Source organism: Delphinapterus leucas, chromosome 3 (assembly GCF_059928025.1).
Source record: "Delphinapterus leucas isolate spDelLeu-1000000601 "Yukka" chromosome 3, BTC_Dleu_Yukka2, whole genome shotgun sequence".
Taxonomy (NCBI): domain Eukaryota; kingdom Metazoa; phylum Chordata; class Mammalia; order Artiodactyla; family Monodontidae; genus Delphinapterus; species Delphinapterus leucas.
This window is the reverse complement of record NC_143131.1, coordinates 162,798,354-162,942,532: the sequence shown is the minus strand read 5'-3', so window position 1 is coordinate 162,942,532 and position 144,179 is coordinate 162,798,354. Positions and strand designations below refer to the sequence as shown.

The 144,179-nt window shown below is 41.7% G+C and overlaps 1 protein-coding gene and 3 pseudogenes across 2 annotated transcripts; 2 read left to right on the top strand and 2 right to left on the bottom strand.

Moving 5' to 3' along the window:
- The first annotated feature begins 53,321 nt into the window (after nt 1-53,321).
- LOC149749917 (UDP-N-acetylglucosamine--peptide N-acetylglucosaminyltransferase 110 kDa subunit pseudogene) lies at nt 53,322-68,333 on the top strand (annotated as a pseudogene).
- Nucleotides 68,334-79,780: 11,447 nt separating this feature from the next.
- Nucleotides 79,781-110,941, bottom strand: LOC149749915 (2'-5'-oligoadenylate synthase-like protein 2). Its single transcript, XM_089908537.1, has 2 exons — nt 108,199-110,941; nt 79,781-93,572 (listed from the first exon to the last, which is right to left on the bottom strand). The coding sequence occupies exons 1-2, from the start codon at nt 108,291-108,293 to the stop codon at nt 93,377-93,379; spliced, it is 291 nt and encodes a 96-aa protein (XP_089764663.1). The 5' UTR covers nt 108,294-110,941; the 3' UTR covers nt 79,781-93,376.
- LOC149749916 (U2 spliceosomal RNA) lies at nt 103,938-104,043 on the top strand (annotated as a pseudogene).
- On the bottom strand, nt 106,840-122,323 carry LOC149749914 (UDP-N-acetylglucosamine--peptide N-acetylglucosaminyltransferase 110 kDa subunit pseudogene; annotated as a pseudogene). The gene is made up of 3 exons (XR_016392565.1): nt 118,995-122,323; nt 110,951-112,518; nt 106,840-108,349 (listed from the first exon to the last, which is right to left on the bottom strand). The product of XR_016392565.1 is annotated as a UDP-N-acetylglucosamine--peptide N-acetylglucosaminyltransferase 110 kDa subunit pseudogene (transcript).
- Nucleotides 122,324-144,179: the final 21,856 nt, after the last annotated feature.

Genomic DNA, 144,179 nt, shown 5'->3' with positions numbered 1-144,179 from the left:
CATCTCAGAATCTCTTCAGATTTTTACTAGGTTCATTCCAGATAGAAACAGAAACTGTACTTTTATAGAGCTGTATGCCTTCCCCTCTTTTTTGTTTTTATTACATTTATATATGTTACATACTTAACATATTATAATAATTACTTCTCACAAGCTTATTTTTTCAAAGAGCTTAGAGAAGAAAGTTGAGCAAATAAATATTTTTGAGTTTGTCGGGTTAATCTATTTACCATTTCTGGTTCTCTTCCTTTCTTCCTGCGGATTCAGCTTATGATCTACTGTCATTTTTATTCTAACACAGCTTTGTTCTCACTGCCTTCGTTGTGCCATATCATCAAATATATGATATTTTTTTATGTTATATAGAGAACAATCCAAATATAGTCATATTGTTTAGGCACTTACTTTTTAAATTAGTTAAGAGAAGAAAGGAGAAGAAATTTGAAATTACAGTATCTTTTATAATTCCCTACACAACTGCTCTAGTCAGCATTCTTTGTTTTGTTTTTATGGCTTGAGTTACTGTCTGCTATCATCTGAAGAACTTCCACTAGTATTGCTTGTGAAGCCCGTCTGCTAACAATGAACTCACTCAGTTTCTTTTTCTGTTTCTGAGTTATGGTGAAGTATTGATGATAAGTTGTGGAGTGGTAGGAAAAACTAAAATGCGATGTGCTGTATGATGTATGTTTCACTGAAGTGTCTTGGTCAAATACTAATGATTTATGATAGAAATCACATAAAGCAAGCATCACAATTCTCCAGGAATGTTCTGTAGAATGCTAATGTTAATGATGAATATGTGATCCCAAATCTTTCACTTGTATTGACCTTATCTCATTAATTCTTCTCCCAACAATGCCATAACTAGAGTTGAGTTCTAAAGTCTACCTTCCTCTTTTCCAATAGAAATGGTCCCACAATTTCAGAAAGTTCTCAAAGGTGGAAAAGTGCACACGGCGTTTATCACGTTTGCAAATGCCAATGAAAATGCTAAGGTAACACTGTCCAAAATGCAATATTCTTCTGCGAGGGCACCCAACTTTAAACAAATACACATATTCTAAATACAGCTTAGATCTGTGACATGTTTTGGCCAATGAAGTGTGAGCAGACATGATGGCCTTCAATGAGCAGCAGAGGCCTTAAGTGGGCTTGTGCAGTTGGGCTCACCTCTTATGTTTCAGTGAACTTTGTGAGAAGACAGGGCCTGGGAGCTGCGGCCTCACAGTTGGGCTCCAGAGGAAGATGTGTGTTACAGACCTCAAACTGACCCAAAACACGGAGCAAAACCAGCCATCTAGAGGTCTAAAAGAGAGCCACTGCAGCTAGCCAATAGGTCCAAGAAAAATAAATTCTTGTTTATGGAACTGAGTTTTGGGTCGATTTGTTCCAAAGCATTATCACAGCAAGAGCTGACTAACACAACATCCTCCAAATCATTGTTATGTAAATGGCTGCCACCATGCCTACAAGTAAGGCAATTGTGTACTCAAATTGTGAGAGTTCTTGAACTCTTGGTGCCTCTCCAACACAATGTACATGGCTAAATTTCCACAAATAAGTTCACTAATATACCACAAAGATCTCCCTAAGCTTTTATTAAATGTAATGCAAAGTTCTTTCTTTTCATTTCCTGCTTCTACATAGTTAAAATGCTTTTTATCAATGTAAAATGGCTCTTACCTTTTGGCTTCTGTCGTGAGAGTCTTTTGAAGTCTGAAACACTGTAGGATATCACCTATATATGGAATCTAAAACATACAACAATTGAATGAATATAACAAAAAAGAAGGAGAGTCACCGATAGAGAGAACAAACTAATGGTTGCCAGTGCGGAGGGGGAGGAGGGGGCAATACAGGGGTGGGGAAGTGAGAGATGTAAACTACTGGGTGTACGACAGGCTCAAGGAGGTATTGTACAACACAGGGAATATAGCCAATATTTTGTAATAACTGTAAAGTAACCTTTAAAAAGTATATAAAATTTTTTTAAAAAGAAATCATACTTAAAATTCGAAACAATTTAAATGTCCATCAACAGGAAAATGCACATATAAATTATTGTATTTCCCTACATGGGAATCCTACGTAGCGAGGAAAGTACATGAACTAGACAGACCTTTACATGTCAGCATGGATGAACCTAGCAAAGATAACACTAAATAAAGCAAGTAACAAGAGAAAACAAAATAGAATACGATATGCAGTTTAAGAATACTTAAACATGTAGCCTACATAGAAAGACATCCATGCCAGTGATGGAGACCAAGTTCAGAGGAGTGGTTACCCAGGGTCAGCTGGGGAGTGGCTGTGTTTGGGAAAGTGGTCACACCAGAGACTCTTCAACAGGAATGGTAATCTTTCACTTCACACGCTGGCTGGAGGATGGAGGAGTATCTGCGATGTTATAATGCGAGCACGCTGCATGTAAAAGCCATTGCTGACCACATCTAGGGGAACTGATGCGTGGGAGCTGGTAGTGGGTGGAGGCATCCAGAAGGTGGTGGTAGAAGAGGAACGTTGTACACGTAACGCCTAAGGCCTGACCAGAGGACGACCACTGCTCTAGAAACTGGACACAAATCCAACCTCTACGGCCAATCTTAGAAGACAAACTGAGGCATATTTAAAATTTGAACACTTTATGTGCGCAAAAATAGATTCAATTCACGCACCACAAAGCGGAAGAGGTGAGGAGCACTCCAGCCACAGGAGCTGCAGAGATGTTTATTTTAAAAGGGCAGAAGCAAAGCAAGGAAACGAGTGATTTGCTATGGCTTTAAGGCCTAGTTGGTGGTGTGTGACTGGGTGTCCTCGGCGCTGTTCGTCACCCTGAGGCGTTGACAGGCTTAGATTTTGGTTGGTTTAACTAGGCGGCCGCATCGCTAGAGCCACCGCAGGCTAACGGCCTCCTTGCAGGCTTAATTTACTAACACCAAATGTCTGAGTCCTTCCTCTTACTCAGTCACTTCACTTCCTATGCCTCAGTTTCTCTTCTGTAAAGTGGATATTCAGTAGTAAATTCTCTGTGGAGGTGTCAGTACAAAACAAAGTATTAGGAACCACGATCATGTCCTGAATGCACGGAACACGTCACCGTTTGCCAACCACCGTGTCAAGTCAGCAGAAACGACAGAAATTAAGAGCTCTCCGCAGAAATTCACACACCCGTGCACCAGGTAAGGGACCACAGGCAGACGTTCACTCAGCCTTTCCTGCGTCCCTCACGGAGTTCACGCTCTCTCCTGGGCGGGGCGAGCACAGACACTTTGCGGGAGTTTAACTACTTTTAAAATGCGCTGATACAACCATGTCTCACTTTTGTTTGGATCAGTCAGCAAACGCTTTTTGGAAACCCCAAATTCTCCACACCTCCTACCTTTCGCGCTGCCGTAGTCTCGAAGCTGCCGACACCGCTACTCAGGCCGCGTCGTCATGGGAGGCGGGTCTGCGTGCTGCTCCTCAAGCCGCGTCGTCATGGGAGGCGGGTCTGCGTGCGGACGCACGGCGAGCGCGCAGAAGTCCTCGAGCCCCGCCCCCACGGGCCCGCCCGCCCGGAGGCTTAAACCGCCACCCCGCGGCTCGGGAGGGCGTTGATGCCCGCGCCAACAGCAGGCCGCGCGTGGGCTCCAGAGCGCGGCATGGAGGGCCCGGCCTAGCTGGGGCCCGTGGCCCTATGTCTTCTGGCTGCGACGCCGGTCCTGCGCACGATGCGGGGCCGCAGCCGCCGGGCCGCAGCCGCCGGGCGGTGGGCGCCCGAGGGGCCGGGAGGCGAGCCGGGACCCACAGGCGGGTGTGGGCATCCTGTCTGCAGCCAGCGTCCCCGAGGCCGCGCTCAGGCCATGAACACTCGGTGAAGCTGCGCCCGGACAGCGCGGCCGACTCCTTCTCGCGCTCTGAGGACCTGTGCGCGCTGCAGGACTCGGTGCCTCTGCCCTCCGTGCGGGCTTCCCTGAGGGAGGGCCTGCTGGACTTAACGCCGACCGCCTCCGCGGGGTAGACTGGGCGCCGCTCCTGAGCACCCTCTGCCCCTGATCTGTATCCAGAGCTTCTTCCAGCCACGGCTTGTCGAGACAGGTTTGTACTTGCCGCCTCCAGGGGCCCTCGCGTGGGCGCTGAGAAGCGGGGTTTTAAATGGTTAAAGGTGGAGGGCGGGCACTAGAACCGGTGCCCAGTGCCCGGGTGTGCGTGCGCTAGACGGGGCGTGCGGCCTAGGACTCCTGCCAGCTCGGTGAGCCCGGCCGAGTGCCTTAAGGCTTCAAGGCCTCAGTGTTCTCATCTGTAGCGTGGGCTTAACAGGACCCAGCCTCCGTGGCGGTTACAAGGATGCACTGTGTTAATGCTTCTCGACTCTACAAAGTAGAACACTTAGCACAGTTTGGAGCATCGTTCATTGTTGCACAGATGTTACCTGGTCTGCTGAATGACTTTGCCTGGTACACACCAAAGCGATTAGGAAATGCATATATCCCAGCTTCATTTCCTTTCCATTCAAACAGGGCTCAGGAAAAAAAAAATGTTTTTCAATAGGTGTATCATATATAGTGGAAAGAGCACCGGTGTCAAGGCAGCTTAGGGTTTGAATTCCAGGGCTTATGCTCTCTGTGGCCTGGACAGGTTTCTTTTGCACTGCAATCCCCACACTTGTAAAATGACATTAAAAACCACTCTTTCTGTGGGTTCTTAGAATTAATGAAGCAGGTTATGTGTGTAAAGTATCCTGGCACTTGAATGAGTTGTCAGAACCAAGGGCTGCTGGAGACGATGCTTCTGCCCTAGGTAATCTTCCCTTCTACTGGGCAGCAAGTAAACACAAGCACAGGAGTCAGTGCTCTGGAAGAAGTGAGTTCTGCTGCTACAGAGCACAGAATCTCTTTTTTCTTTAATTTAATTTTTATTCTATATTGGAGGATAGTTGATTTACAATATTGTGTTAGTTTCAGGTGTACAGTAAAGTGATTCAGTTATACATATATCCATTCCTTTTCAGATTCTTTTCCCGTACAGTTTGTTACAGGATATGGAGTAGAGGTCCCTGTGCTATGCAGTAGGTCCTTGTTGATTATTTTATATATAGTCATGTGTATATGTTAATGCCAAACTCCTAATGTATCCCTCCCCGCCATCTTTCCCCTTTGCAGAGCACAGAAACTTGGAAGGGAAAGTTCAGGGTAGGATTCTTGGAGGAAGTGCCATCCTTTCTAAGGATATGTAGAAGCTCCTGGGGTGGCAGGAGAAAGCAGTGTGTGTTGAAGTTTGAGAAATGTAAGAAAATATGGCAAAACTAATGTACAGGACTGGAACTCAGGGTTTGGGAAAGAAATGAGAGTTGATACTGAAAACTCAGTGGGGCCCAACAGAAAGGCGCCTTGTTTGTCCTGTCAGAAGTTTGGATGTTTATCCTGAAGGCTGCGGGAAACACCAAAGAACAGTGAAATGGAATTCTGGTTTAGAGGCTCACTTGGACCTCCATGTGGAAGGCAGTTGATTGCGTGCAGGGTGAATTGTAATCTGAGGGTCCCACTTAAGTTACAAAAGGTGGGACCGGGTTTTGCAGATCTGAGAGAGAATGGGTGAGGCCTGGCGACCAGTTAGAAAAGGGAGGGCAGCAAGCGTGGGTGACAGTTTACAGCTGCATCTTTTTGAGAGACACAGAGCACAGTAGAAAGGGATTGGGGGTGGCGAGAGGATCTTACTTCATCTTCAGTGCTTTAGAGGGGCCTGGTAGACAGGTCTGGGCCCAAGGTACAGATGTGGGCTTTTGGGAGGACAGGTGTTTGAAGGCATGGTAGAGACTTAGGTTTATCCACAAGAATATCCAAAGAATCATAGGTCTGAGAGTTTTTTTAAGTGGGTATATTTGAGGATGTTTATAAGCTGCGAGAAAGTAGCCAACAGAGGAAGGGTGTAAAGATCTAGGAGAGGAAGTGATTGTTCATTTGTTTTTGAAAAGCTGAACACTTATCGTGTGCCTGGCCCGTTTCTAGGATCTGGGGTTCACACCATCTGTTACCTCTTCTGCAAGGACAGTTCAGTTCATCCCCTGGTGAACAGAAGTCAGATTATTCTTTGCATCCCATTCAGGTGTAAGAACTGTTTTGTGCCTCTGAAGGGAAGCAAGCTCTATCCTTTGGTCACCTGCTGATGATAATAGCATTGGCTGAGAGCTGACCATTTACAACGAAGGCACTTCTGTAGGTAATAAGTTCCAGGAGGGCCCGAACTGAGTATGTCTGTTTCAGCATTTAGCATGGTTTAGCATCTGAGAGGCCGGTACATTATTGGCATATAGTAGACTTAAAAATGAATATTTGTGGATTGTCTGAATGAGTGGATGTGTGTGATTCACATCCTATTTGCGGGTCTTATGCCCTACAATGGATTTTCAGTGTCAGGTTGTGAAAGTATTTATGAAGGGGATTGGCATTGTTCCCTATCTAATGGATAAAGATTACACATGAAAGGACTTTACACTGACATCCTAAAAGCCTCATAGGAATTACTTAACAAAAAAATAAAATTGGATTCTGTATAATTTCTAATTTGTAAGCTGGCCAGAACACTGGTATTTCAGCCAGTCCTCTGGTAGTTCCGATGACGTCCCCATGATCACCCATGCATGATCAGAATGGCTTTAGGATTTGGGAGCCAAAATGTTCCTCAGTATTTACGGCTTTGCTAGTCCATTTAAGAAAATGGACTATTGAAAAAATAGCTTCAGACACAATATGGCATTTTATGATTTAGCATGAAATCTGAGAAATACAGAGGTTATCGGAAGCCTGCAATGGTAAAGTTCCCTCTGCTATTGAAGTTATTGTCTTTAAACAAAGATTCTACATCACTAATGCTATATATATATATTTTATGATATTCAGGTTAATTTCCAATTCTAAGGAAGTAATTGGTTGGTTGGTGTGAGAGATGGTGTGGCTTCCAAAGGTGAAAAGCATTATTTTGTTGTAATTTCCGGCTACCTAAGGATGGGAGAGGCCCAGGACACTGCAGTCAGTATATTATGTGGAGCAGGTTATATTGTGGTTTATTTATGAACTTTTACATGTTTATTTTCTTCTTTGCGGTATGCGGGCCTCTCACTGTTGCGGCCTCTCCCGTTGAGGAGCACAGGCTCCGGACGCGCAGGCTCAGCGGCCATGGCTCAGGGGCCTAGCCACTCCGCGGCATGTGGGATCTTCCCGGACTGGGGCACGAACCCCTGTTCCCTGCATCTGCAGGCAGACTCTCAACCACTGCGCCACAAGGGAAGCCCACATGTTTATTTTCTATGCAAGTTTGTGTGCTCCTTTTTGAGTTTTGGTAGATAAGTGTTTTGTAACTTTGGAATACTTGGAGTTTTATGTATATATATATATAAAACATATATATATATATATATATATATATATATATTTTAATGTAGTAGTTAAAGCCGTGGAGAGTGTACTAGTCTACCTAGGTTCAAATTCTGGCTTTACCCTATGACTTCCCTGTAGCTTCCTCTGCTCACCTATTAAAAAGGAGGATAATAAGACTGCTGTGGTGAGTTACATACTAAGTGCTATTTAAGCATTTGCTATAATGATCATGTATACTCGAAGGCAAGGAACTTGCCCCTTGATCGTCTCTGTATTCCTAGTGCTTAAGAATTCCTAGTGCTTTCCTAGTGCATTGTCTTAGGATAGAGATAGCTCAGTATAGTTCTTCTCACTATGAAGCACTGTTACGTTGAAAGTCTTTGCTTGTGTACTAATAATCTATGACATATCTGCTGAGGACAAGGAAAGGAATAGCTTTAAAACTGCAACGGATAACAAAAGATTGTATGATGTAATGCCTTTATTATGTAATTATAAAACTAACAAAAGATCATGGTAAAAATTTGAAAAACGCCTAGACAAAAGAGAGATCAACAACATTTGGAGTAACTTTCAGAGTGTAGAGTTGTCCGTGAATATTAGTGCTTTCATATTTTCCAGGACTTTAAGTAGACTCTGCTTCTTAAGAGTCTATTCATGATATTTTACTTTAATGATGTTTTCATCATGGGGACACACACACACAGAAATCTGTTTAAAAAAAAAAAAAGAAAGGCATGTAAATCACTGATGTTTCAGATAGCCACATGAAATAAAGTGAGAAAGGTCAACAAGCTGAAAGAATGTGGAGTAGCATCTCCTTAATTGCTTACATAACTCTGATAATTACCTCTTTGTGGATAAAGTAATTAATGGGGAATCTAATTCAAGAAAAATGTATGAACTTCAAGCCTTCTCAAAGCCAAGTATTTCTTTCCACAAAAGGTTACTTTCCACGGCCATTCTTCCTTATTACCAGACAGGGAAAGAGTATTGTTATGGCAAAGGATCTTCCTGAAGGAGGGCGCTTCCCACACTGATTGTCATAAATGACGTCGGAATTACTGTTGCTGTATTACCAAAATCTTAAACTAGGATATTTTTGACAAATGCGGTCCTTAGTTAATTTTTAGAGCTACAAACTGTCAGATGGCTCTGCAATAACAATTGTCTGGCTGTTCTTCAGGGTGATCACAGTATGGTAATGACCTTGAGGTATCACTAAAAAGCAGGAAGGTGTGAGTCTTCCTTTGGTGCCAGAGTGAAATGCGAGTTGGGGTTGGAGTTGGAAAAGAGGCCCACAACCAAGTGATGGAGAAGGAAATGTGAGGTCATTGGTAAAAAACCAGGTTGAAGTTAAGGTGAAGAGGCATGAGGAAATGGGCAACTGTTACAGTATTACAAAGATCATCAAGAAGCATATCCATGAATGTAGTTTGTATTGCAATCTGCTGAAAAAGAGACAAATATCCTGGCCTGGCCTTCGTGGAGATTATATTTTATTGATTCTGATAATAGATTACTGTTGAAAAGGGCCTCCTATAAATTATAACCATGGAAAGGCAGCAAGATAATTTTTTTTTCTTTATGTATGTGTTTCTCATTCCTACTCACTTCTCTTAGGGGAAGAGAAAATCACACACACAAAAAAATGTCAAGTCTCAGCTATTCCTTTTCAAAATAATTTTTTTCCTAATTCCAGTGGAGGCAATAGGTTAACTGTTAAGATTTGTAAGGCTCAAAAAGCTAGATTTTTACAAAGTGTAGCCAAATTTCATTCCATAAATAATAGCTTTGGAAAGAATATGTGGTGATGCAAAGTTGGAAAAAGCTGGTTTTCCTTCCGTGAATGGCTTCACTGTGTTGGGAGAAGAGGCAGAGAAGAAATCAAAGTAATTAAACACGGGGTGAGTTTTCCTGATAGGGGACTCTAGTGCTTTAAAATAGACTAGATAATCCTAGGGATAATCTGAGGGTAGAACAGACCAATGCCTCATTTCCAATCTGGTGCCCTGGAAGAAAACAGTGTATTTCCTTTGAGGTCTTGAGAGGTTTTTCTTCTGCTTTGTTTTGGTTTTGGTTCATTTTGTAATCAACCTTATTAAGGTATCATTTACATACAATAAAATGCAGACATTTTTAGTCAACGGTTCAGTGACTTTTAATTAATGTATACATTTGTTTAACTACCACCCCCATAAAGATAGATAACAATTCTAAAACCCTAGAAAGTTTCCTCCTAGGCTTTTGCAAAAGTATCCCCATCTCCCACCCCAAGGCAACCACGGATCTGTTTTTTTATCTTTAGAGATGGCTTTTGCCGAGTTTACAATTTCATGTAAGTTGAATAACACAGTAGGTGCCCTTTTGATCTGGCTTCACTTGCTCAGCATATGGTTTTTGAGATTCATTCATGTTGGGATGTTTTAAACCAGGACTTTAGCCTGGGTGGCTGATGTTGTCTGAAGGCACCTATAGGTACATCTGAGTCTCTGGCATTGTCACTGTCTGTTCTTGGCTCCGTATTTTCAACTTTACTAAGAAGCACAAGGTTGAAGTAAGGAAGATCATTGTCAGTATAATGGAGGTGAAGTGGGTTCTGTTATATAATATTCTCAGCAAAAATTGACCTGCTTGGAATCATTGTGTTGATAATCGACAAGGATTCTCTTCCTCCAAAAGCCTTGATACTATATAAAACTTCTAAAGGATGCTGTCCTAGGACCCTTCTTTGAGTTTTCATATTTTGGGAAACATTTCTGGAAAATTCAAATGCTCGCAACCTGAAAGAAGCAATTATTCACCTGAAGGCTAACTCTGCTAAAGTTGAGTCGTCCGACCTTTATTTACATGCTGATAGAACCCAAACAGCCTTGCAAAACAATGCTCTCTTATTGGATATAAGCATATAGATTGTTTAAGATGGACGTGTATATGCAGTAAAGTGAAAAAACAAAGAATCTTTGAGTTTCCCTTGCTGGTTTTTTTTTATTTTTTCATTTAAGTTTCTATAGCGTTTGCTAAAAGCTCAGGGAAACCTCAGGTTAGTTTTAGGTCCACTCTACATAAATGTTGAAGTACTCCATACCCACCTTTTTTCTACCTTCCTTCTTTTCTTCCATCTTTCCTTTCTCACTTCTTATAATCCATTATACTTAATCCTGCATTTGCTGAGGTGGCAATTAGTGTAGGAAAATACTGTGAAATTTTGCTGTTCAGAATGCATGTTGACCAAATTCTATATTGAGAAAAGGTCTGAATTTACCCAGAGTGACCCTTTCTCAGAGACTTTGAATAAAGGCCATAGAAACTGGGCTATATATAATATCCTGACAGGTATGTAGAACTCATAGCAATTGCCCTAAAGAGCTTACCTAGCATAGATGCATATGAATGCGTTTAATGATTGTTTTATTGGCAGCAGTGCCAACATACACAGTCTGTTTTGTTTTATATCATTCTCATTACCTGCTGTTTACCGCTGTATACATTGCTAATGGCGTGGTTTCTATGGCTTGTGAATTTCACGGCCAAATAATATGTAATTTATTGCATACTTCAGTGTAGAAGATGGAGACTCCATAACTTTTCCTGTGCTCTATGCCCCTTTGGAATGTATTACACTGAGATCAGGCAATGTAATAATCTTATTTGAAATGTGCATGATAGCTAAAGATCAATTAGAACTGATGGGCAATATTTCTTCTTCCAGCAACATAACAGTTTTTAAAGACTAAGCCATTGAACGTGGAGCTACTGAACATGGGACTCAGTTCACTGGGATCCTTCTTAGAAAACTAAAGAACAACTTGAATTGGATTTGTGTGGCTTATTCAAGTAGTAACTAATCAGCTACATCTTGGTGAACTTAATTTGTCACAATCGTTTGGTATTTTATTAACTCTCTTCCCCTTCTTCCCCCGACTCTCACGAGAACGGATCACGAGTATCTTAAAACATACTAAGTCGTCTTCCATCCCTGTTAATCTAACTACAAAAGCACACTTTCCTTAACCCATGCAACTTACTGTCTTTTAGAGTAGCTGTGCTTTTAATTCTCTACAAAATTAAAACCAGCAAAGACAAACATTTTCAAGGAGCCACACATTGTAGAGCTTTAGAAAGAAGACTTTAGAATTAAGGGCAAATATATCAATTTATAGCTAAAGCACCTGAGGCCTAAAGTAGGAAGGTAACCATCGAGGTCAGGGAAAGGGGTGGAAGATCAGGTTTCAAGCTGAGGAAGAGTCTACAGGAACTCAATCTGAGCAGGTCAAAAACTGAAAGGAGACCACGAATGTTCTGGGAAGGCTGGCATCTGGCCTCAAGTGTGGGATTCAGACAGGGAGTGGGCCCGGGGGGAACTGAGCTTCTGCAGTAGGCAGAGAAGTCCACCTCATCTCCGGAAAGTGCCACTGACATCAGGGAGTTGAGGGTAAAGATCAGTGAATTCCAGTCCACCTGAGAAAGCAGGCCAATCTGATTAACTCTGAATTTAGGCTTATTTCAGATACTTCTTGAGAAAGAACTTGGACAAGGACAAGTCCCACGCAGCCTCTTTTAAATCCATGCCCAGTATTTTCTGGTGGAGCTGCTTAAACCCTCCAAGTGACTCCAGTATTTTAATTTCACTCTATATTTAATTCCGACAGTTCTATGATTGATTATTTAATGGGCAAATAAGTAGGGTCACAAAAGAGTGTGAATGTATTTTACAGGATGAGGATGGGCGGAGTGGAGCAGTCTGGAATTGGACACCAATAAAAAGGGATCTTGGTAAAGAAGAACGTCTATTAGAAATGGAGAGGAATTCGCAAGGAAATTAGTGCCTGACACCACGCCCTTCTCTCTGCATGTTTAGAAGCTAGTTTCTAATTCTATTTTCATAGGAGATGTGCCTGTGATGAATTGTCTTTTACCTCTACACTATTTATCACATGGACATATTGTGAAGTTTGCGTGAGAGAAAGCAAGTATTAGAATTTGTCTTGCAAGGAGCTATAAACACTTCTGGAATAATCTAGGGTAGAAGGAAAAGGAAAGGAAGGTGGAAACAAAGGAGAAAGACAGCTGATGATGCTGGAGTCTCTCGCTGGGATTTGTGGTATCCCGTTTTGAAACTAAGTAAAGAAAGTCAGAACTTGACTGATTGTTTCTTGATCACGGTTTGTTTTCATTTTTGTTCTTTTCTTGCTCTCTCATCAGTTATTCCAGCCAGTGCCATGTCATTTTCAGTTTCAGTAAGCATGCCTGTCTTGTTTCCATTTGCATTATTCATGCAAACGTTGATTGAACTGATGACCCCGAGTTATCACGGAAATAAGTGGATAAAACTAAATAAAATCTAACAGCACAAAAGAGTAATAATAAAATATATCAAAAATTAGAATGCATTAAAACAAATGGAAGAAGAAAATGTAGTAAAAGAAATTTAAGATCTCAGCATTGCTTGAGAAGCAGTGAAAGAGCTAATAAGTCATGGTACATGTGTAACTGCTACTTGTGTAAAAGTAACAAGCTAATATAAGGGAAAATGGAATTTGAAGAAATATCAAAGGAAGAAATAAGAGCAAAAGGAACATAACAAGGTGGGACAAAGAGTAAACAAGGAGTAAACAGTCTGTAAGAAAATACATTAACTGTAAATATTCAAATTAAAGGACAAGGATTATTGAAACAAACAAAAAACCTAATTCTATGCCACCTACAAGAGACAAGAGTCAGATTGAAAATGAAAGGATTCAAAAGTTATGTCATAACAACAATAAGTAAAATTGAAGAAGACTTTTTAATCTTAACATAGATTTGAAAGCAAAAAGTATCACTGGCGATAAGGCAGGATAATAAAACCCACTGTTACTTTACGAGGAATATATTATAAATCTAAACTTCAATGCAATATATGAAGGGAAATTCCAAAAATCTAAGTAGAAATAGAAAAATCTAAATTACCTAGATCAGTAACATAGAACCACAACAACAAATCAGCAGATTATAGAAGATCTGAATACCATCATTAAAAACTTTGGCCTAAATTTACATAAAACACTGCACCAACAATGATGGAATATATATATTATGCAGAAATTTTTAGGTGCACATGGCACATTTATAAAATTGACTATATTCTGGTTATAAAACAAGACTCCGAATAAGCAAGAAATTTAAACCTATATAACCAATATTTTACCAAATAGTTGGATATTAAAAACATACTTCTGATCATTATGTAGGTCAAAGATAAAGTTGCAATGGGAATTAGAATTTTATTAATTCAATGATAATGAAAATATGCCATAACAAAACCTGTGGGTTGCAAATAAAGCTGTGGTCACAGAGAAGTTTATGTATTCCAATTATACTCTCTAAGTGTAAAACGGAAAGGAATAAAGCAACTAGAAGAGAACCTATCACCCTGAGGTAGGCAGCTCCTGAACTGTACCTGGTGGGGAAGGCAGGGCAGAACTTCAGGAGGCCAGCTGAGAGCACGGTGAACACCATGTCAGGAGCAGTCTCCAAGAAAGAGAATTTAATGTACAAAGGGATGACTAAAATATATTTAAGAGCTAGCACCCTGACCCCTCTTAAGGATGACTTATGTTGCTGGGGAAAAAATAAGAAGTGCTCGATGTAGAAGGTGAATAGCTTTATAATTCCCAGGAGAATCTTGGTACCAGGACCACACAAGAAAGAACTTGGAGTCCCCGTGGCTAATCCAGCAGAGAGAAAAGGAGAAACAGAGATGCGAGAGAAAATAAAGGGAACACTTGGTGCAATTTGGTGCTGCTGCAGGCCCAAGTCCAGGTATGTGCTCTCTATCTCCACATCTTAAGTAAAAGCCACCATGTTCCTCAGTCTTTCAGGTACTTAGAATTTCTCTTTAGAACCTGAAAATGGGGTCAGGTTTCCTGACTGCATCGCTACAGTACAAAATAGAGGCAGGATGTTTGAAATAGTTCTCCATCTGGCAGAGGAGGCCTTGAAGCTGTGAGCCACTCGCTGCAAACCAGCAGGACAGGAAGGATTCTTGAGAAGATCTGAAGCTACTGGGAGGCCTTTGAGGAGTTAAATCCCATAGTAAATACTGTACCTTCAATGGCCCCTTCTCCCTCTCTGTCCAGCCTTCCTCCACTCCCGTGGGGGCCCAAAGGGGTTAAATGAGCACTCTTTGACTTGTACTTGGTGGTCCCAGAACTTGACGTGGGCTTGGAGACTTCCATGAAAAGTCTGCCTTCCATCTACTGGTTTAGGTTTCTTGGGCTCTCTGCTCCAGGCTAATCCCTTCAACCTGCTTTTCCCATTTCTGCCAATAATCCCCCTCTCCAGACCTTCCTAATGCTCTTCTGGGGTGGGGGGAGACTTACTGAGGGCAATGTTTATTTCTAGAGGGAGAGGCGACCACATGACTTCACACTGGTCGTCCCCTTGATTATTCACTTTCTGTCTAGATTAGTCGTGGGTGTTTGTGCACCCCAGCCTCACCCCCAGGAGGCTTTAGAACACTGTCCTTATCTCAGCACTGAGCCTCTGTCTAGCCTCCTTCCCTCTCTCTCCTTACCCATCTTTACCCACAGACTCGCAGGCTTTCTGCACCTCTGAGGAAGATAAGCACTTCACAGAACCTCTGCTACAGAACCAAACATATTGAAATGACTCTTTACGAAGATACTGAAACAACAGAAAATGAATACATGACGATTGTTTCTCCTGAGGATTCAGTTACATAGGGGGCCTTTAGCAAACTTTGATTGATAAATCTAACCTTTCCTTCCTTGGCAATAGTTGATCACACTGTGAGGAAAACAAGTTAGAGAATGGAAAAATAATATTTGGATTTCAATGAAATAATAAAGATGCAGGGACTATCTTTGACTTTTGCAAGGTGAGAAGACAGTTTACATTTTGATTTTTTGATGGCAGGAATCCCTTTTAAAACAGGGCCAGTCTGCATGATGCATTTAAAAATCAACCTTTTCAAATATAGCCATAATCCCCACAAGATTTCTTGATTTCTCTGGGGTCAGATAAACCATCACATTTCACAGTGGTGCCCTGTATATGAAAGTGATAAACATAACCTGGAAGCATGGCAGTGGCTAAAAATATGGAGCTGGAAGCCATTCGTTGAAATTACTTTTTGCTTTTAATTCATTGCATAAAATGCTAATGTCCAAATTCAGGCAGGTTGATCTTACCAACCATCAAGAGCTTCAACCCTGCTAACAGCTAAGTATGCACTTTTAAACCCTACTTTGACTGCTCCAGAAACTTACTGGGTTTCGTTAATGCCTCTGTTACTATTTCCTTTGTGTCATTTTGTTTTTTTTTAAAAACACAGCTGTGTGATCTTGGGGAAGTTACATTATTTCCTTGAGACTTGGTTGCCTTCTCTGTGCATATCTGGGTATAATTTTAGTATTGCTCAATAGAATTTTTGTTGATAATGAAAATATTCTATATCTGTACTATGTAAAGCAGTATTCAATAGCTACATGAAGCTAATAAACATGTTTGAAATATGGCAAATGCAAATGAGGAACTGAATTTTTAATCTTATTTTTAAATTTGTTTAAATATAAATAATGCCACGTGGCTAGCATCTGTTGACAGTACAGATCTACATAATATTTTAAGGACACTCTCCACTCAAAAACTCTACCATTCATTAACTCAACCTAAATATTTTTGCCCTCTGACAAACAAAAAATAATTTATGCTTCCCTTGAAATTATCTGTCAAGACCTTTACCAGTTTGGGGACATTATATTCTTAAAATTGACTTTGCTTTATGAAACTTTAATAATGTTGGAATTCCCTGCCCTTGGTACCACCTTTGTGATGATGGGAAATATTGCGGATAATCAAGGACCATTTCAAGAGATCATGGAGAGAAACCTCCTTCTGGATTTAATTTCATTATGAGGATGTCAAAATGCTAAATTACTTAAAATAAAACCCATACCGTTTTTATGCTAAGTTATATGCTACATGTAGCTGGAAAAATGTTAAAAAGATTTTTAAAGAACTGCGCATCTATTTTTGAAGCTGATTTGGCTATTCAAGGCTTGCTAGCACTTTATCCATCTCAGTACTATTTCACTTAGTAAACAAATGCAGTTGCCATAATTGCTGCATATGTGTCTGTGTTCCCTTCTAGGTTATATGTTTTTGAAGTTAGAAACTATATCACAGCCCCTATGTATAGCACAATACCCATTGCTAAGTCAGATTGTGTTTTAAGATATGAGACAAAATTTAAGACTTTTATTATAGTCATAAACATCTAGCAAACCAACCAGAAAATAAAAACTAATTTTCAATTGGTTGGCCAAGAACAAAAAAGAGAGGAATACCTAGTGCAAAATCATCTCTCTAATATCTACTGTTGGATTTAGAGCACACACATGCTAAACTTATTTTAAAATATCTTCTCATCAAAGATTTGAGGTTGGACCGTAAAATATTATATCAGAAGTGAAAATAATTATGTGGTCTGACCAGCGTGGATCACACAAAGTAAGTGTATACAATATATACAGTAGATAAACTATGAGGTCCTACTGTAGAGCACAGGCAACTATATTCAAGACCTTGTAATAACCTGTACAGGAAAAGGATCTGAAAAAAGAAATATATATATCTGAATCACTTGGCTGTACACCTGAAACACAACATTGTCAATCAACTAGTCTTCAAGGGAAACAAAACAAAACAAAACAAAGTAAGTGTAAAGGGAAGTATAGTTTTATAAATTCACCTCTGATATCCAATGGCCCAACTTAAAGACAACAGAAAGTACAACTTTCTAGGAGAAACCACATGGCCAGCAAACCAGGCCGTTACCCTCGGTAACGGTCATACCTGCCAAAAAATATACAGACTAGCCTGCATTCATGAATACATAGGAATTCTTCATTTATCTGGCATTGTTAGGCAATGAGGTATTGTATGTTAGGATAAGTTTTTTTAAAATGACAAATTGAAGAGGAGTTATTTTAACCTTCACTCGGTAATTTTTTTCTAAAATTAAGAAATGTATCCACTGGTGTATCTAATGTTTCCGTGATAACTCGGGGTCATCAGTTCAGTCAACCTTTGCATGAATAATGCAAATGGAAACAAGACAGGCATGCTTACTGAAACTGAAAATGACATGGCACTGGCTGGAGTAACTAATGAGAGAGCAAGAAAAAAAACAAAAATGAAAACAAACTGTGAACAAGAAACAATCAGTCAAGTTCCGATTTTCTGTACTTCGTTTCAAAACGAGATACCACAAATCCCAGCGAGAGACTCCAGCATCATTAGCTGTCTTTCTCCTTTGTTTCCACCTTCCTTTCCTTTTCCTTCTACCCTAGATTGTTCCAGGAAGTGATTATAGCTCCTTGCAAAACAAATTCTAATACTTGCTTTCTCTCACACAAACTTCACAATATGTTCATGTGAAAAAAAGTGTGGAGGTAAAAGACAATTCATCACAGGCACATCTCCTATGAAAACAGAATTAGAAACTAGCTTCTAAACATGCAGAGAGAAGGGCGTGGTGTCAGGCACTAATTTCCTTGCGAATTCCTCTCCATTTCTAATAGACGTTCTTCTTTACCAAGATCCCTTTTTATTGGTGTCCTATTCCAGACTGCTCCACCCCGCCCATCCTCATCCTGTAAAATACATTCACACTCTTTTGTGACCCTACTTATTTGCCCATTAAATAATCAATCATAGAACTGTTGGAATTAAATACAGAGTGAAATTAAAATACTGGAGTCACTTGGAGGGTTTAAGCAGCTCCACCAGAAAATACCGGGCATGGATTTAAAAGAGGCTGCGTGGGACTTGCTCTTGTCCAAGTTCTTTCTCAAGAAGTATCTGAAATAAGCCTAAATTCAGAGTTAATCAGACTGGCCTGCTTTCTCAGGTGGACTGGAATTCATTGCTCTTTCCCCTCAACTCCGATGTCAGTGGCACTTTCCGGAGATGAGGTGGACTTCTCTGCCTACTGCAGAAGCTCAGTTCCCCCGGGTCCACTCCCTGTCTGAATCCCACACTTGAGGCCAGATGCCAGCCTTCCCAGAACATTCGTGGCCTCATTTCAGTTTTTGACCTGCTCAGATTGAGTTCCTCTAGACTCTTTCTCAGCTGGAAACCTGATCTTCAACCCCTTTCTCTGACCTCGATGGTAACCTGCCTACTTTAGGCCTCAGGTGCTTTAGCTATAAAATGATATAGTTGCCCTTAATTCTAAAGTCTTCTTTCTAAAGCGCTACAATGTGGTGGCTCCTTGAAAATGTTTCTCTTTGCTGGTTTTAATTTTGTAGAGAATTAAAACCCCTGCTACTCTAAAAGACAGTAAGTTACATTGGATAAGGAAAGTGTGCTTTTGTAGTTAGATTAACAGGGATGGAAGACGACTTAGTATGTTTTAAGATACTCGTGATCCGTTCTCGTGAGAGTCGGGGGAAGAAGGGGAAGAGAGTTAATAAAATACCAAACGATTGTGACAAATTAAGTTCACCAAGATGTAGCTGATTAGTTACTACTTGAATAAGCCACACAAATCCAATTCAAGTTGTTCTTTAGTTTTCTAAGAAGGATCCCAGTGAACTGAGTCCCATGTTCAGTAGCTCCACGTTCAATGGCTTAGTCTTTAAAAACTGTTATGTTGCTGGAAGAAGAAATACTGCCCATCAGTTCTAATTGATGCTTAGCTATCACGCACATTTGAAATAAATTTATTACTTTGCCTGATCTCAGTGTAATACATTCCAAAGGCGCAAAGAGCACAGGAAAAGTTATGGAGTCTCCATCTTCTACACTGAAGTGTGCAATAAATTACATATTCTTTGGCCGCGAAATTCACAAGCCATAGAAACCATGCCATTAGCAATGTGTACAGTGGTAAACAGCAGGTAATGAGAATGATATAAAACAAAACAGACTGTGTATGTTGGCACTGCTGCCAATAAAACAATCATTAAACGCATTCATATGCGTCTATGCTAGGTAAGCTCTTTAGGGCAATTGCTATGAGTTCTACATACCTGTCAGGATATTATATATAGCCCAGTTTCTAAGGCCTTTATTCAAAGACTCTGAGAAAGGGTTACTCTGGGTGAATTCAGACCTTTTCTCAATATAGAGTTTGGTCTACATGCATTCTGAACAGCAAAATTTCACAGTATTTTCCTACACTAATTGCCACCTCAGCAAATGCAGGATTAAGTATAATGGATTATAAGAAGTGAGAAAGGAAAGATGGAAGAAAAGAAGGAAGGTAGAAAAAAGGTGGGTATGGAGTACTTCAACATTTATGTAGAGTGGACCTAAAACTAACCTGAGGTTTCCCTGAGCTTTTAGCAAAAGCTGTAGAAACTTAAATGAAAAAATAAAAAAAAACCAGCAAGGGAAACTCAAAGATTCTTTGTTTTTTCACTTTACTGCATATACACGTCCATCTTAAACAATCTATATGCTTATATCCAATAAGAGAGCATTGTTTTGCAAGGCTGTTTGGGTTCTATCAGCATGTAAATAAAGGTCGGACGACTCAACTTTAGCAGAGTTAGCCTTCAGGTGAATAATTGCTTCTTTCAGGTTGCGAGCATTTGAATTTTCCAGAAATGTTTCCCAAAATATGAAAACTCAAAGAAGGGTCCTAGGACAGCATCCTTTAGAAGTTTTATATAGTATCAAGGCTTTTGGAGGAAGAGAATCCTTGTCGATTATCAACACAATGATTCCAAGCAGGTCAATTTTTGCTGAGAATATTATATAACAGAACCCACTTCACCTCCATTATACTGACAATGATCTTCCTTACTTCAACCTTGTGCTTCTTAGTAAAGTTGAAAATACGGAGCCAAGAACAGACAGTGACAATGCCAGAGACTCAGATGTACCTATAGGTGCCTTCAGACAACATCAGCCACCCAGGCTAAAGTCCTGGTTTAAAACATCCCAACATGAATGAATCTCAAAAACCATATGCTGAGCAAGTGAAGCCAGATCAAAAGGGCACCTACTGTGTTATTCAACTTACATGAAATTGTAAACTCGGCAAAAGCCATCTCTAAAGATAAAAAAACAGATCCGTGGTTGCCTTGGGGTGGGAGATGGGGATACTTTTGCAAAAGCCTAGGAGGAAACTTTCTAGGGTTTTAGAATTGTTATCTATCTTTATGGGGGTGGTAGTTAAACAAATGTATACATTAATTAAAAGTCACTGAACCGTTGACTAAAAATGTCTGCATTTTATTGTATGTAAATGATACCTTAATAAGGTTGATTACAAAATGAACCAAAACCAAAACAAAGCAGAAGAAAAACCTCTCAAGACCTCAAAGGAAATACACTGTTTTCTTCCAGGGCACCAGATTGGAAATGAGGCATTGGTCTGTTCTACCCTCAGATTATCCCTAGGATTATCTAGTCTATTTTAAAGCACTAGAGTCCCCTATCAGGAAAACTCACCCCGTGTTTAATTACTTTGATTTCTTCTCTGCCTCTTCTCCCAACACAGTGAAGCCATTCACGGAAGGAAAACCAGCTTTTTCCAACTTTGCATCACCACATATTCTTTCCAAAGCTATTATTTATGGAATGAAATTTGGCTACACTTTGTAAAAATCTAGCTTTTTGAGCCTTACAAATCTTAACAGTTAACCTATTGCCTCCACTGGAATTAGGAAAAAAATTATTTTGAAAAGGAATAGCTGAGACTTGACATTTTTTTGTGTGTGTGATTTTCTCTTCCCCTAAGAGAAGTGAGTAGGAATGAGAAACACATACATAAAGAAAAAAAAATTATCTTGCTGCCTTTCCATGGTTATAATTTATAGGAGGCCCTTTTCAACAGTAATCTATTATCAGAATCAATAAAATATAATCTCCACGAAGGCCAGGCCAGGATATTTGTCTCTTTTTCAGCAGATTGCAATACAAACTACATTCATGGATATGCTTCTTGATGATCTTTGTAATACTGTAACAGTTGCCCATTTCCTCATGCCTCTTCACCTTAACTTCAACCTGGTTTTTTACCAATGACCTCACATTTCCTTCTCTATCACTTGGTTGTGGGCCTCTTTTCCAACTCCAACCCCAACTCGCATTTCACTCTGGCACCAAAGGAAGACTCACACCTTCCTGCTTTTTAGTGATACCTCAAGGTCATTACCATACTGTGATCACCCTGAAGAACAGCCAGACAATTGTTATTGCAGAGCCATCTGACAGTTTGTAGCTCTAAAAATTAACTAAGGACCGCATTTGTCAAAAATATCCTAGTTTAAGATTTTGGTAATACAGCAACAGTAATTCCGACGTCATTTATGACAATCAGTGTGGGAAGCGCCCTCCTTCAGGAAGATCCTTTGCCATAACAATACTCTTTCCCTGTCTGGTAATAAGGAAGAATGGCCGTGGAAAGTAACCTTTTGTGGAAAGAAATACTTGGCTTTGAGAAGGCTTGAAGTTCATACATTTTTCTTGAATTAGATTCCCCATTAATTACTTTATCCACAAAGAGGTAATTATCAGAGTTATGTAAGCAATTAAGGAGATGCTACTCCACATTCTTTCAGCTTGTTGACCTTTCTCACTTTATTTCATGTGGCTATCTGAAACATCAGTGATTTACATGCCTTTCTTTTTTTTTTTTTAAACAGATTTCTGTGTGTGTGTGTCCCCATGATGAAAACATCATTAAAGTAAAATATCATGAATAGACTCTTAAGAAGCAGAGTCTACTTAAAGTCCTGGAAAATATGAAAGCACTAATATTCACGGACAACTCTACACTCTGAAAGTTACTCCAAATGTTGTTGATCTCTCTTTTGTCTAGGCGTTTTTCAAATTTTTACCATGATCTTTTGTTAGTTTTATAATTACATAATAAAGGCATTACATCATACAATCTTTTGTTATCCGTTGCAGTTTTAAAGCTATTCCTTTCCTTGTCCTCAGCAGATATGTCATAGATTATTAGTACACAAGCAAAGACTTTCAACGTAACAGTGCTTCATAGTGAGAAGAACTATACTGAGCTATCTCTATCCTAAGACAATGCACTAGGAAAGCACTAGGAATTCTTAAGCACTAGGAATACAGAGACGATCAAGGGGCAAGTTCCTTGCCTTCGAGTATACATGATCATTATAGCAAATGCTTAAATAGCACTTAGTATGTAACTCACCACAGCAGTCTTATTATCCTCCTTTTTAATAGGTGAGCAGAGGAAGCTACAGGGAAGTCATAGGGTAAAGCCAGAATTTGAACCTAGGTAGACTAGTACACTCTCCACGGCTTTAACTACTACATTAAAAAAAAATATATATATATATATATATATATATATGTTTTATATATATATATACATAAAACTCCAAGTATTCCAAAGTTACAAAACACTTATCTACCAAAACTCAAAAAGGAGCACACAAACTTGCATAGAAAATAAACATGTGGGCTTCCCTTGTGGCGCAGTGGTTGAGAGTCTGCCTGCAGATGCAGGGAACAGGGGTTCGTGCCCCAGTCCGGGAAGATCCCACATGCCGCGGAGTGGCTAGGCCCCTGAGCCATGGCCGCTGAGCCTGCGCGTCCGGAGCCTGTGCTCCTCAACGGGAGAGGCCGCAACAGTGAGAGGCCCGCATACCGCAAAGAAGAAAATAAACATGTAAAAGTTCATAAATAAACCACAATATAACCTGCTCCACATAATATACTGACTGCAGTGTCCTGGGCCTCTCCCATCCTTAGGTAGCCGGAAATTACAACAAAATAATGCTTTTCACCTTTGGAAGCCACACCATCTCTCACACCAACCAACCAATTACTTCCTTAGAATTGGAAATTAACCTGAATATCATAAAATATATATATATAGCATTAGTGATGTAGAATCTTTGTTTAAAGACAATAACTTCAATAGCAGAGGGAACTTTACCATTGCAGGCTTCCGATAACCTCTGTATTTCTCAGATTTCATGCTAAATCATAAAATGCCATATTGTGTCTGAAGCTATTTTTTCAATAGTCCATTTTCTTAAATGGACTAGCAAAGCCGTAAATACTGAGGAACATTTTGGCTCCCAAATCCTAAAGCCATTCTGATCATGCATGGGTGATCATGGGGACGTCATCGGAACTACCAGAGGACTGGCTGAAATACCAGTGTTCTGGCCAGCTTACAAATTAGAAATTATACAGAATCCAATTTTATTTTTTTGTTAAGTAATTCCTATGAGGCTTTTAGGATGTCAGTGTAAAGTCCTTTCATGTGTAATCTTTATCCATTAGATAGGGAACAATGCCAATCCCCTTCATAAATACTTTCACAACCTGACACTGAAAATCCATTGTAGGGCATAAGACCCGCAAATAGGATGTGAATCACACACATCCACTCATTCAGACAATCCACAAATATTCATTTTTAAGTCTACTATATGCCAATAATGTACCGGCCTCTCAGATGCTAAACCATGCTAAATGCTGAAACAGACATACTCAGTTCGGGCCCTCCTGGAACTTATTACCTACAGAAGTGCCTTCGTTGTAAATGGTCAGCTCTCAGCCAATGCTATTATCATCAGCAGGTGACCAAAGGATAGAGCTTGCTTCCCTTCAGAGGCACAAAACAGTTCTTACACCTGAATGGGATGCAAAGAATAATCTGACTTCTGTTCACCAGGGGATGAACTGAACTGTCCTTGCAGAAGAGGTAACAGATGGTGTGAACCCCAGATCCTAGAAACGGGCCAGGCACACGATAAGTGTTCAGCTTTTCAAAAACAAATGAACAATCACTTCCTCTCCTAGATCTTTACACCCTTCCTCTGTTGGCTACTTTCTCGCAGCTTATAAACATCCTCAAATATACCCACTTAAAAAAACTCTCAGACCTATGATTCTTTGGATATTCTTGTGGATAAACCTAAGTCTCTACCATGCCTTCAAACACCTGTCCTCCCAAAAGCCCACATCTGTACCTTGGGCCCAGACCTGTCTACCAGGCCCCTCTAAAGCACTGAAGATGAAGTAAGATCCTCTCGCCACCCCCAATCCCTTTCTACTGTGCTCTGTGTCTCTCAAAAAGATGCAGCTGTAAACTGTCACCCACGCTTGCTGCCCTCCCTTTTCTAACTGGTCGCCAGGCCTCACCCATTCTCTCTCAGATCTGCAAAACCCGGTCCCACCTTTTGTAACTTAAGTGGGACCCTCAGATTACAATTCACCCTGCACGCAATCAACTGCCTTCCACATGGAGGTCCAAGTGAGCCTCTAAACCAGAATTCCATTTCACTGTTCTTTGGTGTTTCCCGCAGCCTTCAGGATAAACATCCAAACTTCTGACAGGACAAACAAGGCGCCTTTCTGTTGGGCCCCACTGAGTTTTCAGTATCAACTCTCATTTCTTTCCCAAACCCTGAGTTCCAGTCCTGTACATTAGTTTTGCCATATTTTCTTACATTTCTCAAACTTCAACACACACTGCTTTCTCCTGCCACCCCAGGAGCTTCTACATATCCTTAGAAAGGATGGCACTTCCTCCAAGAATCCTACCCTGAACTTTCCCTTCCAAGTTTCTGTGCTCTGCAAAGGGGAAAGATGGCGGGGAGGGATACATTAGGAGTTTGGCATTAACATATACACATGACTATATATAAAATAATCAACAAGGACCTACTGCATAGCACAGGGACCTCTACTCCATATCCTGTAACAAACTGTACGGGAAAAGAATCTGAAAAGGAATGGATATATGTATAACTGAATCACTTTACTGTACACCTGAAACTAACACAATATTGTAAATCAACTATCCTCCAATATAGAATAAAAATTAAATTAAAGAAAAAAGAGATTCTGTGCTCTGTAGCAGCAGAACTCACTTCTTCCAGAGCACTGACTCCTGTGCTTGTGTTTACTTGCTGCCCAGTAGAAGGGAAGATTACCTAGGGCAGAAGCATCGTCTCCAGCAGCCCTTGGTTCTGACAACTCATTCAAGTGCCAGGATACTTTACACACATAACCTGCTTCATTAATTCTAAGAACCCACAGAAAGAGTGGTTTTTAATGTCATTTTACAAGTGTGGGGATTGCAGTGCAAAAGAAACCTGTCCAGGCCACAGAGAGCATAAGCCCTGGAATTCAAACCCTAAGCTGCCTTGACACCGGTGCTCTTTCCACTATATATGATACACCTATTGAAAAACATTTTTTTTTTCCTGAGCCCTGTTTGAATGGAAAGGAAATGAAGCTGGGATATATGCATTTCCTAATCGCTTTGGTGTGTACCAGGCAAAGTCATTCAGCAGACCAGGTAACATCTGTGCAACAATGAACGATGCTCCAAACTGTGCTAAGTGTTCTACTTTGTAGAGTCGAGAAGCATTAACACAGTGCATCCTTGTAACCGCCACGGAGGCTGGGTCCTGTTAAGCCCACGCTACAGATGAGAACACTGAGGCCTTGAAGCCTTAAGGCACTCGGCCGGGCTCACCGAGCTGGCAGGAGTCCTAGGCCGCACGCCCCGTCTAGCGCACGCACACCCGGGCACTGGGCACCGGTTCTAGTGCCCGCCCTCCACCTTTAACCATTTAAAACCCCGCTTCTCAGCGCCCACGCGAGGGCCCCTGGAGGCGGCAAGTACAAACCTGTCTCGACAAGCCGTGGCTGGAAGAAGCTCTGGATACAGATCAGGGGCAGAGGGTGCTCAGGAGCGGCGCCCAGTCTACCCCGCGGAGGCGGTCGGCGTTAAGTCCAGCAGGCCCTCCCTCAGGGAAGCCCGCACGGAGGGCAGAGGCACCGAGTCCTGCAGCGCGCACAGGTCCTCAGAGCGCGAGAAGGAGTCGGCCGCGCTGTCCGGGCGCAGCTTCACCGAGTGTTCATGGCCTGAGCGCGGCCTCGGGGACGCTGGCTGCAGACAGGATGCCCACACCCGCCTGTGGGTCCCGGCTCGCCTCCCGGCCCCTCGGGCGCCCACCGCCCGGCGGCTGCGGCCCGGCGGCTGCGGCCCCGCATCGTGCGCAGGACCGGCGTCGCAGCCAGAAGACATAGGGCCACGGGCCCCAGCTAGGCCGGGCCCTCCATGCCGCGCTCTGGAGCCCACGCGCGGCCTGCTGTTGGCGCGGGCATCAACGCCCTCCCGAGCCGCGGGGTGGCGGTTTAAGCCTCCGGGCGGGCGGGCCCGTGGGGGCGGGGCTCGAGGACTTCTGCGCGCTCGCCGTGCGTCCGCACGCAGACCCGCCTCCCATGACGACGCGGCTTGAGGAGCAGCACGCAGACCCGCCTCCCATGACGACGCGGCCTGAGTAGCGGTGTCGGCAGCTTCGAGACTACGGCAGCGCGAAAGGTAGGAGGTGTGGAGAATTTGGGGTTTCCAAAAAGCGTTTGCTGACTGATCCAAACAAAAGTGAGACATGGTTGTATCAGCGCATTTTAAAAGTAGTTAAACTCCCGCAAAGTGTCTGTGCTCGCCCCGCCCAGGAGAGAGCGTGAACTCCGTGAGGGACGCAGGAAAGGCTGAGTGAACGTCTGCCTGTGGTCCCTTACCTGGTGCACGGGTGTGTGAATTTCTGCGGAGAGCTCTTAATTTCTGTCGTTTCTGCTGACTTGACACGGTGGTTGGCAAACGGTGACGTGTTCCGTGCATTCAGGACATGATCGTGGTTCCTAATACTTTGTTTTGTACTGACACCTCCACAGAGAATTTACTACTGAATATCCACTTTACAGAAGAGAAACTGAGGCATAGGAAGTGAAGTGACTGAGTAAGAGGAAGGACTCAGACATTTGGTGTTAGTAAATTAAGCCTGCAAGGAGGCCGTTAGCCTGCGGTGGCTCTAGCGATGCGGCCGCCTAGTTAAACCAACCAAAATCTAAGCCTGTCAACGCCTCAGGGTGACGAACAGCGCCGAGGACACCCAGTCACACACCACCAACTAGGCCTTAAAGCCATAGCAAATCACTCGTTTCCTTGCTTTGCTTCTGCCCTTTTAAAATAAACATCTCTGCAGCTCCTGTGGCTGGAGTGCTCCTCACCTCTTCCGCTTTGTGGTGCGTGAATTGAATCTATTTTTGCGCACATAAAGTGTTCAAATTTTAAATATGCCTCAGTTTGTCTTCTAAGATTGGCCGTAGAGGTTGGATTTGTGTCCAGTTTCTAGAGCAGTGGTCGTCCTCTGGTCAGGCCTTAGGCGTTACGTGTACAACGTTCCTCTTCTACCACCACCTTCTGGATGCCTCCACCCACTACCAGCTCCCACGCATCAGTTCCCCTAGATGTGGTCAGCAATGGCTTTTACATGCAGCGTGCTCGCATTATAACATCGCAGATACTCCTCCATCCTCCAGCCAGCGTGTGAAGTGAAAGATTACCATTCCTGTTGAAGAGTCTCTGGTGTGACCACTTTCCCAAACACAGCCACTCCCCAGCTGACCCTGGGTAACCACTCCTCTGAACTTGGTCTCCATCACTGGCATGGATGTCTTTCTATGTAGGCTACATGTTTAAGTATTCTTAAACTGCATATCGTATTCTATTTTGTTTTCTCTTGTTACTTGCTTTATTTAGTGTTATCTTTGCTAGGTTCATCCATGCTGACATGTAAAGGTCTGTCTAGTTCATGTACTTTCCTCGCTACGTAGGATTCCCATGTAGGGAAATACAATAATTTATATGTGCATTTTCCTGTTGATGGACATTTAAATTGTTTCGAATTTTAAGTATGATTTCTTTTTAAAAAAATTTTATATACTTTTTAAAGGTTACTTTACAGTTATTACAAAATATTGGCTATATTCCCTGTGTTGTACAATACCTCCTTGAGCCTGTCGTACACCCAGTAGTTTACATCTCTCACTTCCCCACCCCTGTATTGCCCCCTCCTCCCCCTCCGCACTGGCAACCATTAGTTTGTTCTCTCTATCGGTGACTCTCCTTCTTTTTTGTTATATTCATTCAATTGTTGTATGTTTTAGATTCCATATATAGGTGATATCCTACAGTGTTTCAGACTTCAAAAGACTCTCACGACAGAAGCCAAAAGGTAAGAGCCATTTTACATTGATAAAAAGCATTTTAACTATGTAGAAGCAGGAAATGAAAAGAAAGAACTTTGCATTACATTTAATAAAAGCTTAGGGAGATCTTTGTGGTATATTAGTGAACTTATTTGTGGAAATTTAGCCATGTACATTGTGTTGGAGAGGCACCAAGAGTTCAAGAACTCTCACAATTTGAGTACACAATTGCCTTACTTGTAGGCATGGTGGCAGCCATTTACATAACAATGATTTGGAGGATGTTGTGTTAGTCAGCTCTTGCTGTGATAATGCTTTGGAACAAATCGACCCAAAACTCAGTTCCATAAACAAGAATTTATTTTTCTTGGACCTATTGGCTAGCTGCAGTGGCTCTCTTTTAGACCTCTAGATGGCTGGTTTTGCTCCGTGTTTTGGGTCAGTTTGAGGTCTGTAACACACATCTTCCTCTGGAGCCCAACTGTGAGGCCGCAGCTCCCAGGCCCTGTCTTCTCACAAAGTTCACTGAAACATAAGAGGTGAGCCCAACTGCACAAGCCCACTTAAGGCCTCTGCTGCTCATTGAAGGCCATCATGTCTGCTCACACTTCATTGGCCAAAACATGTCACAGATCTAAGCTGTATTTAGAATATGTGTATTTGTTTAAAGTTGGGTGCCCTCGCAGAAGAATATTGCATTTTGGACAGTGTTACCTTAGCATTTTCATTGGCATTTGCAAACGTGATAAACGCCGTGTGCACTTTTCCACCTTTGAGAACTTTCTGAAATTGTGGGACCATTTCTATTGGAAAAGAGGAAGGTAGACTTTAGAACTCAACTCTAGTTATGGCATTGTTGGGAGAAGAATTAATGAGATAAGGTCAATACAAGTGAAAGATTTGGGATCACATATTCATCATTAACATTAGCATTCTACAGAACATTCCTGGAGAATTGTGATGCTTGCTTTATGTGATTTCTATCATAAATCATTAGTATTTGACCAAGACACTTCAGTGAAACATACATCATACAGCACATCGCATTTTAGTTTTTCCTACCACTCCACAACTTATCATCAATACTTCACCATAACTCAGAAACAGAAAAAGAAACTGAGTGAGTTCATTGTTAGCAGACGGGCTTCACAAGCAATACTAGTGGAAGTTCTTCAGATGATAGCAGACAGTAACTCAAGCCATAAAAACAAAACAAAGAATGCTGACTAGAGCAGTTGTGTAGGGAATTATAAAAGATACTGTAATTTCAAATTTCTTCTCCTTTCTTCTCTTAACTAATTTAAAAAGTAAGTGCCTAAACAATATGACTATATTTGGATTGTTCTCTATATAACATAAAAAAATATCATATATTTGATGATATGGCACAACGAAGGCAGTGAGAACAAAGCTGTGTTAGAATAAAAATGACAGTAGATCATAAGCTGAATCCGCAGGAAGAAAGGAAGAGAACCAGAAATGGTAAATAGATTAACCCGACAAACTCAAAAATATTTATTTGCTCAACTTTCTTCTCTAAGCTCTTTGAAAAAATAAGCTTGTGAGAAGTAATTATTATAATATGTTAAGTATGTAACATATATAAATGTAATAAAAACAAAAAAGAGGGGAAGGCATACAGCTCTATAAAAGTACAGTTTCTGTTTCTATCTGGAATGAACCTAGTAAAAATCTGAAGAGATTCTGAGATGTATTACATAAGCCCTAGTGCAGCCATTACTCAAACAATGTGGTTAAAAATCATTAAAGGAATTACATGTTACAGTAGAAAATATCTACTTACTATAAAAGGAAAATGGAGGAACAATAACAAAAAAGCAAAAACATGAGACATGTAGAAAACCAAAGGTAAAATGATAGACATAAATAAATCCTACCATATCAATAATAAAAACTAAATGTAAATGAATTAAACAATACAATCAAAAGGCAGATATTGTCGAACTGGGTATTAAAAGATGTTTTCTATAGCAGGCACTGCTTGGACTCAAAAGTCTAATGTGTACCAAGTAAAAGGATGAAAAAATATACATCATGCAAATGGCAACCGTAAGCATTGCTGAAGTGGCTATACTAATACCAGAAAAAATAGACTTTAAAACAAACAAAAAAGTTACTAGCTATGAAAAGGGACATTTTATGATAAAGAAAGGGAAGATACAAAAATCTTTAACATATTTGCCCTGAATAAGGTAAAACCAAAGTACATGAAGAAGAAAATACCAAAATCCATGAAGAATTGAAGGAAGAAATAGATAATTGCACAACATTAGGTAGAGGCTTCAGTACTCCACAGTCAATAATGGATAGAACAGTTAGGCAGAAGGTCAACAAAGATATAGAAGACTTGGACGAGACTATGAATTAACAAGACCTAATAAATGTTTACAGAACACTCAACCAAACAGTAAAATACTCATCCTGCTCAACTACATGTGAAACGTTTTCCAGCATAGATGACATGCTAGGCTGTAAGAGAAGAGATTGAAACCCACATACATTGCTGGTGGGAATGTAAAATGGTGCGGCCATTTTACAAAACAGCTTGAGAGTTCCTGCAAGTGTTAAACATAGAGTTACCCTGTGACCCAGCAGTTCCACTACTAAATATATACCTAAGAGAAATAAAAACTTATGTCTGCACAAAAGCTTCTACGTGAATGTTCATAGAAGCATATTTCTAAAAACAAAAGGTGGAAATAATTCGAATGACAACCGGATAAATGAATAAACAAAATGTGGAATATCCATACAATAGAATAGCATTCAGCTATAGAAAGGAATGATCTATTGATCCATGTTACAACATGGATGAACCATGAAAGCATTATGTAAAGTAAAAGCAGCCACTCACAAAAGATCACATATTGTACGGTCCCATTTATATGAAATGCCCAGAATAGCAAATCTGTAGAGACAGGAAGTAGATGAGTGGTTGCCTAGGGCTGAGAGGGTTGAGGAGATTGAAGAAAGCTTGTTAATGTGTAATGGTTTTTTTGTGGGGGGACAGAAATCTAAAATTGGATTCTGGTGATGCTTACACAAGTCTTTTAGTGGTTACACTGAGAACCACTGAATTGTATACATTAATGTGTTGAAATTATGGTATGTAAATTACATCCCAATAAAGCTGTTAAAATTATGATAATTTTATATTTATAAATTTGAAAATTCATCGAAAATGACAAATTCATTAAAAATGCAAGCTAACAAGACTAACCCAAGAAAGAAAAAATATCTAAAAACCCTATATCTACTGCAAAAGTTGTTTGTATAATTAAGTACCTTTACAGAAGATGATTTCCAGGGATAAATGGCTTTCCAAGTAAATTCTTCCAAATATTTAGGGAAGAAATATTGGTAATCTTACATAAAAATCTTCCAGGAAACAGAAAAGTATATATTGCTCAAAATGTTTATAAGGCCAACATAAGCTTCAGATCAAAACTAAAAGGAATATTACAAGAATAGAATCACAGGCCAATTTCTCTTTTGAACATGCATGCAAAATGTGTAAACAGAAGCACAAACTGTATCCATGGTATGTAAAACAATCATATATCACAATCAAAGTAGCTTTATTCTAGTAATGCAAGGTTGGTTTAATGTTCAAACATGAAACTGATCCCAGGAATGAATTAGAGTGGGAAAAAAAGTCATTTAAAACAGAAGTCTTGGGACTTCCCTGGTGGTCCAGTGGTTAGAACTTGGCGTTTTCACTGCTGGGGCCCTGGGGTCCAATTCCCGGTCAGGGAACTAAGATCCTGCAAGCCATGAGGCAGGGCCCCCCCCCCAAAAAAAAAAGGAAAAAAAGAAGACTTAACCAGGAGAAGCACAAGATCGAATAAACATAACAGATAACACCTTATGAAAAGTAGGTGAAGATTATGGAATATTCTAAAATTTTAAAACAAAAAGAAACGTTTAAAGATTCAAGAGGATGTGACAAATATTGTACATAGGCAAAAAATAAAATAAAATATACGGATGATGGGAGCCCAAAAATCCAGATGCCCATGTCCTGTCTCTGAAGATTCTCATTCAATGGGTTATGGATTTCCTCTATGTTTAAAAACCTACAGGTGTTATAAAGCAGAAACTAACACACCATTGTAAAGCAATTATACTCCAATAAATATGTTAAAACACAACAAAACAAACCTACAGCTGATTCTGATATGATTCACAGACAATGTAAAGCTTCTGCTTTACAGGAAATAATACCAGATTATTTTGTTATTTTATAGTTATAGTAACAGGTTGTACTATTGACCGGTAAGTCTGATGTCAAAATGCACTCCCCACTAGGGATATAAAAGGAACTAATAGTCTGTACGGCTACTTGGTGGCAGCATGCATGTATTGCAAGGGCAACTATTGTAGGAATCCAAATGAGTGGAACATTTTAGAATTGGAAGACTACATACAGATCATCTAGTCAAGCTTCCAACTATTATAGTTGTGAAAACTAAGGCCCATATAAAAGAAATGATTTCTCTCCAAAGAGCGTTAGTGAAAGAGTATGAAATTAAAAATATCTCTGAACTTTTAATTTAGTGCTGTTTTTATTAATCTCATGTATTAGCTTAAACTTCAGTGTGACAGATTTGGGATTGAATTCTTGCTCAAGTTTACTGATTGCGTGCCTTTTAGGAAGTTACTAAAACACTTTTTTTTTTAAAAAATAGATTTATTTTTGGCTGCGTTGGCTCTTCCTTGCTATGCGCGGGCTTTCTCTAGTTGCGGTGAGCGGGGGCTACTCTTTGTTACGGTGTGCGGGCTTCTCAATGTGGTGGCTTCTCTTTGTTGCTGAGCGCGGGGTCTAGGTGTGTGGGCTTCAGTAGTTGTGGTTCACGGGCTCTAGAGTGCAGGCTCAGTAGTTGTGGCACATGCTCTTAGTTGCTCCGTGGCATGTGGGAGCTTCCCGGACCAGGGCTCAAACCCGCATCCCCTGCACTGGCAGGCAGATTCTTAACCACTGCGCCACCAGGGAAGCCCTACTAAAACACTTTTAACTTCGCTTTTCACATATGTAAAATGGTGAGCCTTGGCTGATCTAGAATATGAGATAACCTAGCACTGTTCTTAACACATACACGTAGTTAACATTTTTTGGCTCTCATCCCTCTTAAACAGCCTCTATCCTCTTAACAATGAAAGTGTGTTTCAGCTAGCAAAGCACCCCAGAGCTGACCACATTCTGGCAAGAGATATAGGATTCTTTTTCTTGCTGGTGGTTCTTTATACCTGATATTTGAACTGCACTGAAACATGAACATCTCTTGTTTATACTGTATTAATGGATTGATGAATTTGATAATTTGATAGATGAATTTTAAAAAGTAATATGCAGGAAAAAGAAAAGTAATATGCAGGAATTGAGCTGCCTTACTCTCAAGAAATATAATTCGATAGTGGTGGCTAAAACGATAAACAGTGTTTGGACAGGGAGTCCATATTGGATGTGAACTACCTGTACTCCCATTCGTCTATTAAGAATAAATAGAATCCTTTCAAAATCTGTTTTAAAGGGCAGTTATTTCCTTCTGACTCATTTAAGTTACCTGCAAGAAAAAGACAATCTCCTGAATCCTTGCTTAAAAGGCTTTTAATATAAAGCAGATAATTTTTTGCAACATTTCCCAAACTTTTCATTATCAAATTGGCTGAGGCTTCTCAACGATTATCATTTCACAACAATATCTCCATTTTCACCTTTTTTAAAAGAATTGGCCTCGTAGATGTGCCCTTAAAACAGAGCTTCACTCTCAACTTATTTTAAATTTTGTATTCAAACAGTATGAAGAAAACAGGATCAGGGAATTCAGCCATAAAAGTGAATGGATTACTGATACATGCTACATCATGGATGCAACTAAGTGAAAGAAGTCAGGCACGAAAGGCTCTATATTGTATGGTTCCATATTTATGAAATATCCAGCAGTGGCAAATCCATACACACGGAAAATATTATACATTAGTGGTTTCCAGGGGTTTGGAAGAGAGGGAAATAGGGAATGACTCCTCAAAATGGGTGTGTGTTTCCTCTTGGGGTGGTGAAAATGTTTTGTAGTTGGGCAGTGGTGATAGTTGCACAACACTGTGACAGTAGTAAATTCCACGGAATGGTACAGTGAATTGTAAAATGATCAAAATGGTGGATTTTGTGTTATGTTCATTTTACTACAATAAAAAGGAGAAGGAATTAGGGAAAGACTTAGAGTTTGGGAAACTAAGGTGAACTGGTCAAGAAAAAGACAGCTGTACCGTTCAGTGTTCTCTCAGCTCTCCCAGTGCATTAATCCTCAGCAAAAAGTAGCCTGAACTTGTCGATGACAGTCATTCGACACAGTCCAGGGAGAAGTAAATAAGATAAAACCCAACTCTTCTTCTTTAGCACATCTGTGAAAGGTTAGCTTGCTGCTCAGCCACGTGGACATTCATGAAGACGTTTCACTTTAGGTGTCCTCTACTTCAGTACTTTACTCACAGCTCATTCACACATGTAGGCAACAGCATTCCTTAATTGGATGGAATCTGCAGTGCTGGTTGTGATCGGTCTCATGAAAAGAAAAGGGAAGGAGGAAAAAGCCTCCACGTTGACTTGGTGGTCTTGACGAAATGGATGCAGAAGACAGCTTGAGTGTCAAACTGGAAACTGTTATTTTCCTTTTCCTTTTCTTTTTATCTTTGCTATCAGGTCTTCTGCCCACTTCCCACCCCCTTCTTTCAAACAGGAAAGACACTAATTAGCTGCTTTTTTGTGTTTTTGGTAAAACACCTATTGTTTTGTGTTTCTTGTTGTTCGGTGAACATTATTGTTTTTACTGCGAAATGAGCTTCAGTGGTTGATGTAGGGGGTCTCTTGGGAACTTAACTTCTTCCAGTTTAAGTGGAAAAGCTTTTTTGTTTGAATTGGCTTTTACTGGGTGCTTCAAGGTTTGCTCTTGGCTCTTTGAAGGGGGACTGAATAGCACTGTGTTTCCTTTGAGGTTCCAATGAATAAAGGATCCTATGTCCTGGGCACTTTTTGTTGATTTTGCTGTGTGTCCTCTCTAGTAGCCAGATGCAGATTCCAGGAAAATGACATTTAAATGAATATAAGTAATCTAATATTTTTACAATTTGCTTTGGCCATACTCCTGGTCTTATTCTACTTGTAGCAGATGGCTTTAAAGAGCATTAGCTCTGTATATATTAAAAATAATATAAATATACCAATATTAAATATTATATTGATGTATAATTGTAATATACTAATATTTAGTGTATAACAATTATGTATTATATTAATATATATTTTTGCCTAGCATATATTATATACAAAATATATGAGTAATGAAATGTATTTCTATGGTTAATATGTTCATAATATTAATATGATATATCCTGTAATATTGATTATAAAACAATTATATCATAATATATAAATATATATTATTATCTGATATAATACACTATAGTTAATATATTCTATATAACACAATATATAATGTATTAGTATAATTGTATTATATAATATAAATATAATACATATATAAAACTATATATCTTTTAGTTATACATTACACATACGAGTATGTATAGCTATTTATAATTTTATTTACATAGGAATCTGGTCATCATAACAATTGATGTAAAAATATGCAATATTTTCAATCAAATGGGCCTTAACCTCACTACCTACACATAACTACTTTTAAAATCTTGAACCCTGTCTAACTCATGCTTCCACATCTCTCAACCGGCTTTTCTACACATGCACGTAGACACACATTTATACACGATATACATGTATAGTACCAGTTTTCAGTTCAATGTATATAAATATGTAATATATTCCTGTGTATGTATACAAATATAAATCAAAGGTATGTGTATAGGTATGTATTTCATATGTTTATATAAATATATCATACAAACAATGTATGTGTATATCAATACATGACTGTATACATACATACACAGAAATATACTTATTTAAACAAAAGGGACCTAAATAAACATAGTTCTCTAAGAATAAAAAGTTATGTCTCACTGTTTCAATAACAGTTTATAGTTTTCTACTGTATGTGCTTCTATAATTGTTATGAACATTTCCCATTTTTGTTGAATGTTAAGTTGTTTTAATTTTTTGCCTTTTTTTGTTTTATGTTTGTTTTTTTTTTGGTACGTAGGCCTCTCACTGTTGCGGCCTCTCCCGTTGCGGAGCACAGGCTCCGGACGCACAGGCTCAGCGGCCATGGCTCACGGGCCCAGCCGCTCCGCGGCATGTGAGATCTTCCCAGACCGGGGCACGAACCCGTGTCCCCTGCATCGGCAGGCGGACTCTCAACCACTGCGCCACCAGGTAAGCCCAGCCTTTTGCCATTATTAATGAAGTTCTGAAGAATACGGTGGGCAAGATTACTTGAAAAACTCTCCTAAAAGAAATGGGTTAGGTATGCTAGATTAAATGTACACAACTTATTTTTAAGTGCGTGGTTGATTTTGGAAGTGTGCAGTCGAAATTTCCAGGACCCATGAAGGAAGGGTGGTACATGTGTAAGAGTTATAGCTCTGTTAAGAGTGGATTGAAGATCTTGATAGCTTAGAACAGAAGCTGGAAATCCTGTTTTTATGGAGCCAAATGGCAAATATTTTAGGCTTTGTAGACCAAAGAGGCAAAATTGAGGATATTATTTAGGTACTTAGGTAACCATTTAAAATGTTACCAGTTAAAACGTGAAAATTATTCCTAGCTCATAGGCCATAAAAAATAGGCAGCTGTCTGGATTTGGAATACAGGCCGTAGTTGAATGACACACCTGGTATAGAGACTTGTTTTTAAATGGCCATGACCACATGGGAGGCAGGAGGTAAGACTCCATCCCTACTAGATGGGAAGTTAGAACTAAACCTATCTATCCCTAGCTTCACCTTTAATGAAAGGGTGTGCCAGGAGAAAAAAATATCTGCTGGCAAAGGGAGACTAAGAGCAAATTCTCTTGGCCTCTGCTCTGGGTAGGAAACAGGTAGGAAATCTTGAGAATTCTGAACCGCCGATCTGTGTTCACAGTGTTTGGGTTGCAAATTTATTTGCGGTCTTGCAAACAGAAGCCAAGAAATTAACTTAAAATGCTCCCAAATCGGTGGTATTCCAAACACAAAACTAAACCCTTTCTGGAGAGGTAGACCCTCAACACAGGCCTATAGCGTTCCCACAGATAAAGTTTAGCTAAACGTGAGCTCATGATCTAAATTTACACAATAATGAAGAAATCAGCTCCAAGTGGAGAGAATCAGCAAAAACAATCAATACCAGAATGAAATTCCCAAGGCCATCCATCAGATGTTGGAATAATCAGGTGCCAGGCAGAACATATACATAAAACTAGAACTGAAACAAGGAGCAAGGATGTTTTAAAAGACTGGGTAGGATCTTTCAAACATTTTTAAAATACATGTCATTGATAAAGCTAAAAACTCGAAGGTCGTGTAATACAGCAGATTAATCGTGGAGAAGAGTGAAATGATGCTGCTTTTTAAAATATGGCAGATCAGATTTCCTGCCTAATTATATAAGTTGATTTATCTTAAAAAATACACAGTATTTTAAAGACTTATTGGCTGTAAAATAAGTTGAGGGTATTTCAAAGGGCTTCTCTGCAAAGAAAAGTGAGAAGTAGCAAAACACAGAAAGTCGAGGGGAAAAAATGTCAATATATACATTGCTATAGGGTGAACTAAGCCTTAGGCCAGCAACTATGAGGAGGAGCTGACCCTTAGATACGTACAACTAAGCTGGAACCTTCAAAAAGTTCAACTATTTATAAGTAAAAAGATTTATTAAAATGAATAACCAAGTGTTTTAATTGACATCAGAAGAGTAAAACAATAAACCCTGAGAACATAGAAAAATAGACAATAAAGATATGAGCAGAACTTAATAAAACAGAAAAAAGTATAAAATTGAGGTGATTTAGTAAGTCAAAAGAATATTCTTTGAAAAGATTTAAAAAAACAAAACTTTGATTAAGCAAAACAAAAACGTAAGTAAATAATATACAGAAAGAATCAGGACAATGTTATAGCAGAGAGTACAAACAGAGAATATATGAAATGCCAGTAAATTTGAACATTTCTGTAAAGTGGACAATTTCCTAGCTCCTAAAGTTTACCAAAAGTGACACAAGAGGAAATTTGTAGCTGGAGTTCTTGCACCAGTAAAGGAATTAAGTCAATAGTTTACAGTCTTTCACCAAGAAAATACCAGACCCGGCCAGATCATTTGGGAGGTGAATTCTATCAAACTTCTGTTAAACAGATAACATCAGTATTAACAAAGAAAAACTTCTAGAGAGTAGCAAAGGAAGAATGCGCCTTTATTCATCTTATGAAGTCTATATAATCCTAATACTGAAAACAGATTAGGACTGTAAGGGAAAAGAAATTTACAGGTCAAATTTACTTGTAACTATAAAAGGAAAAATTTAAAACTATGATATTAGCTACCCAAGTTCACTAGAGTAAGAAAAAGCATGAGCAAGTTAGGTCATCCAATGAATGAAAAGGTAGTTTAATGTCAAGAATATATATCAATAGATTGAAATCACCACATTTTATTTCTTTCATCTGTGTCTTTAAAAAATTGGTAAGTACTTATATTGATCTCTCTTGTAGTAGGCACTGTGCCAAGTCACTTACATATTTACTCCTTTAAACCTTCTATCATCCCTGGGGGAAAGTTCTATTTTGCTTCCATTTCTTAGCTAAGACTCTAACCCCCAGGAAAGTAAAGCAACATTTGTAAGTTTTTGTGGATGGTCAGTGACGGGACCAGTACAGGAACATCCAAAGTCTGTGCTTGGAAACAGTGCCCCATGTTGACACTCACATTACAGATGAAAGGAAAGGAACCATGCACTTACCATATAGATTAAATCTCACATTACAGGTTAAAGGAAAGGAACCATGCACTTACATTATAGATTAATACCCACATAACAGGTTAAAGGAAAAAGAAACATGTGCTTCTCTCAAAAGTTGTAAAGAAGGCATATCCATTTCTAAATATATTTCCCAATTTCTTTGGCTTGTTTTCTGACCTTTGTAGTGCATTTTGCCATGAGGAGAATTTTAATTCTTATATAATTAAATGTATCCTTTTTTCTTTGTATCTTAGAAAGGTATTCCTCATGAATAATTTATTTCAAGTCTCCCAGGTTTCTGATACTTTTACACTTTCATTATTTTTTAACTTTTAACTCGTTGCTCTATCTAGAATTTACTAATTCTATGATAGCTATATTTTCCCACTTTTGTTGAATAATTTTTGCTGATCCAAAACGTGAATTTTATTTTCATCTCAATTCCCTTATGCTCTTGCATCTAATTTTAAGATGCTTCCTATTCCACTGGTTGTTTTGTCTATCTAAAACAAAATGCTACCTTAAAAATAATGTAATTATAATATAATAAATGTCATTAGTAAACAGAATACAGTATATGATAAATAACATAATATAAAATAACAAAATATAATTTACCATATAACAAGGTCAAAGGAGAGCAAAACTATACAATCACTTGAAATATCCCCCAAAAGATATTTTATAAAATTCAATATTCATTTGTAATTTAAAAGAAAGAGTAAAATAGGGATTGATGAATGCTTCCAAAATAAGAAGAAATTATATGTCTAAAAGAGAAAGAGGTAAGTGGTAGACTTTAGTGACACTGGCAATAAATGCAGGACAAGAGGAGGATGCCTGATATAATGTTAAAGAAAAAGTATTATGTAACATTGTTTTTGCAGCACTGATGAGTTCAGTGAAAAGAGAATCTCATAGAAAAGAGTATCTCGTTCTTCTTAATGTATGTGCACTTGTCCATTGCATGAACATAACAGCTTATTTAACCAATATGTTACTGATCTGCATCTGGAGTTCTAGGTTTTCATGGAATTTTATTATGCACAGTTGTTTCAAACACTAGGACTTCCTCTTATGTTTATATCTTTTGAAAGAAACAATATCTCCACAGATGATTTATCCGTGCTGGCTGCTAGCTGACTTTGGGTACTTCTCAGTTCTTCCCTTTACCTTCCTAGTCAATATGAAAAGGGAAGGCAAGAAGGTCTCCTGTTTAGAGACTGTAAAGATAGGTCTTGGTGATAAAGTCTTGGTGGTAAAGGCTAAAAGTATTAACCCAGAACAAATGTTTTTCCAGCTGTAACTGTGTGTGATTCCCTTGGCTTGATTCCGTAGAGGATGTAAGACAAGACTGTAGAATCTGCCCTCAAAGTGCTTCCAGTGGGACGAGCTAAGTCAAGTATGGTGGCATATCTAATTCAAGACAAAATATAACGTCTCCTTTTCTCCCCTGGCAAAACTTGGTGGAGTGAATGTAGAAGTCACTGTATGCTTTAAATTAAAGCAACACAATAAATCTTGTATTGGAAGGTGCTTATTCTGGTCTCTTTGTGGAGACGAATTGGAAATTGTCTAGAAGAAGGAAAATTAGGTTAACCAAAGTTAAACTCATAAATAATTGAGCATTAATTAAATATCTGTGGTCTATGTTTCTCTTTGATCATAATTTCTGCCAATTTATAGACCTCTTTGATACCTGATTAATCCTTGTCAAAGATGCAGTTAACAATGATTATTACTGTGTATTAGGTTTTGCCTGGGCCCTGAAGAAACTATCCTAAATCACCAGCTATGATTGTCACTTGATTTCCTCACAGAGAACAATCAGAACTCCTTGTCTTAAGTGGCTTGGGATGAGAAACTAGTTAGTCTCTTAGATACTGTTAGAGGACCCTACAGAGCCCATTGGTGAAAGTTTGGAAAACACTGGGCTTCTTAAAATTGATTCTTGTAGTGCTTCAGGAAAGATCACTGAACCAAAAGGATAACGGTGTTTCTGGTTCTGTTGTTAGTGCTCTCCATGGAAACATTGCTGAAGCTTCTGGACTCAATTTCCTTCCCCATGTGTGAATGTCACTGAAAATATCCAAGTCCATTCTATCCCCATATAACTTCAGAAACTAAGCAAAATGAAGACTCAAAATTCATTTCAAATAATGAAATGAATATATAATGTAGAATGGAACTGGGAAAATACCTGGTTTAAATTCTGGAAAGTACCAACTCTACAATTCTGGATAAGTTGCTTAATCTTGCTTAGTCTAATTTAATGCCCATCTCACAGGATGTTATGATGATTAATTTAATATCTTTGTATAACATACAGTGTTACATAATTTCTTCTTGTTTTTCTTGAGTAAATTCATATCCTTAAGCAACTCACTGTAAACAACAGTTACTTACTTGCTTAAATTACTCTTATCTTCTATTATCAGCTGAATTGTGTCCTGCTCAAGTTAATATGTGGAAGTCTTAACCCCCAATACCTCGTAATATGACTGTATTTGGAGATAAGGCCCTTACATAGGTAATTGAGGTCAAATGAGGTCAAATGGGTGGGCTCTAATCCAATATGACTGGTGTCCTTATAAAAAGAAAATATTAGGACACAGACATGCACAGAGAGAAGACCATGTGAAGACAAAAGGAAAACATGGCATGTACAAACCAAGAAGAGATACTTGAGAAGAAATCAATCCTGCTGACACCTTATCTCAGATTTCTAGCCTCTAGACCTGTGAGTGAGTAAATTTCTGTTGTTTAACCTCCTCAGTCCCTGGTACTTTGTCATGGCAGCTCTAGGAAACTAATACAACTTTTTGTGGCCTCCTTGTCTCAAGTTGAAAGTTCAATATTTGGCATCATAGCTAGGAAACAAAAATATCATCTACATTCCTTGTTGTAGTCTTTCTTCCCCATTCTCATTGCTAGTAATTTCCATATTTGGGTCTGTTTTCTGTGCCTTGTAAACAGAGCGTTACGCTCATTTCTGGTCTTACTGCTAATATACAGTAAATGTACAGATACTGAATAGATTTTGGAGAAGTGCAACATATAGTTGGCACATGTGTGTATGTGTGTGTATTCATATAATTTATACTTTTTCTCTCTTTTTTTCCTTTGGTGTGAGCTAAGATTCTCTGCTTTTGTGACGAGTACTCCTGAATACTAATCCCTGAATTTAATTCACCAAAAATTGCCAAAAATAATAATAATATGGGGAAAGAGAGAGTGATAGAGGGAGAAGAACAAACAATCAGGCAAGGGCAGTACTGTGAATTATTAGGGTCTTATTAATAAGATTATGTTAGTCTAGAGGAAATGACCGTAAATATCATCAGTGAGCCCAGTTGGTCTTTACTGACTGCTAGACACATCCCTGAGTTCTGTTCTTAGTCTCCAACTGTATGATTACTGCTGTCTGGAAGTATTATTTGAACAACTAAAGTCACTTAATGGAAAAGGAATATGTCTTTAGAGAATCAACAGTAATTTTTCTATCTGATTAAAAAGGACTGTTGACTGTCTGGAAACCTCAGTCATATTTGTAAGCAGGAAAGCATTGGCTATTAAAAGTGGATGATGTAAAGAGATGAGCAGAAACTTTGGCGATAGGTATACGTGGATTTAATTCTCACTTCTACCACTTGGCAGCTGGATAGCCTTAGGCAAGTTTCATACCTCCCTGAAATTCACTTAATTCAGTCTGTAAAATGGCATAATAACTTATTATAGCATCCTTTTAGGAATTTTAAATCAGTTCTTGAAATAAAAGTACACAATATATAGACAAGTATGGATTCCTCAATAGGTGTTTGACCTTTCATTTCTCCAGTATCCCACCCGCATCAAATAAAGAAAAATACTTTTTAAAATTGACGAATATTTCATTGTTCTAAAGGTAAAGCCATAAAAATAGAAATAATCAAATGGCCTACTATCATACCATTAGAAGAAAAAAAAAATGGTGTTCATGAGAGTTCCATATTAGAATACAAGTTTTCCTTAGGTACCTGTTTATGTATGCTATTCTGCTCTTTACAATAAATAATTATATTTAAAAGACTTAATTCCTCACTTTTAAGACCTTATTAGTTTACAAATTACATATTGACCTATGCTAAATTTTATACCAACCCATGCTAATGAATTCAGTACAGAAAACAAAAAACACTGCACTCAAGCAAACTATATATATATATATATATATATAACTTAAATGCATTTATATCCTACCGTGTCTCATAAAGCATTGTGGTATCTCAGCGGAATACAGACAATCAAATATAATGGCAAAAGCACTTAATATAAACAGGGCCAAGGAAACATAGACAGAAGATGAAGAAAAGATGAGGGAAATGTGAACAGGAGGACGTGTAGTTAATCGAGTTGTATGTTTTGACCTTAAGATTCTCTGTGTGGGGACTTCCCTGGTGGCACAGTGGTTGGGAATCCGCCTGCCAGTTCAGGGGACATGGGTTCGAGCCCTGGTCTGGGAGGATCCCACATGCCGCGGAGCAACTAAGCCCGTGCGCCACAACTACTGAGCCTGTGCTCTAGGGCCAATGAGCCACAACTACTGAAGCCCGCGTGCCACAACTACTGAAACCCCAGCGCCTAGAGCCCGTGCTCTGCAACGAGAGAAGCCACAGCAATGAGGAGCCCGCATACCACAATGTAGAGTAGCCCCCACTCGCCCCAACTGGAGAAAGCCCATGTGCAGCAACAAAGACCTAACACAGCCAAAAATAAATAATAAATAAATTTATTTTTAAAAAAAAGATTGTGGATAAAACAACATGTAAATAATTGGTTACAAAGCCACGTTATTTGAAGGTGCCAGACTGCACATTAACAGTCTGACACAAAGGGACAGCACAGGAAAACTATTCAAACATAAAGAGTTTTAAATCTTTGCAGTTTGAAACCTTTTAGAGCAAGTATAATGAGCTCGACACACATTTCAACACTCAACATGTTAATCACATGTTCAAAGTATGTCTCAAAGTCATTGGAAATAGTTGCTGTCTCTGTCTCTGATATGTAAAACAGATCTGTGATGTGTAAAACTCAGGAGGTATTGATACCCACTTTTTGGCATCTGAACAGGAAACAAAGTTGTTTCGCAGTGATAATAAAGAATGAAGTAAGTGCAACAGTCAAATAAAAGACAAAGTACTGAAGGAATGTATTAACAAAACGAATCCAACTAAATTCTGGTGACCTGGGGCCTACGATTGTACACACTGCATGGAAATACCCCAGCCTAAATACTGGCATAGGAGGAAGGGTACTGCTAAGCCCATCACAGTATAATCCTTTTAAATGTCCCTTTCAAGGTTGTCTGCACTCAACACTGAGTATAGGAAATCTTCCCATCAGGCAGAAACACTGGCTGCCCAATGATTGACCAAGAAATTAACACACTAATGAATAATTGATGCTAATTTATTTCTCTCCCTGACAACGGGAAACAGCACACACTCTGTGTCAATGATATGTCCTCTTTCCCACTTTTCTAAATGGTCAATTATGTTTTTCCCTTCATTGCTTTATATCATGTGTGGCAGGCATGATGGGAAATGGCTACCAATGGTTCTGTTATTGATTTCTACCTTCCTTTCACTGTGGTTAAAGAAGATACTTTGTATGATTTCAGTTTCTTAAAAATGTATTGGTACTTGTATTGTGGCGTAACATATGGTCTTTCCTGGAGAATGTTCCATGTGTACTTGAGAAAAATGTGTATTCTGCTGTTGTTGAGTGGAGTGATCTATATATGGCTGTTAGGTTTAGTTGGTTAAATGTGTTATTCAGTCCCCCTACCTCTCTACTGATCTTCTGTCTAGATGTGTTATCCATTATTGAAAGCAAGGTATTGATCTCCAACTATTATTTTAGAACTATGTATTTCTTCCTTCAATTCTGTCAATGTCTGCTTCACATATTTGGGGGATGTTTGGTACATATATGTTTATAGTTGTTATATCTTCTTGATAGATTGAACTTGTTATCAACATATAGTGGCCTCCTTTTCCTCTTGTGATAGTTTTTGATTTAAAGTTTATTTTGTGTGATATTAACGTAGCCATCCCAGATCTATCTTCCTTCCTTCCTTCCTTCCTTCCTTCCTTCCTTCCTTCCTTCCTTCCTTCCTTCCTTCCTTCCTTCCTTTCTTTTTCTCTCTCTCTCTTTCTTTCTTTTTGTTACTATTTGCATGGGATATTTTATTCTATGCTTTAACTTTCAACCAACTTGTGTCTCTTGTAATCAAGTAAGTTTTTTGCGGACAGCATATACTTGGATTATGGTTGTTTTTAAAGTCCATTGGCCAATATGTGTATGTTTATTGGAGAGCTTAATCCACTTACTTTTTCAAAAATTACTGATGAGGAAGAACTTAATTCTGTCTGTTTCCTGTTTTCTGTATGTCTTATGCATTTTTTGCCGCTTATTTACTCCATTACTGACTTCTTCTGTGGTTTGCCGATTTTCTTGTAGTGAACTCTTGATCCCTTTTTCATTTCTTTTTGCATATAGTCTATTGATATTTTCTTTGTGGTTATCAAGAAGATTACATTTACCCTTCTAAAGTTCAACCAATATCATTTGAATTGAAACCAACTTCAATAGCACACAGAAACTCTGTTCCTCTACAGTTCCATTCCTCCTCTTTACATTATTGTTGTCACAAATTACACCTTTATACTTTGTGAGCCCAATAACATGGACTTATAATTATTTTATGCATTTGTTTTTTCAATCATGTAAGAAATAAAAAGTAGGGTTACAAGCCAGTAGCGCAATACTGGCTTTAGTATCTGCCCATGTATTTATCTTTACTGGAGACTTCTATTTCTTTATACAGCTTCGAGTTGCTGTCTAGTGTCCTTTCATTTCAACCTGAAGGTTCAATTTAGCATTTGTCATAGGGCAGTGTTAGGAAGTTGTAAAACAAACGCCCTCAGCCTTTGTTCATCTGGGAATGTGTTAATTTCTCCCTAAGTTTTGAAACCATTTTGGCCAAATATAGAATTCTTGGTGGACAGTTTCTTTCTTTCAGCCCTTTAAATATGTCTGGCCTCTTGCTTCCGTGGTTTCAGATAGAAAATTAGCTATGAATCTTTTTGAGGATCCCTGCTTTGTAACAAATTTGTTTTTTCTTTCTCCTTTGGGAGAAAAGATTCTTTCTCTGTCTTTTGGCATCTGAGAGTTTGATTATACTGTTTCTTGTTGTGGGGTTCCTTGAGTTTCTCTTAGTCCTGAAATCAGCCAAAGATTTACAGCAACCACACACATACTGAACCAGGGAAGAGGCAATTGGAAAATGGCAGGAAAGCTTTGTGGCATTTTTACTTGCCCTTGCCCCATCCACTGTTAGTGTAGAGATGGTCTTAAAGTGGTGGAGTCTTAATGCAGTGATAGTCTTAAAGTAGCGGCAGACCATTCGTAGTATGGGACCCTCAATCCTGCTTCAGGAGGGAGCAGAAGAGACCGTACTCTCAGATTATTATGTGTATCTGTTGTAACCTGTCTGGGAGCTACCTGAAGGACTGACACAAGATGCTTATCTCTGTCTTAGCTAACCTGGAACACAGTCTGGAAAAGCAGCGGTCATTGCTGAAAAAAAGTGCAAGGTGAACTAACAAAGCACAGATGGCTGGGGCAGAAGACTGTGCATTGAAATACAATAGACCACATAAGATGCAGGAGCAAAAGTTGGGGGAGATTCTTTGGGAACTTAGAACATACAAAAAGTACACATGTGTCCAGAGAAATTAGGAAAGCCGCATGCATACTCAAGATAAGATGCGTGTTCTGAAAACACCAGAGGAGTCTGTAAGCTTTCACCATGGGCTGAGCCCTGAACTCAGTGCAGGTCAGCTAAATGTTGAAGGAGTGATCCAGCAATCTGCACAATGGGGAGAGGTGTGTGGTTTTGAGTGTGCATGTGGATGTGCTTGTGTATATTTGTTTTTGTTTGTCTTAGGTGCAGGAATTCAAGGACATCTCTGTCAAAACATTAGCTAAACATGAACTAAAGGGACAGAGACTTCAGTGCCTACATACGATAAGGAGTCATTGCAAAGCTATTTTGGAAAGTCAAAGTCATTACAGTCATTGCAAAGCTAGTTTGGAAAGGTCCCTAAACAAACAGACTACTACAGCCTTCAACAATCAAAAGCCCAGAAAACCCTGGGAAAGTGGGAGAATCTGATTTCCATAGACACCACATTATAATATTTGAAAGCCAAATGTTCAACCAAAAAACTCACAAGGTATACAAAGACATGGAAAAGTATGGTCCATTTAAGAAAACAAATTAATTGATGAAACCATCCCTAAGGAAGCCCAGACTTTTCTCCATTGCATATTCTTGCCTCCTTTGTCATAGATTCATTGACCATAAGTGCATGGGTTTCTTTCTGGGCTCTCTATTCTGTTCCAGTGATGGATGTTTTTGTGCCGGTGCCATACTGTTTTGATTACTGTAGGTTTGTAGCACAGTCTGAAGCCAGGGAGCATGATTCCTCCAGTTGTGTTCTTCTTTCTCAAGACTGTTTTAGCTATTCAGCATCTTTTGTGTTTCCATACAAACTTTAAAATTATTTGTTCTAGGTCTGTGGAAAATGCCCTTGATATGTTGATACAGACTGCATTGAATCCGTAGATTTCCTTGGGTATGATGGTCATTTTAACAATATTAATTCTTCCAATCCGTGACCATGGTATATCTTTCCAGCTGTTTGTGTCATCTTTCATTTCTTTTATGAGTGTCATATAGTTTCCTGGGTACAGGTCTTTTACCTCCTTAGGCAGGTTTATTCTTATGTATTTTATTCATTTTTGTGCGATTGTAAATGGGATTGTTTCCTTAATTTCTCTTTCTGATAGTTCACTGTGAGTGTATAGAAATACAAAATTTATATATAGAAATCTATTGTATCCTGCAAATTTACCAAGTTCATGTTTGAGCTCGAATAGGTTTTTGATGGTGTCTTTCAGATTTTCTATGTATCATGCCATCTGCAAACAGTGACAGTTTTACTTTTTCCTTTCCATTTTGGAGTCCTTTTATTTATTTGTTCTTGTCTGATTGCTGTGGCTAGGACTTCCAAAACTCTGTTCAATAAAAGTGGTGAGAGTGGGCATCCTTGTCTTGTTCCTGATCTTAGGGGAAATGCTTTCAGCTTTTCACCATTGAGTATGTTAGCTATGGGCTTGTCATATATGGCCTTTATTATGTTGAGGTATGTTCCCTCTATGCCCACTTTCTGGAGAGTTTTTACCATGAATGGATATTGAATGTTTTCAAAAGCTTTTTCTGCATCTATTGAGGTGATCGTATGGTTTTTAGTCTTCAGTTTGTTACTGTGATGATAAGAGACCTAAGACAGCTACAGAGGCTAAGTGACCTTTCCTTCCCTGAATGGGTAGGTATCCTTGTTCTGCCTTCTAATTGAGTTAGTATCTGAGGAAAGAACTGCCAGGTGTCATTTAGTTCACAATACACTGCTGTGGCAATATAGAAATGAATTTGCCTAAGTCATTTGGCTTTTCTCAATTATAGTAAATGAATATACTGAATGAATACTTCAACTTAAGGAAATGCTCTTAAAAATATATTAATGTAGGCAACTTCAGTGGAGAACTGAAAACAAAACAAAACATTCAGGTAAAGGGTTGAAATAAAAGTACACTCAGTTGTATCCAGTTTCCTCTTGTAAATCTCTCTTTTTAATTTGAGTGGACAGTCACTTGAGAATATCTGACTTGGGGCTAAGGAAATCTAAGCCTTCTTGGCCACACTGTATTCTCTTATGTCATTTACTAAAGACACCAGTTGGGTTGCTGAAAAAAGCGTGGGAAAAATCAATCCCTCACATCCAAAGGGCAGCTCTTGAAAATATGTGGGTTGTTGTAGTTATTTTGCTCTTCTGGCCTCAGAAGTTCTAATCTTAACCTTAGCCCCTCATGGAGAGAGACTTTGTAAACCAATTGCCACATTACTCATTATGTGACTGTTGAAAAAAGAGAAACCCAGCTCTTTTCCTGTGCTTTCAACCAGTTATCTTCTTCAAAAATCTGTTTGGATTGTTATACCTTAATCTTGCCTGGCAAGGGACTTACGGGAAGGTTCTTATTGTTTGAAAGTTTGGTGCCAGTATCTGCAAAGAAAGAAGAAAGATGTGTTTATCAAACATCCCAATAGTGAAGGTGTGTGAAAGCAACTTTTGAAAAGGTTAAACTGTCAGAGTTTAGCCGTATTATTACATTTTATTTTATTCCTTGAAAATAAATAATTATCAATGAATCCTTTCTAGATGTTCTAGTTTCCCAAAGTTCCCTGCATTCACATTCTAAGAGGAAAAAATGGTATTTTAAGTCACTGCTCTCCACCTTATATTATTTATAATCACTCCTCGTGACCTCTTCCTTCCAAGAAACGTGATCCTGAGAAGTGTCCTTTGTTTGTCTTTGTGGAATAAGTGATGAGGATGCATCCTGGAGACCTGTGAGATGTTCAACTTGTGGCATAATGAAACTAGGATGGAGAGTTGTGGAAAGATCTGGAAAGGTGGCTGGTAGAGTGTGGCCAGATGTGGGAGAAGAGAGACGTACAGAGAGAGGGAGAGGAAATTTTCAGAGGGAGAAAATGAAACAAATAATTAAATAAGTTTTGTTGTGTGGTGTGGGATGCAAGCCTTTCTCTCCCCCTTTCCTTCACAATGTCTTTGTTAAAGACTGTGTTTTTCATTAGTTTTACTAAGATAGGATTTGCCGTTTTGTTTGGATACTGAGAATGGACCCATGGAAACAGTTACATTTGGGTTATCTCTGACTGTCTTTAATGAAGAACGTAAATATTGGCCACACTATCTATGCACATGCTATCACCATGCCTTTTTTGTTCTCTGTTCATATATCTAAGTCCTCTTCTTTCTTTAAGGTCAATCTCAAATCTCATCTGAAATGTACATTTATTGATAGATTCAACCCATAATGAACTGTCCCTTCTTTGTCCTCCTTAGGCTCTGATTATTTATAAAAACTCATTTTTGAACTTAGAAGCTGTCCAATATGATATATTAGTTATTTCACCAGCATGTGTTATATCCTCAACACAATTATACGCTTTTGTGGGGCTGGGATCGTACATTCTGTAATTTTTCTCAGTACTTACACTTACTTTGATAAAAAGCGCATTCATTCATCTAAACATCATTTATTGGGTGTTAATTAAATATCTCAACTCAGTAAATATTGTTTGAATGAATGCATGCATGAATGAGGGAGTGTGCAATAGGTAGCCTAATGTACCGCCCAATGTGAGAAAACCAAAAACATAAACACAAAAGCAAGCCAAAAAGTGGACCAGGACTTTCTGTAAGATATCCTGCTTTTTGTTGGATGATGCCATGAAAATCAAGATGCTCCTGAAAGGTCTTAATAGCTGACCAAGAATAGTAAACAATTGAAATTCTCTCAGGCTTCTTCAACCCTATCACTGGACACATTTATACCTCTCAGGAATGATATTAAAAGAAGAGATTAATAAAGCTTTTATAGATGAGTTGATAAATCTCTAAAGATTTAAGTCTTCCTTGCCTCCTAGGTTTTCTCTATTTTGGGTTTCCAAAAGATTTCAATAAACCACAGGATAATTAAAAATTAGACATTCTCTTTCTTACCTTGATGTTTTTTGATGGTAAACACCTTTTTATTGTCTCCATAGTGCTGCCCAATTTCCACCAGTACAGTACTTAAGTGAATTTTGCTCTGGATGGTCGGATATATAAGATGTAAACGAATTGTTCGTATATGTTTTAGAATTCTTCAAAAGGGCCTGGCCATGGAAATGCATTGAATATTACTTAAATAACTAAAGTAACTTCCTCAGAATTATTATTCTGTTCTGGTTAGGATACTCTCTGCTCTGGTTTGTTAAAATTTCCCTTTAGAGTGGTTTTAATTTTGTTTCTGATAGGGTCCTAGGATTTATTGCCACACCCATCCTGCATCTGTTTTTCTTTGAATTACTCTCCTTGCAGTTTCTGATTCATACAGGGCCTTACAGGTTAGTGACAACCTGGCCATCACAACGCTGGGAAGGACAGGCCTACTTTTCAGAGGTGTTGATGTTTTCTGTAGCTGAAGGTTTTCAAGAGATATCAATCTTCCTCACCACCGCCCTTGGCCCTCTTAATGGACTAAGCAGTTCCTCATGAAATTTCTGTAGGCTATCTGTACCAACTTCTCAGTATTGTTCCATCCTGAGTCTAAATTCCTGGCCTCAAGGTAATGTTAGATTTCTAGCTCCAGCCCCTATTTACATAAGGCCTATACTAAGGAACGGAACCCACAGACATCAGTCCGCTCTTCTTTCTCTGGATTTAATTTCTCTGTTACTTTCTGAAACATGCAGGTGTTCCTTTCTTTCTTTTAATCTCAGCTAGGTGCTTTTAACTTGTTCAAAATTGACCCAGAATTTACATGTGTCTCCAGTAAGAGTACATTAAATTGAGCTTAGTCTGCTATTCTACTGGCATGTTTGAGATCCAGATAATTTGCTACTTAACTGGATTCAATGACCTGTATATTTCAGGCATCTAAAACTCACCATGTTCCAAATTTCCCTCCTTATAGTTAGTAATTTTCTTGGGAATCTGGATGACATTAAATGGAATAAAGTTAGTGAGTGGCCCAGGAATGCCTGAAAGTTTGTTTGTCAGAGTGGCCAGGGAAAGTGAAGCAAGGAAGAAAAGCAAATGAAAAACAGAATCACATTATTATGGCTGAGTTTACTCCCAGGATTCCATGCAGAGCTCTCTGTAGACCTGGGTTGGGTTATAACTTATGCCAGAGCTCTACGTGGGGCTGACACCATCTCATGCCAAGCTCTCAGTTCTGGGCTAACGTCATCTCTGGTCCACTCTGTGGAGTGGAAACTTTGGAGGAATGGCCAATGTGTTCCGCGGCATAGGAAGAGGGAAATTGTGAATGTGACTTTCTAAATTGTGGAGGAACTAACCACTGTAAATGTGCCTTGAACTATGTTGTTTAATTTGACCAGTCAGATCAATGACTTTCCCCTTGAATGAAATGCTGCTACGTATATGAGCAGAAAAACAAAACTGGTATAAGGAAGAGATAGCTAGTGGGAAGCAGCCGCATAGCACAGGGAGATGCGCTCGGTGCTTTGTGACCACCTAGAGGGGTGGGATAGGGAGGGTGGGAGGGAGGGAGATGCAAGAGGGAGGAGATATGGGGACATATGTATAACTGATTTACTTTGTTATAAAGCAGAAACTAACACACCATTGTAAAGCAATTATACTCCAATGAAGATGTTTAAAAAAAAAACTGGTATAAGGAGATGGAGAGACTGGGAGTCTTATTTTCCCACCAATTAACTTTGCCTCTGACCATGACCTTCCCTTTGAGTCTCCTAGACTTTGGGGATGATCGCAGCCCCTTGGGTTGGGTGACGGCAACCCCATCTTCACTAGAACCTCTATAGTTAACTTTGATTTTTCCCACTCCGTCTATCCATCCCATGTATGCAGTCAGACATTTGATCTTGGACTTTTCCTGACAAAATATGCTTGAATATAACCATTTCTTTTCACTCCCACTGCTACTGCTATTGTCACTGCCTTAACTAGGGCTTTATCTTTAAGTTCTTTATATAAATATATAAATATCTATGTGTAAATATAACATACAAATAAATAAAATATAATATTAATTCTGATGATTTTGAAGTCTTTTCTTGATAAAGACTTTTCCTGATAAAGATACACAATATCTTATATAAATATTTTTGTATTATCTCTTCTTTTCTTAGAATTTTAGCCATATGATTCTATCTCTTGGTTTGTCTAGAACTTTTTGATTGAATGCTGGCTATTTCATTTGGCTTTTTTTGTTTTTCTCAGTGGAAACGTTGTTTTGCTTCAAAATATTTTATTCTACCTGGAAGTAGCAGATCTTCAAATTACAATTTTTTAAATGCTTTCAAATATCAATACTATAGGTGTCACAAAATCTAGAAAAATGACATTTAAAAATCAACTACTGCCAGATGTGTCTCTATAAAACTTTTCCCCCACTCTTTTAGCTATATATTCTTTAACTGCCTCCTCATACGACAGTTTATGTATTTTCGAAATAAAATTTTAAGAAATAAACTTTGCAGTTTTTAGACATAGATTTCTTGTAACATGGTTGATTAGAATTTGCTTCTAGTTATTAATAGTTTAGAAAAGTTTATTTCAGCTTCACAATTTATTATTGATAATGTCACATTAATTTTCATTGTTAACTTTGAGAAAACCTCTATGGATTACTTCCTCATAAGTATTTACTATTATAAATGCATTACTGATTTCAGTACTGCTATAGGTCTGTGCATTACAGGGATTCTGATAAAATACACCATTCCATTACACACATTGTTGATGGAGTATATTCATTTATTTATTTATTTTTGGCTGTGTTGGGTCTTCGTTGCTGTGCGCAGGCTTTCTCTACTTGCAGGGACTGGGGGCCACTCTTCGTTGCGGTGCACAGGCTTCTCACTGCGGTGGCTTCTCTTGTTGCAGAGCACGGGCGCTAGGCACGGAGGCTTCAGTAGTTGTGGCTCGCAGGCTCAATAGTCGTGGCTCACGGGCTCTAGAGTGCAGGTTCCGTAGTTGTGGCACACCGGCTTAGTTGCTCCGTGGCATGTGGGATCTTCCCGGACCAGGGCTCGAACCCTTGTCCCCTGCATTGGCAGGTGGCTTCTTAACCACTGCGCCATCGGGGAAGCCCCTGGAGTATATTCCTGACAGAAGAAAATTTCCGTTTTGACTAAGCATTGATGAGAACTGAATCTTTGACTTATCTTTCACATGCCTGATGATTGAAATAATTTTCCACAGAATAGCTTCTGGTTTTGTACTTTTCAGTTGTTTTTTTCTTCTTCAAACGCACATGCTTTGAGAGCTGTGAAGTGCAAGACATGGCTATATTGTAAGGTGGTTTTTGTCCTTATGCTTCTGTGTCTTGTGCTAGGTTAAGTCAGTAGAGTAGTCAGTATGAGTACTGGAAGTTATTCCTGTAATGGGATAGTATATAGTCAATTACATACGGCGGTGTCTGAAAATCACACAATAGCCTCACTTAAAACATCTCCTTAGGGCTTCCCTGGTGGCGCAGCGGTTGAGAGTCCACCTGCCGACGCAGGGGACACGGGTTCGTGTCCCGGTCCGGGAAGATCCCACATGCCGCGGAGCGGCTAGGCCCGTGAGCCATGGCCGCTGAGCCTGTGCGTCCAGAGCCTGTGCTCCACAACGGGAGAGGCCACAACAGTGAGAGGCCCGCGTACCACAGAAAAAAGAAAATCTCCTTAGCCAGATTTCAAAAAAGCCTGTGGCCATTCCAATATGATCCAACATAGCGGAATATGATAGAAGGAAAATTGGCAAAGAAAGAGACGCTGGTCTTACCTGATGGAAGTTAAAATATCTCACTTTTGACAATTTTGCAAAAACTTATAATTCCATGAACTAATTCCTAGGGTTCTTCATAGGACCTAAAAAGGAACCCATAGAGTTGTGGAACAACAATAGAAGCTGCTGTGATGAGAAGCCCGGGCACCGCAACAAAGAGTAGCCCCCGCTCGCCGCAACTAGAGAAAGTCTGCACGCAGCATTGAAGACCCAACGCAGCCAAAATAAAAATAAATAAAGATAAATAGATTTATTTTTAAAAAAGTAATACTCGGGTTTGAGGCATGAGAAATATGATGAGGAGAAATTAGCTAATCCTTTCAGAACTTTTAAAATATCAAACTCAGTCTCTAAGATTTGAGCATTATATACAACGTTGGTTACTTATTAGTGGTTTGGGAAGGCCAATTTAAAATTTTCTGATCTTACTGTATTGAAATACACGGCCCTAATGTTTTCCACATTGACTACATGAATGATGAAGTAAAGTCAATCATGTATTTCCTTTCCAACTGGACAGAAAACAAAAATTTAAAAAGTGTTTGGACTACTGACTTTTGATTTCTTCTAAGGCAAGTGTATAGGTAATTTTTATTCCCTGATTAGGAGAAAAATGGTGGAAGAGGGCAGGGTTAAGAATTAAGATTTCAAGAGCGTGAGAGGTAGATGGCCAACCAGAGTTCCTAAGGTTCGGTGCCTGTAACTGTTGCCGCCGCTTAAGCCTGCCAAAGCAGTGGTACGGCTGCTGCCCTCGTATTTGCTACCTCTGGAAACATTCTTGCCAGTAGTGGCGGCAGCGGGACTCAATTACCCCCTTTTCTCACTCTCTCCAGAAGCTCCAGATGGCGTCTTCTGTGGGCAACGTGGCCGACAGCACAGAACCAACGAAACGTATGCTTTCCTTCCAAGGGTTAGCTGAGTTGGCACATCGAGAATATCAGGCAGGAGATTTTGAGGCAGCTGAGAGACGCTGCATGCAGCTGTGGAGACAAGAGCCTGACAATACTGGAGTACTTTTATTACTTTCATCTCTACACTTCCAGTGTCGAAGGCTGGACAGATCTGCCCACTTTAGTACTCTGGCAATTAAACAGAACCCTCTTCTGGCAGAAGCCTATTCGAATTTGGGGAATGTGTACAAGGAAAGAGGGCAGTTGCAGGAAGCAATGGAGCATTACCGGCATGCATTGCATCTCAAGCCAGATTTCATCGACGGTTATGTTAACCTGGCAGCCGCTTTGGTAGCAGCAGGCGACATGCAAGGGGCAGTACAAGCTTACGTCTCTGCTCTTCAGTGCAATCCTGATTTGTACTGTGTTCGCAGTGACCTGGGGAACCTGCTCAAAGCCCTGGGTCGCTTGGAAGGAGCCAAGGCATGTTATTTGAAAGCAGTGGAGACGCAACCGAACTTTGCAGTAGCTTGGAGTAATCTTGGCTGTGTTTTCAATGCACAAGGGGAGATTTGGCTTGCAATTCATCACTTTGAAAAGGCTGTCACCCTTGACCCCAATTTTCTGGATGCTTATATCAATTTAGGAAATGTCTTGAAAGAGGCACGGATTTTTGACAGAGCTGTGGCAGCTTACCTTTGTGCCCTAAGCTTGAGCCCAAATCATGCAGTGGTACGTGCCAACCTGGCTTGTGTATACTATGAGCAAGGCCTGATGGATCTGGCAATAGACACCTACAGGCGAGCTATTGAATTGCAACCACATTTCCCTGATGCTTACTGCAACCTAGCCAACGCTCTGGAAGAGAAGGGCCGTGTTGCCGAAGCAGAAGATTGTTATAATACAGCTCTGCGGCTGTGCCCCACCCATGCAGACTCTCTGAATAACCTGGCCAATATCAAAGGAGACCAGGGAAACATTGAAGAGGCAGTTCGCTTGTATCGTAAAGCATTAGAAGTCTTCCCAGAGTTTGCTGTTGCCCATTCAAATTTAGCAAGTGTATTGGAGCAGCAGGGAAAACTGCAGGAAGCTCTGATGCATCATAAGGAGGCTGTTCGAATCAGTCCTACCTTTGCTGACGCCTACTGTAACATGGGAAACACTCTAAAGGAGATGCAGGATGTTCAGGGAGCCTTGCAGTGTTATACTCGTGCCATTCAGATTAACCCTGCACTTGCGGATGCCCACAGCAATCTGGCTTCCATTCACAAGTATTCAGGGAATATTCCAGAAGCAATTGCTTCTTATCGCACTGCTCTGAAGCTTGAACCTGACTTTCCTGACGCTTATTGTGATTTGGCTCATTGCCTGCAGATTGTCTGTGATTGGACAGACTATGATGAGCGAATGAAGAAGTTGGTCAGCATTGTGGCTGACCAGCTGGAGAAGAATAGGTTGCCTTCTGTGCAGCCTCATCATAGTATGCTGTATCCTCTTTCTCATGGCTTCAGGAAGGCTATTGCTGAGAGCCATGGGAACCTCTGCTTGGACGAGATCAGTGTCCTTCATAAACCACCGTACGAACATCCAAAAGACTTGAAGCTCAGTGATGGTCGACTGCGTGTAGGATACGTGAGTTCTGACTTTGGGAATCATCCTACTTCTCATCTTATGCAGTCTATTCCAGGCACGCACAATCCTGATAAATTTGAGGTCTTCTGTTATGCCCTGAGCCCAGATGATGGCACAAACTTCCGAGCGAAGGTGATGGCAGAAGCCCATCATTTCATTGATCTTTCTCAGATTCCATGCAATGGGAAAGCAGCTGATCGCATCCATCAAGATGGTATACACATCCTTGTAAATATGAATGGTTATACCAGGGGTGCTCGAAATGAACTCTTTGCTCTCAGGCCAGCTCCTATTCAGGCAATGTGGCTGGGCTACCCTGGGACCAGTGGCGTGCTTTTCATGGATTATATCATCACTGATCAGGAAACTTCACCTGCTGAAGTTGCTGAGCAGTATTCTGAGAAACTGGCTTATATGCCCCATACTTTCTTTATTGGTGATCATGCCAATATGTTCCCCCACCTGAAGAAGAAAGCAGTCATCGATTTTAAGTCCAATGGGCACATTTATGACAATCGGATTGTGCTGAATGGCATCGACCTCAAAGCATTTCTTGATAGTCTCCCAGATGTGCAAATTGTCAAGATGAAATGTCCTGATGGAGAAGACACCGCAGACAGCAGTAATACAGCTCTTAATATGCCTGTCATTCCTATGAATACTATTGCAGAGGCAGTTATTGAAATGATTAACAGAGGACAAATTCAGATAACAATTAATGGATTCAGTCTTAGCAATGGACTGGCAACTACCCAGATCAACATTAAGGCTGCCACTGGAGAGGAGGTTCCCCGTACCATTATTGTAACCACACGTTCTCAGTACGGGTTACCGGAAGATGCCATTGTGTACTGTAACTTCAATCAGTTATATAAAATTGACCCATCTACTTTGCAGATGTGGGCAAATATTCTGAAGCGTGTTCCCAATAGTGTACTGTGGCTGTTGCGTTTTCCAGCAGTAGGAGAACCTAATATTCAACAGTACGCACAAAATATGGGCCTTCCCCAGAACCGTATCATTTTTTCACCTGTTGCTCCTAAAGAGGAACATGTTCGGCGAGGCCAGCTGGCTGATGTCTGCTTGGACACTCCACTCTGTAATGGACACACCACAGGGATGGATGTCCTTTGGTCAGGGACACCCATGGTGACTATGCCAGGAGAGACTCTTGCTTCCCGAGTTGCAGCTTCCCAGCTCACTTGTTTAGGCTGTCTTGAGCTTATTGCTAAAAATAGTCAAGAATATGAAGACATAGCTGTGAAACTGGGAACTGATCTAGAATACCTGAAGAAAATTCGTGGCAAAGTCTGGAAGCAGAGAACATCTAGCCCTCTGTTCAACACCAAACGATACACAATGGACCTAGAGCGGCTCTATCTACAGATGTGGGAGCATTACGCAGCTGGCAACAAACCTGATCACATGATTAAGCCTGTTGAAGTCACTGAATCGGCCTAAATAATGACTGTGTGCACAGGAGAATTACCCTGTACCTGAGTCTCAACCTTCTGGGGGAAAGGGAACTACTTTTTCCTTATCCGTACAATACCATGTTGCAGATGGGTGACAGACAATGATAAGAAATAGCACAGCCAGACTTGCTTCCTGCATGATCATGATCGTGCTAGGGAGAGACACAAGAGATGGGAAACTGCTGTTCCACAAGGAGTCTCCATAGAATTTTGCAGCATCCAGGTGTCTGGAAGGTCTGGAAGGTAAGTCTGGAAGGTCTGATCTCCCTTGGTCTTCCATGGGATGGATGGTTAGTGTGGAAGGGAGATAGAGATTGCCCAGCCGTTTTGTGATTATCATGGATTGATTGAGTCTTCTGGATTAATATTTTTCTTTGTATTTTGGGTATTGGAGCTTTTAAAAATGTTTGGTTTCAGGTATTTTTATTCATGTGAAGTGTATATGATTCTCTTGAGATAAGGTTTTAAGCTAAAATATTCCTTGTTTTAGTTTCTGAACTCTACAGATAAATGGGGACTTTGCTGCTGTAGTCTTTTTATAGGTTTTATAAACCACTTGAGCCTACATCAGTCATTTTAGTTTGTGACATAATGTTTGGAACTATCAGTGCTTTGTTGGTTTATAGATGATGGCTTAAATTCTTTTCCTGGTCCGTTTCCTTCTTCCCTTCCCCCCACTTTAAAAATTCTCCTGTAACTTGGCGAACAAAAAACCAAGTCTGATTCAAAACCTCCCAGAGTGTTTCTCTTAAACACATCTTCTGATGCCAAATGAAGTTTCTTAGGAGCGATTATTAATTCTGAAGGGCACAGTTGTGGTACTGTCACTGATGATAATAATAATGGATTTTTGGCCTAGAGTTTTGACCTATTTCACCAGTGTTTTACCGTTGACTGCCCCTCTATGCTGCTTCCAAAAGTGATAGTGTGTGTTAAGATTTTTACTTTCATTGCTAAAGTTTGTTTTTTTTTTAGTGGGTCCTGTCCTTCCTTTTTCTTTCAGCAGAAATGAAATCCCAGGTAAGTATAAGTATTCAAATATTTGATCAGTAAGTCACAGTTATCTCCAGTACATTAAATAACTTTCATCAAAAAACATGTTATAGGTAAAAAGCTCTGAAGGACCAGCTATGTATATGATAATTATGTTTCAGACCTTCTAGGGTATTATATATAATAACTTGTCTTCTGGACGTGGTCTTGAAGTCTTTATGGATTCAGCCTCAGTAGTAGCGAACTGCACTGCTACTTGGTTTGGAGTACAAATTAGACTTTAGCCCTCCTGGAGGCTGAGTTTTTGGTACTGAAAACCATAGGAATGAAATTATTGTATTTCAACAAAGGATCGAGGGCTTGAGGCTTAAACAAGGCAACATATGTTTGGGAAGCAGTCAGCCTTGAGAGCAGGTAAGGACATGCCAGGCATGCGGCCGCTGCTCGAAGGGACTGTCCCTACTTGTTCCCCTCCTTGTTCCATTCCATGGGAGATAAATCACCAGGGCCCAGAGATCAGAAAGAATGTAAAATGAGACAAACAAAGCTGTCTCCCCCCTGCACATGCAGGTTAGTTTTGATGCTTCTGGTTTTATGGGTTTTCTCCCAGGGAATTTAACCTTGAGCCGAGACAGTCTGTAGATAATGTAAACCACCATCTGGCCACCTTCCGATTTCTAGTCTATATAATCTGCAACTGTAGCATAATAAAATTTGCCTTGCAACCATCAGTTGTCTTGGTCCTTCTGACCCCATCCGTCGGTGCTACTTCAGTTCCTTACCCCTTCCCTTCTGACCCTGGGCGGTGAGATCCTCTTTCTCCGGCTGGTCCGCGGCAAGTGGCACTCGAACAGGGACCTGAAGCGTGAAGGCAATTAAAAGAAAAAGAAAGTGCAGGTAAGAGAACCCTTATGCAAAATATGTGTGGCCACCAGTAAAAGTGAAACTAATAGAGGCATAAGGCAATAGTCAGAAGTAAAATAAGATGGGGCAGAAGGGCTCAAAGGAGTGTGAATTATTTGCTCAGGTTTTACTTTCGATGCTTAAAGCTCGGGGTAATAAAGTTTCTACCTCACAGTTGACTGAATTTTTACAGCATATCCATGGTGTATCTCCCTGGTTTCCTGATGGCAGCTCTGTTGACATAGAAATCTGGCAGAAAGTTGGAGAAGATTTAAAAAATTATTATGAGTCTCGAGGGCCTACTCATACTCCTGTTGTTACATATAGTTTGTGGACTCTGATAAAAATATGTTTAGATTCTTCTCATGATAGTGTTGATTTGAATGTAAAGTCAGAAAAACATAAGCCTCTGACAGAAGGAGAGACTGTATTATCAGCTACTGTGTCGCCACTTCCTAAACCGAAAGAGCTAATTAATTTAAATATTTTAGATGAAAAGGAACATTTGGACTTAACAGATGAGGCTTTTAAACATAAAAGAGAGAAATATCCTGAGGATGATTTTCTAATGGCTATGATAGATAAGTCAGTGAAAAAGCTGCAGGTTAATAAGGACTGTCTTCCTCAAAAATCTACATCTGTAAAAATGCTCAGTCCCTTGCAGCGCGCTGTACAAGGAGCAATAAAACGAGGAGAAGATCCTATTTTCCGTTGTCCCGTCATAGAAAGACCTGATTCTAATAATCCTCAACAAGCTACTAAGGAGCATCAGTCTCTCCCTTTTAAAGTTTTGAAAGATTGAAAATCTGCCTGTGCTCAATATGGGCCCACTGCTCCTTTTACTACTGCTATGGTTGACAGGAGAAGCTCTTCCCCCCCGCCGATTGGAAGTCTATTGCACGAGCTTGTTTAAATGGTGGAGATTATTTAATATGGAAGTTTGATTTTTATGAACGGGCTGCTGAACAAGCAGAAAAGAATGCTGCCCATAATATTCCAGTTGATTATCATATGCTGATTGGGGAAGGACAATATCTTTCTTTACAAGATCAATTAACTTATCCCTTTGTTGCTTATCCTCAAATAAATCATTTGGCATTACAAGCCTGGAGGAAATGACCTTCTACACACAAAACTGAGGATCTTTCAACAATTAGACAGGGACCTGATGAACCATATGCTGATTTTGTAGATAGATTGTCACAGGCGGTGGGGAGACTCATTGTGGACGGACTCACTGGTACAATTGTAGTTAAGCAGCTTGCTTTTGAGAATGCTAATAATGCATGTCAGGCTGCGATTCGACCTTGGAGAAAACGGGGAACATTGGAGGATTATATTCGCCTTTGTGCAGACATTGGGCCTACTTACATACAGGGTGCTGCTGTGGCTGCAGCATTAACTAAAGTGGGGTTTAAAAACAGTCAAAAGAAAACAAAGACTTGTTTTAAATGCGGAAAGGCAGGTCATTTTGCTAGAGAATGTAGATCTTTTAATTCTAACCCTAGTCCTTCCTTCCCTACTCAAAAACCTCCAGATGGTCAGAAAATCCCTGGTTTATGCCCTAAATGCAACAGGGGAAAACATTGGGCACAAGATGGTTGCTCAGTGGCCCACAAGGATGGGCCACCACTGTCGGGGAACTCCTCCCGGGGCCTTCCCCGGCCCCAACAAATAATAAGGGCAATGTCTGTGTATCCTCCTCAAATTATCAATCAGACATTAACCAAAAACAAAAACATACAATATCCTCGCTCTCCAGAGCAACACCAGGAAGCGCAGGACTGGAGCTCAGTACCTCCGCCCGATATGTATTAACTCCTGAAATGGGTCCTCAGGCCCTCTCTACGGGCATCTGTGGACCTTTACCCAAGGGTTTGATGGGACTATTATTGGGAAGAAGTAGTGTCACCATGAAAGGTTTAACTGTTATGCCAGGAGTCACAGATTCTGACTACGAAGGAGAAATAAAAGTCATGGCACAAACTATTAAAAATATAATAACTATTTCTCCTGGTGATAAAATTGCACAATTGCTACTTTTGCCCTTTGTACCTCATGGACAAATTTGACAACATCAAAAGAGAGAAACAAAGGCTTTTGGATCGTCTAATGCTGCCTACTGGATTCAGAAGATAGGGAAAGAACGTCCAGAAATGAAATGAACCATTAATGGAAAGGTTTTTTCAGGTTTGTTAGACACTGGAGCTGATGTCTCTGTTATGACGCAGATACACTGGCCTAAACATTGGCCCATTAGTCCTACTATTACAGAACTTCACGTAATAGGACAAAGCTCTTCTCCTATGCAAAGTAGTCAGTTTTTATTATGGCAAGATAGTGAGGGCCATTCAGGATACTTCCAGCCTTATGTTTTGCCTGGGCTGCCTTTAAACCTCTGGGGCCGAGATATATTAAAAGAAATGGGAGTATTACTTTATAGTCCAAACTTTCAAGTCTCTAATATGATGTTGGATCAAGGATTTCTTCCCACAAAAGGGCTGGGAACAAATCAACAAGGAACTGTCTATCCTATTGATGTGATAATAAAAAATGATAGACTAGGTCTGGGTTTTTCTTAGGAGCCTTGGATTCTCCTCCACTCACTGCTGATCCAATTACTTGGCTGACTGATGACCCTGTATGGGTGGACCAGTGGCCCCTCACAAAGGAGAAATTAGAAGCTGCAGAACAATTAGTACTGGAACAATTAGGGCATTTAGAAATTTCCAGTAGTCCTTGGAATACTCCTATTTTTATTATCAAGAAAAAATCTGGAAAATATAGGTTATTACAGGATCTAAGAGCTGTTAATAAAACTATGCTAATAATGGGAGCTCTTCAACCAGGCCTACCCTCTCCAACAGCCATACCACACAATTATCATCTTTTAGTTATAGATTTAAAAGATTGTTTTTTCACTATTCCTTTGTTTCCTGAAGATAGAAAACATTTTGCTTTTAGCTTGCCTTCCTTAAATTTTAAGGAAGCCATGAGGAGATTTCAATGGGAAGTATTGCCTCAGGGCATGGCAAATAGTCCTACATTATGCCAAAAATATGTGGCTCAGGCCTTGACTCCTGTGAGAAAAAGGTTTCCATCGTTATATCTCATACATTATATGGATGATATACTTTTAGCCACTGATAATATTTCTTTATTAGAGACTGCTTTTCAGTTTTTACAACAGTCCTTACAATCATTTGGCTTGGTCATTGCCTCAAAAAAAATTCAAAGACAATCTCCATTTTTATATTTGGGAAAATACATTGATAAGACTACTATTAGGCCTCAAAAACTGCAAATTCGAGTTGATAATTTAAAAACATTAAATGATTTTCAAAAATTACTTGGAGATATTAATTGGCTAAGGCCTTCCTTAAAACTTACTACTGCTCAATTACAGCCTTTCTTTGATGTTCTTAAAGGTGACTCAGATCCTTCTTCTTCACGCTCTATGACTCCAGAAGGATTTCAAGCTTTACAGATAGTCAATAGATCTATCAGTTCTACACAATTAACTAGAATTCATACTCACCTTCCAATTTTCTTCATAATTTGTCCAACTCCTCATGTGCCTACTGCCGTCTTATGGCAAACTGTTGGAATTATTGAATAGATTCATATGAAAACTACACCCTCTAAAGTTATTAACCCTTATTATGAACTTATTAGTAATTTAATAATGCAAGGTAGAACTAGATGCTTACAACCTATAAGTATAGAACCTTCTCAAATTATTATCCCTTATTCAGTTAGTCAACAAAATTGGCTTTTTCAACATAGTAATGAATGGGGTCTTGCTCTTGCAGGATTTTCAGGTACCTTGGAATGCCATGACCCTGCTGATAAATTGATCCAATTCAGCAAACTTAACTCATATCTTTCCTTCTATAATTAGGCAACAGCCTGTTCCTCATGTACCTTTGGTTTTTACGGACGGTTCTTCTTCAGGAGTGGCTACTGTAATCATTGACGACGGAGCAAACCTCATTAAAGAAACTTCCTTGACTTCAGCTCAACGTGTTGAACTGTATGCTGTCATTATGGCTTTTAAACATTTGCCTTCTATATCTTTTCATTTGTTTTCTGATAGTAAATATCTTATTAGCTTATGATTTCTTCTGGAGACTGCGACCATAGGACATACTAATAACCCTGAATTATCATCCTCTTTTCGTTTGCTTCAACAGCTTATTCGTTCCCACGATGGTCCTGTTGCAGGTCTGTATATCCGTGCTCATTCTAACTTGCCTGGTCCATTGACTAAACTTAATGCGACTGCAGATGTTTTAACTCGATGTAAACGTGATCTTTATCCTGTACATTTTCCTCCCAAGAATAGAGTTGAAGTTACTCCTCCTCCTCAATCTCTTTTCCCTAAAGCAGGACATGTCCCAATTTACTGTACTCCTCCTTTCCGTTCGTCATGCTGTCAAGAATGGCTAATGTACTGCATTCATTATCTTCATACTGTTGATACTCATGGTCCATGTCCTGGACACCCTCATATTACGGTAAGTTATGATCAGACTGCTTCACAAGCAGCACAGCCGTTGCACGCTCTACACCGTCAGTCGACGGCTACATTACACACACAATCTTCCCTTACTCGTGAAGCCGCCCGACAAATTGTTAAGCAATGCCCACAATGCTTACCTCACCTTCCTGTTCCACATTATGTTGTTAATCCTCGTGGATTATTACCTAGACATTTATGGCAAATGGATGTTACTCATATCCCGTCTTTTGGGAAATTACAGTTTGTTCATGTCACTATCGATACTTACTCTGATTTCCTCTGTGCTACAGCACAGACCGGAGGAGCTACTAAACATGTTATCACTCATTTATTACACTGTTTTGCTTTCATGAACCTTCCCAAAATTATTCAAACAGATAATGGGCCCGCTGCTTTTGCAACATTTTGTAATTCATTACAAAATTACCCATATTACAGGCATTCCATATAACCCTCAAGGACAAGGTATTATAGAACGTGCAAATAGATCTTTAAAGCTAACTATTGAAAAAATAAAAAGGGGGGAATTGTCTAGAACAACACCACGTAACCTTATAAATCATGCTCTGTTTATTTTAGATGTTCTCACTGTTGACAAATTTGGCTGCTCTGCAGGGGGAAGGTTTGTGGCTGAGCCAAGATTGGCCTCTTAATCTCCGGAGGTCCTCTGGAAAGATCCGTTAACCAGCACTTGGCGTGGTCCTGATCCTGTGTTGATTTGGGGACGTGGTCACGTGTGTATCTTATCCCAGATCAGCGCCTGGACCTTGCTGGCTTCCTGAGCGCTTAGTCAAGCAAATAGATGGCTCGCCACAGCTCACCTAGTTCAGAAGATGAAGAAGCTCTGCACCTCTCCGGAAAATTTGACAGTGTTGATTCAGAAAAAGAAGAAGAAGAGGAGACCACTTGCCAGGACGACTCAAAGGAGTGATGTTCCAACTTGGGGACAAATTAAACAACTGGTTTCACGAGCTCAAGAGTCAGTGAAACAACAGAATAATCCTGTTACACCTGTAACTTTATTTTTGGTTCTGTTGGCAACCATTTCATGTGTTCCCTCTGTTAATGCAGCAACTTACTGGGCCTGTGTACCTGATCCTCCACTATTACAACCCATATCTTGGTCTGAAGCACAGTTTCCTGTATTTTACAATGATAACTGTTTATGGGCCTCTTATTGGGAATATAAAACAAATCAATATGTAAATTATACTAACTGGTTTAGTACCTATCCTGTCTGTCTTAGCCCATTGCATCTGGAAACTGGATGTGTAAAGGCTATTAGTTATGAGCATACAGATGTTTATGAGGGAACGGATCAATCAATTAGTTTGTCAGGCTCTCCAGGCATCCTTCGTTTTACAGGAACCAACATTACTCTTACATGCCCGGCTACCAGCCGACGAGAGGATCTTAATGATACCATCATTTGGTATAAAATGGGCAAGCTATTAATATTAGAGGTCAAATCTCATACGCCTCACCACTTAGGGATTCCGCTATTACTATAGCCAAGGTTACAGGTGAAGATTCAGGAAATTATTTCTGTATGAAGCGTTTACTTGGAGGACAAGGGATACTTATAGCTGGACATAAGGTTACTATGCTTAACAGAAAATCAAAAAACCAATTGCCTCCTTTTATGACTGTTAACTTTCCTGGATCCAGTTTTGAACGTTGCAATGCATCTTGGAATAATAACCAAATATGGTGTACTATAGATTATACCAAGGTGTCAATTCTTATCTCTTCTTTTCCCATCATACATAGGTTTATCACATTTCAAAAGAACAGGGATATATGGAAACTAGCTCTAACTTATTCCAGTACACCTGTTAAAACTTGTGTTGCTCCTCCATATACACGTTTGTGTGGTTCTATTAACATTGGTAATTCTTCCAAAGGAGGATATAATATTAGCTGTGTTAATTGTACTTTTAGCAGTTGTATGTTCCCTTCTGCAGGAGCGCAATCTGTGCTTATACTAAAGCAACCCATGTATGTTATGGTGCCTGTACATCTGAGAGAACCTTGGTATGAAGATACTGGAGTACAGGCATGGGTGGAACTCTCTAAAGCCTTGCAGAGAAGGAGACGCTTTCTTGGGTGGCTAATAGTAAGTTTACTTGCCTCGGCTGCTCTGTCTGCTACCGTGGCTACTGCCGGTCTTGCTCTTTCACAGAGTATTCATCATGCTCACTTTGCTAATCCGTTATCTCAACATACCAGTCTTGCTTTATCTTTACAAAGTCACATAGATTTACAGATTAATAACAAGTTAGGTGAATTTAAAAAGGCAATTTTGGGGATTGGAGATCAGATGGCAGCATTAAAATTGAGGATGCGTGTAGCTTGTCATGCAAAGTATACATGGATGTGTGTTACTCCTTAAAAGTGCAGTGACTGTATTTGGGAATGGGAAAAAGTAAAAATGCATCTGCTGAGTGTTTGGTCAGATAATAATATTAGTCTTGATCTTAAGAAATTAAATGCTGAAATTCAGGATATACAAAATACACATCTTGTTGATGTTTCGCCAGAAGATGTAATTCAAACTTTACTGGATCATTTAAAGTGGTTAAACCCTCAGTCTTGGATTACTGGAAGGTTGTCAGGATTTATTACCCTGGCCATAATTTGCCTATTATTGATAATAATCTTCTCATGTCTGTTTCGTATCCTCATGCAACAGTATACTACTCTCGGCACTAAACTTCATGGAATTATTTTGCAGCAAAAGTTAAAAAATAAAAAAGGGGGACCTGTGGGAAGCAGTCAGCCTTGAGAGCAGGTAAGGACATGCCAGGCATGCGGCCGCCGCTCGAAGGGACTGTCCCTACTTGTTCCCCTCCTTGTTCCATTCCATGGGAGATAAATCACCAGGGCCCAGAGATCAGAAAGAATGTAAAATGAGACAAACAAAGCTGTCTCCCCCCTGCACATGCAGGTTATTTTTGATGATTCTGGGTTTATGGGTTTTCTCCCAGGGAAGTTAACCTTGAGCCGAGACAGTCTGTAGATAATGTAAACCACCATCTGGCAACCTTCCTTTTTCTAGTCTATATTATCTGCAACTGTAGCATAATAAAATTTGCCTTGCAACCGTCAGTTGTCTTGGTCCTTCTGACCCCATTCGTCGGTGCTACTTCAGTTCCTTACCCCTTCCCTTCTGACCCTGGGCGGTGAAATTCTCTTTCTCCGGCTGGTCCGCGGCACGCATGAATATATGGTTTTGTCTTGCTGTACTGCACCTGTGCTGTCTAGTAACAGATGTTTTGTCTGCTAGTAGCGTTCTGGATTATGTCTCTCCACAGCGCTGAGGCAGTGCACCTATTCTGTAGTTGCAGCTGATGCCTGAATGTATCCTAGCTGACAAATTATTGATTAATAAGAACTTGAATTTCTGAAAGATTTGTACTGTTAACCAAAATCTGAGCAAGGAGTCTCAAATGTAATTCTTAGCCAGAATTACATGTTAATGAACCATTTAACAGTGTGAATCAAGGAACATCAGTGTAAGGATTTCTTTTAATTTATTTTTTACCTGCTTGAAATATCAGTTAAAGTTTGCCAGCTTGGTTGCAGATGAACGGACGTTTGAAGTTCACCAAACTACTTAATGTGGGATAGGATAATAGACTTCCAGTGCCCTCAAGGCTGTGACCTTGCAGCCATTTTACATAGCACATCCTCCTCCTATAGGGATGAACCTTTCCCTGGCCCAAAAAGTAGCAGCTCTGTTGAAGCTTTGCTTATTGTAACAGGCTTTTGTTTCCAGGTTACATGTCTGTGGAAGACTTAATTCTGCATAGAGATATAGATATTACTGGAAACTAATTGTTTTCTCTATTATACTCTGATTTATCAAAAAAGTAAAACATTTAAATTGTGCTACATAAATTCAGAAGTTGTCTTGCAATCTTTAAACAATAAATGAATGAGTTGCCCTTAAAAAAAAAAAAAGAATTAAGCAGTTAGGCTTTGTGGGCCTTATACAGTTTCTGTAACTTCTACGCTTTTTTCTTCAACAACCTTTCTAAACGTGAGAACCATTATTAGCTCACAGTCCCACAGATCCAGGCTGAGAGCCTGATTTGATTTGTGGCCATTTTTTGCCGATTTCTGCTCTGCGTCCTTACTGATGCAGAGGAGGGGGACCATGTTTGAGTAATCACTTCTTTGAATCAACTATTGGTCTTCTGGGGCTTGTCCTTACTCTCCTACAGTCTCTAATCAACATGGCGTCCAGAGAAATCTTGTTAAAACATAAGTGAGATCATGTCACTTAAGTCTCTTCAATGGCTCCTTCACAGGAAAAGCAAAGTCCTCAAAGTGCGTCCACAGCCCTAGAAATGTGGGCCTCTGTTTCCTGTCTGACTGTTTCCTTCTCCTCTCCACTTTGCTCCCTCTGTTTTCCACACACTGACATCCTTTCTGCTCCTTGGATACTCCAAACCCACTCTTGCCTCATTGCCTTTCCATCTGACTGTTCCCTCTGCTTGTACTATTCACTTCCCAGATATGCACCTTGCTCCCTCTCACAACCTTAAGTTCCCTCTTATATTTTATCTTCCCCAGAAAGCCCTCATCGACCACTTAGTTTCAGATTGCAGCCTCCTCCTACCAGCTAACAATCTCCATCTCCCTTCCCTGCTTGCTGTTTTTCTCCAACACTTACCTGATATACTATTCTATCCATTTATTTAATTTTTATTTACATATTTATACTTATGATTTTTTTTTTTTTTTTTTTTTTTTTTTGCGGTACGCAGGCCTCTCACTGTTGTGGCCTCTCCCATTGTGGAGCACAGGCTCCGGACACACAGGCTCAGCGGCCATGGCTCACGGGGCTAGCCGCTCCGCGGCATGTGGGATCTACCAGGACCGGGGCACGAACCCGTGTCCCCTGCATCGGCAGGGGGAATTTCAACCACTGTGCCACCAGGGAAGCCCTATACTTACGATTTTATATTTGCTTATTTACTTTTCTCTCCCCTCTCAGCTCAAGAGAGACTATATTCATCTGTGTTAATCACTGCTGTGTTTCCTGAACATGCCTATAAATCATACTGAAGAATGGTGCCTGAAATTTGGTAAGGGATCAATCAATTTTCTTGGCTGGATGAAGAAATGTGTTCATAAATTAATGAACAGATCTTCGGGGCTTCTGACTTGAGGACTAATGGGAAGAGGATGGCAAATGGTTGGGACAGGGTACTGCAAGAAGTAATATTTGGAGTACTCTGATAGCTATCCTAACAGATAAGATTGTGTTCATTTAAGTAGTTTTAATGAGAGAGCTGGGAACTAGGGACACACAGCATTAAGGTTTTTATAATGCATTCTGTAGAGTTCTTTTTAAGTCTGTACAAATATCATTGAAAATATATGCATACATATACACCGCTGTTACTTTACTTAGTGCTTTACGAGAGCCCCTCAAGGAAGGGGTAGTAGCAACTCTCAGCATCCTTCCTTTATGATGAGCTTAATTTATTCAAAGTTACATCATAATTTATTTGTAACTGTGAAACTAGACTTAGTTATTTAATAGACCCTCCCTTGAAACGTATGACATTAATAAAACCAACAAAACTTTGTTCAGTTTCCAATGATAGACACACTACAGACTCAATTATGGGCCATCCAGTTTAATGAAGGGAAGAAGTGATTTAACAAATATAGAGCAAACAGAATATGAAGTTTTATCCTCCATTAATATTAGTAATGGATAGTGTGGGCTCCAATGCCTTCAAGATAGCGTGAGACCATCATCTCTGTGTCATGGGCAGGGGGATGTTCAGCCAGGATGTCTTTCACTGTCACTGAGAAAACTTTCCATAGTATATAATGATACCTACTGAAACTGATATGGGGCATTTGGGTAATAAGGAATCCATTAGCATATTTTTCCGGAAGCGTTGACTACAAAATGAAGACAGTAGATTTGGACACTTTCAGCCATGAAGAAGTTGTTTGGATATTCATCTTTATGCCTAGTGAAATAAGCTTATTTCATCTCTGCAGCTTCCCGTATACCATTTTCCCACCTCTGTTTTATGTTTGGAAAGACTTTTAGAAATTCAAAGTCAAGTTAAAAAGTGAGTGACAACTTAAATGATATATGGAATATTTTGCTGACTTACAAGAGCATGCAGAATTAAATATGACCCAGTTCAAATGTTTATTTTAACGTGTATGTTGAGGTGGAGTTTTCAAGGTGCCAGAAAACGAGAATTCACCTTCCAGTGTGTGTTACCAGTTCTGTTCATTGCACAGAATCATCTTCATAAAACATACTGTTTTCTATGTACCTGGTATATATCTCAATTAGTTTGAAGAATTTCTCAGATACCTCTTAATATGTAGTGCTCCAATTCCAATCTTGCCATGCCCTGTACCAGTGACACAGCACACAGGAGTTTTGTTTCTCTTTATTTCTCTGGGTTGTTCAGAACCCAATGAAAGAACAATGGAATGGGATCCAAGAGATCAGGGTTCGTGTCCCAGATTTACCATAAAATAATTGTGTCCTCTTGGGAAAATTATAGTCATTCTAGGTCCCTTTTCTTTACTTTGACAGAGCTGCACTAGATGACCCCAAATAATATAGCACTCTTTCAGTAGTAGCTTAGATGTCATTGGTATTCTGAAACAAAGGAAGACAATGACACATGGAGCTGTGCAACATCTCTGTAACTCTGTTGTCTTAGAGTTGCCTCCATTTTACAGATGATAAGATGACTGTGCATAGAAGTAGATGTTTGGAACCAGCGGTTCCAAAGTAAGTGGAGGTAAACCACAAATTTCCTTCCTTCCTGAAGCTCACTTAGCCAAAACATAGGCTTCTGAATATTAAGCTGTAAAGCATATTATCAGTACATTTTAAAAGAAGCTATTCTTCTAGAATTTCCAATTAATAGCAGGAGGTTTTGAAATTATTAAAAGATCATTTAATTTTGTGAGATTTACAGTTCTATTTCCCTGTCAGGCAAGTTGTATTAGTGCCAGACAATCATCTGAGCTTCTGGATGCTTCTCTGAACCTCTTGAAGTTTTCTTCTTGCTATCTGAAATTCATGCCAGATAAGCCTTTTTCTAGAGCGTATGTACAGACTTGTGTATTTTTATATAGGAAAGCGATGCAGTGAGTCAAGTCGGGGGTTCAGCCCTCATTCTCAGAGTGGTATTGAGCTCCTGGTGAAATATAATCATCATTTCGTCAGAATCGAAAAGCAGTTATCTCAGGTGTATAATCCCATTAACTAGTTATACATTTACGTATGACACATGTATTCATTGTACCTACGAGGTGTGTTCTCTCTGGGAAGTACAAAGCTCTTAGAGACATAGGTTGTTCATTTTTTGGTTTCCCACAAATATTGTGACCCTTTGAGCAGGAAGGTCTATATTTTACTAACATCTAGAACCAGCAGTTAACACGGTGTCTAAGATGTAGTCAATAAATATGAAATAGATAAATGAACACATTTTTATGTAAGGGCCAGGACATGGACAAATAGAAATTTTTCATTTTCAGTCACAAAGCAACAACAGACATAAAAATGATACAGACAACAAGTGCTACGGTCGTTCAAAGAAGGCATAGAACAGATAGAAGGATCTCCTCTATGGCACAGGGAACTATACTCAGTATTTTGTAATAACATCTGTATGGGGCACCTGCTCCCCACCAGGCCCTATGACAGGTGCTTACATACTTTCCCTCTCCCCCATCCTATGGGGAAAGTACCTCTGCTATAGATTTAACATTTGCCTCCCCCAAAATCCATATGTTGAAATCCTAACCCCCAAAGTGATGGTATCAGGAGGTGTGGCATTTGGGAGGTGATAAGGTCATGAGGGTAGAGCCCTCATGCACAAAATTAGTGCCCTCATAAAAGAGACCCCGCAGAGGTCCCTCGACTTTTCTGCCATGGGAGGTTACAGAGAAAACACGCCAACTGTGACCCAGGAAGAGGATACTCACCGGACTGTGAATCTGCTCGCACCCTGATCTTAGACTTCCAACCTCCAGAACTATGAGAAATAAACTTCTGTTGTTCATAAGCTACCCAGACTCTGGTATTTTGTTATAGCAGCCCAAATGGATTACGATAACCTCTGTCCTTCGGTTTCAGACCCAGAAACTCAACACTGTAGAGGTTAGGAGGACTCTAAAGCCACTCAACCAGGCAGAGGCAGATTTGAAATTTAAGTCTCCAATTCCACATGTAAGTCTATCAGACCCTGTCTCCAGACATGATGTCATGAACAAGAGCTAATGCAACAAAGAGTTTACATGCAGCAAAACAATTAGCAAACCAAGTAAGAATATAGTAGACCGACTGTTTTGGTCACCCAATAGCCATTCACCACTCTTCCAGTTGAACAGAAGCCATGCCCCGTGGGCACATTCAGCCCTGCTGTTTTCACTTCCCAGATTTGAGGGGTAGGAAATTATTATCCCTCCTGGCCATCAGCACCCTGACCTCTACCACCCACCGGGCCAGCTTCAAGAACAGCTGGATCCACCTGTTCAAATGAAACAGGTCTGCTCTCTGTGGTGTTGGCTTCTAGTTCAAGCAGCTCTCCCCACATGATAGCAAAGCTGGCTCCCAGCGGTTGCAAGCATGAATCCTACCAGCCTAGCAGTCCCAAAGCTCCAGTTAAAAGTCCTAGGCTGATTCCAATTTGATCTGCTCTGGACATTTTCTTTAGAACCTAGAAGGCTGCCAGACAAAACACAGGATGCCCGCCTCGTTAAAGCTGAACTTCAGATAAACAGTAATTTTTTTATAGAAGTATGTTGCATGCAATGTTGAAGACACCCTAAAAAGTCGTGGTTTTCACCTAAGGTTCAGCTTTAACTGAGCGCCCCGTGTGGGCTTTGCCGGCTGTGGTGGGCGCCGAGCGGGGTCGGCGGGGACGGGGGTGTGGGGGTGGGGTGAGGGTGGGGGGACTGTGGCCCGAGCCGTGTTGCACACCCAGCCCACAGCGTGCAGGGAGAGAGGGGCAGCCTCGTCTCCGCTGCAGGAGCTGAGACGGGGAGAAGGGGAGCGCCCCAAAAGGAAACCAGCTGCCCCTCCCAGGAGAGAGGAGATGGCTGTTCAGCAGCCAGAAACAGCAGAGGAGCCCGAGCACCGAAGCGGCGGCCTCTGAGGACGCGGCGCACATATTTCAGGTGGGCGAGCGGCACGCGGGCCGGTCCGTGGGAAAGAGGGGAGCCCGCGCCGGCCCCTCCGCCTCCCGAGCCTGTGCGTTTCCCTAAAAGAGCAGCAGCTGTGCAAACTGACGGTTCACAGTTGTGATAAATCTCCTTAGGAAAGCACTTCGATTAAAGTCACATCTAACTAGAACGCAAGAAGTCACCCCTGAACAAACCAATTGGGAGAGGGGCAGCTCTGGGCGCGCACCCACCCCGCTGCTGTTTTGCTTTCCCCGCAGGACGAGGGCCGCTCACTGGGTCGCGGGGACAGCGCGCTGTCTCAGCTGGGGAAGAGGCGCTTTCTCAGGACACATGCAAAACCCAAAGTGTGAAAGGAGGCCTTTATTCCATTCCTTTGGGGGATTTCTTAATGATGTAAAGCCCAACTTGGTTTCAGATCTGCCTGTCGTTTCCGTGACAGGACCTTCCTGGGGGGTCCACCAGCAGCGGGGTGGCCAGGCGCCACAGGGCTGTGCTCTCCTTCCCAAGCCAGTTCATCTCCATCTGTAGCATTTTCAGAGAAACTCTCGGATAGGTTTTCTCCAACAGGTTCTTTTTCCTTCACTTTAGAAAGTCATTCTCCTGCACAAAATGAACGGCCTGAAGACATCACTGAGCCTCTTTTTCTCCCAGGGTCAGGGCCAGCACGGCCCCCAGACCACAGGGGCGCAGGACCTCACAATGGGCTTCAGGCCTTCCCCTCCCCTCCCGCCCCTCCCACCCTGCCCTACCCCTCCCCTCCTCCCCTGCAGAAATCACATCCCTTTCTCCAGACTCCCCACTTCAGCTTGAATTCCAGCAGATCTTTACCCTGCCAGTTAGTAATTCAGGACTAATTAGGTGATTGCTTTCATTTATGGTTGCAGTTGGGGCGGGGGGGGGGGATGAAATGGCTTTGCCCCTATTCTTGTTGGAAAAATAAATCACACCCACTGTCACTTGAGATCTTATTTTTGCCCCCAATCAAGCAAATTAGCAGCGTGGTTCATTTTCCCAGCATTCACTCCTGAACAGACGGCAGTGCCCTGGAACGTGGCTTAGAGCTGTGTGGTCAGTGCAATTGTTTGGGGCTGTTTGTGCCGACAATGACAGGAGACGCCTGCCTCCCAAAAGTAGAGTGGCCCTTGTCTTGATTAGGCCAACGAGCTGCCCAGAGCGCTGCCCGCCCGGCTTCTGAGGAAGATGTACTCCGCCATCTAGTGGACATGGGGGCTCACTGCAGTGTGCTCGCTCTCCCGCCTTTCCTTCTGGCCGGTAAGGACAAGCAATAATGCTTCTTGTAAATTCCTAAAAATAGGGAGGTCTCATTATATCACCAGGAGTGAAATGTTTGCCTCAACGTCTGTAATGAAAGTGCAACCCCATGCTTGCACAACGTCTGTCTTGTCAGTAGCCCTCTTTCATCCCGATGTTTAGGTCCAAGACAGGATCGTCATTGTCTGAGCAATGGCTATCTCTGTGAAGCTGGGTAATTCTTCCCTGTCCCAAGTAGTGTGGGAGGAGACAGTGAGCACCTTCAGAGGCGCCTTCATCTCTGCAGCCTCGCCATCACTCCTCATCTCGCCCACAGCAAGCCCGATTCCAAAGTGCACAGGGTAGAGGCGTTCGAAAGTTGGCTTGTTCAACCAGGGGCATTGCCACTTCCCAGCCGGAGCCACAAACACACCCACATCCTAAGACTCTTTTCACTCTTGGCGTTGAGGAGGTTCCCACTCTGTCCCCTGACTACACGCAAGTCAGTGTCTTTTTCCTTTCCGCTCATTCTACCTACATGAAGAGCACGTTGATCTCCCCAGTTTTAACACAGGAACCATGATTTTCTTGGGTTTTGTGTACTGGGGAGGGGGGGAAGAGATTGGGAGAGAGAGCAAGTACATCCCAATATGGAAGGGCTTGGGGCCGTGGTTCTCAACCAGGGGCAATTTTGCACCCAGGAGACATTTGAAAGTGTCTTGGGACACTTTGGATGGTCACAGCTTACGCGAGGCTAAATGTTCTTCCATCACAGGACAGGCCCACAGCAAAGAAGCATCCAACCCCACCCAGCAGTCGTGCTGAGGCTGAGAAAGCCTGGTTTAGGCTCTCAGATATCACCCTCCAGCAAGCCGGTGAGAGCACTGATTGTCCTCAAATGGGCCACACTGCAGAGGCTGTGGATAGATAATTCATCCTCTCCCAAGTCAGTACTGACCACCGTTTTTCTTCTTTTAGACTCTTCCATTTTAAACATAATTTAGCTGTCTCTTTTTTGTCCCTCTGCTCTGCTGGGAAGAGAAAGGATTGGAAAGGGAGAGGGGAAGGTGACAGAAAAGGGGGATTAGAGGCCTCACCTGTTTCTCCTGGAGAAGCTGGGCACATTCCTCCCTCACAAGCTTTGTGACACAGCAGGGTACAATTAAAAGCACAACAATTTGCTTGTTATTCAAGTCAGGCATTAGTCTGGGTAATGGCATGCTTGGTAGAGAGATGGACTTCCTTGTTTGGAGCTAAGCACAGGACTAGCTGAATTCTCCATGGAGAAATCTTGATTTGTTCAGGTCTTTCATGTTTTCTACAGAGAAGGGATTATGTCTTCCTAAAGAGGGGCCTTGCTTAAAAAGCTACAAAAGTATAAGAAAAGGATTTAGGGCAGAGGGGGCTGTGGTTACGTAGCTGAGGGGTACAGGGAATTTCAGAGCCAAGGATTATTTAAAGCCATAAAGTTAAAAAAATAATTGGTTTAGGGACTCCCCTGGTGGTGCAGTTGTTAAGAATCCACCTGCCAGTGCAGGGGACATCGGTTCGAGCCCTGGTCCGGGAAGATCCCACATGCCACGGAGCAACTAAGCCCGTGCGCCACAACTACGGAGCTTGCACTCTAGAGCCCGCGAGCTACAACTACTGAGCCCAAGTGTCACAACTACTGAAGCCCACGCGCCTAAAGCCCGTGCTCTGCAACAAGAGAAGCCACCCAATGAGAAGCCCGTGAACCGCAACGAAGAGTAGCCCCCGCTCACCGCAACTAGAGAAAGCCCGCGCGCAGCAGCAAAGACCTAAGGCAGGCAAAAATAAAAAAATAATTTTTTTTAATTTATTAAAAAAATTAGTTTAGCACTACTGCATCCGTGCTGGCGAGTACGCTGTAAAGGCAATTAAGCATGAGCTAAAATTCATTTTACTTTGGCTAATTACTGCATGGATCCAGGAGAGGGAGCGGAAAGAAAACATGCCCCCTCCCTGGCAATCAGGGAGGACGTTGGTTTTGGTTTCTTTGCCTTATAGGCACGCTTATTAGTTGGGGTGCCCAGAATCCAGCCATCACAAGGGCCTTATTAGTTAAAACACAGGAAAATTGTTCTCTCAAGGCAGAACAGTGAATGCTCTGCTGTCCCAGTGACCAAGCAGAAGCCACTACTAGTTTTAACTCCATCAATTATTGTTAGCCAGAGAGGACCTGACATACACAGTCCAGACTTCACCCATGTGCCTGCTGAGCCTGGGTCAGGGGCTCTCAACCCAGAGCAACTCTGCCCCCCTCCCCCCAGCTCCCCGCCCCCCGGACAATTGACAAGTTCAGGAGGCATTTCTGCTGTCACAGCTGGGGAAGGACTGCTGGCGTCCGCTGGGCAGAGGCCAGGGATACTGTAGGAGCATCCCACAATGCCCAGGACAGCCCACAGCAAAGAATTATCGGACACAAAATGTCACCAGTGGCAAAAGTAAGAGGTCCTGGTGTAGACAGAGGCAATTTCCTCTCCTTGAGTAGGTGAAGGTCTTCAGAATCTCCACTTCCTCAAATACATAATGGACAAGTCATCAGATGACCATATTTCATGCTAACACGCTTTTCTTCCCCCTTTTCTACACTGGGTATTCATTCTCCCACTTCAGGAAATCGAGTGACACTAAGAAAAACTTGCCCTGGAAGGATGGTCCGCGGGGGCGAACCGAGACCCAAGTCGCTGCCTGCCCTCTCCTTCTCCGATTCACACACACACAGCCAAGAGAAAAGACAGCGAGCTTCTCTGCAATCCCCTGGTTCGGAGTTTTGAGAAGTTTTATTCCCTTCTCTGAGATTACCCATTCTTCCCTGCATGAAGCATGTTCAGCGAAGTCATTTGTCCTGCAGCTTTACAGGAGTTCAGATCCCGCAGCAGTGAGATATCAATTTCCTCCCTGGAGAATGAGGACTCCCCCTGAGGGAGGTTAATGCTCAGGACAGGAGCATCCCTGGAGCTGGTGACAGCCAAGGGGCTGTGACTCAGGACTGTCCCAGGCAGGCCATCAACTCTCTGGGAGAGCCTCAAGGATGTACTTAGCCTCCCTTTACAGGAGGTGAGGAGGGCAGAGTGCTGCAGACGGGGAGCGGGGCGGCCACACCCAGACTAAACCCTAGCTGGCACCCTGCAAGAGACAGAAAACCTCTCCCCTCAGGTCCCACCAGCCCTGCTCTCCCCTTCTGTGCACCCCTTTCAAATGCGTTTTCCTGCGTTGCCCCCTCCCATTCAATCCGTTCTAGGTACAGCAGTCAGGGTGATCCTGGTGAGTCCCAAGTCAGATCGTGTTGCTCAGAGCTCAAAACCCTTCAGAGGCTCCCATCTGGATTCGAACAAAAGCAGTCTTCTCCCCCTCTCCCCCTCCCCATTCCTCTCTCTCTCTGTCTCTCTCTGTCTCTCTGTCTCTGTCTCTCTGACTCTCTGACACACACACACACACACACACACACACACACCATCCCTCCCCTTCCCTCAAGCCCTTCCAGACACACTGGCACGCTGTCCCTGGCTGTTCCTAGCAGCTCCCTCCCCATAGCCTCCTGCACTTACTATTCTCTCTGCCTAGAATGTTCTTTCTCTCCATAACTACAGGGGCTGCTCTCTCCGGTCTGTCCACATGTCCCCTTCAAATTAGGGGAGCCCTCTTTCCCTTTGATGCTTTATTGTTCCCGTAACCTACATCATCTGGTAACATGCTAAAAACTTCCATGCTTTTATTTGCGGGTCCTTCCCTACCCCACCTCTCACTCCCAGATTGCAAGGATCTCTGTATAATTTTTTCACAGCCGTCTATCTCGAGGACCAAGTACAGTGCCCGGCTCCAGCAAGCACTCAGATATGCGCTAAAGAAATTAGGAAATGGACCAGGCTACTTAGCTTCAGAAGCTCTTTCATGGAAGTTCCCATCCCCTCCGTACCAGTTCTCAGCTAGTTGACTGAAGACTAGCACCCTGACAATGAGGCAGCTCTAAACTGTGAACGACAAAAATATTTACTGTGTCTCCGAGGGGCACTTTTGTTTGGTATTTTATTTTTTAAATAATTTTGTAAATTAATTGTTAAATTTATTTATTTATTTATTATTTATCTATTTTTGGCTGTGTTGGGTCTTCGTTGCTGTGCACGGGCTTTCTCTAGTTGCGGCGAGCGGGGGCTACTCCTCGTTGCGGTGTGCGGGCTTCTCACAGTGGTGGCTTCTCTTGTTGCGGAGCACGGGCTCTAGGTGCATGCAGTTCAGTAGTTGTGGCACACGGGCTTCAGTAGCTGTGGCTCGCAGGCTCTAGAGTGCAGGCTCAGTAGTTGTGGTGCACGGGCTTAGTTGTTCCGCGGCATGTGGGATCTTCTCGGACCAGGGCTCGAACCCGTGTCTCCTGCATTGGCAGGCGGATTCTTAACCACTGCGCCACCAGGGAAGTCCATGTTTGGTTTTTATTTGTAGTGAAATGCACATAAAATTGTATCATCGTATCACTTATGAGTGTAGAGTTTAGACACGTTCAGGACATTCACGTTGTGCGGCAGCCAAACTCCAGAACTCTTTTCTTCTGGAAAAACTGGAACTCTCTGCCCTCCAGCAACCGCTACCCCCAGCCCCTGGCACCCACCATTCGACTTTCTGCCCGTATGAACTTGACCACTCTAGGTGCCTCATACAAGTGGAATTGACAGCATTTGTCTTTCTGTGACTGGTAGATTAGCATCATGTCCTCAAGATTCATCCATGTTGTAGCCTGTGTCAGAACTTCCTCTTCAAGGCTGAATAATATTCTGTTGTGTATATACCCCGTTTTGCTCATCTATTCATCTGTCAGTGGGCAGTTGGGTTCCTTCCACATTTTAGTTATTGTGAACAATGCTGCTATGAACAGAGGTATACAAAGTATCTTGCAAAACCTGCTTTCAGTTATGTTGGGTATATACCCAGAAGTGGAATTGGACCATATGGTAATCCTACTTTTAATTTTGAGGAACCACCATGATATTTTGCACAATGGCTGTACCATTTTACATTCTCACCAGTAGTGCACAGGGTTCCAATTTCCTACATCCTCATTAACCCTTGTTATTTTTTGTTTTCACAGTAGCCACCCTAATGTGTGTAAGGTGGTATCTCACTGTAGTCTTGACTTGTACTCTCCTAATGATCGCTGATGCTGAGCATCTTTTGAGGTGTTTATGGGCCATTTATGTATCTTCTTAGCAGAAATGTCTAATCAAGTCCTTTGCCCGTTTTTTAGCCAGGTTGTTTGCTTTGTGGTTGAGTTTTAGGAGTTCTCTGTACACTCTAGATATTAATCCCTTATCAGATATGTGATTTCCAAACATCTCCTCTCATTCTGCGATTGCCCTTTTCCTCTGTTGATAGGGTCTGGATGCACAGATTTTTAAAAATTTTCATGAAGTCCAATTTCTCTATTTTCCTTTTGTTGCCTGTGCCTTCGGTGTCATATTCAAGAAATCATTGCCAAAATCTAATGCCATTAAACTTTGGGGCACTTGTGCTTTTTAAAAGACCTTTTAATGACAAGTTCCCCAGTTTGGGGAGTTCAGAGCCCTGAAACCTAACTATAAGTGTTCCCAATGCAGAAAGTACATAAGAACCAGAGTGCTTAATCAACATTTCTGTTGGCAAGCGAGGTCCCAAGGAGCGTGTGGAAGCACAGCAGAAGTAACATGGAGGACTTTTAGGCATGTTCTCTGCCACCTTAGTTTCCTCCCTCTTTCTCCATATATCCCTCCCATTTTTCATTCCTTCCTTCCTTTCAGATAACATGTCTGGGGAAGGATATGGTGAGGAAAATGCTTTTACCTCACTCCCCTATAACAACACTGACCACCCCATGAGCCTTGGAGAAACAATTTGCCTAATTTGGAGAGAAAAACTCCATTCAAGCCCTGCTGGGATGCACGTTCAAATCTGCGTGACCACAAAACCCACGTTCATGGACCCACTTGCCTCTATTGCTTTTTTAAGCTATAGGAATGCTGGATGAGGAATGTTGTCTGTTATTAACTAGCAAAACACGATCCCCCTTTGAGCCTTCATGTCATTATCTATAAGATGAAAATGGACAAGAACATCTCCAGTGTTACTTTTGAAATTTTCAGTGCTATCTTACATGAAAATAACATGAAGACACAGAAGCAAACCTGCCTTATTCCCCCTTATGCCTTGACTTCTTGGCCTGCAGAGAGGCCTCCAAGAGCCTCCTTGGACGATCCAGGGTTCAGCCCAGCACTGAGCTAGACGACCATGGGCTCCCCTTCCGTGAGTGAGTCTTTGCATGACTGTTTTGGGTTTCTTTCCCTAGACTCCCATTTCTTAAACGTTTAACAGGAGAGCCAGTCACAGATCTCCCTTTCACCCGAGGGCTGGCAGGTCACGAGGTCGCCAATATTTGTTTTATGTACTGCTAAGAGATTAAGGGGCAGTATAATTTCAGAGAAAAGTTAGGTTCTCTGGAAGTCAGGAACCCCAGCATCCTGCCCTTAAACACTCGAATGACCTTGAGCAATGAAAGGTCCCCAGACCTTCATTTCTCATCTTCAAATGAGAAGACAAATTGGACAACATCACTGTTTCCTAAAGTGTGGTGTGTACACCGCTGTGGAAAGTAAGCAATAGGTAGAAACAAGTTAGGTGCTTTTATCTTATGTATATATCTATAAATACTTAAATAGCCTCTCAGCTCTACAGTATCTTAGCTATTATTGCTACAGCAAGGCTGAAGTCGGTGACACACACACAAGCAAGACCCAATGCTAGTACATGCGGTGAAGGTATCGCACCTTCAGGAATTGTCCTTTCCACCCAAACTGTCCAGAAAGATTGACACCGATGAAATGGATCGCTATTGTGGATCCTCATGTACCAAATTCCCATGAGCTTTGCTGAGAAGACCTCAGCAGTGCATCAAAGCATCCCTTTGATGCAATGTGAATAAGGTTTAAAAAAGTTATTAATGTGGTTAGTAACTGACTGCAGTTTGGGAAATCCTACACTTGATTTCTTGGTTTCTTCCACGTCTAGCTGTCTTTGACGTGTGACGTGCTTAGACAAAAGTCAGTGTGCTCTCTTCAGGTCAGTCTTAATCTATAACCTGTGTTATACATGTGCCTCATTAAGGACAAATTTCTAGTTCCAGATGGGGAATTTGGAGCGGGCTCTTTTTTCTCTAAATGAATGGGACTCTACTCCAAGAACACAGACTTCACATATATGGGTATAAACACATACATACACCAGTCAAGTCACTTTCTATCCCTCTATTCACTGTTTAGGCCCTGAAGGTATTGTTTACAGCCGGACACTTGGCTTGCAGGGAAGAATCTCATCCACCTGAGATCTTAGGCCCAGTGCCTCCAATCCCCTCCTCTCTTTCTGTTAAATTTCTGCAAAGGCAGGAAGTACCAGAGTGATGCAGAGGTTGGCTGGAAGGTTGAGAAGAGGCCCCAAAGATGTAAGGCTTAGGATGACCCTGAAGAACAGATGGGGTTTGGGCAGTCGGCATGGAAGCTAGAGAAAATTCCAACTGGGCAAGGAAGGAGTGGGCACTATAAATGGGGGACAGGGAAAAGACTGGAACACAGGGTTTGGACTGGGAAGTAAAGAGGATGCTATAAGGCAGGTTCGAGGGGTGGGTTAGAGAGAGCATGATGGCCCGCTAAATCTTTTAAGCTCCACTCTGTGCCACTCACGTGCTACAAAAGGATTTATTTCAGTGTGAGGTAAGATGTAAGTGCTACTTTAAGAATTTAACTGAACCAAAATGACCTGGGGACCAGGATGCTAGTCTACTGTTCTAGGTACCGTTCTCCTGGGGAAAAAAGCCAACGTACAATGGTGCATTAGTCTGTTTGGGCTGCCATAATAGAATACTAGAGACTGGAGGCTTAAACAACAGAAATTTCCTTTCTCGCAGTTCTGGAATTCTGCAGTCTAAAATCAAGATGCCAGCAGAGTTGCTTCCTTCTGAGGCCTCTCTTCCTGGCTTGCAGACAGCTGCCTTCTCACTGAGTCCTCACATGGTCTTACCTGTGTGTGTGCATGGACAGAGAGAGGCCGCTGATGTCTCTATCTTCTTATAAGGACACGAGTCCAGTCTGATTAGGGCTTCACCATTATGACTTTATTTAACCTTAATTACCTCCTTAAAGACCCTATTTCCTAATACAGTCACATTAGAGGTGAGGGCTTTAACTCAGGAATTGGCGGGGGCGGGGCGTTTCTGCCCTATGTGAGAGGGCTGGGAATGGCACAGAGCACATCCCGCTGAAGGCTGTGCCTGTGCTGCCCTTCCCACCTTTTCCAGTGGTAAGATATAGGCAGAGAGGGAAGAGCGTTCTAGAACAGGCTTCATGACTTGCTTCAGTTCAAACCTATTCAAACCCAAGGACAAGCATTCACTCTTATGGACCAGCACAGCTTACCAGATTTTCAGGGGTTGGGGGAGAGTTTAAAGCCCAAATAAAGTGTTAATTTCTCGTTGGCCGGGGCCACAAGCCGCCCACACAGTGTGGGCAGGTAGCTCCCTCAGCATCCAAACTCCCTCTGTGGGGAAATGAAACCCCCGGGGTCATTTGGAGGAAAGGTGCAGTTTCAATACACCCATACAAAGGGAGTAGAGTCATAAGATTTATTACTTTCAAAAATAGATAACTAATGAGAACCTACTGTATAGCACAGGGAACTCTACTCAATGCTCTGTGGTGGCCTAAATGAGAAAGAAATCTAAAAAGGAGGGGATATACGTACACGTGTAACTGATTCACTCTGCTGTACAGCAGAGACTAACGCAACACTGTAAAGCGGCTGTGCTCCAACAAAAATTAATTTACAAAAAATGATTTCTTACTTATATATCCCAGAAGCAAAGGGACACAGTGAGCCGGGGGAAGGGCAGTCTTCCACCCCAGGTCACAAGCCAGCAGGAGATAGAGCAGGGTAGCAAGCACCTAGTCCTTACAAGGTGATTGGGGCAGAGGCTACTAACTTTTCACAGGCTTAACTCTAAGTGGTTATTTTTTTTTTAACATCTTTATTGGAGTATAATTGCTTTACAATGGTGTGTTAGTTTCTGCTTTATAACAAAGTGAATCAGTTATACATATACATATGTTCCCATATCTCTTCTCTCTTGCGTCTCCCTCCCGCCCTCCGTATCCCACCCCTCTAGAGGGTCACAAAGCCCCGAGCTGATCTCCCTGTGCTATGCGGCTGCTTCCCACTAGCTAGTTTACGTTTGGTAGTGTATATACGTCCATGCCACTCTCTCACTTTGTCACAGCTTACCCTTCCCCCTCCCCATATCCTCAAGTCCATTCTCTAGTAGGTTTGTGTCTTTATTCCTGTCTTACCCCTACGTTCTTCATGACCTTCTTTTTTTTTCCCTTAGATTCCATATATATGTGTTAGCATACGGTATTTGTTTTTCTCTTTCTGACTTACTTCACACTGTATGACAGACTCTAGGTCCATCCACCTCACTACAAATAACTCAATTGCGTTTCTTTTTATGGCTGAGTAATATTCCATTGTGTATGTGTGCCACATCTTCTTTATCCATTCATCTGTTGATGGACACTTAGGTTGCTTCCATGTCTTGGCTATTGTAAATAGAGCTGCAATGAACATTTTGGTACATGACTCTTTTTGAATTATGGTTTTCTCAGGGTATATGCCCAGTAGTGGGATTGCTGGGTCGTATGGTAGTTCTATCTGTAGTTTTTTAAGGAACCTCCATACTGTTCTCCATAGTGGCTGTATCAATTTACATTAAACAATTTTATTTTAAACCCGCTTAGCTCTAAATGTTTTTAAACTTTTATTTATTTATGTTTTCTGGCCACACAGTGTGGCATGCAGAACTTCCCTGACCAGGGGTCAAACCCATGCCCGCTGCAGTGGAAGCTCAGAGTCTTAACCACTGGACCACCAGGGAAGCCCACTCAGTGGTTATATTAAAAGGTTCCACCAGGGAAGGCAAAGCAGGAACCTGTGGGGATACCCTAAACCTATCTAAAAGTCCAGACTCTGAACTTTTGGTGTTAGTAGGGTCACCATACTGTAAAATGCCTAGGCAGCGACTCAGAAAAACAAAATCGTTTTCCTCAAAGTTGTTTTCCTCATCACCCCTTTCTAGTTTTGACCCTCTTGCATTATGATCCCAGCTAGGACAGCAGGTGACATGACGCAGCTGCAGGAAGGGCTTGGGGAAAAAAGCTCAGTGAGGGCAGCCTGGAGTGGAGTAAGATAGATCCTGGGTGAAATCCCAGCTTCACCACTAGCTGTGTGACCTTGGGCAAGTGACCTCACCTCTCTGAGCTTCCATTAAAAAAAAATTTCCATTATCAAAAATTTTAAACAGAAAAATAGAAAGAGAATACAATGAACACTTATACATCCGCCCAGATTCAACAAGTCTAAACTCTGCCATATTTGCTTCAACTAAGCCACTTTAAAGTAAATTACACACGCTAAGGACCATCGTCCCTAAATACTTTAGCATTTGTGTCCAACAAAAGAGAACATTTCCCCCCATAACCACAAAACTATTACGCCTCAATAAAACAGTTCCCTGGGACTTCCCTGGTGGTCCGGTGGTAAAGGATCCACCTTCCAATGCAGGGGACTCGGGTTCGATCCCTGGTCAGGGAACGAAGATCCCACATGCTGCAGGGCAACTAAGTCCACGTGCCACAACTACTGAGCTCCCACGCCTCAACTAGAGAGCCCGTGTGCCGCAAACTACAAAGCCCACACACCCTGGAACCCACGCGCCACAACTAGGGAGAGAAAATCCGCACGCCACAACTAGAGAGAAGCCCGAGCCCGCACGCTGCAACAAAAGATCCCGCATTGCCACAACTAAGACCTGACGCAGCCAAGAAAATAAATAAATATTAAAAAAACAATTCCCTTATATATATATATTATTTAATATTCTGGCCACATTGAAATTTCCGCAACTGTTCCCAAATTATATTTTACAGATGGTCCATTCACACCAAGATCCAATCAGAGACCTTGCATTGCATTTGGTCATTATGGATCTTAAATCACTGAGTTTCCATTCTGCTCATCTGTAAAATGGGAAAAGAATAATACATACCTCACAGGGTACACAAATTAGACATAATACATGTTAAGGGGTTAGGCTAGTGCATCCAAAAATGTACACTATTATTATTAGCTTCCTTACTGGACTTGCTCTGCTCAAGGCAGCAGTGCATTGGGATGGAGTGTCTTGAGATGTCAGTAGCATGGGCTAGAGATAATGAGGCAACAGGTCCCAGCATCCTCAGGGATGTAGACCCACAAGCTGCATTTTGCCCAGCCCTGGCCTGGGGATGGAGGGAACCAGTCTCACCTTGACCACCTTCAGCACCCCCGATTTCTGGTCCAGCCCATGCTCCCCCTGGAAGCTCTGCTCCCTCAGGAACTGCTCCACAGCCTGCACAGTCTCCAACACCTCTTTTTTCCACTTCTGGCTGGGATGCAGGCAGTGAGCCACGAAGGAGTTCAGCCTGGAAGCTGGGGTGACAAAGAGCTTCGGGGGCACTGCCATCTCTGTCTTGAGAGTACCACTGGTGGCTAGATATATACCCACACACCTACCCAGCTCCTGGCACACACACTCTTCTTTAAGGGGACTCCTCCTCAGCTGACCTCCAGCACCCTGTGGAATAAAGGACCAGAGTGGAGAGGAAACAAGGGGTGTCTGGCTGACCAGGGTATCCTCTTCCTGGAGGCCATTCACTGCAGCTGGGGTATCGAGGGACCCTGGGTGAAACCACATTAACAGGCGGGGCTTTTAGTCACCCTTTCTGCTGTAGGTTTCATTTCTCACCTCTTAATTTTCCTTTTACAACTTGGAAACTGAAACTGGCTTGAGGATGGCTCTGGGAAAGGCAACTCCCCCAGGAGATGGGAGCTGGATGGTATCCACCAATCCCATCCCCACAACCTTGTCGCCCAAAACAGGCTCAGTAAGAGCAGGCACTCGCTGGAGGTTGGGCTGAACAGTGGGAATTCTAGGGTTCCGCAGAACAAACTCTGGAATTCCAGTCTGCCCTTTGCCAGACTCTTAACCTCTCTGACTCTCACAGAAATAATCCTTAAAATGGGTTTAAGAATAATACCTACCCCATAGGTTGTGTGGATTAAGCAAGAGAACATTTAGCAGAGAAAACATTAAGTAAATGCAAGTATTGTTATTCGTTCACTGGACATCTATTGAGTGCTGGCTGGGTGCCAGACATTGTGCTAAGAAGACAATGTAAGACGTGGTTCCTGCCCCAGGGGCTCCCAGAGCAGTGGGGGAGACGCAGGAGACACAGAGAGTCCAGTGTCCTGTGTACTAGGAGCAAAGAGGGCACAGAAACTTGGTGGAAATTCAGGCAGAAGAGTTTCTTTGGGGTCACCTGTGGTGTCAGTGAACACCTGCTTGAGATGAGTCTTAAAAGACTGGGAACGCGGCCAGGAGACAGAGGGCACAAGACAGGATAAGGCTGAGAAGTGTGAATCATCCTGGTATGTGCCAGGACTCGGCTGTCAGATCCACGTTGGCATGGAGGGCAGGGAGGGGAGAGGTGAGAGCTGTGCCTGGACAGGTGGGCAGGGATTGAAACTCGGAATGCCATTCATTCATTCATTCAACAAACATTTGTTGCGTGCCTGCTATGTGCCAGGCAGGTGTCCTGGGGATACAGCAGTGAATAGGCAAAATTCTCGGACTGCAGAGAGCTAACACTCTAATGGTGGAGACAGATAATAAACAGGATAAATAAGTAACATTATAATAATTAAGACGGTGATAAGTGCTAATCAGGAAAATAAAGCAGGGAAAGAGGTTAAAAGATACTGACTACGTGTGTGTGGGGGGTGAGAAGTGGCAATGTTCAGGGGTTCAGTCTCAAGAAAGGTGGCTAGGGAAGGTCTGAAAAGGAGACATTTGAGCAAAGACATGAAGGAGGCGAAGAGTGAGCGGTATGTATGTCAGAGGGAAGAATGAGAGAAAGTGGGACTTCCCTGGTGGTCCAGTGGGTAAGACTCCACTCTCCCAATGCAGGGGGCCCAGGTTCGATCCCCGATCGGGGAACTAAATTCCACACGCATGCCGCAGCTAAGAGTCTGTATGCGGCAACTAAGAAGTCCACACGCCCCAACGAAAGATCCCGTGTGCCGTGACTGAGAGCCGGCTCAGCCACAAATTTAAAATAAATTAAATAAATTAAAAAAATTAAAGAAGAATGGGAGAAGGAACAGCAAGTGCAAAGGCCCTGTGGCGGCAGTATGCCTGGTGGGATTGAGGAATAGCAGTGTGACTGGAATGGAATGATCAAAGGGGGAGAGTGGGAGGGGATGAGGTTTGAGTACAAGTGTAGGGGGCAAATTGTGTAGGATCTTGAAGACTACGAAGACTTTGGCTTTTACTCTGATTGAAATGGGGAACCACTGGGGAGTTCCAAGCAGAAGAGGGACATGGATGGACTTTCATTTTAACGGTATCACACTGGCTGTTCGTGGGAAGATTGGATTAAAAGCAGAGGGTGGGGAGTGGAGGTGAGAGCAGAAGCAGGAATTCAGTTAAGAAGCTACTACAACAGTCCAGGCAAGAGACGTGGCGCCTTGGATCAGAATGGTAGCAGTGAAAGGTAGGGAGAAGTGGTATGATTCAATTTTCTTATTATGGAAAATTTCAAACATGAACAAAAGTAGAATAATACAATGAACCTCCATGTACCATCCCCCATCTTCAACAATTATCAACCTGTAGACAGTTTTTTAAATGTTTATTCAGGTCTTCTGCCCATTTTTATTTTTATTGGCCACCCGGCACGCGGGATCTTAGTTCCCCAACCAGGGATTGAACCCATGCCCCCTGCAGTAGAAGCACAGAGTCCTAACCACTGGACCACCAGGGAAGTCCCAACCTACAGACAATCTTGTTTCAATGATATCTCCATCCACATCTCCCCTCCTGTATTATTTGGAAGTGAATCCCAGACCTCATATCATTTCACTGGCTATATTTTGAGTATAAACAGGTCTTGCTAAAGGATAGAGTGTGATGTGAGAGAAAAATTAGAGTCAAGGACCACTCTAAGGCTTTTGGCCTTAGCACTGGAAGGATGGAATTGTCCTTAACTGAGAAGGGAAAGACTGGGCCAGGGCACAGTGTAGGCATGAAGGTCGGGAGCTCGGCTTTGGAAGCAAACTTGAGTGTCTAGTGAGAGAGATCCAAGTTGGCTAGGGAGTTGCATATTTGAGTCTGGATTTCAGGGACGAAGTCTGGGGTTGAGATACAAATTACCAGCATAGATATATTTAAAGCCATGAGGCTGGATGGGTTCACCAAGGGAGTGAGTATAGAGCAAGACAAGAAAAGGACCAGTGACTGGGCCCTGAAACACTTAATAGTATTAAGTGATTGGGGAGAGGCAAGCATCCGGCAAACAAGAATGCGAAGGAGTAGCCAGGGAGGTGGAAGAAAAATCAGCAGTGTGTTTTGATAGCCAAGTGGAAACATTGTTCTAGGAAAGAGAAAGTGATCCACTGGGTCACATATCAGGTGAATCTGCGCTGACTTTGTCCTGAGGGCAGTGGCAAATCAGAGGAGCGACCAGAGGTGAAATGACCATTCTGGAAAGATTGGTCTGGCTGCTTCTGTGGGGAGGATGGATTGCAGGGGCCAGGGGTAGATATGTAGGGAAACGTGTCAGGACACTGTACAGTGATCCAGGTGAGAGGGAAGGTGACCCGGACTTGGCCGGAGAAGGGATGGGATTCTAGGTCTACCTTGGGGGGAGGGTGAACAGGACTTGGTGACTACAGGTAGGAGGTGAGGGAAAAGACAGGATGGCTATCAGCTCTCTGGCTTGGGTACCTGGGTAATGGATGGAGGGTACTGTTAACAAAGGGAGGAAGATAAAAGGAGGAGTGGGAAGTGGGGAGGTCTACAAGGGTAGCTGTTTAAGCCAGAGAGCTTAAAAAAGTTGTCCACATTGCCTAATGCTTCCGATAAGTTCAGGAATATAGGTCTGAGAAGCACCCAAGAGGCTACTGGTGATCATTGTGGGTGAAATGTAAGGGAGAGCTGGGAGCAGAAGCCAGATTTTAGGTGCGGGGTTGAAGAGTAAGTTGGGTGAGGAGGATGGAGACCAGGAGTGTAGATAACACTTTCAAGAACTTTGTCGTGAAAGGGAGGAGAAAGACCAGGTGTTAGCTGGAGGAAGTGGTGGGGTGGAGGGTGTTTGTTGTCTTAAATACCATTTGGGGGAAAAAAAAAACCCTCAATCATGACACGTTTCAATTTAAACTTTCCAACTGGCTAACCCCAAACGGAAAGAATCACATTTTTAATTACATAAATTCTAAAAGTCTCCATATTTTCAAAGTTTGGTAGTGCCTGGTCCTTAAACAGTCCTATATTATAACTGTTTAAAGAGCAGTGGCAATTTCGCAAACCAAAGTCAACAATAAAGTGAGATTCCAAACATTTGTCCTATGTTTATAATGACAGATAATGAGCTTCAAGGCAATATAAAAGTTATTCAAACAAAAGTTATTCAAACATTCAGACCTTACATCTTAGTTTAAAACTTTTTTTGAAGTATAATTGATTTACAACACTATATCGGTTTCAGGTGTACAACATAGTTATTCAATATTTTTACAGGTTGTACTCCATTTGAAGTTATTATAGGCACTTCCCTGGTGATCCAGTGGTAAAGAATCTGCCTTCCAACAATTCAGGGGACACAGGTCTGATCCCTGGTCGGGGAACTAAGATCCTACAGGCGGCAGGGCAACTAAGCCCGCGTGCCACAACTACTGAGCCCATGTGCCCTGAAGCATGCAGGCCACAACTAGAGAGAAACCTCCACACCACAACGAAGAGCCCACGTCCTGCAATGAAAGATCCCGCACGCCTCAGTGAAGATCCTGCGTCTCGCAACTAAGACCCAATGCAGCCAAAAATAAATTAAATAAATAATAAACCTTTGAAAAACTAAAGTTATTATAATATATTGGCTCTATTCCCTGTGCTGTACAATATGTCCTTGTAGCTTATCTATTTTATACACAGTAGTTTGTACCTCTTAATCCCGTCCTCCTATTTTGCCTCTCCCCACTGGTAGCCACCACTTTGCTCAATAGACTTTACATATTAGTTTTGATTTATTTCATTATTCACTTTCATGAGATATCTGGGAGTTCAGCAGCTTTCAAGATTTCGAAAGGGGGAATTCCCTGGCAGTCCAGCGGTTGGGACTCTGGGCTTTCACTGCCAGGGACCAGGGTTCAATCCCTGGTCTGGTATTTAGGAACCTGCAGGCCTTGCAGAGTGGCCAAAATAAGGGAAAAAAAAAACGATTTAAAAGGGGAACATGGGGCTTCCCTGGTGGCGCAGTGTTTAGGAGTCCGCCTGCCGATGCAGGGGACATGGGTTCGTGCCCCGGTCTGGGAAGATCCTACACGCCGCTGAGCGGCTAGGCCCGTGAGCCATGGCCGCTGAGACTGCGCGTCCGGAGCCTGTGCTCTGCAACAGGAGAGGCCACAACAGTGAGAGGTCCGCGTACCGCAAAAAAAAAAAAAAAAAAAAGGGAACATGCAGTCGATTGTGTATTGGTTTTATGGTTTGTAGAAATGCCACGTAGTTGGGCACATTTCTATGGCGGTGGGGGAAGAGCTAGTAGTTAGGAAGGGTGTGGGCTGGGTTTTAGGAAGAGGAAGATACATAAAGATGGGTTTTCTCTTAGCTTGTGTTCCTCCAAATGCAGAGCCTGAGACAAGGAGTTGCATGAGACTTGTTTTGGGAAATGATCCCAAGGGACAGGTGTGGGGGATTGAGAAGGAGGAAAAAACAGTCCAAGAAATATCATGAAATTGATCACTACTGTGGGCAGCTGAGCTTTGATCCCACTGGGGACCCTCTAAGGAGCAATGCAGAACGTGCCTCAAAATTATCCACCTGAGAGGTGGAGGAGGGGAGTATGCACTCGCTGCACTCACTGGTTCCTGTCTTTCAATGCGCCAAGGCTTACCCCCTGGGGTGTTAACTCCCTGGAACTTCCATATTTGCTCAGAATTACTTGGAAGGCTTGTTAAGACACAGATTGCTGAGTCCCACTACCAGAGAACCTAACTCAGGTAATTCTGGGCTAGTTGCTGAGAAGTTTTATTTCAAAGAGGTTCCAGATGATGTTGATTCTGCTGGTCTGGGGTCCTTACTTTTGAGAATCAATAACTTAGAGGTTTGAGCTTTGAAAGGTGACAACATGGGGGAGAAGGAAAGTTGACTCAAAGTCATGGAGTTGTGAGCCAGCATTCAGTGTTCTGGAATTGCAAGTGTTTGGCCACGTCTGGTATGTTCTGAGAGTGACGAGGAGAGACTGAGAGGTCAGCAAGAGCTAAATGGTCAAGAACCCTGAATGCCAAGCAAAGGAACTTCAACTTGATTCTGTAGGTAATAGGAGCCATTGGAGAATTTTAAGCAGGGGAGGATTCTGTTTCTATTTATGCTTCAGAAAGAGCACAGTGGTCTGGGTAGAAAGGGGTGAGCTAGGGGGACATGACCATAGAAGTCTACAAAATGAACAGCCTGATCTTGGCACTCGTGGGGATGTGGGGCCTCTCTTAACGAGCATGATGGTGTCACAATCCTTGATGTGCAGTCTGAGAAGCTATTGATTCCACAGTTTCTGGCCCCGGAACCTGACTATCTGATCCTCCATGTAAGGTCCTCCAGCCTCTTCAATCTTCTCTTTCAAGTCGTGGATGGAGTCATCAGGGTCAATGGTGTAAGGCTTGCCCTGGCCACTGGAGTCCTTCATGAAGACCTGGATCTCAGGGGGGAAGGTCTCCAGCACCTGGAGGCTCCTGAAAGGAGAGACAGTGGTGTCCACTGGGGCCACATGTCCTCTTGTTTTCATAGTTTTGCCTTTCCCAGAATGTCATATGGTTGGAATCATCCAGTGTGTAGTCTTTTCAGACTGGTTTCTTTCAACTAGCAATATGCATTTAAGCTTCTTCCATGGCTTTTCATACATCACCACTCACAGTAACAAATTATGTTTTTCTTGTGATGAGAGCTTTTAAGATCTACTCTCTTAGCAACTTTCAAATACACAACAATATTGTTAGCTATAGTCACTACATTATACATGACATCCCCAGGACTTATTTATCTTATAACTTGAAGTTTGTACCTTTGGTCCACCTTCAGCTATTTCACCCACCTCCCACCTCTGGCAACCAGTCTATTCTATGTATCTGTGAGTTGTTTCTTCTTTGCTTTTAAAGATTCCACATATAAGTGATCTCATACAGTATTTATGTTTCGCCCTCTGACTTAATGCACTTAGCATAATGCCCTCAAGGTCTATCTGTGTTGTCACAAATGGCAGATTTCCTTCTTTTCATGTGGCTGAATAAAATTCCATTATCTATCTATCTATCTATATCTATCTATCTATCTATCTATATCTATATGTCACATTTTCTTTATCCATTCACCTGTTGGACACTTAGTTGTTTCCTAGTCTTGATTTGCCTATTTTATTTTATTTTTTTACACACACTGCATGACATGCGGGCCTTAATTCCCTGACCAGGGATCAAACCCATGCCCCCTGCAGTGGAAGTGTGGAGTCTTAACCACTGGACCACCAGGGAAGTCCCCTGCTTTGCCAATTTTAGAATCAGGTTATTTGTTTTGGTTTGTTTGTTTGTTTGTTTTTTGCTATGGAGTTGTTTGAATTCCTTATAGATTTTGGATATTAACCTCTTATCATACATGTGGTTTGCAAATATTTTTTCCCATTCCTAGGTTGCCTTTTCATTTTGTTGATTGTTTCTTTTGCTCTGCAGGAGCTTTTTAGTTTGATGTAGTCCCATTGGTTGCTTTTTGTTTTTGTTGCTTGTGGTTTTGTTGTCATACCCAAAAAATCATCACCAAGACCAATGTTAAAGAGCTTTCTCTTTATGTTCTCTTCTAGGAGTTTTACAGTTTCAGGTCTTACATTTAAGTCTTTAATCCATTTCAAGTTAATTTTTACAAATGGTGTAAGATAGGGGTCCACTTTCTTTGTTTTGCATGTGGGTATCCAGTTTTCCCAACACCATTTACTGAAGAGACTATCTTTTCCCTGTTGAGTATTCTTGGATCCCTGTCAGTTAGTTGCCTGTATGTGTGTGGATTTATTTCTCGGCTCTTGATTCTGTTGCATTGGTGTATGTGTCTGTTTTCATGCCAGTACCATACTATTTTGATTACTCTAGCTTTGTAGTATAATTTGAAATCAGGAAAAGTGTTGCCTCCAGCTTTGTTCTTCTTTCTCAGGATTGCTGTGGCTTTTGAAGTCTATTGCAGTTCCATACCAATTTTAGGATTGTTCTTCCTATTTATATAAAAAATGTCATTGGAATTTTGATAGGGATTGCACTGGATCTGTAGATTGCTTTAGGTTGTATGGACATATACTCTCTGACTGAGATGTGCATGTAAATGATTTGCCTAAGACTTATTAAAGCAAAACAAAAAAAGTCAAAGAAACTGCTACATTAGAAAATACTAAACATGTAGAGTATGGGCGGCTGGTGTGTGCTCGGGATGACCCAGCCCCCTCCAGGCCAGAGAGGTGGGTGGGAAGCAGCAATTACAACAGACAAGGATGACCCTCCCTGTTTACCCCTCCCTCTGGGCCCATTTTATTCCGGGCTGCATCGTTTAAACTCAAAACACACTTTTAATATAGGGCCCTTGTAGCCATCTTGTTGTGCTACTCTTCACAACCCATGAGCAGGGTCACAGGAAACTGTAAACAGGTCTGGCTTTCCATGTTACCACTCATACAAGCCAGTGCTTTTCCCACTTGATCTACAGATCACAGACACGTGAGGATTATGCAAAAGAACAAGAACAAAGCTTTATTATAAGTTTCACATCGAAACAGGGTCCACACGAGGCCCAGCCTGGGAGGAGGTGGACACTGATGGCCTCGCCACAAAATTATTGGCTCAGGCCAACTTCCTCCTCTTAAACCCCAAGGTAATGAATCGTGACCCGGAGGAGAATGACTTGGTCGATGGCCCAGCGGTTTGTTGTCCAGCCAAGCGCTTGGCAGGTGATGAGGGGGCCCTAAGAGCAAGGCTGCACCTTGCTGTGCCCACTGCGGAGCTGGGGCTGATAGTAGTAGAGGCCGGAACCGACACACCCCTAAAGTCAGTCTTGGCTGGGCATGGGTTGCGCCCTCCGCTGGAAGTAGGGGGGCCCTGCCTGGGTGCGCCCACGGGGATGTGACCTAAGGTGGGCCCTCCCGTAACACTGAGAGCTGCAAACATGCAGCTCAGATCTCGGGCAGCCGCTCTGCTCCCAAAACCCAGCTGTGTGCTGGCATGGGTGCCCACGGTGGAACCTGTGGATGATGAACCCACAGAAGATGTTTGTGCGGGGCCGCCCGAAGCTGGGGGGCCTGGAGCAGAGGCAAAGGCTGAAGCTTTCCTTTTCCTATGCTGGGGAGAGCTGCCACAGGCGGTGGTTCCTTGCTGCTGCCAGTCAGGGCCCCCAGGGATGTGACTGAAGATGGAGGCAGTAGTGCCTCCAAACCCAGGCTTCTTCTTAGGGCTGGGTCCCGTGGTCACCATGGGGTGGCTCTGGTGAGGAGGGCCCCAGGAGTTCAGGCCCACGCTGCCCCCTTTGCTGTGTGTGGTGCTCGGGGGTCCCCTCGTTGCTGTTGTAAGGCTGAGAGCTGCAAACATGCAGCTCAGATCTCGGGCAGCCGCTCTGCTCCCAAAACCCAGCTGTGTGCTGGCATGGGTGCCCACGGTGGAATTTGTAAATGATGAACACCCAGAAGATGCTTGTGCGGGGCCGTCCGAAGCTGCGGGGCCTGGAGCAGAGGCAAAGCCTGGAGCTTTCCGCTTCCTATGCTGGGGAGAGCTGCCACAGGCGGTGGTTCCTCGCTGCTGCCAATCAGGGGCCCCAGAGATGGGCTGGGTAGTGGCTCCAGGCTGCAGAGGAAATCTCAGAGTTTGGGTGCGGGACCTGAGTGCAAGCAAGCTGGTGGTGACTGTGACTGAGGATGTGCTGTCACTGGGGGGCGTCTGCCGGGCCTGGGTCGAGGAGAAGAGGCTCCCACTGGAGCCAGGGGCGGACCCCAAGAGGAGAGGATGGGAGGGTGGAGTGGTGTCCATGGGGGTGACCTCAGGGTCAGAAGCGGCCTGGGGTGCCAGGCCCGCAGATGTGCCGGGTGAGGGTCTGGAACTGACAGTACACGTAACGGGCAGGCTTGGGGAGGGGGCAGTAGGGCTGGTGACGGGAGGTAGGTTCTGTGGGGTGAAGACAGGAGAGTCCACACACATGGGTGTCCTATGCTGGGGAGAAATGCCCAGGTCCCCGATGGCATAGGTCTCACCCCGCAGCGCACTGTTGATGCGCCGGAAGGCTGCTTGCTTCTCCGAGTCTAGGTCTTCAGCGGTGACCCGGAAACCCGGCTCAGGGGCTGGGGGCAGCCTCAGAGGCTCCCCTCGCCGGTGCGGCAGCAGAGGAATCCTGCGTTTTCGGGGCCTGGGACTGTCAGATGTGCGGGAGCCCTTCCTCCAGGGTCCTTTCTGCCCTCTTGCTGTCTCTGCATTTTTGTCAGGCTGGCTTTTCCTCCGGTAAACCACCGGAGCTGCAGAGGGCGATGGAGGGCCCTCCTCGCCCCCTGTCTTTGTAGACTTCTGGGGCAGCCCTTGCGGTATAGCGGGACCCCTCCTTCTTTCCACTGGCAGGAAACCTCGGGTGGAGCTATATGAGCTCGTGATGGCGTTTCTTTGGGGGCAGGAGCTCATACAAGAGGTCTGCTGTTTCCTGGCGGATCTGTCCTCTGCCCACTTGGCGTGGAGGTCTCTCTGCAGAGGTCCAGACCTGGGCACGAAGAAAGAGCCCCCCAGGGGCCTAAATGCAGATCGTGCGTCTCCGGTGTCATTGGGGCCGCTTCTCTGGTCATCGTTCCTCACTGTGACTGTGGGGACTTCCTCCTGCTTGGCCATCCCTTGCCCGCTCTCTCCCAGGGCCCTCAACACCGTCTTCTCGGTGCTGTAGTTCGGGACACAGCTGGGTGTCGTGGCCGGCACTGGCTGCCCCTGCGCCACACTGGCAGTGACTGTGTCCACTGCGGACACTGAGCTGCGGGACGTCGTGGAGGTGCGAGCACCCATCACTGCCTTCTTCCGATGGCCTCGCCTGAAGATGGAGATAAGGATCCCCATAAGGAGTGCAGCGTCTGCGGGATGGTAGAATGGGGTCTCAGAGACTCTGTGGCAAAGCGCAGATGCAGAGTCACTGGACACTTGTGGGCTGGCCTGCGAGTGGATAGCCGGCCATAGACAGCTGGGTGGCCCGGGCCGGCCACGGGAAGTCGGTGGGCGCGGGGAGCGGGCTGGGGGCAGCCGAGCCCTCCTGGCAGGTGCTGGTCCCCCAGTGCCCGGGGCGGGGGTGAGGGGCAGGGCCTACCTAAGTAACTGCTCCTAGAGAACTTAGGTGAGGTCGGTCCGTGGATACAGAGCTGGGCTCTGAGCACTCTCCTTCAGCTGCCAACTCGGCCAAAAGTGGAGTGCGCTCTCTTTGGCCTGTTGCCTTTTTATACTCTGAAACCTGTGAGCGAACAATGGGCGTGCGTTGGTGGGGCGCAACAATTTAGGGAGGGGTGGCGCATGCGCAGAGTACACGTCAGGCCCTGGGGCGCACAGGTGAGGATGCGCGCCCCTGGACCGTCTAGCGCTTCTGAATCCCCCGGGGGTCTGAGGGCTGGAGGTGTTTGCCTTGAGGGTGATGAGCTTCTTGGCAGGACAGCTGGCCCTTCTCCCCTGGCCGCGCCCCAGTGCTGTCGGGGTAACTAACTGGACTGGACGGGATCCCCGCCCAGCAACGTGGAGCAAGGTTGCTGGCTGTGCAGCTCCCACAAGAGGCGGCAGCTTTGGCAGCAGCGCCTCTGTGTTCCCCTGGCGCCACTGGAGGGGAGAGCCGCTAAGAACGGAAGTGCCCACACCATCCAGATCCTGCTGGGGTGACACCTGAAGTGGTGGCCAGGGCTGGCTGAGAGGGCCATACTTACCATATGACCCAAAAACCCACTCCTAGGCAGTTAACCAAGAGAAAAACTTTTCACAAAACACGTATGTGAATGTTTTAGCTATCTTGTCCACAATTCCTAAATATAGGACTATTGAGGTTATCCAATTTTCTTGAGTTTGTCATTTTTTAATTGTTCTTGGAATAACACTATGTATACGTATTGTTTCACAGTCTAGAGTTAATATTTTACCAATTAAATAAAATTCAGAAGGCTTACATCCATATAGATTCTTTTACCTTCCACTCTTTGTTATAGCTGTCATATGTGTCACCTTTATATGACTTCAACGCCACCCTCTGAGACTGTGGTATCCTTTTTTCATACATATACAGGGAACTCCCTGGCGGTCCAGTGGTTAGGACTCAACACTTTCACTGCTGGGGCCCCGGCTTCAGTCCCTGGTAGGGGAACTAAGATGCCGCAGGCCACGCAGGCGTGGCCAAAAAAAAAAAAAAGTCATACATATATAAAATAATGTAAGAGGATAATTTTTCCAGATACTTGCCATTTTTGTTGCCCTTCCTTTGTTCCTGAAGTTGCAAGCTTACTTCTTTCTTGTGTCATTTCACTTCAGCCTGAAGAAGTTCCTTTCATGTAATGTTTTTATAGCAAATTGTCTGGTGATGAATTCTCTTAGTTTTCTCTCATCTCCAACAGACTTCATTTTGGCTTTTGTTTGGCTTTCAGTCTTTAAGGATATCCTTGCTTTAAGGATATCATATCCTGGTTTGGTCTTTTCCTTTAATACTTTAAAGATGTTATTCCATTCTTTTCTGGTCTCTGTTTTCTGATGAGAAATCACAGTCCTTCAAGTTGACATTCTGTGATGTATAACAGGTCGGTTTCCTTGACTGCTTTCAAGATTATTCTTCACCTTGGCTTTTTTATCAGATTGTGTGTCAGGGTGAGGCTTTCTGAGCTTAGGTCTGTGTCTCGAAATCAGTGACGTTTTCAACTATTCTTTTCCTCATATATTTTCTTCTGCACCTTTCCTTCAGACCCTCCAACGGCACAAAAGGTAGAACTTGCAATATTGTTTCACATGTCTCTGAGACTTAATTTTTGTTCAGTCATGTATCCTCTTTGTTTTTCAGATTGTGCCATTTCTATTGATCCATAAGTTTTCTGAATCTTTCCTCTGTTTTCTCTGTTCTGTTATTCAGCCCATCCAGTGAATGTTTGCTTTTGGATATTGCATGTTAAGTTCTAAACTTTCCATTTGCTTCTTTTTCATAGTTTGTACTTCTCAGTGAAGAACTTCTTTCCATTAATTTCAAGAGGATTTACCTTTAACTCATGGAGCATGGTTGTAATGGATGCTTTGTCTGCTAATTCCTCCATGTGGGTTATTTCAGGGCTGGGTCTGTTGATTGCATTTTTCTCTTGAGAATTTGTCACATTTTCCTAGTTCTTTGTATGCTCCGTTGTGTGATTTTGGGTGGTATCCTGGAAAGTTTGCTTATTATGTTTCGAGACTCTGGTTCCTATTAAAATCCTCAGGAGATTGATACTTTTCCTTTTTCTGTGGTTTTTATTAAGCAATTCATGAACCTATGGTCAAACAGGTATTGTGCCTTGTCTTCTGAGTTGTTCCAGTCTTGGTGCAGTTTTCAGGACACTGCTGTGCTGTTTGTGTCCACATGGTGCACGTACCACTCAGGGGTTAATCTCGGAATTGAGTGGCAGTTTATACTGTAGTTCACTTCCGCAAGCCTCTACTCTGCCTCGTTGGCTCTGTCTGTGCATGAGGCTCAGGGGGATCCCAGGACTTATGTGGGCTCGTACACAGACCTAAATAATCTCCTCCTATAGCTCTCTCCTCTTTGGAATTCTACCCACATTCTCAGGCTTCAGGGGCCCCTCCTACATGTTCCTTAAAGTGTTTAAGCCGCCATGCTGTCATGCAGTTCCCTATGACCAGGTTGACCTTTCAGGTGAAATAGCAAGAGAAAAGAAAGGAAAATAACGGCATGCCCCCACACTCTTCAGACAATAGGAGCCTCTTAACCTGTTCCTTTGTCCAGAGACACAGGCCATTTCTCAGTGAAGGCCTCTGCCATCACTGAGGTTGCAGGGGAGATGTGGTAACTGGGGAGAAAAAGACCAATGGGGATGACCCCCTCACTCCTCAACATCCAAGCCCCCCACTTTCTCACTTGTCTGGCTAGAAATAAAAGGTTGATCCCATGGTTTTAACTTTCAGCTGTTGCTGGACTTTGCGTGCCTTGCGTAAGCTGGGAGACAGAGGCAGGAAAAAAACCTGCCATAATCACCCTGTTACGGGCTGTTATTCAACTTTGGACTTCCAGGCCCCATCTGCCTGTTAGCGTTCACTTCTTAGAGTTTCAAGTGCATGCTGTTTGTCCTCTATCTTGCTCCATGCGGCTCTCAAGCCCTCGTAATATGACCACAGTTCTCGTGCCACATGTAAACATTCGAACACTTTGCAGATACTGAATTAAAAATCTATTATTTACATTGACTCCACCATTTTTATTTTCCTGGTGTGTTCATTAGAAAATTCAAAATTACATATGTGCCTGGCATTATGTATTTTTTGGTGAGCAGTGATCCAGAGGATGGAAATGTATGCCTCCTTCGACTCCTTCAACTTAACCCCACTCTGGGGCAATGTCCCAGCCAGGCAGAAACTGCAGGTGGAGCTGGAGACCTTGAAGAGTTTGGCTATACTTCCAGCTCAGCCCAAAGCCCAAGGATGATTCTGGACTTTCATTCTGACTCGTGCATTTCAGATCTTTCTGGGTTTGGACCTGGTATATATGTCCCTCCCAGCCCGCCCTGCCTGCCCCTTCAGTTGTCACCCCAGCAGGATCCGGTTGGCTTGGGCACTTCTGGGTTTTTTTTCTTTTTTTTGCACTTCTGTTCTTAGCGGCTCTCTCCTCCAATGTTACCAGGTGGGAGGGCAGGTGGACGCACAGGCGCTGACGCCAAATCTGCCACCTCGGGCGGCGGCTGCTGAGCCAGGTACCCTGCTCTCCAGCTTTCCTGCTCTGGTGGCCGGGGACCCATCCTGTACAGTTAGAGCCGGCCGGGGGAGAAGGGGCAGCTGCCCTGCCAAGAAGCTCATCACCCTCAAGGCAAACACCTCCAGCCCTCAGACCCCCGGGGAGATTCAGAAGCGCTAGACGGTCCAGGGGCGCGCATCCTCACCTGTGCGCCCCAGGGCCTGACGTGTACTCTGCGCATGCGCCACCCCCTCCCTAAACTTTTGCGCCCCGCCAACGCACGCCCATTGTTCGCTCACAGGTTCCAGAGCTGCATCCCAGCAACAGGCCAAAGAGGGCGCACTCCGATTTTGGCCGAGTTGGCAGCTGAAGGAGAGTGCTCGGAGCCCAGCTCTCTATCCAAGGACCGACCTCACCCAAGTTCTCTAGGGGCAGTTACTTAGGTAGGCCCTGCCCCTCACCCCCGCCCCGGGCACTGGGGGATCAGCACCTGCCAGGAGGGCTCATCTGCCCCCGGCCCGCTCCCCACGCCCACCAACTTACCGTGGCCGGCCCGGGTCACCCAGCTGTCTATGGCCGGCTATCCACTCGCAGGCCAGCCCACAAGTGTCCAGTGACTCTGCATCTGCGCTTTGCCACAGAGTCTCTGAGGCCACATTCTACCATCCCGCAGACCCTGCGCTCCTTTCTGGGGGTCCTTATCTCCATCTGCAGGCGAGGCCATCGGAAGAAGGCAGTGATGGGTGCTCGCACCTCCACGACGTCCCGCAGCTCAGTGTCCGCAGTGGACACAGTCACTGTCAGTGTGGCGCGGGGGCAGCCAGTGCCGGCCACGACACCCAGCTGTGTCCCGAACTACAGCATCGAGAAGACGGTGTTGAGGGCCCTGGGAGAGAGCGGGCAAGGGATGGCCAAGCAGGAGGAAGTCCCCACAGTCACAGGGAGGAACGAAGACCAGAGAAGCGGCCCCGATGACACCGGGGGCGCACGATCTGCATTTAGGCCCCTGGGGGGCTCTTTCTTCGTGCCCAGGTCTGGACCTCTGCAGAGAGACCTCCACGCCAAGTGGGCAGAAGATAGATCCGCCAGGAAACAGCAGACCTCTTGTATGAGCTCCTGCCCCCAAAGAAACGCCATCACGAGCTCATATAGCTCCACCCGAGGTTTCCCGCCAGTGAAGAGAAGGAGGGGTCCCGCCATACCGCAAGGGCTGCCCCAGAAGTCTGCAAAGAAAGGGAGCGAGGAGGGCCCTCCGTCGCCCTCTGCAGCTCCGGTGGTTTACCGGAGGAAAAGCCAGCCTGACAAAGATGCAGAGGCAGCAAGAGGGCAGAAAGGGCCCTGGAGGAAGGGCTCCCGCACATCTGACAGTCCCAGGCCCCGAAAACGCAGGATTCCTCTGCTGCCGCACCGGCGAGGGGAGCCTCTGAGGCTGCCCCCAGGCCCTGAGCTGGGTTTCCCTGTCGCCACTGAAGACCTAGACTCCGAGAAGGAAGCAGCGTTCCGGCACATCAACAGTGCGCTGCAGGGTGAGACCTAGGCCATTGGGGGCCTGGGCGCCATGCAGCCTTCCTGTCCCTTTCTGCTGCCTGCCGCAGGGGCTGCTTCTCCGCAGAAAATGTTTCATAGTTATTTCTATTTTAATATGATCATGGTACATTAAAATGTATTAGTGCTGGCCTGTGAACACTGAGGTCACTTGACTTGTAATTGTCTATGTTGTTCTATATTTTTGTGACTAAAGGCATTACTTGGGGGAATGAAAAGAATATCTTGAAGCGATTTTGGCTTTTGATCTGCCACTAACTCCTATTTAACCTTAATTCAGGGGTCGGATTCTTTGACCCAAGGAAACAGTATAAAAAGAAAGAATGTGAGTGTCAGATGGTGGCAGTGATTAAGTATAGCAAGAGACGCCTTTGCAAAAGTTACTCTTGGTCCCACAAGACTCTCACTTAGCTGTGTGACCGTGGGCAAGTCACTTCACCTAAATCTCTGAATTATAGGGCTGTGCTGATGATTTAAAAGTGACTGAGCACGGTGGACACTCGGAAATCCTGGGTTCTCAATAAAGCCACTGCCCTGCTCTTTGGTCCTTTGGGATTACTATATTAGTAAAATTTATACTTGACAGTAATTTTAGCTTAAAGTTTATTTTGTCTATTTCATCTCAGGCTTTTGGCTAAGATCAAGTGTAGTATCTGTTCTTGTCAATTTAAATAGCAAGAGAAAAGAAAGGAAAATAACGGGCATGCCCCCACACTCTTCAAACAATAGGAGTCTCTTAACCTGTTCCTTTGTCCAGAGACACAGGCCATTTCTCAGTGAAGGCCTCTGCCATCACTGAGGTTGCAGGGGAGATGTGGTAACTGGGGAGAAAAAGACCAATGGGGATGACCCCCTCACTCCTCAACATCCAAGCCCCCCACTTTCTCACTTGTCTGGCTAGAAATAAAAGGTTGATCCCATGGTTTTAACTTTCAGCTGTTGCTGGACTTTGCGTGCCTTGCGTAAGCTGGGAGACAGAGGCAGGAAAAAAACCCACCATAATCACCCTGTTACGGGCTGTTATTCAACTTTGGACTTCCAGGCCCCATCTGCCTGTTAGCGTTCACTTCTTAGAGTTTCAAGTGCATGCTGTTTGTCTTCTATCTTGCTCCATGCGGCTCTCAAGCCCTCGTAATATGACCACAGTTCTCGTGCCACATGTAAACATTCGAACACTTTGCAGATACTGAATTAAAAATCTATTATTTACATTGACTCCACCATTTTTATTTTCCTGGTGTCTTCATTAGAAAATTCAAAACTACATATGTGCCTGGCATTATGTATTTTTTGGTGAGCAGTGATCCAGAGGATGGAAATGTATGCCTCCTTCGACTCCTTCAACTTAACCGCACTCTGGGGCAATGTCCCAGCCAGGCAGAAACTGCAGTGTGTCTTGGAGAAGGTCTTTTGCATTGAGATAGTAGGATGCTCTTTTAGCTTCAAGAACTTGGATGTTGTTGAGTTTAACCTGGTATAAGTTCAAATTAGAGTGTTTTAATTTTAGGATGTTAAAGGTAATCCCCATGGTAAACACAAAGAAAAGAGCTATAGAATATTCCCAAAAGGAAGTGAGAAAGTAATTTAAATATTGTATTGTAAGAAATCAGCTAAACACACACAACGAAAGAGAGGAATGCAGGAAATGAGGGGCAAAAAAGCTTTGGGCAGATGGAAAAGAAACAGCACAATAGCAGAAATAAGTCTTTTTTTGGTCAGCAATTACTTTAAATGTAAATGCATTAAACTCTCCAATCAAAATACAGAGATTGGCGGAATAGGTAAAAACATATGATCCAACTATATGCTGTCTACAAGAGACTTACTTGAGATCAAAAGACTCAAGCAGGTTGAAAGTTAAAGGATAGAAAAGGGAATTCCAAACTCAGTGAGAAAACTCAAATAGTAACCAAGAGAGCAGGAGTGTCTATACCAATATCAGACAAAATAGACTTTGAATTTAAAATGGATCAAAGAGTTAAATATAAGAGCTAAACTATACAAATTTCTGAAGAAAAAAAGGGATAAATCTTCATAGTCTTGGATTTGGCAATGAACTCTTAAATATGATAGCAAAGGCACAGACAACAAAAGGAAAAAGAAATTGGACTTTATCAAAATTAAAATCCTTTGTGTTTCAAAGAACACCATCAAGAAAGACATAATACAACCTTCAGAATGAAGGAAAATGTTTGCAAGTCATATATCTGATAAAGCCTAGTATTCAGAATATGTAAAGAACACTGGCAACTCAACAATAAAATGTCAAATAACCAAATTTTAAAAATGAGAAAAAGAATCTGCACAGATACTGCTCCAAAGAAGACACAAATTGCCAATAAGCACATGAAAACATGTGCAAAATTATAAGTCAAAATTATGCAAACTGAAACCACAGTGAGACACCACTTCATACCCACTATTGTGCCATATAATTTTTTTAAAAACAAGCGTTGGCAATGATGTGGGGAAATTGGCACTTTCAATCATTGCTGGTGCAAATACGAAAAAGAAAATAGTTTGGCCGTTCCTCAAAAAGTTCAACACAGAGATACAATATGGCCCAGGAACTCCACTCCCAGGTATATGTCCAGGAGAAATAAAAAACATATGTTCACACAAAAACTTGTACATGAGTGTTATATTGTCGTATCATTATTCATAATAGCCAAAGAGTGGAAACAACCCAACTATTCGCCAACTGAGGAATGGAAAAATAAAATGTGTTATATCCATACAATGAATATTATTCAGCCATTAAAAGGGTGAAGGACAGATACATGCTACAACCTGGATGCACCTTGAATACATTTTGCTTACTGCAAAAGTCAGACACAGAAGTCCGCACATTGTGTGGTTCTATTCATATGAAAGGTCCAGCATAGGAAAATCAATAGAGACAGAAAGACCCAGGGCTGGGGTGAAAGGGGTGGACAGAATGAGAATGACTGATACTAGGTATGAGGTTTCTCTTGGGGATGATGAAAATGTACTGGAATTAGAGATGTTGATTGCAAAACCTGAGCACACTAAAAGCAGCTGAATCACACAGTTAAAAAAAATGTGAATTATATCTCAATCAAAAGATAATATGACAACATTTTTATAGTCATTACTCTTGATCAGTTTCAGGATGGAATTCTCACAGTGACTTCAATGGAGTGGCTTGTATGGGATGATATTTGAGGCTCAACCCTTTGGGACTAGATGTTCATTTTGAGCTGTTGAATGACGGTGAGGGCCAGCCAGTATATTTTCTTCACGGAGGATCAATCCCCATATGGTATCCTTGGTTTGAATCCTTGTCTTTTTCTCTTCATATTCCTGAAACAAGCTCCTAGGAAATACATTCACAATAGTGAGAGGTGTTGACATCTTCCTGGCAAAAGTCTTATTCACAGGTGAAACTTCAGAGCTCCTTATTACTAGCTGCCCGGGGAGTCCCCTGAATCAAAGTAGGGCTTATGAAGATGGACCTTGCATTTTAGCGTGCACTTAAAATACCCAACAGGCTCATCACATGGGGAAAATAACTTTATTTACATGAGACAAGTACAAAGTCAGCACAACACAATGAGGGAGAGTATGGGTGCTGGTGCCTGATGGCCTGAAATCAAATCCTATTCGAACGCCATGTGTACCTGGGAAGGTTAGTTACTTAGCTCTTCTGTTTCTCAGTTCCCTGGCCAGGGATATGGAAATATTAGTAGGACCTGCTTATTCGTATTATGTTCTGAGGCTAAAAATTAGTAAATACAAAGCCTGAAGAAAAATGATGGGTACTTCATAAGTGCTACCTACATAAATGTTCAAGTATTAAATGCCTGGAAGAATAAGTAGGTTGTCTCCAGAAAGGGCACCTAGGAGGCTACAAATAGGAGGATAGAGCCTACTTTTTCACATTGATGACACGAGTAAGAAGTTTTAGAGCTCATGGAAAGAATATTATTTCTTGTGATGCACTGTGGGGTGGGCAGAGTAGGGGCTGTGACCCATATTTTATGGTTCAGGGCACTGAAATTTAGACAGATTGAGTAACTTGTCTAGTGTCACAACACTGGTGAGTGATGGGTCTGAGGCAGGGGAGGGACAGAGATTCCGGAACACATGGACATGAGATCATACCCTGGATACACAAACCAAGAGCTCTCCTCACTCCCTTTCCCACATCCTCCTGCCCCAAGAATGCTGCAGGGAGACAGCTGGTACTCGGAGGAGGTGCCTGGCCCAAGAGAATGGCTCAAACCTGGACCCACCTCCTGGCTCTACGTTTCAATCCCTGACCCCAAATACAGTGTCTTTCCCCCAAATGCAGACCCCCTGATGGACCAGGGTATCCAAATATGTGTGCATCTCCCCTCCCTTCCCCCTCAGCACTTGATTCTAGCAGCTGATTTGCAGTGAGACTTCCTGGTGGTCAGGTGACCACCCTGAATGACCAGTAGTCTACTTGACTCCCTAACTGACTCAAAACCCAGGACATTCCAAACCAACTGCCCACATGACAGTTGCACAGAGAATTAGCATCATCTTCAACTGATCAAACCCGGATGATGAGCAGTTAATATTCATTAGCTGGGAACAGGGTCTACTGGGCTGGTGTTTTGGTGGCTTAACACATGAAGGTTACAGGCCCCCAGGGTCTCACTGACTAGAAACTGACCAATCATCTGAGCAGCTTGGACTAAGGCCTGGCTAAGAGCGGGCAGTGGCTGCACGGGCTCTGAGTGGGCACCTTCCCTGCCCAATCCTCCCTCAGCCAGATCCAGGCTCTGCTGTACAAACTACAGCCATTGCTCCTGAATCTACTTGCTGGTATTAGTTCCACAGTACCTTCAATGGAGTGGTCAGTGGGGGTGCTATTTGGGTCCCTACCCTGTTGTTTGGCCAGATGCTGATTCTGATGTGCCTGAACCACCGCTGCGGATGGCCAGCAGATTATCTTGATCACAGATGATATTCTTGTGCATCCTGTGTTTGATTCCTTTATAATCTTCCTTTTCTTCTTGGTACCCGAGTCATGATCCTGGAAAACACAACAAAAACTGAGAGAACTATTGATGTGTTGCTGGGAGAAGACCATGCAGAGGTGTCAATTCATTCCCAGGTCACACGTCTGTTCTCTTTGTTCACCAGCCTCCTAGGGGAGTCTAGGGGAGTCACGTGAATCGAAGCTGGGCTGAGAAGAGGGTGTTGCAATGTGGTGTGCACTTAAAATAGCCAGCAGGCTGACTGCACGGGACATGACTTTATTTAGTGAGATAATATAGAAAGGGAGCACAGCACAGTGACCGACAGAGTGGGGGCTGGTGCCTGATGGTCTGGATTCAAATCATACCAGAAGCCACATGAACCTGGGAAGGTTATGCAGACCCTCTGTCCTCAGTTCCTTGTTCTGTGATAGTGGAAATGTTAATAGGGTCCACTTATTAGTATTACATGAGGAAGCTTAATACAGCAAATCAGGTAGACCCTGATGAAAAATGATGCTTACTTCATAAGTGCTACCTAAGTGTTCAAATATTAAATGTCTGGAAGAATAAGCAAGAAATGTGGTAGTGCTGCCTCCAGAGAGGGGACCTGGATGCCACAGGGCAGGGGAGTGGGGAAGGTTATGGGTGTGATGCTTTAGAGCTTGTGAAGAATATCTGTCATCATCTCCTGTGATCCCCACATCAGCCCCGTGGGGAACTCATGGCAGGTGCTGTGAACCATATTTTATGGTACATGGCACTAAAATGTTAAGATTTTAAGTGACTTTCCCGGAGTCGCAAAGCTGATGACAGATGGATGTGGGACAGGAATGTAGTTGGTTCCCTGGGACAGAAATCCCTGAACCCCTGAATCCTCTAGATGGTGCTCTGGACTCCTGAGCCCAGGGCTCCCCTCCCTCCATCCCCCCAAGCCTCCTGCCTGCCCCATGGTTGCTCCAAGGACAGGAGGGGTCTGAGCCAACAGGAGGGCCCAAGCCTGACCCGCTGCCTCCCTTACATGTTGATCCCTGACCCCACAGCTCTTAAATATCCCTGAAAGAAGGTCCCTTGAAGGATCAGGGGGTCCCATCTACGTCCCTCCTCCCTCAGCGTCTTCACACACTGGGTGAGCCTCCTGGTGGTCTGACCAGTGGTCGGCTTGTCTCCACGTGGCTCAGAGCCCTGGTCTCTCCAAGCCAGTTGCCCACATGGCACGTCTCTAACAAATTAGCTTGGTCTTCAACAACCAGCCCTGGATGCACAGTTAGTGCTGATTAATCAGGACAGTGGCCTGCTGGGCTGTGCTTGGTGGTTTAGTGGGTGAAGCTGGCGTGCCCCACTGTCGCCTGACTATTGATGTGAGCAACTGTCTGAGTAGCCTGGGCTACGGCCTGGCTGGGGAGGGGCCGTGGCCGCACTGGCTCTGAGGGCGCACCTTCCCTGCTCATCCTTCCTCATCAAAATCCAGCCCCTACAAACTCCTCATCCATCCCTAGACCCTGCAGTGGCACAGGAGAGAGGCCCATGCCCTTCTAGAGGGACCCCTCCATAGCCACAGCCTAGAGACCCCATCCCAGGACTGTCTCTGAGGATGACCCAGGCCCTCCTAATCTCTGTCACCAAATGTTCATTCCACTAACCCGATGGCATTGTCCCTTCTCTCCACGTTCCCAGGCAGCGCCCAAACACCCAGTGATCCTGTCCACATCAACCACTGGAAATACCGCCACGAAATCCCAGTTTCCTTCCTTTCTGAAAACCTCTAGGTTTAGACTGCTAATATTTGCTTTTGGATTTTGACATCGACATTCAGAAGTGTTTAGCCTGGAATTTCTCCTGTCCTGTAATATCTACTGCTGGTATGACATCAGTATTCTCCTGGTCCGATGAAAGCAGTGTGGGTGTGTTCCCTCTGTATCTGTTCTCTGGAAGAGTGTGTAGGAGACGGGCATCGTTTCTGTCTTAAATGTTTGGTAGAAATCAGAGGAAGCCACCTGGCCCTGAAGTTTGTTTTGTGGGGAAATTTTTTTGGCATCTCTTTCTAATTGAAGTTTACTTGGTGTATTGTACAGGGCACAGATCTTAAGCATAGAGCTTTATGGTTTCTTGTAAATATAAACACATCTGTTACCAACACCCAGTTCAATATACAGGACGTCCCCAGCACTCTGGCCGCCCCCTGTCGAAGAATAAGTGCTAACTTATTCGGTTATAAGAATGAAGTCAGTTACTCCATGTATATTCCAAGTGCAGTGATTTACACACAAATAACTCAAAATGAGTGTGGCAGCACAATGAGAAAGTAGTGGAGGGTGCTGGAGGGCTGGGAGAATCCAGTCCCTTTGGGATTTCCGCTGTGGAGGTGGGGCCAGAGTAAGGAAGCTGAGAGGAGCTTCTCTGAAGCATCTGGGCTTTTACAGAGGGAAGAACTACTGCTCCCCAGACTGCAGCACCCATTGTAATTCACTGAGCCCTCCCTTTGCGGAGGGTGCTTTTCTATACTTGTGTGTTATTTTACATAGAAATGTTTAAAAAAAAAAAGAGGAGATCAATTTTGTTTGATGTAACAGCCTTTCACTGTTAAAAGGAAGACATATATCTAAAATTATGCTAAATCTGTACAGCTCCGACAGGAAGTAACCGGCACTCACTACCTGACTCAGGAGCGGAGGCGGAGCAGAGAGGCGGCCCTCCTTCCTTGGCCTCGTGTCTCATTTAAGCTGCCAGATGCTGCACAAGCTCCATCCCCTCTGAGTCTCAGGCTGAGGCCTCCAGGTCACAGTCTTCACAGGAGTCAGACAAGAACCTGCCACACAAAGGCAGGGACTGGAGTCAGTGGGGAGGTGGGCTCCCTGGGGTCGGTGTGTGGGACCCAGGGGGCTACTCAGACCCTGCAAGTGACTTTGGGCCCTGACATCCCCAGGGCTCACATCCCCAGGGCACTGGGGCCTGTTTGCTGCTCTTTGCCAAGTGTGTTCTGGTAGCAGAGAGACCTGTCCTACAGGGGCGATTTAACCTGGGCATTTGGCCGGGCGGCGTTCGAGCGACTGGTCCCCTGAACAGTGAAAGTGATGCAGAGGAAAGGGGAGGCACTGGGGCTCCAGGGTGAAAAGTGTGGGTCCCTCCCACCTGGGCGCTGTGAGGAGTGGGAGGTCTGATGACACAGGTGGGAGTAGTGACCCTGTCCCTCCAGCCCACACGCAACACGGCCCATCATGAGACCAGCACAGTGGAAGTGGGCAGAGAACCGCAATGTTCCCTTTTCCCCTAATAATCGTTTTTCTTTCTTTAACACCCCAGCCAAACTTGCCTGTGCTTTTTAATTTAAAAATATCCTGATGCTGTGGTCACAGAATCATAAATTCTATAGCTTTGCTGTATCCCAACATGAAAAGTTTGTAGAAGACACTGCTTTTCAGCATGTAATAAAACCAGATGTATTTGTTATCTAATTTTAAGGTCATAATTAATTTGGAATCCTGGCCCTTTAACTCATCCTAAATTAGCATTGCTTTGAATTGCCTTCATTTTGTGTGTGTGTTGTATTCAATTTTTACACATCTATGAAAAATCTATAGAACCTCAGGTTGAGAAATGGTGCCATGAGGTGACCCAGGCCCTTCAGTGGGGCTCCACAGAGGCTGAGGGGTCCCCAGGGGTTGGGCAAATCCCAGCCAGGTGTGGATCCTGCAGTGTCCCCTACCGGATGACAGGGCTACTGTGTGCCCACAGGGATGCAGCAGCGCTGGGCCAGGTGAGCTGTCTGCTTGCATGAGAAGAAGCCCCGGTTCCTCTGTCCTCCTCACCCTTTCCCCAGGACGCCTGAACTGGGGGGTACCAGGGCCACTCCAGATATCTCACTACACCTGGTGATTAACTGGGGATGTTGTCTGCTGACCTTGGCGGGTTGGGAGGGCAAGGCTGGGTCCTGCAGAGGGAGATGTTGAACCTCACCAGGGACACTCTTTACAAAGAACACAATGTGAACAACACCTCCAGGAGTGATGTATGTGATGACCCCACAGACACCTTCGGCCCCCCATCTAAACATAAGAGCCTGGCATCTTCAGGGATTCTATGGAACGGGGACTGTTCCCTGGCGAGATGCACTCAGGTCATCCTCCAGTTGCCTGCGCAGATTACCACCATTCTCTTCTCTCCACCTTTTTGTTCACATGCAGTGGTGAGCACCTCTGTGCTCTTCTCTGGCTTTTGGGTTTTCCTGAAGCGCCAAAAAAAAAAAAAAAAAAAAAAAAAAGTCAGGGATGGCAAGAGAAGCACATACACTTATTTGCCTTCTGCTCTTCCTCCTACCCTCTCCACGCTCACATTTCCTCTTCTTGTTCTTCCTCATCCTTTTACTTCATCCCTTCTCTTGAATCCAGGATGAGAGAATTTCTTTTTTTTTTTAATTGGATGAGTCAGTCTTCTTTTACTTATTTATTTATTTTTAACGTCTTTATTGGAGTATAATTGCTTTACAATGGTGTGTTAGTTTCTGCCTTATAACAAAGTGAATCACCTATACATATACATACATCCCCATAACCCCTCCCTCTTTTGTCTCCCTCCCACCCTCCCTATCCCACCCATCCAGGTGGTCACAAAGCACCGAACTGATCTCCCTGTGCTAAGTGGCTGCTTCCCACTAGCTATCTATTTTACCTTTGGTAGTGTATATATGTCCATGCCACTCTCTTTGTCACAGCTTAACCTTCCCCCTCCCCATATCCTCAAACCCATACCGTTTTTATGCTAAGTTATATTCTACATGTACCTGGAAAAATGTTAAAAAGATTTTTAAAGAACTGCGCATCTATTTTTGCCGCTGATTTGCCTGTTCAAGGCTCGCTAGCACTTTATCCATCTCAGTACTATTTCACTTAGTAAACAAATGCAGTTACCATAATTGCTGCATATGTGTCTGTGTTCCCTTCTAGGTTGTATGTTTTTGAAGTTAGAAACTATATTTATATCACAGCCCCTATGTATGGCACAATATCCATTGCTAATTCAGATTGTGTTTTAAGATATGAGACAAAATTTAAGACTTTTATTATAGTCATAAACATCTAGCAAATCAACCAGAAAATAAAAACTAATTTTCAATTGGTTGGCCAAGAACAAAAAAGGGAGGAATACCTAGTGCAAAATCATATCTCTAATAACTACTGTTGGATTTAGAGCACACACATGCTAAACTTATTTTAAAATATCTTCTTATCAAAGATTTGAGGTTGGACCGGAAAAAATTATATCAGAAGTGAAAATAATTATGTGGTCTGACCAGCGTGGATCACAGAAAGTAAGGGTATACTATATATAAAGTAGATAAACTACGAGGTCCTGCTGTATAGCACAGGCAACTATATTCAATACCTTGTAATAACCTATAAAGGAAAAGGATCTGAAAAAGAAATATATATATATCTGAATCACTTAGCTGTACACCTGAAACACAACATTGTCAATCAACTAGTCTTCAAGGGAAACAAAACAAAACAAAGTAAGTGTAAAGGGAAGTATAGTTTTATAAATTCACCTCTGATATCCAATGGACCAACTGAAAGAAAACAGAAAGTACAACTTTCTAGGAGACAGGACATGGCCAGCAAACCAGGCCGTTACCCTCGCTAACGGTCATACCTGCCAAAAAATATACAGACTAGCCTGCATTCAGGAATACATAGGAATTCTTCATTTATCTGGCATTGTTAGGCAATGAGGTATTGCATGTTAGGAGAAGTATTTTTAAAATGACAAAATGAAGAGGAGTTGTTTTAACCTTCACTCGGTAATTTTTTTCTAAAATTAAGAAATGTATCCACTGGTGTATTTAATGTTTCCGTGATAACTCGGGGTCATCAGTTCAATCAACGTTTGCATGAATAATGCAAATGGAAACAAGACAGGCATGCTTACTTACTGAAACTGAAAATGACATGGCACTGGCTGGAATAACTGATGAGAGAGCACGAAAAAAGCAAAAATGAAAACAAACCGTGATCAAGAAACAATCAGTCAAGTTCTGACTTTCTGTACTTAGTTTCAAAATGAGATACCACAAATCCCAGCGAGAGACTCCAGCATCATCAGCTGTCTTTCTCCTTTGTTTCCACCTTCCTTTCCTTCTCCTTCTATCCTAGACTGTTCCAGGCAGTGCTTATGGCTGCTTGCAAGAGAAATTCTAATACTTGCTTTCTCTCACACAAACTTCACAATATGTCCATGTGATAACTAGTGTGGAGGTAAAAGACAATTCATCACAGAGACATCTCCTATGAAAATAAAATTAGAAACTAGCTTTTAAACATGCAGAGAGAAGGGCGTGGAGTCAGGCACTAATTTCCTTGCGAATTCCTCTCCATTTCTAATAGACGTTCTTCTTTACCAAGATCCCTTTTTATTGGTGTGCTGTTCCAGACTGCTCCACTCCGCCCATCCTCATTCTGTAAAATACATTCACACTCTTTTGTGACCCTACTTATTTGCCCATTAAATAATCAATCATAGAACTGTCAGAATTATTTACAGAGTGAAATTAAAATGCTGGAGTCACTTGGAGGGTTTAAGCAACTCCACCAGAAAATACTGGGCATGGATTTAAAAGAGGCTGCGTGGGACTTGCTCTTGTCCAAGTTCTTTCTCAAGAAGTATCTGAAATAAGCCTAAATTCAGAGTTAATCAGACTGGCCTGCTTTCTCAGGTGGACTGGAACTCATTGCTCTTTCCCCTCAACTCCCTGATGTCAGCGGCACTTTCCGGAGAGGAGGTGGACTTCTCTGCCTACTGCAGAAGCTCAGTTCCCCCCGGGCCCACTCCGTGTCTGAATCCCACACTTGAGGCCACATGCCAGCCTTCCCAGAACATTCGTCGTCTCATTTCAGTTTTTGACCTGCTCAGATTGAGTCCCTCTAGACTCTTCCTCAGCTTGAAACCTGATCTTCCACCACTTTCCCTGACCTCGATGGTAACCTGCCTACTTTAGGCCTCAGGTGCTTTAGCTATAAATTGATATATTTGCCCTTAATTCTAAAGTCTTCTTTCTAAAGCTCTACAATGTGGTGGCTCCTTGAAAATGTTTCTCTATGCTGGTTGTAATTTTGTACAGAATTAAAAGCACAGCTACTCTAAAAGACAGTAAGTTGCATTGGATAAGGAAAGTGTGCTCTTGTAGTTAGATTAACAGGGATGGAAGACGACTTAGTATGTTTTAAGATACTCATGATCCGTTCTCGTGAGAGTCGGGGGAAGAAGGGGAAGAGAGTTCATAAAATACCAAATGTTTGTGACAAATTAAGTTCAAGATGTAGCTGATAAGTTACTACTTGAATAAGCAACACAAATCCAATTCAAGTTTTGCTTTATTTTTCTAAGAAGGGATCCCAGTGAGCTGAGTCCCATGTTCAGTAACTCCACGTTCAATGGCTTAGTCTTTAAACACTGTTATGTTGCTGGAAGAAGAAATATTGCCCACCATTCCTAACTGATGTTTAGCTATCACGCACATTTGAAATAAATTTATTACTTTGCCTGATCTCAGGGTAATACATTCCAAAGGGGCAAAGAACACACGAAAAGTTATGGAGTCTCCATCTTCTACACTAAAGTGTGCAATAAATTACATATTATTTGGCCGTTAAGTTCACAAGCCATAGAAACCATTCCATTTGCAATGTATACAGTGGTAATCAGCAGGTAATGAGAATGATATAAAACCAAACAGACCATGTATGATGGCACTGCTGCCAATAAAGCAATCATTAAATGCATTCATATGCATCTACGATAGGTAAGCTCTTTGAGGGCAATTGCTATGAATTCTACATACTGTCAGGATACTATATATAGCCCACTTTCTATGGCCTTTATTCAAAGACTCTGAGAAAGGGTTACTCTGGGTAAATTCAGACCTTTTCTCAATATAGAATTTGGTCAACATGCATTCTGAACAGCAAAATTTCACAGTATTTTCCTACACTAAGTGCCACCTCAGCAAATGCAGGATTAAGTATAATGGATTATAAGAAGTGAGAAAGGAAAGATGGAAGAAAAGAAGGAAGGTAGGAAAACGGTGGGTATGGAGTACTTCAACATTTATGTAAAGAGTGGAACTAAAACTAACCTGAGGTTACCCTGAATTATTAGCATACGCTATAGAAACTTAAATGAAAAAATAAAAAAAACCCAGCAAGGGAAACCCAAAGATTCTCTGTTTTTTCACTTTACTGCATATACACGTCCATCTTAAACAATCTATATGCTTATATCCAACAAGAGAGCATTGTTTTGCAAGGCTATTTGGCTTCTATCAGCATGTAAAGGTCGGACAACTCAACTTTAGCAGAGTCAGCCTTCAGGTGAATAATTGCTTCTTTCAGGTTGTGAACATTTGAATTTTCCAGAAATGTTTCCCAAAAAATGAAAACTAAAAGAGTCCTAGGACAGCGTCCTTTAGAAGTTTTATAGTACCAAGGTTTTTGGAAGAAGAGTATTCTTGTCAATTATCAACACAATGATTCCAAGCAGGTCAATTTTTGCTGAGAATATTATATAACAGAACCCACTTCACCTCCATTATACTGACAATGATCTTCCTTACTTCAACCTTGTGCTGCTTAGTAAAGTTGAAAATACGGAGCCAAGAACAGACAGTGACAATGCCAGAGACTCAGATGTACCTATAAGTGCCTTCAGACAACATCAGCCACCCAGGCTAAAGTCCTGGTTTAAAACATCCCAACATGAATGAATTTCAAAAACTATATGCTGAGCAAGTGAAGCCAGATCAAAAGGGCACCTACTGTATTATTCAACTTACATGAAATTCTAAACTGGGCAAAAGTCATCTCTAAAGATAAAAAACAGATCCGTGGTTGCCTTGGGGTGGGAGATGGGGATACTTTTGCAAAAGCCTAGGAGGAAACTTTCTAGGGTTTTAGAATTGTTATCTATCTTTATGGGGGTGGTAGTTATACAAATGTATACATTAATTAAAAGTCACTGAACTATTGACTAAAAATGTCTGCATTTTATTGTATGTAAATGATGCCTTAATAAGGTTGATTACAAAATGAACCAAAAACAAAACAAAGCAGAAGAGAAACCTCTCAAGACTTCAAAGGAAATACACTGTTTTCTTCCAGGGTACCAGACTGGAAATGAGGCATTGGTCTGTTCTACCCTCAGCTTATCCCTAGGGTTATCTAGTCTATTTTAAAGCACTAGAGTCCCCTATCAGGAAAACTCACCCCATGTTTAATTACTTTGATTTCTTCTCTGCCTCTTCTCCCAACACACTGAAGTCATTCACGGAAGAAAAACCAGCTTTTTCCAACTTTGCATCATGACATATTCTTTCCAAAGCTATTAGTTATAGAATAAAATTTGGGTACACTTTGTAAAAAATCTAGCTTTTTGAGCCTTACAAATCTTAACAGTTAACCTATTGCCTCCACTGGAATTTGGAAAAAAATTATTTTGAAAAGGAATAGCTGAGACTTGACATTTTTTTGTGTGTGATTTTCTCTTCCCCTAAGAGAGAATTGAGTAGGAATGAGAAACACATACATAAAGAAAAAAAATTATCTTGCTGCCTTTGCATGGTTATAATTTATAGGAGGCCCTTTTCAACAATAATCTATTATCAGAATCAATAAAATATAATCTCCATGAAGGCCAGGCCAGGATACTTGTCTCTTTTTCAGCAGATTGCAATACAAACCACATTCATGGATATGCTTCTTGATGATCTTTGTAATACTGTAACAGTTGACCATTTCCTCATGCCTCTTCACCTTAACTTCAACCTGGATTTTCACTAATGACTTCACATTTCCTTCTCTAACACTTGGTTGTGGGCCTCTTTTCCAACTCCAACTCCAACTCGCATTTCACTCTGGAACCAAAGGAAGACTCACACCTTCCTGCTACAGTTGCAGATTATATAGACTAGAAAAAGGAAGGTTGCCAGATGGTGGTTTACATTATCTACAGACTGTCTCGGCTCAAGGTTAACTTCCCTGGGAGAAAACCCATAAACCCAGAAGCATCAAAAATAACCTGCATGTGCAGGGGGGAGACAGCTTTGCTTGTCTCATTTTACATTCTTTCTGATTTCTGGGCCCTGGTGATTTATCTCCCATGGAATGGAACAAGGAGGGGAACAAGTAGGGACAGTCCCTTCGAGCTAAGAGAAACACTCCGGGAAGTTTTGAATCAGACTTGGTTTTTTGTTAGCCAAGTTACAGGAGAATTTTTAAAGTGGGGGAAAGGGAAGAAGGAAGCGGACCAGGAAAAGAATTTAAGCCATCATCTATAAACCAACAAAGCACTGATAGTTCCAAACATTATGTCACAAACTAAAATAACTGATGTAGGCTCAAGTGGTTTATAAAACCTATAAAAAGACTACACCAGCAAAGTCCCCATTTATCTGTAGAGTTCAGAAACTAAAATAAGGAATATTTTAGCTTAAAACCTTATCTCAAGAGAATCATATACACTTCACATGAATAAAAATACCTGAAACCAAACATTTTTAAAAGCTCCAATACCCAAAATATAAAGAAAAGTATTAATCCAGAAGACTCAATCAATCCATGATAATCACAAAACGGCTGGGCAATCTCTATCTCCCTTCCACACTAACCATCCATCCCATGGAAGACCAAGGGAGATCAGACCTTCCAGACTTACCTTCCAGACCTTCCAGACACCTGGATGCTGCAAAATTCTATGGAGACTCCTTGTGGAGCAGCAGTTTCCCATCTCTTGTGTCTCTCCCTATCGTGATCATGATCATGCAGGAAGCAAGTCTGGCTGTGCTATCTTATCATTGTCTATCACCCATCTGCAACATGGTATTGTACAGATAAGGAGAAAGTAGTTGCCTTTCCCCCAGAAGGTTGAGGCTCAGGTACAGGGTAATTCTCCTGTGCACACAGTCATTATTTAGGCCGACTCAGTGACTTCAACAGGCTTAATCATGTGATCAGGTTTGTTGCCAGCTGCGTAATGCTCCCACATCTGTAGATAGAGCCGCTCTAGGTCCATTGTGTATTGTCTGGTGTTGAACAGAGGGCTAGATGTTCTCTGCTTCCAGACTTTGCCACGAATTTTCTTCAGGTATTCTAGATCAGTTCCCAGTTTCACAGCTATGTCTTCATATTCTTGACTATTTTTAGCAATAAGCTCAAGACAGCCTAAACAAGTGAGCTGGGAAGCTGCAACTCGGGAAGCAAGAGTCTCTCCTGGCATAGTCACCATGGGTGTCCCTGACCAAAGGACATCCATCCCTGTGGTGTGTCCATTACAGAGTGGAGTGTCCAAGCAGACATCAGCCAGCTGGCCTCGCCGAACATGTTCCTCTTTAGGAGCAACAGGTGAAAAAATGATACGGTTCTGGGGAAGGCCCATATTTTGTGCGTACTGTTGAATATTAGGTTCTCCTACTGCTGGAAAACGCAACAGCCACAGTACACTATTGGGAACACGCTTCAGAATATTTGCCCACATCTGCAAAGTAGATGGGTCAATTTTATATAACTGATTGAAGTTACAGTACACAATGGCATCTTCCGGTAACCCGTACTGAGAACGTGTGGTTACAATAATGGTACGGGGAACCTCCTCTCCAGTGGCAGCCTTAATGTTGATCTGGGTACTTGCCAGTCCATTGCTAAGACTGAATCCATTAATTGTTATCTGAATTTGTCCTCTGTTAATCATTTCAATAACTGCCTCTGCAATAGTATTCATAGGAATGACAGGCATATTAAGAGCTGTATTACTGCTGTCTGCGGTGTCTCCTCCCTCAGGACATTTCATCTTGACAATTTGCACATCTGGGAGACTATCAAGAAATGCTTTGAGGTCGATGCCATTCAGCACAATCCGATTGTCATAAATGTGCCCATTGGACTTAAAATCGATGACTGCTTTCTTCTTCAGGTGGGGGAACATATTGGCATGATCACCAATAAATAAAGTATGGGGCATATAAGCCAGTTTCTCAGAATACTGCTCAGCAACTTCAGCAGGTGAAGTTTCCTGATCAGTGATGATATAATCCATGAAAAGCACACCACTGGTTCCAGGGTAGCCCAGCCACATTGCCTGAATAGGAGCTGGCCTGAGAGCAAAGAGTTCATTTCGAGCACCCCTGGTATAACCATTCATATTTACAAGGATGTGTATACCATCTTGATGGATGCGATCAGCTGCTTTCCCATTGCATGGAATCTGAGAAAGATCAATGAAATGATGGGCTTCTGCCATCACCTTCGCTCGGAAGTTTGTGCCGTCATCTGGGCTCAGGGCATAATAGAATACCTCAAATTTATCAGGATTGTGCGTGCCTGGAATAGACTGCATAAGATGAGAAGTAGGATGATTCCCAAAGTCAGAACTCACATATCCTACACGCAGTCGACCATCACTGAGCTTCAAGTCTTTTGGATGTTCATACGGTGGTTTACGAAGGACACTGATCTCATCCAAGGAGAGGTTCCCATGGCTCTCAGCAATAGCCTTCCTGAAGCCATGAGAAAGAGGATAGAGCATACTATGATGAGGCTGCACAGAAGGCAACCTATTCTTCTCCAACTGGTCAGCCACAATGCTGACCAACTTCTTCATTCGCTCATCATAGTCTGTCCAATCAGACAATCTGCAGGCAATGAGCCTAATCACAATAACCGTCAGGAAAGTCAGGTTCAAGCTTCAGAGCAGTGCGATAAGAAGCAACTGCTTCTGGAATATTCCCTGAATCCTTGTGAATGGAAGCCAGATTGCTGTGGGCATCTGCAAATGCAGGGTTAATCTGAATGGCAGGAGTATAACACTGCAAGGCTCCCTGAACATCCTGCATCTCCTTTAAGAGTGTTTCCCATATTACAGTAGGCGTCAGCCGAGGTAGGACTGATTCGAACAGCCTCCTTATAATGCATCAGAGCTTCCTGCAGTTTTCCCTGCTGCTCCAATACACTTGCTAAATTTGAATGGGCAACAGCAAACTCTGGGAAGACTTCTAATGCTTTACAATACAAGCGAACTGCCTCTTCAATGTTTCCCTGGTCTCCTTTGATATTGGCTAGAGAGTCTGCATGGGTGGGGCACAGCCGCAGAGCTGTATTATAACAATCTTCTGCTTCGGCAACACGGCCCTTCTCTTCCAGAGCGTTGGCTAGGTTGCAGTAAGCATCACGGAAATGTGGTTGCAATCTAATAGCTCACCAATAGGTGTCTATTGCCAGATCTATCAGGCCTTGCTCGCAGTGTACACAAGCCAGGTTGGCACGTACCACTGCATGATTTGGACTCAAGCTTAGGGCACAAAGGTAAGCTGCCACAGCTCTGTCAAAAATCCGTGCCTCTTTCAAGATATTTCCTAAATTGATATAAGCATCCAGAAAATTGGGGTCAAGGGTGACAGCCTTTTCAAAGTGATGAATTGTAAGCCAAATCTCCCCTTGTGCATTGAAAACACAGCCAAGATTACTCCAAGCTACTGCAAAGTTCGGTTGCGTCTCCATTGCTTTCAAATAACATGCCTTGGCTCCTTCCAAGCGACCCAGGGCTTTGAGCAAGTTCCCCAGGTCACTGCGAACACAGTACAAATCAGGATTGTACTGAACAGCAGAGACGTAAGCTTATACTGCCCCTTCCATGTCACCTGCTGCTACCAAAGCAGCTTCCAGGTTAATATAACCATCGATGAAATCTGGTTTGAGACGTAATGCATGCCGGTAATGCTCAATTGCTTCCTGCAACTGCCCTCTTTCCTTGTACACATTCCCCAAATTCGACTAGGCTTCTGCCAGAAGAGGGTTCTGTTTAATTGCCAGAGTACTAAAGTGGGCAGATCTGTCCAGCCTTCGACACTGGAAGTGTAGAGATGAAAGTAGAAAATAAAAGAATAGGATGTGATTTGTAGTCGATACTACTTTTGCAAAAATTAGAAAATACAAAACAATTCGGTATTTCAAATATATACATATGTTTAAAATAACTATAAAGGTGAGTTGGGAGATTACATATTAAATGGCCCAAATGGTGCTACATAGGGGAAAATAAAGGAAATAAATCTGGCAGAGGAACGTCGGGGCCAAAACCAATCTTAAAAGTATTAGAAAATAGAGTGACCATACACACTGATGATAGAGTGACATGAACTGAGGCATATGGTCCCTTTTGAGTAAATGCCTTAAATACAAACTAAAAAAATAATGTCATAAGATTTACAAGCACTATAAAAATATTTAGCAGTATTGCAGTAGACAGTAGAAATATATAACCTTTCAACTTAAATAAAAACAAGACTGATGAAATATCATCTTTGTTTCCATGTCATCCATGCTAAGGAAGAAATAATAAATCAGCTTTCAAGATAGAATTTTTTACAATGAGAGATACAAAAACAAAGAAAAAGAAACCCTAACTGTTTATCCCATGAAGGGAGAAAAAAACAATTTGAAAAGTCAGAGTAGAACTCTATGAGGATAATATTTAACATCAATTTTTTTTTGTAAAACAGAATTTTAAGCTGGTTTTGAATTGTTTATAGAGTTTCTAATTAGCATGCTGAGGAAATACAGGGTCCATCTTAATCCAGAAGCAAGTAAAAAGTTCTGACTCTTAAAATTCTAGGCTCTAGAGTAGGTGTGTGCTGGTGTGTATGTGTGTGTGTGTGCACATTTGCTGTGTGTTTTCAATAAACTCAAGAGTACATAAGGGTGTATGTTACTACATTGTAACAATTCTTGAGCAAGTCTAACTGAAGGTCAGTAGCAAACAAGTAGATGCCGCTTGGGTGGCCCCCCAAACTCTCAGGTAATGCACAGATCTGCCTTGGCAATCATGTTCTGCTTTTAGACATAATGCATTTTTATGTTCTTGTTAGCACTGAAAGGCTAACTTGAATATTCTGCAACTGATGAAATGGACAACAGAGCAGTAACCTAGAGTTTACAAGTATTTGGGGCAGTAAAACTTTAGTTCTAGATTTAACTTGGATTTGAGTCCTAATTTAACTTGGATTTTCTACAACGCATTTTTTTTTCTATAAACTGGAGGTATATACCACCATAATCCTAAAAAACCTGTGACTTTGGGCTTCAGGGGTCTAAGCCTTCTCTCTAAGTGACTGAAAGGTACAACTGGATATTAGACCTGTCTAAAAATTGTCCTTTTCTGTCCTCACATACAAGGGAACGCTTGATTTTTGGATAGCTGTCATTAAAAAAAAAAAAAAAATGTGCAAAGAGCTAATGTCTTTTGCTACAAGACAAAACAATTTCTCCTGGACATGCAGTAATAGGAGGCAATGCCATGTGTTGGAAGCACGCACATATTTTATGATAGATATTAATCTGGAGGTTAACAGCTAGGTGCTCCGGTTGAAGCAGTTTATTTCAAACATACATATAATGTTAGTCCACTTTGTAACAAAGCCTTCAACATTTCATATGCAAATTCGTTTTTCTTTCTAGTTTAAGCCCAAGGAAATCCCTATAAATCTTGTCTCCAAAGAGAAAATATAAAGAATTCATAAGATTAAAGAGTTCTTATCAATTGTATAAAAAACTAAAAAGGTACTAACTAGATAAAAATGTAGATGTCTAAGAGAACGTCCAAACAAATAGAAAAGTAGAGGACTGCACTGAGATTGCAATCCTGAGAAAAATACATTATTTCTAAATGAAGAAGTAAAAGGAGATAGCATAAATTAAAGCCAGAAGAAAAATTTAAAACCTACAAAAGTACGAGTCGATACAAAGTTAAAAACCCATTAATTTTACTATATACCCAAAGGCTTCACAAAAGATCTCATGAATATCACAAATTAAAATAAACAAAAGCCAGAAATATTGTTTTCCCCAAATTGTACTACTACCTGCTTATTGCTTCAGTGGTAAGAAGAAAAATTATCTTCAAATAGTTGAATTGTATACCTACTTATATTTTAACTCTTAGGTGGATCTTGTTATATAATATATATGATCTTTAAAGAAAACTTGTTGATTGTTTATTTTGGCATCTGTTAGGAAATTCCTATTTAATTAGATAAATCTCCTTAGATAACTCTTAAATAAAAATAGATGCAAATATAGTATGTTTCCTATCATTCATTTTAGACCTCTAAGAGTTGGAAAAGCTCAACCTGGAGAAGAAACTAGTTTTACTGAGGGAAGAAACTACTTTCCAGTTTAGAAGAGGAGGGATTATCCCATTTCTGTAGAGGAAGCAATCAGGAAGATACAAAAAGAATGATCCTTGCCTAGTGCTAAGGCCAGAACCACTGTGAATATTGTACCAGATCTTGTAAAAACAGCCACTGTGCTGGCACTCACAGGCCTGGGTCATGGTGTGTTCAACAATAAAACTTTGTTCCAAAGGATGGAACTCCTTCGGGCCAAAAAGCTTTCACCTGCATGATTCCATTAACCTCACTGTTTTGTTATGGGAAATGCATTTATTTTTTGAAATGACATTGAAATATATCCTTAAAAGAACACTTTAGGTCTCAACAAGATTCTCTTCTCTTTCAGCCAACACAATACCTTTTAGAAATCAACAGTCTACTTCTTTCTTTAAATCATCACATTTCAAAGCTGTAGCAGCTAATAAATGTTAATATGATTTTTCCAAAACTGCAATCTCCCTAAATTTCTATGCTGTCTTCTTTATCCTGTCTTTTCAAGGTAAAGGTATCTTTCCAGTTTTCTTAGCATTATCAGGATTATGGATTTTGTTCATTGTTAAAGTTCGTTATTTATGGACATAAGTTAATGTAAATGCAAAAATATCTCGTATTATTCACAAGCTGGCTGACTTAAATCACTCGCTCTTAAAACAACTTTACTGCTCTCCAATCTGTTCAAATGCACGGAAATATAAATTCAGGATGATGTGGCTTTTCTGCAATGCTTTCTTTTCAGGCTGCAGTCTACATGACAGCGTTATATCTTATCCTTGCTGCTGTTGTTGTTCTATCTATAAAACCTCTCTTGAAGACCCCCAAAACAGCTTGTAATTTAAACTTTTACTTTTGGTGACTCACTGTTTTCAAATTGCCATCTCTGACCATATCCCCCTTCCAGGGGAATTTATGCAGACTCTTAACCCATAATTGCTTTACTCTTTACCTCTATTTCTGGGTTCTTAAATTAAAGTAACTGTTACATCAGTGTTCTTCATTACTCAAATTATTTTTTCTTAAGAACTTTTCCTGGAAGTAAGTTCATGCTCTTTTTGACAAGCAAACATTTGACTTCTGAAAGAATTCTTATGGAAATGGGTTTATATCCCAAATGCACCACCAAAAATCTTGGTGACCTTGCATAAACGTCCCTTACCATTTCAGGTGCTATCTTTGCTTGACTCCAAAGGGAACTGATTAAAACTATGAGCATCTAGCTGTTATGCACTTTTGTCTCAGTTTGGTCAATGAAACTCTTAAAAATCCATCAGATTTTCATTATTTTTATCATTAGCCTGTTTGTGTAAAATAAGTTACCATTTATGGAGCCAGTGTTCTCCTTTATTCCGGCATCCAATCATTGTAAATATTTCTCATGGACACATTCTTAGAAGGCCTATGAATAACCTGGCCTCTTACTGATTCTCCCTTTTGGAGTCTTACTAGCCAGACTTCCCCAATAACTTTCAGAGAGAGTTCTCCCAATTTCCGGGTCTTCTTTTTGACTTCTATACGCCATAGAACTTTCAAAAGTCAGCACACCAATACTAAGATTACCACATACCCTCCAAAAAGCTCCAAGCTGTTTATGCCTATTCATTAAGTTAATACTTTATCAAAACTTGCCCAATTGAGTAGTTTTAGCACAGATATTTTATACATTTTAGCACAGACATGCTCTGTTTAAGGCTGACAGATCCATTAGGAATTAACTTTCTGGTACATTTTCCCTCTGACATTTTCCTCACAACTGCATTTCCTCATAACTGAGCCATCAGTTATCTCTTGCCTATAGAAAGGCAGATAAAAGAAAGCTAAGTGAGAAAAGATATGTAAATAGACTAGCACAATATTGGACACATAATAAGTATTCAATAAATGATAGCAAGTATTCTTACCCTTATCCTCACATTAGTTTATATGTATTAAAAACTGATTACTGGACTCAACTCTTACTTCCATTTCTCATTAGATCCTCACAGAAACCTTGGAGGAAGCAAGGTTTTATCCCCATTTTACAGGTTGGGAGACTGCAGCCTAGAGGGCTTAAGTACCTTAACTGAAGTCATATAGTCAAGAAATAAGCCTATATTTGTCACAATCACTTGCCCATGCTTTGACGTGACACCACCACCCATCATTTACCCAGCTTCACCAAGGTACTACTAAATTTTTTACTCTTATTCTCCTCTCTTTGCTTCATACTGCCATTGCCACCAACCCAGTCAAATTCACTTTTAATTTTCCAATGTTAGTGAAGGGAGTAGAAGGTGGAAATTGAGGTTAAAGGAGGAAACTTTAATGTTATTCAAGGATGACTTCGTCTTAACTTCCAGCCTTTGTCTACCCATTCTCTGCTCCAGTCACACGCAGAGTATTTGCTATCTCTTCCGTAAGTCTTGACTTTTCTTGTCTTTATGCCACTTTTCTTTTCTCCATTTGCAATGAATCTCCCTTTCCCTTGGTTCTTCACCATTTCTTACTCCATACTCTCCATTAAAATTCAAATCTACCTTTAAAGCCCAACTCATATACCAGTTCTGTCCTACAGTCTCCTGGATCTGCCAAGTCAGAACTAACCACTTGCTCCTCCGTGCTCCTGCAATGGCAATGATGTTAGAAGGGCGAGTGATTTTACAGCTCGCTCACCACCTGCGGGAAATATGTCCTATTTGCCCTTCCACATCCTTTCTCCACCCAACTCTATATGGATGGCTTGCATGGCCTATCTTAGTAAGTGTCCTTGCCCTGGCTTCTGTTTGGCTCACCAATGAAGAGTACCAATAGAAGATTGTAGGGAATGAAGGAGGGGAGTGAAGTTAGGGTATTAATTCTTGCCAAATTGCTGGGAGTTGGCTGCATCCCCCAACTAACGTATAGTGCTTCTCTGTGGGGCATCACAGCATCTTTGGGGAGGACTCTCTCTCCAGCAAGGCTTCCTTTCTCTTTCATCTCCTATAAAGTAGCCACACTTTTACTGAACCCAGGGCACTACACTATCTCTTGATTCTCTACATTGGGCTCAATTTATCCCTATTGATGTACCCCTGATTTCCTGCTGAGACCCTGTCTGATGAACTTCGTAATATGCTCTTCTAAGCTGTTAATTTTACAAACCACATTATTACACTTATTAGAAGAATGTCTTCAGGATGTGTCAGTAAGCTCTGATTGATGATAATGGTAAACAGCTAGAATTTATGGAACATAACGTATGCTTTGGTTACTCTCTTGAGTACACCGTGTGCATTATTCTAATTAATTAAAATCACTATTAGCTAAGCAAGGCACACAGATGCTAAGAGGTTCCCAGAAGTAACTTGCTCATGGTCACTCCAGTGTCTCAGTAGTGTTTAGGACTCAGATCTGTCCAAAGCCTAAACCTTAAGCTCTAGGTCTAAGCAGTGGCTCTCAAACTTGAGTATGCATCGGCATCACCCAGAGAGCTTCCGGAAACAGGTAGTGGGCCCCACCCCCAGAGTGTCCGAGTCTGCAGGTCTGGAGCAGGACCCAAGACTTTCACTTCTAAAAATTCCTACGTGCAGCTGATGTGCTGGTCTGGGTACCAGACTTTGAGAACCACTAGTCCAGGCATTTTAGGTCCAGAATTTCAGGTGTTAGAATAATTTTCTGGTGATAAATTGTCGAAAAAAAAAAAAAGCACTGCATTTTCCTGTTTGTAAGGAGGTAATACATTCAGTCTTAAAGAGTCAATAATGGGGCTAAGTATTTAAGAAAGAAGAGTTATTCTCCAGGAAGATGGGAGGAGATGGACATTCTAAGGACAGGAATGCCCTTTCAGGAATCTTGCAAAGGGAACAGAAAAATAACAGTAAGATTCTGCTATCCAGTGTTCACAGAACATGAGTGGGATACTCTTGACTGTAAAATGGGAAGCCAACTTTTGCTCACCATATACATACCTTATTCAGTACAAATGTTTATTAAGAATCTCCAAAAGCTAGACACTAGGCATCAGGGCTACACTGATAGAGCAGATAAAGTGCCTGGCCTCAGGGAGCTTGTGCTTCAGAGGATGTACATCAGCTAGATAGACTGAATGATGGATACTATATTGGGTTCACACTTCGTCTCAAGAAAAAAATATATCCATAGACGTGATCCAGGAGTCAAATGGCAAAAGACCGAGCCTCAAAGTGAGTGTTAATTTCATTAAATGGTAGGTAAAAATTATTTTATATGCCGAGATAGGCTCTGCTTAAAAGACACACTATTCCTCCAAACGTATTATACAAGCCAGCTTATAAACCTGTGACTTTTTCTAGGAGACATGTTGCCTTCTTTCCCAAGAAGGGAGCAGTAGGGGTCGGGGTGGAAATAGTTTCATCATCAGAGGCACAGTGTCACTACTACTGCTCAGCTCCAATTCGCAACCTTCTGAATGGTTTCCAGACTAAGAAATTTAGCAAAGTGATGAAGAAAACATGGCCCATTAATCTTATGATGCGTGTTATAACTTAACTCTGGGTTTAGCATAGGAAAAATATTATTTGCATTGATTAGAAATATGCTTTATGGCTGCATATATTATTCACTCTGAACATTCTAAAATTATTAGCTGGGTTGACATGATGAACTGCACAGGAGTACTTCTAGACGACATCTCAATGTCATCTGTTACTCACATCATATAGGTCTAGGAATCAATACGTATTTTACTCAATACGAGATCTTATTCCAAACACCAAAATATGCCTGTTTTTATTCGATGGTTATCATCATGAAACTACCAGCTAAACATCATTTAGAAAATTCAAAGCAAGTAAATTACTGTATTAACTGTCCAACTATGATTATGACTTTCCTCCACTTATAGCTGAACCTAATATAATGATCTGGTCAGTCTGACTAGGAGGATTTATTCATTAATTTACTCAAAGGTTCTGAGGTATATTTTGAAGGACTTAAATTATGGTCTGGTTGGTAGGATCCAACAGTAAGGGTGCAGGTTTATCTCCTACAAGCTCTGTGACCTTGCCCAAGTGACTTAGCATCTCTGAGACTCACTTTCCTAATCTGTAAAATGGAAACAATAGTAGAACCCAAGATGTAAAGCTGAAGGAAAAAAAGGAATATGGTAATGTATTTTGGCACAAAAGAGCAGTTACGCTGACGGTCATTATTTGTGAATACTGTTGCTAAGATTATTGAAAACCTGTTGTGTGTTAGGTGCTGTTCAAGGACTAGAATTTTAAGACTGTTCTTCACCTTTATCCCAGTTTTACCTGCAAAGTTCTGCCATGCACTGGAAAAACATACTGGTATTTCTAGGGAAGGGGACCACTCAGGTGACATTTTTGTTTCACCAGGTATATAAAGTATACAGAGGTTATAGTGTATCTTTTAAGTCCTTTGGACGTCTAGTTACCTTTCACTAGAATGATTCTAGTAGATCCTGATAGATACCTGAGACAAGGTCACGTCAGTGATGTTGGTACCTTTTCTGGCTTAAGAGCATAGGGCAGAAACACAGGAAGGGAGGTCTTCCTTTTCCACTCCTGTTACTAAGAACCCTCTCGAATAATGACAATCTGAAACAGATCACTACATTGTTGTATGTTGTAGAATCAAAGCAGTGTACAAAGCAAAGAGCACTGGCCTCCATTATACGTGCATTTCACTTGAGATTCACTTTTCTAGACCGTGGAGAAAGCAGATGTTCCAACACTTTCCAGGTACTGGAATATTACAATCTGGCAATCTCTACCACTGCATGTTTGATCACACTATTCCCTGCAAATGGAATGCTGTTCCATCAAGGTCAGATTGACCAGTGCAAATACCTGATTTTATCGTACGGTCAGAACCAAATTAACTTACTGAAATTCTGCCCAGCTCAGGGTCTACCTTCTCTGTGAAACCTCCTGTGAGATCCCAAGTTACAAACAACTCTATCTTCTTCAGAAGACATTGTATACTATATAAATAGTAATTTACATATAAATATATGTATATGTGTGTGTATTTTTTTGTTACGTTAAGTTATAACTCCTGTGGTTTGTTTCTCTTCTTAACTAAACTGGACCCCCTTATCATCACAGTGGCCATGTACATCATTGTATCCTCCAAAAAATCCAGATAATAATATCATGGATTCAGTATATAGTTGTTTAATAGAAAACAATTAACTAACCACTGCAGAATACTAGTGTGTCTCAAGTGTGTTCAGTGGATCATAAATCCTATGAGACAGTCCATGAAGGAAAAGATTTCAAATAAATTTGGGATCTGTTGTCCACTACATCTCCTTATCAGAGACTCATAATTCACAAGACTGGTAAAAAGCTCTGTAGCAAAGAAACTGTTGACTTAGTTTGACCCACTATTTCTCTTACAAGAGTATCAGTTCTGGAGGTCAAGGACATTTTCCACCTCTAATACAACAGCTCTACTGCCTAGTAGAGTGCCTGGCACTTAGTAGACACCTAATAAATATTTGAATAAGTTTCAACATACATTCCCCTTTTAAGCTATAGAAGAAAAACACAGTATATAGATTTTGATTTACTTGGGGAGAATAATAATATGAATAGATAAATTTACACAAATCATTTTAAAGTATATGTATTTGATAATACTTTTTTCCACAAATCTACACAATTGCACATTTAGTGGTGATAGTAAACGAACTACATTTGCTTCTGAAAACTTGCTAAGAAGGATGGCTACTAAAAACTACAACTTGAACCCAAAACAATTGATTTAGTTCATGGGTCCCCACTCCTTAGCAGTTTTAATATAGAAGAAAATAGACGCATATATTTCTTTTCTACCATAATATGACATCATATAAGGAATGCTATTTTATTAGCTAGAAATAAGATTTGCTTTTGTTATTTTAGTACATTTGATCACATAAGAATAATTCTAGATTTTGTCCTAGACTGCTTACTATGTGCTTTCACTATAGATTTTAATGTCAATAGAGAAAGGAGAAGGAAAAGTCAGAGGGAAATGAAACAGGTGTATGCAACACCCCTCTCTACTACCGACATTTCTCAGAATTCTGGGGGAAGTTGCATCTATAAGGGGAAAGTTTTTCACCATGGAACTCACGGTGGTTGAACTTCTCATGAAGAATTTTTTTTCACTACTGAAGAAAAATAGGTTTGATTTTACCATAACTGAAAAGTTCTCCTGTTTCTACTTCTGAGGTTTGCCCTCAAGACTACTGTTTACCTAATGGAAGTGACTCCTATGCATGGAGGAAAAAGTGCACCATTTGAAGGAAAAGCTAAAGGAGTGATATTCAGGTAGCTCCTCATTCCACCAATGAAAACGTACACATAGATTTTCCCCTTTACACCTCATTTTCCACCTTATTTTCATGATTTTGAAATGAATATGTAGGGTCTGATGAGTTTGTCAATAGTCTATAATTATTAGTGTTATTAAAATAGAATACAAATGATAAGCCATATGTAAAAATGCTGTGTGAATAAACTGCTATACCCCAAATAATACAAATGAGTGAATGGCAGTAAATGCTAAGAGGGATTAACAACATAAAGGATATTAAAAAAATGATGACCGTATTTCATATTTATGTGTCTTTTTCTCTCTCACTCTTTTTTTTTTTTGCGGTACGCGGGCCTCTCACTGTTGTGGCCTCTCCCGTTGCGGAGCACAGGCTCCGGACGCGCAAGCTCAGCGGCCACGGCTCACGGGCCCAGCCGCTCCGCGGCATGTGGGATCTTCCCGGACTGGGGCACGAACCCGTGTCCCCTGCATCGGCAGGCAGAACACTCAACCACTGCGCCACCAGGGAAGCCCTTCTCTCTCACTCTTACTCAACTCCTAAATAACTAAGAGAATATGCTCACAAATGGTAAGCATGTTTTGGATGTTTGATGTGTGTTTGTGGGAAAGAACAAAAAAAATACTGCCTCAATTAGGTCAAATATACAAGAGATGAATGAGATTAGAGATGGGATTGGGATTTGTGTTAGTTACTCAATAGCTAACCAATCACAGACATGAGAGTGTAGTGCAATATGCAAATATACTTTTAAACAACTTCTCTTAAGTTATCTACTGTCTGTAAAGACAATCACACTCAACTGCTCTGCACTTAAACCCCAGAGCTTCTGAGTTAGAATCTGTTAGAAATAGGTACACGTTTCATTGCTTTGGCAACATTTACATGGCTCTGCATCAGGCAATACAACTGCTAAGATCACACTCTGGGAATTCAGGAAAGGCTAGTGTCCAGTTCTGGTCGTTCTACCACCCAACTGTGATCTAGGGTAAATTCCTGATAAAAAAAAAAAAAAAGAAAAACTCTGAAGATGCTGAAACAGTATTTCCTACTTCACAGAGTCGTCATGGGGATAAAAGGTCATTAGGATAAAGTGCCTCTCACCCAGGAAACACTGATAAATGCTACTGCTGCTACCATCATCATCATCGTGACCGATCAAGAACGTATGGCCACATGGAAATTCAACATCCCCTGGGCCATTCACAACTTTCCTTTAAAGGACTCATATTCTATGTGGGGTCTTAACACCTTCAAATAACAGAAAATACAAGTCTTTACACCTTTTTTTCTGTAGCTAATTTTGGCATCTTTCACCTCTGTCCACTTAAGTGTTGGTTTAGCATATTCTTGTCACACAAAGAAGCTACTTCCCAAAGAGAGGAACAATATGTCAAGTGACAAAGACACTGAGTGAAGTCTTTCACATCCTAGATTGTCCACGGTACAGCTCAGCTGGTCTCTGGGTTGGAAGGCCTGGGTCTACTTTGCTCGTCTGTTACAGGGGAAGGGACACGGTCCTTAGCATGTGGTCTGTGAAACAGAGGCAGCTGCGGGTAGAATTATAACACAAGCAGAACTGGCTTCAATTCTTCCTTCTTAGGTCTTTTTCTTCTTGTTCAGCTGTTCAAGGAACTTGCCTGCCCTCTGTCCCCGCCAGGACGATGTTACATCTGCCTGGATAAGTAGGTCACCATTGTATATCAGGAAAGGTCTTATTTGTAATCATCAGGAACCAGATACGGCTAATTTGAGCAGAAAAGGAAACTTCTGGAAGTTTATGGTTAGGTCTCAGTAACTAGAAGCAGACTAAACAACCGAAAGCCAAGCCTATGCTATTGCAATTATAGGATCAGGCCAAAGTGATGTTATAAGTCCTAGCTGGCCTTGCTACCAAGCAGGAACAGGAAACAGGAGGTTGACCCAGCACTGCTGGCCTTGCTTCTTTACATCATTTATTTGTAATTCAAAATCCAAGAGAAGGGTGCAGTTGGCCAACCTGAGGTCGCCCGACTGTTTTCCATCTGTAAGGGAGACTGAGCATGTGAGTAAACAGTGTATCTGACATGTTCAGCTTGTATAACGAGAGGAAGGCTCTGTTTCTCACCAAGACCCACAAAGTGGAAAATTCCCCAAAGAGAAAGGAATTTCACATCAGATGCTTGGAAAGTTAAAAACAACAACAACAAACAAATGCAGATGTGGAATTAAAGACATGGAGTCATTAAGAACCTATATGTGGAGTGATTCAGACCTGAGTTCACATCTGGAGCAAGCTACTCAATCTTGCTGAGCTTCAGTTTTCTTTAAAGGAAACAATGTGGAAGATGATATCCACATGTAACTTGTGGTGCACATGAAGGAGGATAGTACAGTATATGATGACTGGCACATCCTATGCATTTTCTAAAACTACTAGTAGTACTATTATTATTGTTACTTATTATACAATTTATTGTAGAAATTAACAGGGAGAGTATTAATAAATGTTAATACAGTGCTAAGTGTCACATTTATGATCTCAACTAATTATCTGTTTATTCAACAAACATTCCACATATCAGAAAATAACCTGTGTATATATATATATATATATATTTTTTTTTTTTTTACAGAAGAAAAGAAACCCTGAGGCTTAGAAAGTGTAAACAATGTACCAAAAGTCACCCATTTAAGAGGTAATGGAATATTATTCAGCCTTAAAAAAATGAAGGAGATCCTTTCATTTGTGACAATATAGATGAAACAGGAGTGCATTATGCTGATGAAATAAGCCAGACAGGATAAATACGAATGATATCATTTATATATGGAATCTAAAAAGAAAAAAAGCCACACTCATAGAAACAGAGTAGAAAACTGGTTGCCAGGGGCTGGGGTGTGGGTGGGGAAAAGAGGGGAAGACTGGTAAAAGGGTACAAACTTTCAGCTGCAGTATTGTATAACTAACATTTTCGGAGAGAATAGAACTTAAGTGTTCTCACAAAAAAAAGAAAAAAAGCAAAAAGGTGTCATGAGCTGTTAGATGTATTAATTAACGTGATGGGAAGGATCCTTTTACAACGCATATGTATAGCAAATCATCATGATATACTCTTTGACTACCTTACAATTTTGTCAATTATACCTCAATAAAACAGAAAAAAAAAGAGGTAATAAATATGAGACTCCAATCCAGGATTATCCAGCTCAAAAAACTACACTCTTAACCATTACAATATAGTATCCATCCATATGTTGTAACTGTAAAATGCTTAACACAAAGGAAACGTTAAATAAATGGTATTTATTCTAACTCTAATGCTTACTAGGTATTAGTTATGTGGTATGCTTTACTTCTAACTACAAGGGTATAAGGTGCAAATTCTTGCTACAGAACATAAAAGCCCCTGTGGTACCCTGTAGGATAAACACAGTACCTGTAAATCTCTCATCTCTCAACCCAGAGTCTCCTCAAGTTGGAGGTCTTTACCCCCTTTATAATGTGGGAATAATGCCTTTCCCACATTTGCACTGGGCATGAAAATCCATACTTCCAGGTGTATACTGAACATCTGCTTAGCTCCTCGTCACCTTGGAATCACCAGACCAAAGATCACTTATTCCATTAAGATAAATGATGTAGGGATAGAAGTACAGAATATACAGAGAGTGTTGGAGGAATCCAAACAACAAGTCCTCCACTCTCAAAACAAATTTTACAGTTCCAAAAGTAAAGAGCAATGTTTGGAAATAAAACTAAAAATGAAACTAACATCTACAATTAGCCAAGTATTTATTATGGGCCAGGCTACTTACTAGGCACTTGATAAACATTACAGCTCATCTTCCTGCAGCCCTTCAAAGCATATAATATTGTTTCTATTTCATAGAGAAGAAAATTGTATCTCTAAGCAGGTTAGTGATTAGCCCAAGACCACAGGGCTAGGCTGTAAGAAAAGAAGGCCAAGTTTCAGTGGTCAAAATGGTGATGGATGTTAGAACTAGAAGATTCTGGCTAATCAAATAAAAATATTCAAAACGGTCCTAATGTATTATTAGGATTTCTTTAGAATAACTTGGGTGCCTTAGTGAATACAGTAGTGGTAGGCACTACAGTCTCTTTAATTTGCTAATCATACAAATCTACTTTAATATTCTTGGTGACAAGGAGCTAACTATTGATAAGACAGCTTCTTCAGTTTTGGGGCTACTCCAGGGTGAAATGCCGAACGTCTTACTGCCTGCAATGTCACCTAGTTCTACCAGGGGGAATAAAGCAGAACAAGTAGCCACTGTTCTTGACAAATGGATACAGTTTCAGTTTTTCAAACTATGAGTGTCAGATTCATTCATTGTATCAGATAGATCTGTCAAATGGCTTTGCCCATTTACTAATGGATGGCACACTGCAGACACACGTTGGGTCAAAGGACTCAATGTCACCTCATTGATACTGTCATCAATATAATTTGTATTGGCATTTTGTCTCACCCTGACTTTAAGGACTATGTGAGGAGATCCAAGTCTCCAGACCATGGACTGATCACCTCTGCTTGACACAGTATTCTCTGCTCATTTCCAGAGGGGACCAAGGATGAGCTCTTGTACTTCTGAGTCTATTCACCCTACCTGGCAACACATACTAGCTGGGCTGATTGGATCAAGCAGGAGCCCCACAGTTTAAATTTCCAGCTGCATTGGAGGAAACAGAGGCTATGCCCCAATCCCATAACCCCTCACTTCTTACCGCTAGCCTATCCTAGGCTGTTCTTGCTGATAGGAGTACTTCATGCTAAAAATTAATTTTGCTTACCTGATGGCAGTCACACAACCTCAAATGCCATTTTTATAAATAAGGCAACCACCAATGGAGTGTGATTTAGGGTTTTTTCTTCTGTAGACCCTGCCTACCCTATAAAATCTCCCATTACTGCATCATGGAGACTATAATCCCTTTCCGAGGGAATAGATTCTTTCCAACCATAAGATGAAATAAGAACTTACATTTCCATACTGCCCAAAAGGAAATACATTGATTACAAAATGCAGGAGAGTGACTGATTTTCCACATTTGTTGTGTTCATTAAAGGGTTTTTGAATAGACTTGACAGTATTAAAGAAGTTCAACACACACAAAATAAAAATTAATAAATGAAGAGAAAAAAATTGCATTTACAACAAACAAAATAAACACATTGATATATAAAAGGTTGTTATACATCGATGAAAAATGGATGTCATAAAGTCACAAACTAAAAAGTATTAACAGCCAATTAAGATAGGAAAATATGTTCAACCTTGCTATTATTAATCAAAGAAATACAAATAAAATAATTCAGGTATCATATTTTACTGACTAGAATGACAAAGTTTTAAAAAACGTGATAATACTGGTATTGATATGGATAATACTGGTACTGATGAGTGTGTGTAAGAAACCACACTGGATGTTAAATTCTTGGTAGAAATAAAAAGCACGGTAACCTTTCTGGAAGACAATATGTCAGTATGTACCAGAACTGACAACCAGCCATTCAAGTTCTAGAAGTCCATTCTAAGGAAATAAACAAATGCTCAAAGACATATGAACAAGGATGCTTGTCTCATTGTTTAGCAAAGCAAAACAGGAATAATCTAAATGCTGAACAGTAGGGACTGGTTAAATAAATAATAGAATGCTGTTCAACCATTAAAAATGATGCTGCAGATTTTTATTAGGTGATGAGTAATCATACTTATATTACTAAATAAAAATGTTATAGAACTGTTTTGTAGTTGGATATAATAATTAAAGGTATTTTATACTTGCATTGTATTTATATGCACCCCGTCACAAAAAAGTTTCAAAAGATACCCTCAAAAATGTTACAGAGATGATTTATCAGAAATGGGATTTTGAGTTATTTTTCCTTTTTTCTTTAAATCCTTTCAATTTTGGAGTTTCTGCAATGAGCCTGTATTATTTTTACAATTAAAAATATTTAAATTTACAATAAAAGGATCTAAATTCCTCCAGTTTTCCATTTATTTTCCACCCTGGCTCAGGGCATTTGTGTAAAAAAAAAAAAATCAGCTTATTTTCTCTTTTGTATCAATCTAAATTTACTTTTCATAAGTTAACTATTTTAGTCTGGCAAAAGTTTCACACAGGAAAATTGTTAAGGTCTGAGTATTCTATTACCTTTAAAAGCACTGGAAACTTTGAAATTATTTCTTTCAGAATTTTCATATAATACTGAAAGGTGGGGGGGAGGTAGCAAAATGAAGGGAAATAGATAGTAGTAGTCAACTTCAATTAAGAAAAAGCAACAAGAGGCAGTTTGTACTCTTTTGATACGGCAGAAGCCCCCTGTGTCAACTCATGCTAAAAAATGTATATATACACACACATATATATGTTTGTGTGTATTATATGTATATGTGACACACACACATAATTAATCCACAGTCTTAGGCTAATCACTCATTGTGGCAGAAACAACGAGCTGTTGACTACACTTTAATTAGCTCCTCCAGCCTGTAGAGGCATCACTAGGACCAAGATAGGAACAACAGTCTCCATCTCCGCTTGCATCTGGGTATGGTTCTATCCCAAAGAATGTGACCAGAGGTGACCTGAAGAGTTTATGTCTGAAGGATAACGAGTTGATAATTGTAGCTTGCAGCTTCCTCTCTCCTTTCCTTTTTAGGACAAACGTAGAGCCACTTGATGAAGGTGGTGGGTCCCTGAATAACTGAGCAGAAAACTGACCCTCAGACCACCAAAGTCCATACTACACTCCTGAGTGAGTGAGAAATGAACTGTCCATGTGTTGCTCCACTGAGGTTTAAGGTTTATTATTTAGTGTTTAACTAACGCATTTTTTCTTTAAACCTCAGTTGCCTTCTCTGTAAAATAAAGTCTTTGAAAAGGATCCACTGTAAGTTTTTTCCATTGCTTATGTTTTTATCTTAGTTTTTAATTCTCAGAAACACTGCGCACATTTTACCTTTTAAGTTAGTAAGTCTACTTTTTTTCCCACAAAGACGGGTTCTTCAAGTTATGGAGAAGTCATAGCAGACTGTTGCTTCAGTTTAAGATACGCATTCACATATGAGATGAGAAGGCTGAGGACCCAGAGAAACGCCTTTGACAGAGGGGAGTGAGAGCATACTGAAGAACGTTTAGTAATAAAGAATTCAGATGGCAGAAACGGATGGGTTACATCTAACAGATTTGCTCAAAGGAATTCTGGAAAGGCAAATATGTGAAAATGTATAGCAAAGACGTGAAATGCCTTTTGGTCCCTAAATGGATTTCATTTCAAAGACGTGCATATTGCAAATACATGTACCATAACACTTCTCTGTCCACTTCTAGAATTTTCTAAAGCCTGACAGAACATCTGCAGAGAGAGGATGTCATTCCAAGATAATCGACTGCAAGTTACTAAATTAAGATAAAAATGTCCTTAACCTTGAACAGTTTTTAAAGAGATTTTAGAAGAAAGGAGCCCTCCAGGGGGTTGTATAACTATATAATTGTACCCTTTCTAAAAGGCTATTTACAGATACATAATGTTTCCCCTCCATTCTTTAAAGTAAAATATAGGATAAAAAAAATAGTTTGGGGATAATATTTGTTTGGGACAGCAGGCACTGCTAATCAGTACCACTCTCTCCTTATTCCTTACTATCAGAGCCCTGGTTTAGGAGACCCCATTATCCTTAAGGCTAAGGTGGCCAGTTTAAAATCCGAGCTGATGAGATCTAAGTGCAAGTCTGCTGACCATCTGTGGTAAAAAATTTGCTCTCTGACTTAGACACTGCCTTTTTTTTCTTACTTAATTTCTTTTTGTTTTCCTTTTCTTTCTTCCTGCCCAAATTGTTGGAACACTATTGGAGATTCTGGGGTCACTTTGAAGCTATGTGGACGTGCTAGAGATGTGGAAGCTGGAAGAGCGAAGCAACCCAGTCCCCTGGTGATGCCCTTCAGCAGCTGGACTAACGCTAGAGGGACTATCTCCAAACTTCCTGCTACCCGTGGAAAGTAAGGTAAATCACTCATTCACTTTCTGTTACCTACTAACTGATCCAGAACTCTAACCTCAGGGTTCTAGAACCCTTCTCAGTATCCCATAGTCATACTCATGTTCCGGACTCCTGATCATCAGACTTGCTTATAGCAGATGTATGGGGAGGGCGGGCTCTTCTGGAAGCCCTCATACTTCCTCCCCGACCCCCACCACACACAAATAATGATCTTTATGTCCACTCATCCTTCTATCTACACTCAGAGGCCAGGGCCCCCAGGAAGGCTTCACTGACAACCCTTTACTCCTCTCTACATGCAGAAAGGGTAGAGGTGTGGGCTCTGGAATCAGACTTCCTAGACTTGAATTCTTAATCTGTTACTTACCAGTTTAGGACGTGGGCAAAGTAGTTACCTTCTCTGGACACCCCTGTAAAAGAGGAACACTAAGTAGCACCTATGTACCTTACTGAAAGGATTAAGTGAGCAAATGCAGGTAAAGTTCTTATAATTTTTTCTTGGGTCAATCAATTCTAGCTGCTATTGCTACCTTTGACTAATTTAGGGCAGTCCCTTTGCCCTCCTTTGGTTCTCTGGGCCCGTCTCATTCACAACACACACAACCGCATACTGCATTCACAACACACACAACTGCATACTGCAGAGTTTTGAAAGGTGGTTCTCAAAATGTGGTCCCTGGGCCAGCAATATCAGCCACACCTGGGAACTGGTTAGAACTCTGGCACTGGAGCCCTGCAATCTGTGTTTTAACAATATTCTCAGGCAAATCTGATGCACACTAAAGGTTGACGACAACTGAGAACATCTGTCTCAGACTCTCCTGGAGGCATTCACCAAAAATACAGATACAGGACTTACACCTGACCAGCTGGAGAAGGGGTCTAGTAATTGCTCTGGTTATCATGCTTGTCATGATTTTTCAGCACATAAATGTTTGAGAATCACTGCCATTTTGAATGTGTGTTTCACTTGTCTGTTTTTCCAGTGGACTTTACTTCCTTGCAAGGAAGGTTTGTGAAGATCTGTTGTTGTTGTTTGCATTATTAGTTTTAGTATGCTAATTCTAGAATCTCTGGCGCATAGTGCAATCTCAGGCAGGAAGTAGTGGCTCATTAAAACAGGTATCCCAAAAGTCTTAGTAGAACTTCAAGATTCATTCCTTCGGGAAGAGGTAAAATTGTCATTAGATGCAGATGATATGATACTATATATAGAAAACCCTAAAGACTCTACATGAAAACTACTACAACTGATAAACGAATTCAGCAAGGTAGCAGAATACAAGATTAACATACAGAAATTGGTTGCATTTCTTTATACCAACAATGAAATATCGGAAAGGGAATGTAAAAAAACAATGCCTTTTAAAATCACAACCCCAAAAATAAAATACTTAGGAATAAACCTCACCAAGAAGGCAAAAGACTTATACGCTGAGAACTGTAAGACATTAATAAAGGAAAGTGAAGATGATTCAAACAAATGCAAAGACATCTCATGTTCTTGGGTTGGAGGAATTAATATTGTTAAAATGCTCATACTACCCAAAGCAATCTACAGATTTAATGCGATCCCTATCAAATTACCCATGACATTTTTCACACAATTAGAACAAATAATCCTAAAATTCATACAGAACCATAAAAGACCCAGAATTGCCAAAGCAATCCTGAAGAAAAAGAACAACGTTGGAGGCATAGCCACCCCAGACTCAGACAGTACTCCAAAGTCACAGTAATCAAAACAGCGTGGTATTGGCACAAAAACAGACATATGGATCAATGGAACAGAATACAGAGCCCAGAAATAAACCCACACACCTCAGTTAATCTTTGACAATTAATCTTTGACAAAGGAGGCAAGAATATATAATGGGAAAGAGACAGTCTCTTCCGCAAGTGGTGTTGGTAAAGTTGGACAGCCTTATATAAACCAGTGAAGTTAGAACACATCCTTTCACCATACACGAAAATAAACTCAAAATGTCTTAAAGACTTAAACATAAGACCTGACACCGTAAAACTTCTAGAAGAGAACACAGGCAAAATATTCTCTGACATAAATCGTACCAATATTTTCTTAGGTCAGTCTCCCAAGACAATAGAAATCAAAATGAAAATAAACAAAGGGGACCGAATCAAACTTACAAGCTTTTGCACAGCAAAGGAAACCATAAACAAAATGAAAAGACAACCTACAGAATGGGAGAAAATATTTGCAAATGATGCGGCCAGCAAGGGCTTAATTTCCAAAATATACAAACAGCTCATACAACTTGATGACAATAAAAGCAAACAACCCAATCAAAAAAATAGGCAGAAGACTTAAAGAGACATTTCTCCAAAGAAGAAATACAGATGGCCAATAGGCACATGAAAAGATGCTCAACACTGCCAATTATTAAAGAAATGCAAATCAAAACTACCATGAGGTACCACCTCACACCAGTCAGAATGGCCATCATTAAAAAGTCTACAAATAACATATGCTGGAGAGGGTGTGGAGAAAAGGGAACCCTCCTACAACACTGTTGGTGGGAATGTAAGTTGGTGCAGCCACTGTGGAGAACAGTATGGAGGTTCCTCAGAAAACTAAAAATAGACCCACCATATGATCCAGCAATCCCACTCCTGGGCATATATCCAGACCAAACTATAATTCAAAAAGACACATTCACCCTGATCTTCACAGCAGCAATATTCACAATAGCCAAGACATGGAAACAACCTAAATGTCCATCAACATATGAATGGATAAAGACGATGTGGTACATATATACAATGAAATACTACTCAGCCATAAAAAAAAGAATGAAATAATGCCATTTGCAGCAGCAACATGGATGCAACTAGAGATTATCATACTAAGCAAAGTAAGTCAGAAAGAGAAAGACAAATACCATGATACCACTTATATGTGGAATCTAAAATATGACACAAATGAACCTATCTATGAAACAGAAACAGAATCAGAGACATAGAGAATAGACTGGTGGCTGTCAAGGGGGAAGCAGGTGGGAGAGGGATGAACTGGGAGTTTGGGATTAGCAGATGCAAACTGGTATATATAGATTGGCTAAACAACAAGGTCCTACTATATAGCACAGGGAACTATATTCAATATCCTGTGATAAACCATAATGGAAAAGAATATGAAAAAGAATGTATATACATATGTATAACAGAGTCACTTTGCTGTACAGCAGGAATTAACACAACGCTGTAAACCAAGTATACTTCAATAAAAAATAAGTTAATTAAATTTTTAAAAAGATTAATTCCTTCAGAAGAACAAGTACTACACATTCACAAAAAAAGCACCCTTTGAAAGTTTAAATTTTTGAATTTCTTTGCCACTTCCTTAGTTTTGATCATCTTGGACAATATATTTTTAATACTGACTTTTAAAAAGAATTGTGTTTCAGTGTTTGCTATCCTTAGAGAGACAGAAACAGATAAGTACAACTAAATACTTATTTTTCAAAAGTCTCAAAAGTATAAGGGAAATGAAAGTAATTTATCTTCAAATGATTTTGGGGTACGTTTCTAATTTCATACTTCTGATGGGATTCAAGATTAAAACTGTATTAAGACATTTGAGACATGCCGCATTGGTATTAAATGAATGTAATTTTGTGTAAAGTGGTAGAAATATTTTCTTCAGCAAACATACCTGCAGATATAAAATCACAACCATAAATCTACAAAAAAGCAAGCTACTGAATGAAATCTGATTGGTTATTTCCCTGCAGTATGGATCTGCTAATAATTTAATTTACTACTTGCTAACACAAGCCAAAATTTAAATATACATATATATATGTGTGTGTGTGTATATATATCTCTCTTCAATTTTAAATCATTCATATATATGAACAAGTATACATACACATATATAACAATTGTTCATATATATATATATATATATAAACAATTTAAATTAAAGAAAGTACATCTGGTGGCCTATTCCCCCCCCCCCCGATTTCTAAAGAACACCATATTCTATTCTAGGCAGTGGAATGTCAATCCACCTTAAGGGTTGTTCAATGAGCATATCTGAGAAACCACTGGTTTAGCCAATGATGTACTTATTCAGGGAGGTCCTAGTGCCACTGTCAAGAGCTTATCCACAGGACAGATAAGAAGGTACTTGTTTGGTTTGTGAAAAGAAGGAGTAGTGAGGAATGGCAGGTAGCTGCAGGCTGATGACACGTGATGTCCATATATATGTAGAACCAACACGCTCATAATTGCACCCATTTTCCATACCCAAATCCAAAGCCTTTATATCATTAATCCCAGGCAAAAATGGTAAGATTCATGTGTGTTACTATCCCACGGCTTCAAGATGCCTATAAACTCATATGAGTATGTCTTAGTTTTATCAGTG

What these genes read in the sequence shown, in the direction of transcription:
- LOC149749915 (XM_089908537.1), bottom strand. Translation starts at nt 108,293, where the DNA reads ATGCACAAGAATATCATCTGTGATCAAGATAATCTGCTGGCCATCCGC. An exon ending in GCATCTGGCCAAACAACAGG is followed by an intron (nt 93,573 to 108,198) that starts GTAGGGACCCAA and finishes CTCTCCTTTCAG; the next exon opens with GAGCCTCCAGGTGCTGGAGA.